Genomic DNA, 144,179 nt, shown 5'->3' with positions numbered 1-144,179 from the left:
AATTACAAGACAAATTATTCCACAGCACACAAAAAGCTTGTTTCTCTACTGTTAAGTTTAGAAATCTCAGAGAGTTTCCATAAATGCCTTTATCTATCAGCTATGCATTGTAAGATTGTAGCAGATTGGTAGGCTACACTGTTTAATGAAGGCTATAGCCTCACTGCCACTAATCTGCTTTGTACAACTGCAGAATAAACAAAAGTTAATACAAATGCACCACACCTATTTGTAATTAAGGATAAAAAGGATATTTTCTGTTTGAAAGGCACTCAAAGAGGCCAAGACAAGGTAAGATACACTAGAGATGTTCTGCTTCAATTTGAGAATTTATCTAATCTCATGAAGCTGCTAGATTTAATCGTTAATTTCTCAGAGATCACTAAAGATAATTCACCTTCTACAGAGTAAGAAGCAGGTGATATTGCGGTATACTTTTCAGATACAAATAAAGTTAGTGGCTTTTATGACAGAGAGGCATCCGAATCAGAGCACAGTAATTACATCCATCCTATTTACAAACCAACGGCTCTACTTTTCAACTGGATAAACCATTATTTACGTTCCTTCCTACAGGTTTTCACACATCGTTGCTCTCGCAGAATGGATGCTGCTTCAAAATGCCAGGAGGACATTTCAGAAATGGATGGCTGATCCTAGTACTGTGCAGCCCAAAGTACTTTGGTATAGTTTGCACTGAAATAGATGAAGTTACAATACAGTAAAATGATTTAAGTCAATAACTTCTTAAATGTACTTGTGAAAAGCAGTCAATTTTTTTCATGAATCAAGAATTAGAAAATTAGAATCAATTTTAAAATTCTAGTTCATTATAACTTGAATACAAAATAGGCAACGTATACCCAAAAAAGTAAATATCATGATGCATGATTAAAAAATAATTATGTCAAGTAAGGATCATATCTGATTTTTATTACAAAAGTAAAAATATTTTTTTCAAAAAAATATTTCCTGCTAGTTGTTTAACAGGAAAAAAGAAAAAAAAAAGAGGCCATTCATTAGAAATATTTCATTTGCCCTCAAAACGAACATTGGAAAAGCTGTGCAGAAGGTATCATATTAAATTCAAACTGAAAGCAGGAAAGGGAATGCACTGCATAGGACAAATGGACAGCAATTGCTCTCAGTTTGGCAAGACTGTAAACACAAGTCTTTGTTAAAATTGATCTGAGCCTTACATAGGTAGAAGTCACACGTGCTCCAACAACAAGATCTGAAACGACATCCTTAAAGTTGATCTGTATTCTGTATTGTATCGAAGAATCCAAGTTTCATTAAATATGTGCTTAAATGTGTTGTACCGTAGAGCTCCATTATTGGAAGGGTGAGGCCTGAAGGATAAACAGTAAGATTTGAACGAAGCAGCTCTGAATGAGGGATTTTTCTTTTCTTTCCAAAAGCCTGCAAGAGCTAGGCACCTCCTTATCTGTATGACTCAATAATGTGATACACTGAACTTCTACAGCTCTCACTGACTTAGAATCAGATGCACATCCTTTAATAAACCAATTTCATCAGATTTACTTTCTGTAAACAACTGAGGAATAATGCCAACTGTTAAAAAGCAAATCACGGCCCTGGAGCATGTCCAGAGAAGGACAATGAAGCTGCGAGGGGTCTGGAGCACAAGTCTAATAGGGAGAAGCTGATCAAACTGGAATTGTTCAATCTAGAGAAGAAGAGTTCAGGAAGACCTTATTGCTGAAAGAAGTCCAAGGCGATCAGCCTCTTCTCCTAGGTAACAGTGATAGGATAAGTGGTAAAGGTCTTTACTTGTGTCAGAGGAGGTTCAGGTTGAACTTTAAGAAAAGTGGTGATGCAACGGAATGGGTTGCCCAGGGAGGTAGGAGTCATCATCCCTGAACAACATCCAAGAAATGTTTAGATGTGGTACGATTGGACGTGGCTTAGTGGGGAAATATTGGTGGTAGGTGGATTGTCTTTTCCAACATTGGTGATTCTATGACTATTTGAGCAGGAAATCCTTGAGTGCGATGAACTTGGTCACTAAAGGAATATGAATATTAAGGATGTCAACTATTAGTCAAGATGAAATTTCAAACCAAATTAATGTCAAAATAGAATGCAAAAAATGCCAAACAGTTAAGAAGCATTTCATTAATTTTCCCGTGTGGGGAAAGTTCAGTAGCTGTTTTCAGATGACCCAAGAGTATTCAATTTTCTCAGCTGTCTTGAATAAAAAGTACCTTTTATATTTTTCCTTTCTGTATTTTATTTATTTATTTATTTGTTTCCCTCCAGCTGGGATACTAGCTTTATGGTCTATAAGTTACAAATGCTATGAAGAAACAATGTCCAAATTCCACTTCAGCACATCTCAGCCCTTAGCAGCTGATGAAGCAACATTAATAAACTTGGTCTCAACTGAATTAAAGCAGATATCATTCAGGAGATGTACAATACAGCAAGAAGGATTGAAGTGCATATCTAGTTTACAGTGACTGATTGATGAAATTCCTAGGGGACATAACTACACAAAGGCCTCAGAGAGTCTGTGGTGAAGAGTATGTCATAATATATTTAACGAATGATAATTCCAACCACAGAAGACTATACAGGGAAAAGTTCAGAAAAAGCTGGGAAGTTACCAAACAACTGGTTTTAATAGTTTTATTATAGCTTAGAGGTAAAGTCACTGCTGACTCTACAACTAAATAATTCAAGAAGTGTTTAGATGAGGTGCTAAGGGATTTGATTTAGTAGCTCAGTGGGTAGGGATGGTTGGACTAGATGATCTTGTAGGTCCTTTCCAATGTAATGTAACTATGAATCTACGAATTCTCATTTCTGTAGCAGATGAGTTTTTGCTCATATTGAGATCATTCAAAAGTTAAAAATTTGAGGTCAAGATGTAGAATTTTCCACAGAAATGTCCTTGTTGGTCTTGAGGCACTAATTTAGGAAGTTTTGTATATGGCAATAAGCTTTCAGAGGTTATATAGAACTGATAACAATAAAATACGGACAAAAGGAAATTGATTTAGCATCACAGGAAACCCCAGGTGGTATATCAACTCAGAATTAATCACAGAAAAATAAAAGAGAAATACAGTACAGAACTCCTGTACAGTGTCAAGTGTCTGTTTGTAGTTTTAAACTACCCATACAAGAGCAATCATACAATTTTTTCTTTCCCCTCAGCTGGTATTGATGCTAGGGTTGGTATCTACAAGTAGTCAACCAGACTTTTACAGCCCCCTGTTCAGCAATATTACTGCCCCTTTTTGCTACCATAAACAACTCTTTTCTCCTCTAGATGGTTGAGTATGCCAAGTACTATGTGCAAAATATAATTATAAAAGCAACTTCTATCATCTATTTAGTCAGGGCCTCTCTCTGATCTCTGTATGTTAGAAACAGAATGGCATGGGCTGGAAGGGACCTCAAATATCATCTCATCCCAACTCCCCTGCCATGGTCTCCAATATTATTCTATATCTGCTGCTGTCAGCCTGTTCTCTTGAGTTTTGCTGCATCTCCTTTCAGTTTCCAGTGCTTCTCTGTATAGAATACGTACTTATAGGATGCATGCTCTCACTATTGGCCGCTTTTATTAAGAAATCTGCACAAGGAATTCACATAGGTCCACTAGGTTTCCAATTTTACAGACTTATAAATAATGAACACTGGAAAATTTTAATAGGAATTTAGCTGTGTGTCGGCTGGAATATCCCAGCAAAAGCTCCATGGTGGGTTGTGTGCCATTCAGTGCCTGTGACAAGGGGTTGAACCTTTGCTTCCAGACCAAAAGCTGAGAAGGGTGCATGTGGAATAACCTAAGTGCGTTTGTCCTTGTTTATTGCAAAAGATCTGCGCCCAAGTCCAGGGATTTTCTCAAGTTCTCCTTATCAGAGTATTGTATTTTGACTTTCCATCTCTTATTTGTTCCAGTAGTTTCTGTTTAAGTAAAAAAACACTAAAGCTACACACAGTCTCATTAAGTCTGGATACAAAGTTCATCATATGCAATGATGAGGACTATGCATAAATGTCATTCTTTACGTGCAAATGGGATATTCAGAAATCCCAAACATATCTCTGCCTGGCTTCCAGGAGATCATCTTCTAATTTTTCATATTCACATTAATTAATTCAGAGATTGGTTTTTTTATCCTAAAGATTTTTTCTTTTTTTCTTTTTAAGGAAAGGCTCCTGGATGGTCACAATGAAAAGGGCAAAAGCCACATAGATAGAGTCTTCTGAAAGGTCAAGCCATTAAGAATTTGCTTAGATCTTTCATTGTGTCTGTGCTTTGTTACTGATATCTAAAAGGGAGTCCTAGAGCTGAGTAGTAAAGTCAGCTCTCCTGGTCCCAGCAGACTCAGTGTCAGACTCCATTTGTCTGCACTCTGTAACTCAGCTCCACTGAAGGTTCTCACTGAAATGATCTCCTCTGTTACTAATCACAGATTTTTCACTCTATGTAAACAATCCAAAATATCAGAAGCCATTAACGCACCCTTTAAAACATTACATTCTTGGAATCCTCAACTACTGTGACAGACTGAAGGAAAATGAACATTTAACAACATATTATCAAAAACCTCCAAGTGACAATGGGGACGTAAAGGGTACACTTGCCACTAATCTTCCAGCCATTTCTTCTGTCTACTTTAAGACTTTTCCTCAAACTCCTTATTGATTTAATAGTTAAATGTTTCAGAACATCTATATTCTTGCTATGCACAGATTATTGTTGAGCGAAGATAGCCATCATCAAAGAAAAAGAACATTTTGTTATCATTTATCCCTTAAAAATACCTGCTCAGTCAAGAGAAAAATCAGGAGCAAGAGACAATAAAATCAAACACTTTCAGAAGAAAACATTTTTACCAGCAAGGAAAATAGTTTATTCAGTTAGCTTTTACTGTTCAGTTCTGTGAGAAGTGGGCTTGCCCACAGACTTCTATTTTCTCGTGCATCTCCAGGAAGACAATTCCTGCTGATGACTTGTGAAGCTTCCAATTCCCACTTTTTATTCTTTAGCAGACAGTAGATAAAAACATCTTTAACTGCTTAAAGCTTGAGTTCCTTTACTAGTGCTATTATTTGCCTTCAAAATATATTTTCTATCACCCATCCAACATCATTTCCTAACACTGGTACAATACAAAAGCAAAGCCTGTGGTTTAGCAGTATAATTTCACATTTCTTCCACTTAAAATAACAAAAAATATCCTCTTAAAAGAACACTGCTATGGAAAATGTGCTATTAACAACAAAGTAATTATTTTCAAGGATCTTCACTCCTGAAATAGTGGAAAGTATTTCTTTTTCTCTCTCTTTCTCTCTGTTTTAATATAAATAAGATTCCTAAGAAATACTTGAAACAGAACTCTGTATTTTACTTAATTAAAAGCAGTAAATTCATTGTCACTGGATTTAACTTTACCTACATTTTTTTTTTTTAAGAAAGATAATGTGGATATTTAGTAGTTTTCTGTAACATTAAGGCAGCGATTTTCAAGCACTTAACAACAATAACTTGCCCAAGTTAGCATGAACACTGCTTTGGTATTCTCATATAGCCTATCCCCTGCTGGTTTTCCTTCCAATGTACTCTTCAATGATTTTAGCTTTGATTTCTGCTGCAATGAAAACAGTGTGAGATATGAATTGTCTCCACGTTCATCACGTGGCCTCTGAAGCCTCTCTTTTTCCTTTAGTTAGATGAAACATGAAGGTCTCTGGATCTTGAAGACCCTTCCAGGGACTGGCCTTTCCATCACAATAAGTTATTGCACTTCCCCAGCAACCTGAGAAAACCTGATAGTTATCTAGGGACAAACAGGATAAAACCTTGACACATGTACGGCCTTAAATATTCAAGGGTCAAAACTGGGCACGCACAGACGAAGTGCTCTTAACAATGTATGTATTTTTGTTTTAATCTGCTACAAAGTAAGAGACTGTATTGACAAATGATATAGTGATGCTAGTCAAATGGTATCTGCACTTGGAGGTACCCTTACCAGGCAGAGCTACAGCAATTAAAAAACTGCACTCAAGTGGAAGTCAAGAGCAATACAAGCACTATACACAAGCAAAAGATGATGGCATTCTGTCTTGTGGACCTCACACAACTTGCCAAAGCACAAAGGAGAATCATTTGTGCCAACACCCTGAAGTTGCTATTCTCCTGACCAACACCTGAACAAAATTCAGCATTACTAGCATAGTTGCTACTGCACTACACAGCAAACCAGTATGAGAATGAATTGGTTGAAAAATAAACCAGGCAACAAAGAGAAAGTACTGGGGCATTCTGCCTCGACTAACAGAGCTGTGATATGCAAGGGTTTGATTTGGTGGGTCAGGAGATAGCTTTCCCTGTAGGGCATTAACCTGTTTTTTTTTTTTAGAGATTTTGCATCACAAAGCTACAAGCTGGGATACTTTCTTATCCCTATCATAATTTTGATGTCTCATGTAGATGCATTACTAATTTCTTGCCAGAAGTGCACCCACTTCCATTCCATGCTACGTGTCCCTCAACCCTCCCACATCAAAACAAAGCATGTATTTCAAGTTCTTTATCACTATACAAGAGAACTTCATCATCACACCCCATTTCATAGCTCTCTATCTGTTTTGAAAAGGGACAATATAGTGTGTTCCTTTCTACACTTTTCCCTTAGTTATTCAAGTTCAGGCTCAAGTACTTGAATATATATCATAATGCTTTTAGAATACTAGTCAGCATAAACAGTACATGATTTCAGGCAATAACTACCTTTCTATTACTCAATGTTTGTAGTCTAACCACAGTTTCACTTATCTAAATCACTTCTGCTACAGGAACACAGAACACTGGTGATATCCTTGAATCCTCTTGCTCTGTACCTGTGCGCTACATAGGTAAATGAGAGGCAGATTGTTCTGTCTTTCTGGGGTGACTTCCGTCAGTCTAAGCGCACCTCCACCTTGAAGTAGACAACAGCAGACAACCTCCCTTCACAAGTCCACGGGCACAATATTCAAGCTAGCAATTATGGGAATGTGAGTATCTAGAATTAAAATTGACATAGATACGATTTAGAAACCATTCAAACAACAACAAAGTGCAAAAAACCTACCATAAATAAGTCACAAAGACTTCCAAAATAACAGTCGAAAAACCCCACAAAAATTGCAGCATTAGAATTGCAGGGTCTTAAAACCTCACCTTATTGAGACTGGTATCAGAAGCTTTATGTAGTGCAGCAAGTTTCATCTCATATGCAAAAGCTATGAACAAAATGTTGTAGGCAATGGGATCAGATGCTATTTACTAAATATAGATGATATCTCCTAGCAGAGTTCACCAACTTCCTCTCTCCTCAGACTCCAGCTTTGCCAGAAAGTCCATGAAAAGAAGTCCTTTACAGCCTCAAGACTTTGAATTTACAGAGTACATTCTTCTTGGGTTCAGAAAAGCACTTTTAGTGGAAATACTTTAAGATTTTAAAAGCAGAAGATAGTCAGAGCTAAGAAGGTATGTGGCAACAACAGGTAACGTCAGGACCTCTGGGGAAAATTTGGAGGCTCACAATGTTTTCCCTGAAGTTATGAGATAATAATGCAAATTTACCCCTTCCAGTAGTGATTTAGCATCTGTCTGAAGCACCTGGAGAACTCATCTGTTAACTTTGTTGCTCCTTGCATAAATTTTGGCCCACTCATGAGGATGAGTAATGCTTCAATAAACAAACAAACAAACAAATAATAAATAAAATCTAAAACCATTCTTTTTGTCTCAAGCTGGGGCTTGAAAGAACTACCTCATGGAAAGCCTTATTTATTGAATCGTAAGGCATTGAAAGAAAAATTTTGTGTTGCTCTTTGATACGTGAAGAGCATGCATTTACAAGGTACATACCCAAAAATTGACTCAAGTGTTTGTTTCTGATATTTGTGTAGGATGCGAGCCACTGATTTCTGTCTGCTGCTGAGCATGAGATACTGAATGAATGTGAAGTCTGACATCAACAGCAGCAATAAGCAAAAGACAACAAAAAAGGGCTTATGACCTAAATGGTCACTGAAAAGACTGAATAAAAAACTTGAGGATAGAGCTTGGATCTTAGAAAGTAGTAAAGCCAGGAGCTCTTTCTTTCAACCACTGTTTTCACTTATTAAAGTGAAGAGATATTACATCTAGACATTCAACAAGAACTCACTATCTCAGTTAAATAATAAGTAGTCTAGTCAGCTTAGTACACTTGAGGAATGTTTTAGCAGTATCTTGGGTTTTCCCGTAGGAAGAGATATCAAATACTAAAATTAGAAATGAAAATGCAGGAAAAAAGCATGTTTCTTTATGATAAACCACCAGGCTGCACTGCACAGAGGGCAGAGCGGCTCTCTCTTCTGCCTCTCATTTCAGCAGCTTGGGAACAGAAGCACTGAGCATGGCTCCTGCCGGCTGAGAATTCATCACCCAATGCCCTGATCAACACCAAAGTTTGACATGGGCTCAAAGCAAAACAAATCACCAACAAATCCTTTTCTGCTAGACCAAGATTACAGTTTGTATGTTGGATAGTAAGGAGAAACATAATAGTACGCATGAAGAAAGCACAAATGAAGAAAAAAAGGCAAAATCATCTTCTGGAAGGTCAGTTATTTTTAAGTATTTGCTAGCATTCTCACATGCTTAGATCTCATTAAAAAAAAAAAATCTATCAAGAAATGTCTGCTTTGTATCCAGACTTTTTACCGTTCCTCATGAAAGAAAAAACCTGTGATGCTATGAACAAATGGTAAGATGTGATTTTGGAATATTAACACTTTTTCTGAACTCAAAGGAGCCAAGTTCTATCTTCAGGTGCCCAAGTGCTAAGTTGTCTGTATTCAGAATATAGGCTAAAACTACAGATCTAATTGAGGCTGTCAAAAAAAGCAGACAAATTGAAATGTCAGAACTCGACCTCTCCAAAAGGAGCATTTTTATCCAGGGTGCAGTCATCATCCCTCACTGGCAGCAGCAGAGCACCAGAGCAAGATCAAGGCATGTTTTGGGGAAAGGGTGAATACCAAAGCCTCTGTGGTTTGCACACTGCTAACTTCTGCCCTGCTCTCTATGCGTCAACAAAATTCTCCCAAAGTGCATCTTGTGCAGTGAGCTGTGGAGAATAGAAAGTAAGAGGGCTGAACAGGAAGGTGAGGAGCATTTGGTCAACACTTCCACTTGGGGAGGGAATGAAAACTGGAAACAGAGATTGTTCACCTTTTTTTTTTTTTTTTTTTTTTTGTAAGAGGAAATCTTTAACAGTAACTGTCCAACACCAGGTCGTGAGTCCAGAAGCTGAGAAATGCCACAGTCCCCCTTTCCTCCTAGCACAAGCTCTATCCAAGGGTATTTATTGCCCTTAATAGCTTTGGGACATATTACCCCTCAATAAAAAGAGACACCATTCCTACCATTGGCAGCAGAGGAACTGCACAACCACAGCTTTAATTGTTCTCACTCTGCTGCCATTTAAAGACTCTGAGAGACAGATTTCCAATCTGCTTTTGCTGACCCTGAGGCCCTCCCTATTTCAGGATCACTTTCATGCCTGTACCTGAGGTCAGACGGATGCAGTAGTCTCCCTCTCTGTGACCCAACTGCTCATGCAATTTAATTTGTGGATATGAGCTGGTAGAATAAGAGGTCAGTTCCTGAAAACCTGGCCTTAACATTTCCTGTTGACAGCTTCACAGATATTGCCTATCTGCTACCTGTATTACAGCATCTGTATTCTCTCCTCATAGATTTCATAACAGTAACAAACCACCCCTCATTCTCCAACCTGTCATCTTTTTGCCCTGTGAATTTCTGATAGCACCCTAAAGAAAAAAATAAAACAAAACAGAAGAGCAGAAGCTGAGTAAAAGAGCTGAGATAATATTGCTACTTAAGTTGTGCTCCTGCATTATCCCCTAACCCATGTATTGATATAAAGCTACAATACAAATCAAGCCTGGGAACAAAACCTCACAGGTTTTCCCTTGTTTATTTGTTTGGGTTTCTCTTTGTTGCTCTGTGTCTGTTAAGCAGAGTTAGGGACCAGTGCATTCCTCTCAGCTAATGCATGCCTATGAGGCATTCCAGCTGCTCCTTCAACCTGAGCTGTTTTGTAATGCATGTGAACCTTGTTTGAGCTGGCATGATATAGTATCTGGAAGAGCAATTTAATGCAATCTCTCATCTATTTCACTGATTGCAACCATTTAGTGCAATCTTAAAGAAAGATGATTAGAACTCACTGGTTCTTAATGTTTAATTTATTTACATTCATGTCTGCTAGAGAGCCATTTCATTCATCTCCTAAATGATAGCATAAAATCATTGAAAAATGATGTGCAATAAACATTATTATTATACTGCTGTCCTCACTAGCAGATAACAACTGCTGTCATTCGTAACAGTGATTGACCTATATGGCACAGCACTTTAAATTCTAGCCATAATAAAACACATTACAGGCATAACACTTCTGTATTGATGCCTGGCACAATAACAGGTTTTTAGTTAAAATAAAATTCAGCAAGCCTGGCATTTCTGCACAGGTAGGTTGAAGCACAGCTTCTCTTTGAAAGAAAAAAACCCAGATGTCATATTAGCTGAAAAGAAAGGGTGAATTTCTGGAACCATGACTGCATCCTAATTGGCACTTCTGGTGTTGTTGCCTGGTGCAGAGGCATTCATATTAAGCTGAACAAATGCCACATTTGCATTTCCGATAAGTGCTAGCATTTTTCACATTTCTCATGCATCTCTTGTTTAAATAAGCATACCTGAAAAGTTACCTAAATTAGCCTGCCAGAATGGTTTACTATCTCATCCTCATTGGCAGAATTGCAAAATTTTTATAATAATAACCTTGATTCAGCATAAAGAACCCTGCCAGGTGATTAAAATAAGAACAACATCAAAAAGTTGAAGTGGCTGCGATGGATCTCTCTTAACAAAGCAACAGAAAGCAGCCTATGCCAACAAGTAAAGTATTTAACCAAGTTCCCAGCAAATGAGTACATTCATGAGTATAAAACTTGTTTTTTTAACATAGTACAGATCTATTTTTTTTTCAATAGCAGTGTTTTCTTTTTACTTTTATTTAGCAATAGATACTAGTAGCTTTGTTTCTTCTTTCAAGGTAAACTACTGTTATGAAAGAAGGTACACATTTTTCTTGATGTAATCAAGGTAATGAATAATTGAATGTTACTCTGCATTCCAGCTGTGCCATGTGGCTTCTAAGTTTCTGGTTAAAAAGATTTGGAAGTAAAACTAAGTTACTCCTGCATAATGTATAGATGCATACATAGATATGCCATAAATAAATAAATGTATGTGTAATCTATTAACTCAGCTCCCCTAAAACAGAATACTGATTAGACATATCGAAGTGGTCCTCTATCAAGGAACATGAAATCAAAACGTAGTTCTGATTCCAAACAAGCTCATTCAACTTACTGAAATAAAAAGTTACACTAAGTTACTTTTTCTTGAAGTTTCAACAGACAGACGGGGTGGATGGGCTCTGTTCTCTCTCATTGCACCATACTGGCACCCGACCTGCATGCAGTTTGCACCTTGTCACATGTGAGCAATGCCCAGATGGTCAGGGAGGTTGCACATGTGTCCACACCCTTTGCCTGCCAGATTGATATTATCAGCAGAAATCCAGGAAAAGGTGAGAACTGAGCACAAGTCCAACTTCAGGATGCACTTCAGCAGGTGAAAATTAAAGGAAAAACACATCTGATTCGATGCATGCTGAGAATACTGGATATGATACTAATCAAGTGCAAAGAAAAGCCAGAACCTGCTTTAAGTCTCTTCTCAGAGAAAAAGCTAATTACAGTAAGTATGGACACTTGGGAATTCACAAAGGATTAAACCAGGTCTTGTAAGTGGCTCCTATAACTGTTTTTCACATTTTCTATGTTTAATTGCTTTATCTTAATCTCTGCAGCTATTTCCTTCTGCATACACTTGCACACAATTCCACGGAAGAGAAAATGAGAGAAGACCTTTGCAGAGGAAGTTGACAAACTTGCAGGGCGTGGACATGCTGCTGTAGCAGCAGGATTGCAGGCATCTTCTAGAACTGGACTCAACGTGCAGAGAAATGGCTTTCTGGGGGGCATAGATCCCACTGCAAGAAACAAAAACTCCTGGAAGATCTTATGTGACTGATTTCTCTGTTTCTCCAACAGCTGTACCAATGCTCCCACTCTAAGTTACTTTCCAATGGCATGACTCTTGGCCAATCAATCTCTAAACATAAACAACTACTCATATACATATGAAAAAAGGACTCAAATATCTAAGCAAACAACCTACATCAAACAGTGGATGTTCAGTCCGATCTCAGTAATGTACAAACAATACTGGCTTTTCCTCATAAATGTGTGTTTTTCTAATTTCACAGCTATATCTTAAAACACTAGATCCTCCCCACTGTAAATAACCCATCTTGGGACTGCTCTAGTTGGAGGTTTGGAGTAAAGGCTGTCCTGAACACGATATAGCTGCTTTCCTTTTCAAATTGTTGAAACGAAACTCCTCAGGCATCAATATTTTTGGCTGTGGACCTCTTAAAATTTCATGTATAAGTTACACTGCATCAGATAAAAAAGTAAAAATAATTAACATATACTCAAACAAGAACACATTTGTCTGAAGTCCATCCAGCATATCTAACTGCTATATGCTAGCGTGATATAGTAGGAGACCCTGCAATGGCTTTGGGTTTTAATTCTCTGAAGATTATTTGAAAGCCAGTAAAATTTCTTGAAATGACCAGGCATACTATGAACTGCTTTGCCAAGTGTAGTAGAGCCATCCCAATGCTCCTCAAGGAGCATTTACTTTCTGGTGATTTGGGAACCACTTTGAAGCTATTGCAAGAAATTAATAGTCTCCTCCTCGCTTTCTCCTGCTCTGCTTGGTCAGAAGAAGAAGAAAGAAAAGCAGCTAGCCCAGCCCTGATGTCCCTCCAGAACGTCGCATGCATTGTCACCAAGAACATCTTTTAATAGGTGAATAGCATTACTATCCTGGAGAAATTAAATCATACTAGATGTTTTAAAAAAAATTAGGTGTGGAAGATGCTTGTTGTCTAAAAAAAAAACCCACATTTTTTGCCTCCAAACACCATTATCACTACTGCATGCCTTCAGCTAAATTAAAAGAGCCTGACAGCTCCAGCTGTGACGGTTTCAGCTTTGTCATACTAGAGCAGAGGAATAGAGAGGGTTCAAAAGCTCTGGGCATTCTACAGACCAGTGAGTCTTTCTGTTGCTGCTAGTCTGAATGTCCTAAAATAGGCTCAAATTAGCCACCGAAGATGAGAGAGCAGTGGAGGCAGACATGAGTTAGCATTCTGCCAACCAACCTGCTCTGAACTGGCAAGATTAAAACTGGAGACATGTGACTGTACCAGCAAACTGGGGAAACTCTCTTACTCCATCTTTCCTGAGTACTTAGGCCATGAGCACTTGCACAGGTTGACTTCTGGTGAGCTATCCCAATTTTTTAAAACAGTAAATGACAACACATCTCTTTCAGATTTAACCCAAAGAGCAGCAAAATCACCAGTGGATGAGTTAGGGCAAATTGTGTCACAATTCCAACCACTTACACAGGTTAATTTGCTGCAGGTTTATGATTTTGTTGTAACCTTCTTGCTCAGGGGTGCATTGTCTTACGAAGTCTGAGCCAGTCACACAGTAAAATATGATGCTGATAACTCTACTTCCCCAAACCCTATTGAGTGCATGCTGTAGACAACACAGGATAGAAGAAGGAAAAGACAGAAACTACTTTCTTAAGCTCCTTTTCAAGCTTCTGCTATTTCATAGTTATCCAAGCGTCAATTAGGATTCTGATTTAAAGCTCCATCAGTCCCCAAGGACAGTAGCAGCCACAGCAGAAAAATAAATACTTGAGTTTTCCTTCCCTTGGCTGATCAAAGAAACACTGAAACCAACACATTTTCCTATTTCTCCATAACTACCATTTGCCACCAAAAAGTAACTTATTACTAGAAGGGTAAAGTTAATTAGATTGAATGATGAATTGGGACCCATGCATTTTCCCCCCCCTTGGGAAACAAACAAATACGATGTTGCACCAACCAGAACCAGACTGTAAGAGTCAGTCTACAGAAGATGACGCTTTTATCAGTCACCTGTTTTACCATGCATAGAAGCAGAGTGCTGACTGCTTAATGTGGCCCATTTGCTCTCCATGCTTCTTTAGAAATTATTAAGCAGGCAAATCATGTGCCTAGACACCTACATGTTTCAGAGAATCACAGAACCACAGAATTGTAGGGGTTGAGTCCACACCCCTTCTAAAGCACGTTTCTTACAATAGGCTACAGAGGTAAAATGCATTTTGAACATCTCCAGAGTAGGAGTCTCTGAAACCTCTCTGGGCAACCTGTTCCAGAGCTCTGTAAACCCCAAAGTAAGAGTTCTTTCTCATGTTCAGATGGAATTTCCTATGTTCCAGTTTGTGTTCATTGCCCCTTGTCCTGTCACTGGGCACTACTGAAAAGACCATGCTCCCATCATCACAACACCCACCCTGTAGGCTTTTACAAATGTTACTAAGATCGCCTCAGTCTCCTCTTCTCCTAGGCTAAACAGTCTCAGTTTTCTCAGGCTTTCCTTATAAGGGAGATGCTCCATGCCCCTTATCATCTTAGTGGCCCTCTGCTGGACTCTCTCTAGAAGATTCTTATCTTCCTGGATCTGAGAAGTTCAGAATAAAATACAGTACTCCAGATGCGGCCTCACTAGAGCAGAGGGAGAGGATTACCTCCCTTGATCTTCTGTCCATGTTTATGTTCATGCTCTTTTTAATGCACCCCAGGACACCACTGGCCTTCTTGGCCACCAGGGCACATTGCTGGCTCATGGCCACCCTCTTGATCACCAGCACCCCCAGGTCCTTCTCTGCAGAGCTCCTTACCAGCAGCTAAGACCCCAGCCAGCACCGATGCATGCAACTATTCTTCTTCAGGTGTAGGAGTCTACATTTGTTCTGTGCCTGTTTTTTTTTTTCTTACAAAGTGTTGTGACATTTTTCTGTTCTCCAATAACTTCAGAGTGCCTTGCTTTTAAAAGTTCAGCCTTGTCATCCTGTTAATTCTGGATGATGACAAGCACACACCATATATCTGAATGTTATTGGTTGGAAAATAAGAATGATATTAACATTCAAATTGATTAACCTTTGCAAGGATATTGTATTATACTTGCAGAAGATGGGTGGAATATCAAGGATACTATTTTAGGTGTCTGACCAAAGTGCTATGATTCAGCATCCCTGCAGGCACCTATTTCTCTCCTCTGATGCTTGGAGGAAGCTGGCCTCCTACTGGCACCTGGTGCCTCCTCCACTAGCTTAGCTAGCAGAGGATGTTGCTGGCTGCCTCTTCCCCTGGAAGATCCCATCCTGCCTTCTGAATGCTCCAGGAATATTTCTGACCAAAATCAGACAAGTCAGTTTAAAGGTGAATGGCCCAGCCTCATTCCTTTAGAAAATGAATGGCTTTAAACAGGTTGGTTGTCCCCTCAACAGGCAGGCACAGGGTTAAGATGGAGAGAGAAAGGCCATTTGAGTTCAGAACTGGAGATTCAAAATAGTTAAAATTGCTACTGAAGATAAAGAGGCTTATTGGAAAGCCTTTAAGATTTCTGAAATTCACCACAGAATGTAATACAAGTGTTATCATATCTGCCATCTAGTTTGCATACAGTAATTAGATTGGATATGAGTATTCATTAAAAAGAAAAAAATCCTTTTTTTTCTTTTTTAAAGAGAAAGCTCTTAAATGACTTCTTCTAGAGCCAATCACATCTCTTTTCTTTTTAACGTTGTGGCCAGGAGAAGTAAAATGAGTAATGAGAAATCTTAGATGCCTGAAAAAAGGCAATAAAAGCTGGTATTCACATTAGTTGAAAACAGCTTTTCCTCATTTTCTATTCTAAGCCCACATGCAAGATGCTGGTATGGGGCAATATGAACCAAAAAAGCAAATGGCAAGAATGAACACTGCTTTGAAAGAGAAACAACAATTAGTGAATGGATCAGCCCTCCAGAAGAAGTGGAAATGATTCCAATTTCATCCCTATCTTATGTCCAGAAAGTAGACATACAAATTCTTTCCACATCTAGGTTTGTGCTGTTTACAATATCCTGCATAAACTAACAAATGATACCATTATTTTCAGTACCTATATAGTTGCATTCAAGGAAATATAGTCTCAGCTAATAGCTATACCTTAATAAATAAATAAATAAAAATAAAGTAGCAGTATTGAGGAGAAACCAGGCTAGTCTTAAAGGGGATTCAGCTTCAACCTCCCAGCCATTGCCTTCCTGGCTATAAATTATGAGAACGGGAACAACTGGAACTTGAAAATGCTTCTACAATTGCCACTTAATGTTTGCAAAGCTGCTCTGTTTTCCTAAGTATCAACATTATACAGCAAATTCTGATTAAAAAGGTGAAATGTAGAAATGTTATTTATAGGTAATACTAAATAATTTCCAATTCCTTTTTATTGCTCATAACAGGTAGATAAGGACATAGAAGTTCTGTTAAAGCTGCTATTATTAGCTGGACTGAAATGGCTGAAGAATGTTAACTGAATCCTACATAAGGCATGAGAAGTGCATAGAGTTCAGATCCCTCTTCTGTCCAAATGAGCAAGCACTTCGCCCCTGAATTCCAAAGAATGGGTCAAATCCATTATATGGCAGAAACTCATCCAGTAGAATTCATCTTTCCTTTCTACAGCTCCTCTGCCAGCCTCCACTCCTTTTTTCTGGTTTCTGCCCTCTGAAGGGATCCAACATCTCAGCAAAAGTTAGAGGACGAAGAGAACACCATCTTCTCACTGTGCTAAAACTCCATCCCCAATCCCCAGCAGTATCAGGAGATATCTCCTCCTGTTTGTTTCCTGTTTGTTTTCTATTGTATTTAGTCTAATTTCCAGGCACAGTCCTCATACACTTAATTGTCTTTTCATAAGAGATCACTGTATTTCTTCAATTACTACTCAATAAATATTCTGCTTCTTAATTCATGCATAGTGAAAATCCAGGACTGCACATGACATGGGCTGACTGGCAAGTACAACTGAACTATAAAAATAAAAAGACCAAGGGTGGAAAACTGAATTGAACAGATTTGCAGTTGATGGGAAGAAGCAATCTTGGACACAAAAGGTCTGTGAGCTAATTCCTGCCTTTTACCCATTGTGCACGAATGCAGCATTTTGCTACTATTCACCTGCACACTCTTTACTATTGAAAAACATGTTGTGAGAAAGGATTGTAAGCCTTCCCTTTCATACCTGTAAGCCAACAGACCTGAGCTGCTGCCTTCTGACACAGTCAAAGAAAGAAAATTGCAGCACATTGCCACATGTGTAGAAACAAGCTGGGTTCTTCTCAGAACATTACCCATGTGATTCCCAAAGTACTGAGAATTTTTCTTCCTCCTTGGTTGCTCACAAGAAGGAAGGATACATTCCTTATTTGCAGACCATATCACATTTTCTCAGACTCGTATTAATACAACATTTTAAAATCTGCCTTCCATGAGCAGGACTTCTGGGCTTACATATCAACAGGGCTGTAATAATATTTTGATATTTTCTGCCAAGTTCTGTCTGGAATGAAAGCTACATTGAAAGTTTATTTCAGTTCATCATGACTTCTTGAGTACTTTATATTTAGATAGATACGTATGTGAAACTATTTATATCTCTATGTAGCAACTGATACAGCTCACATATTTCTAAAAAATGAGACTGTTTCTAGATGCATGCAATGAATCGCCCGGAGATAACTACCACAGAACAGGATGTTTTCTCATGCAAGCTGAAAACTAAATTGTTTTGTTCCCTTGTTGACTGCAATACACACAAGGAACTCTGTAAATTCCAAATTACAGCTGCCAAACTTTTGTACATTCCCTTATCAGATCAGTTATAACAAAATAGAAACCTAAAGTCTTTATTATCTGAGGCTACCTAGAAAATATGTGGTGGAGCTGGTGGAATGATTAAGGAAGGAAAATAAATGCCGAAGGATGTAAGTATAACAAACACAGATTCCTTTGAGGTCCACTGCTAACATCCCTATATATGGCGGGATATGCTACTAATAATGATACTACATAGATCTGAAATCAGTTATACTTTTAATGTCAATAAAGGAAACCTATTTTGGTGGCTCCTGTGTAACAGTAGTGATACTCACTGGTTGAAAACCATGGAATCACTAGAGTCTCAAATATCCAAACAGACAAAATATGAAATCAGTAAATTTGGTGAACTATAAAGCTAAAAAGCCTTCTTCCAGTCAAAAAAAGCCATTCTCTTTGTGTGTGGAAGAGAACATATTCAATTGCCCTTTGCAATAACGTCTCAAAAACTATATAAAATGAGAATTACATAGAAAAATTAAAGGTAAATTTTAGTGTAGTGACCACATTTTCTCACATTTGATTACAGAAGGCAAATCCTTATTTTGTTTGGCTGGAAAACTGAACAAAACTTTTAAAAGAAGCTATGAATTTATCAGCTTCAAGCATTCAAAAAAATCACACATGAATGCATGACCTACAGAAGTTATAAATTCAGTTAAAGCATCTGAGATGAAGACTTATTCTCAGTGAAGTAGATGGTAGATTTGATTTCAACAAAGTATGAATTCCACTCTGTCACATTTCCTAAAAGGCTTCAGGTTGGTTTTATTAGTAAATATTTCTACACGTGGAAGGTATATTCAAGTTATGTTTTCAATTTTTTTTTGTTTGCGGAAAAAAAAGCAGGGAACCTAGAAAACAAACACACAACTTTGATTTTGGAAGAACCAAGAATCTCATTAAAATAATAATGATAATAATAAAGAGCTACAGATTCAACACTTTAAAACATGCTATGTTTGAGACATAATATGAGGCAATACTGTTGGAGCTCATAGTTCTCAAAATCTACTAGTGAATAAACATTAACAAGAAGAGAAGGCGTAGTGCCATCAACTCTGCTAAACTCAATGTTTTGTTTTGTTTTCTGATCACAGACTACCGTGTCTTCCCCCCCCCCTCCTTTTTATTTATTTTTTTGGCTATGTTCAAAGAGCCCCTCTCCTAAGCTGGTATAAACAAGAGTCTGGAGTTTCTACAATTCCATGACAAATTCTACCATTCATTTTACCAAAAAAGGATTTTGCATGGGGATAATTCCCTTCATATCCAGACAGTTATTTTTCCAGCAACCTTTCTGAACAAAAGCTGTTCAGTGATAAAAATAATAAAACACAACCTGTTACACTGATCAGATACAGTAACAAGGGGCACAATTTATTTTGTCATATTTACAAAGCAGAGATGTGTGTTGTACACATTTTTCTTGGGAATGTAAACTCTAATCACATACATACAAATTTAGATCACATCTAAAATGAGGTAACTACAACTTAGAGAAATGGAGGCTTTGTAAGTCATTAAGAATAAACAGATGGCCTGCTTTCCAAGAGCTCTGGAAGGACAAAGCCAGTCCTTGAGAACAAATGGAAGAAGGAAAATGGTCCACCCAAAACATTATTTGACCTAAAAATTTACAGCGGCTTACAAGGTCACAGAAGGAAATACAGATCCCCCAAAATGTGCTCACTTTGGCTGTGAGATGGGCAAGAAGCCTGTCATCATGCTGAACTGTCTCCTTTCTCTCTTTCTCAGTTTTGCTTTCCTATCTCAAAACTGGTAAATTGTGCCTGCTTAGTGAAGGACAAAGGAAAGGGGAGATGGAACCAGCAAGGACTGAAAAGGAAAGCAAGAAAATGAAAAAGACAAGAAAGAGAAGTTGGGTTATTATTTTTTAAGCCTTCTATGTTCTGTGACACTTAACGCCAAGCAACTCTAATAAAGGTTTTTGGGAAAGCTCAAAACGAATACTGTAAATGTAAAACAAAGGAAAAAGAAAATTCCAGATAAAACATTTTTCTAAGCTCTGTGCCCACTGTAATAACGTAAACTGAGGCAAGGGTTGATCTTACAGTCTCCTGTTAGACTCCAATCTAATCAGCCATGTAACTAGCTTAAACATTTGGAAGCTTTTCTCCACTTTGAAGAGTTACAGAGTTAGACATCAGTTCTTCATAATGCCTGTATAAGCCTTTATATCAAGTACAAAGAAACAAGTTCTCCTGAGTGCATTTTCAGACACAGGCATGGAAACCCAATACAGAAATTAGGATACTTTTTTGTTGTTTTAATCCCCTGAACAAGAAACTACAGGAAAGGAACGGAGGCAAAACTCGGTTTTTAAACCCAAGTTTCCTTCAGAGTACAGTGTTACTGTCAATAGTATGCCTTGTAAAGGAATTTGCTTAGGATTTTCTTGGGAAAAAAAAAAAAGACTAATAAAGATAACTCCTTGCCACTTGATCAGGTTCACCACTGCACTTTTTAGCTGACTACTCCATATGATCTTTTGTCTGCCTCCACTCCTCCCCGTCTGTTCAGATGGAACTGTGCCCACTCACAAATTGGACAGTCTCTGCTGCAGAGATGCCAGATGCAGGATGAATACTTGAACAACAGAAAAAAGTAGCTTTTGGATGCTTCTGACTGCCAGCAAGACACAGCTGCATTGCAGAAAGCACAATAAAAAAAGAACATGCACACTCAAACAACAAAATCCACAAAAAAAAAAAAAAAAAAAAAAAAAAAAAAAAAAACCCAAACCAAACAAACCCAAAACAATCAACTGTGGGTAACTTTTCAGAAAGACAAGTCTGAATGCCTCCCCAGCCATGCACAAGTGTGCACTGGCAGGACTGCAGATATGGCAGCAGCAGAAAAGTAAGAGTTAAGATCTGTTAGATGCATTAATCAAAAAAACCAAAACTTCTTAGAAGGTCAACTCAGATGGTACATTTTTTTCATTGTGCACCTAAACATCATTGGAAACCTTGGCTGGCAATTGTTTGTCACTCCTAACATTTCTCACAGCTTTTGCCAATAAGGTACTGATGGACTGCAAACACAACTAGGCCTGAGAAGCAACATTTCTTACATGTTTTAACTGCACTATAGCCCTAGGAAATGTCACTTCTCTGCTTATCTACTTCATCAAATATAGAGATTGACATTTTATTCAAATCTATCCAATTTGCCAATAATTACATAGAAGTATATTCTACTATTCTATTCAACAGAAAAACAAATGGAAATAGGAATATGAGGGGAAAAATCAGACACTAAAAAGTGCATCTAGCAAAGCTGCACACGAAGATGCTCTCTTCCTACAACCTTGCAAGTGTTTGTACATACAAAAAAATATATATCTTTTATGTCCAGATTGCTTCTGGTCTCTGTGGAAATGGGTTCAAAGAAACACAAAAAAAACCAGACAGTCAGCTATATAACCAGTGTCAAGTCTTGTCAGAAGTTCAGGGAAAGGTGTCTGACAGAGGAGAGCAGCTGTTGCTGATGGCTGAAAAGGTGGTGATAATCCACTGAACTGCTGCTTTGCAAGGATAGAAGGTGAATCTGGAGGCACCAACTGATCGACAGCCGCCCTGCAACTTCAGTGTAAGAAGCTGAGATACAGCTGAAGTTCTAGGATAGGTGATAAACATCTTAGGTCTACCAGAAAGCAACGTATCTGCTAATATCCTCCTTACCAAATTCAGTTTCAATTCTACATCCTTTCACCTTAAACTGCTATGAGAATGACTGGATAGGGAATACATTTTTAAATAGGGAACAGTTATTAAGCACTAAATTTCTACCAGTATAAGTCATTTAGTATTAATAACTTTACTTCATAATTAACTTTGCATGACAATAGTAGTTGGATACCCTCATCCTGTGATAAGCAACAGGCTCCTCTGCCCTGGAGAGAGTATAATCAAAACTGACAAAAGAGAAAAAAGGATAATGTTCAGAGAGATTAAGTGAACGTTCAAGGTTATACAGACCACACACCATAGAGGCTGGAGTCAAACTCAAAGATTTGGAGTTGCACTGGCAACTGCTGCTATTGTTATGTTCCTAAAGCACAGAGCTATGCGAAGACTCAGTGAAACAAGACATATTATGTGCCTAAGTCTCACCTGAGGAGTAGCTATCTCTGTGGTCAACAAATGAACCACCAGAGCTGGATTTAACCCTTCTGCAATTTAGAAGGCTGTCCTTCCATCAGTCACCACAAGTACTGAAAGAGTTAACAGACAGAATCTGGTGTAAGTGCTGCAGAGAAAATGAGAAAGTAGATGAATGTCTCATCAATATTAACATGGATTAATGTTAATGTTTATTAACCTGAAAAGATTTTGGGAGCACTAAGGAATAAAAACAGCTGGGTGTTCTGCAAAATCTATCTTCCTGCCAAAGCTCTGTCTCAATTGACTGTCTGCCACTGTGTCGCCTACACCACTCTTTCTGCTTCTGTCCCTGATTGTCTAAGCATTTTAAATATCCGGTGAGATAAAGACACTTCTTTATTTATGAGATGACAATGAAAAGACAGGACAGAGTGGCACTGCTTATCTGCTTTTTTATTGCCAAAGTATTAGCAGGTTATCAGTACCTCCAAACAGTATAGCAATTTGATTTCAAAATTGGTTTCATTGCTGCCCTTTTCACCTCACTTCTAAGAAGACTTAGAGTCACATTCTCCACTGATTCTCCTCCTCTGGCCTTACAGAGATTGAAGAGATACTTAGGTTCAAGTGTAACATTCACTAAAAACTTTAATGTTCAAGAAAATCTCTGCATGGTTTCTCTATCAGGCTTTGTTTTGATCAATCTGCCAGCCAGTTTATCATCAGCTCCACGAGTTGCATACATAAATGTAATAGTGATTTTTTGTATAGTTGCGGAGCTATCCAAGGGCTGATTATTAAGATATGTTCAAAAAAACACCTGCTACCAAAACTGAATAATAAATGAAAATAAAACTTGTAGACAACAGATTCAGCTGTATACCATCTATCATGCTATAAGAGATTGCACAATGATTTTCCTTTTCCCACCGGCTGAATCTTTGATGCATACATTCAACTTTGAGCACTGCATTTTAAACGTGACTGAAGCTAGCGATTTTCAATGCTGACTTCCATTTTTTGATCTAGCAGAGCAGAACATATTTAGTTGCAAAGCTTATCTTTAGAACATAATGATTCTAAGGTGCATACTCTGCACTCTTGCACCTGGGAGAATGGCTGAGCATGTCCCTGCTGTATCCAAGTAGTTTTGCCTGAACAGAAATGCTTTATATCTGACGCTTCCATCAGACCATGATTTTGCCTAATAAATCTAAGTTACATATGACAATAAAATGATGTCTTCTTATGAACGCATCTCTGCTTTTGGGCAGGAGATTTAATAGTTTCTCCACCTGTGGAAGGGATAGTGCCTTGTAGAAAATGAGTTGCTTTTCTGGATCCCATAGGAAAACAGTAATACTTGACAGCACTATGTCCTTGTGTTAAAGCTAATTTGCTATTTATTTTCTGTTTTTATTTCTTTCTTTCGTTGCCGTTTCCCAGCAATTTATAGGTAAAGCAATTCATTATTGCTTCAGAAACATTTATGAATGCACAGATTTTATTTAATCTTCCTCACTTAACCATGAAAATTATGTCTTCATCTGTTACTGTATTTCTACCATTAAAGCAAAACTTTTTTGTTAACTGGATAGCATAAGAAAGAAGTTTCTTCTGTCAACATTTTCACCTCCCTTCAGTTAAGCTATGAGTTACAGCCAATACCCACCAATAGCACCTATATGTCATCAATTGGTATCATGAAAACAAAAAACAACTTGATTATTCTTCAACTCATAGATAGGATTAAGAACAAAACATGCATTGACACTAACTTCATTTTGCTGCTATACTGATTTATATGCAAGTCTAAATCACTAGCAAAATAAGTAAACAGGAAATGATAGACCAGAGAAGAATCTGATTCTTCCTAAATGAGAAATTCGGCTACTGATGTAACTCATTTGGCCAGGAGTACAGACTGAGGTTTTTCAACTCCAGTCATCTAATTTGTGGTGTGATCTCATTTTTAATGAGACATTTACTAAACTTCTGCATGTATATATGGAAAGCTAATTCACTTGAGAGAGCCATCATGTTTCCATCTCAATACAATTAGAGCAAATTGTCTTTAAAACAATATTGATTTTAGATTAAAGCTTTCCACTGCAACACCAATAGGCAACACTTTTCTTATTTAACCTTGATGATGGATAATGTCAAATTCAACAAAAAGTTTTTCCTTAAAGAGCACAGCCAAAACAACTTTAAACAGAAAAAACATTCCAAAAAAAAATCAAAATAAACAAATAAACATTCCACTGCAGTGGGAAAAGCTGGAAACTCTTCTTATATTTCATTCATAACGTTTCAGAAATATTAAACATTTCTACTGCTCAGATACTTGGTTTTTACGGTAACTTGAGATCATGGTTTGACTTGCCTACTCTATTAAAAGAGATCATTATATTTCCCCTTTTAATTGTTAAGTCTCACGTTTGTTCTCAAAGGTAACTAGAAACAGACACCTACCCATTCAGTATAACATGAAAATGAGACTCCATCTTCTGTTTACCTAAAATACGCTACTGCAAAAAGAAGGACTCCTGAAAAAGGATAGAATAAACCAAAACTTCTTTTGGAAGAGAAACCCTTCAGTCAGACAGAGCATTTTACTCTCACGTAGTTTTAAGAAATGGATGTCCTTGCTTCAATGCATCAGAAGAAAGGCCATTGAGCTATAGAATTATAAAATTGTAGAAACATAGAGCAGCTTGTGTTGGAATGAACCTGAAAAATAAACCAATTCCAACCTCATTGTGTTGGGCAAGGCTGTTGAGCACTTGATCAAGAATTAGGTCAGACTTGTTAGGGTCCCATTCAACCTGACTTTGAACACTTCAAGAGGTGGGACATCCACAGTGCAGCTCTGTAATGAAACAGAAAACATAGTAATGACAGCTTAGTAGCAAAGTCCTAGGCTACAGCAGGTAAGTACACACTCAAATGCAGCAGACATGGACACTCAAACAAAGGAAAAATCTTGCTTACCCCTAGAAGGCCTCAGGTAGGCAGAAATCTCTTTGCCTCCACTGACAATCCTTCTATGAGATCTGGGAAAGGGGTGGATCCTGGCTCCACCAGGTGCATTGCTTGTGTTGGTCCTTGTGTTGGTCCTGTGTTCTCACCAGGTGCTCAATCACTGGTTCAGGCTGTGTCTTAACATTTCTACTACACAGTCTCTCTGGGAAGCCTTTTTCTAGCACCTCACCATCTCAGTAAAAAATCTCTTTCTCACATCCATTCCCACTTCCTTTTTTGAAAGCACAGAAAGCATCTACAGATCACAAACTGGAGGCAGCCACTAGGCTGAGATCACTTATTCACACCAGATGTCTCCCTACAGGTGGTCAGCATAGGTACTTGCATGTGAATATGAGCTTTTCCATTTTCAGATTAGATAGTCAACTATCTAGGCTCACTGCACATAAAAGAGATGATGGCTCTATGATAAGTGGTGTATCTTCTCCCAGTATAAAATGAGAGTGAGAAAGCTTCATGAGAGCAAAGAACAACAAAACAAACACAGAGAATAGTAGATAATTGGGAAAAAATAAACAGAAACAACTATCAGTAAAGAGAAAATAACATTTGTCTTGAATCTAACATAAATATTTAAGCATTTCAAATATGACCAAGGCAAACAGTAGCAGTTTTCAGAAGCACATTTGCAAGATGCCCCATCTTGAACCTCTTTTGTTCATTCAGAACATGAATACACCTCCAGTAACGCCCATCATAGCAGACAGTAATAGCTCTGCTCTTTCAGGTAATGAGTAAATTCCAGTTATTTTGGTAACGTTTTCAGTTCATAATGTTTACAATATGTGTTTTCTTGCCACAGCCTGTATGAATGATGGAGAATGTTGACACTTTTACATTTACTATCATTTTGGGTGTTGTTTACTTGGTAATATAGAGGCTTACTATAATAAAAGCAGTCACTGTGTATTGGTAGTTTTTATTCAGTACAGCTAAGTGGGTATATGATTCTCTTGAAAGGGTTTGGAAAGCTGTGCTTGGCTCCAGTGAACATTTACAGAATACCTCTCTGTGCTCAGACCCTGAAAATTGTATTAATTTATATAATTATATAATTAATATATATATATATATAAAGAGAATGTTCTCTTATCTTTCCATGCTTTGTCACTTCTGTAAGTTATAAAAAAAATAATGTGACCAGTCTACATGCTACCACAATGCAAACAGGTGCATGACCACAGCCACATTACTACAATCACTTTGCAGGACTAAGATAGAGAATTGCATTGCTAGCGCAGCAAGGATACACTCTGGGGTAGGGGTAAGAATGATCAACTTCAGAGCCCTTCCAGTACACCAGGATTTGATTATTACTATTCCTTATTCTCAATGACCTAATCTCCTCCCTTCCATACACTAGCATTTCACTGAGATAAACTAATTCTGAAAGTCTTTGTTTTCTGAAGTTTGCTTTATATATATGTATATACGGAATTGCATAGGGCATTCCTCTTCAAGAGATTATTTGAAGAAAATAAAATTTGATTATAATACTGCTATGTTAACATTATTTAATGGATCTTTTAACATTATTTTAAGAAAAATAAGACTTCTCCCATGAAGTCCTAACACATTGATCCATGTTACTGAAATTCCTACACAGCAGATAGACAAGAATAAAAGATTCTCTAAAGGCAGAACCTTTACTTGGACCTTCAAGTACATTTGTGTGTTTCCCATCAGTGATGTTCACATCCTGAATGACTGACTGAGACATTCAAGTTTCCTACTGTTGCAATGCTTATTTATGTAAGATTTAAAAATCCATCACTTGGATGGTAAATCTATCATAGGCTAGCTTAGAACTTCTTGTGAATTCTCCCATGTCCAAAGTATTTTACAGGGTTTACATAACTTTTTGACGAGTATTGATTAGCAGCAACAGGCCTAATTTGTTCCTTTGAGTCTTTGCTAAATGCTCATTGAGTTATCACACAAAAATCCAGAAAAATGAAATAGACAGTCAGGGTCCCTCAGTTCACTCTGCTTCTGCTTATCAATTCTACATGATAGTCCAGCAGGCTTTAAGCAGGCAATCCTTTCTTGAGGATGGGAGGAAAAGACATCCTGCAACATGTTCAACCCAGTGTTCTCTCCTGTCATGCTCTGGAAGTAACAACTAGTACCACATACTGCTACCTATAAGTCAAATTTTCTCTCTTTTCTTCTTATGGCCAGGTAAGCTTGATCAGGATTGAGCCTAAAGATCATCTTGTGGCAGAACTGTTGGCAGCTCATCTCTGTTGCCTATCCTGATAAAACTTTAGCTCTGGGGTAAATCTCTGTCCACACAAGCTGAAGTAGAGCTGACAGCCCTCTGGACTGATGTCCTTCCACCATCCTTGACAAGAAGCCACTCATTGGTCATAAAATGAAAACACATGTATATCAAAAATGAACTGGCCACTGGGCTTGGATTAGGACATAGGATGGTTTGGATTGGATGGAATCTTAAAACTCATATAGTTCCAACACTTACTGCCTTGGCTAGGGATGCCTTCTACTAGATTAGGTTGCCCAAAGCTCCATGCAATCTGGCCTTTCAGGGACCAGGCATCCATACTCATGGAAAGAGTCATCAAGCAATGAAAGTTAAAAAATAAGCCAATACGTATAAAATTATAAATATCTAAAATATAAAATCATTTTTTAAAGGGCCTTTAAAGATTTCTGTGTGAACAAGTAAAAAGTAACCAGAGTGTCACAAAGCACTAGTGGGTGAATTGAGTAGCAGATAAAGTTCTAAATGTTATTTTATCATAGTACTTAGCATTTGAAGACACATAGCTAGGAAACTAGTCTTGCACACTCAAGAATCCTTCTTCCATTGGGCTGTGGATCAGACACAATGAGTTTACACTGTATTAATTTTTTTAAGAGTTCCACTATCAACTCACTGCAATATTGGAAATAATTGCAAATATTCTAGTGGCAGTTAAATTACTTCTAAATTGCCAAAAGACATTTTTTTTTTCTGAAAGTTCCTTTTTAAAATGTATTTTTAAGTTCTTTGTATTAATTCTTTTAATTTTCACTTATTTCCTATCAAATCTTCCAAAATATTTCACAGAAAAGCGCAAGAAGAATCCTTATGATTCTATTTGCAGAGTAGATGCTGCACATATAATGAAGCTGATATTTTTAAACATCTAGATTTCAAAATAATTATGTTTGTCAACTTAATGTGAAAATTGAGAAACTTTAAAATCGGTTTTATCATCAATCATTCATCATAGAAGCACAAGAATCCTTAGAGTCGGAAGGGACCTTTGAAGGCCATCTAGTTCAGCTTCACTGCAGTGAACCACAGCTAGATCAGGTTGCCCAGGGCGTTGTTGAGCCTCACCTTGAAAGTCTCCAGGGAAAGGGCACCAACCACTTTACTCTCTTTGAGCTTGAAGCCATTTCCCCTTGTTCTGTCACAACAGACCCTGCTAAAGAGTATGTCTCCTTCTTTCCTGTAGCTTCCCTTCAGAGACTGAAAGGCAATTCTCAGGCCACCTCGCAGCCTTCTCTTCTCCAGGCTGAACAGCCCCAGATCTCAGCCTGTCCTTGTAGGAGAGGTGTTCCATTCTGTGGATCATTTTTGTGGCCACACTCCAACAAGTCTATGTCTCTCCTGTACTGAGGACTCCACACCTGGATGCAGTACACCAAGCGAGGTCTCATCAGCACAGAGCAGAGGAACAGGATCACCTCTCTCAACCTGCTGGTCATGCATCTTCTAATGCAGCCCAAGGTACAGTTCTAAGCTGCAAATACACATTTCTGACTCATGTCCAGTCTGCCATCCACTATTTCCCTTTTAGTAACAGGTGTTGTTCTTTCACTCATGGACCAGTAGAAGTTGGATATTGTTTTCAAAAGTACTAAATTTCATTGACTTTCAGTTTTGCTCAAGATGGCATGCCCCTCAGACAGTAAATGACAGATGTGTCTATTGTCCACAGTAGGACTTAAAAAGCATCAGTGCCTTTCTGACAGAATTCATTTCCCACTTAAAATGTTCTGTCAGACAAAAGTTGGCAGAATTGCTGTAAAAATTCCTTTGTCCTGGATTACAGTCATTAAAACAGAGCTTTTAGAAAGACATCTGGGGGGCTTCTGTGTCTGGTATGTTAAGATTCGTCCAAGAGAACCAATGCCTCTAGCTTACTGATGAACTCAGGAAGAATCCAAAGCTTTGAACTCCTTCCTGCTGAAAAAGGAACTAAGTCACAGCAGTGCTGTCATTTGGGCATGGCACAGGAATAAATCCAGTTTGCTGTATTTGTGTGGTTATTCAAATTCATTCTGAAATAATGTCTGTTTCTAGAACAGTGATGCATTTCCATGTTTACTGACCATGTAGGAAAGGATTTGGCCTCTTTCACTAAACAATAACGAAAAGAAGGTGGAGAATTTTCTTGGACCAGGTGAATATCAGTACTATTTGTAGAGATGAATATTGGCTGCACTGAATACTCAGGTGCATCTACAAATTTGGTCTGAGCAGAGGTTAGAGCCACAGAGGGGGCTATCTTTCTTTCTAATGTTGACAGTAGACCAAAGTGCAGTGGATCAAGCCTTCCATAGTAGTAGCTATGTTGTCATTGCCAGTTTTATGCCTATATTGAAACAAGAATTCTTCTCAGGAAATCTCTGGCCATTATAGTGCTCCTTATCACATAGTAACCAATCCAAAGGAATGGATTAGTGAATTTAACTCAAAAAAAGGTGAGTTGGTGTGGCTATATCACTTTTCAGTGCAAACAGCCTTCACTGCAAACCCCAAATCTAATGCACTAGACTTTGTGTGCCAAATTGCCAATTTCCAAGGAAAATGCCCTGCACGGAGGTTTTAACATCTGAGGTACAAAAGAAAATAATGGTACCTGGCAACTGATGTTGCTATAAATGCCTTCTTTCAAGTGGGATCTGCTATCAAAGTTCCCTTTTAGGTTTGATGAGCAAATGCTGATTGCACAATGGAGACAGTTACTACAAGTTATCACCAGCTACTGAGAGTGAGGAGGAAGGAAAAAAAAAACAGTAATATTCAGGGAACGCCTTCTCTGCTAATCAGAGGAAGCTGGTAGAATCAAATATGTGCTCAGTAGACAGTTGTTACTGGGTTAGCTTTTTAGCTTAGTTCAATAAATTGACTTGTTCACTTGTTACTAAAGCAGATTATTGTTAATAGGTTTCTTGGTCAACAGCACCTCTTGATAACATTTTAATTAAAATGAATATGTGTCTCATTTTCTTTTTGGGGTCTAATATGTGATACTTCAGAACACTGACAGTGTCAGATGTTATTTTCTTCAATTAATTGGTACATAATTATACTCAAATGGCTGGGAAGGGTAAAATTTTTCTTCATGTCACACTTAGCATTTTGCCACTTGCTCCACTTAAAGTGCCTAATAAGAAAGTCAGACTTTCCCTCTGAGAAGGGACACTGTTGAACTGTGTGGACCAAGCACCATGGGCACATCCTGTCCACACTTCCTACTGGAGAAGCAGAGTTGCAGACACGCTCATGCTGGGGCAGATCTGGCCAAACCCAGCATTCTGGAATAGGACAGTCACTGCTGGCTAATCTGTGGGTTGGGAATGCTATCACCACACTGGACATGATCAAAATGGGTGGGAGAGGAAGGAAAATAAAAATATTATTGCAAAATAAAAGTCGCCATGCATTAGAACCTATTTATTCCTAAGAGGTCTAATAAGACTTCATTCTGCTGAGCCAAAAATCCTAGAGGGTCATCACTGTGTGGCACTCATATACAAGCCTGAACATACTTGACTCACAGCTCTGTCTTTTGAAAGGGGAGTGCTACCCTCCCTCTCCTGCAATGAAGAAATGAAAGCATTCAGGCTAGTTCAAAGCCACAAAAGCTGTTTGTGCAAAAGTATCAGAGGACATGGCCCTCCCATGTCTCAGCACACTTCCACATGAATTACTGCATCAAGTTTCCTCTTGGCAGTAAAGACAAATAGTCAGACCTGTTCTAGGTCTCATACTCCTTATTTGTCTTGTGAATACACATACAGTTCCTGTCAATGATTGGTCATCTTCGTTGGAGCTATTCATAAAGTGGGGACCATTATTTCCTTTTGTATCCAGCAGAATATGCTACAAAATAATGATTAAAAAGACAGAGAGATCATCTTGCATCTTTAGTACTGGCATTCAACTACGGTTATGTTTCTGAGCTGTTTCCTTTATACAGGCTCTGTGATGAACTTATTGCACATCAGAGAACTAGCTTGTAAGCTGCAAAAGATCAGAGCTTTATTTCAAAGACAAGGAAAACAGTATAGCGTTTCATCTCATACACATTTAGGTGAACTCAGTAAATATGTTTTATGAGCTTATTGACAGGCACCGATGCACAGAAACTGTGAAGCAGAACTTAGACATGTTAGGCATCTCCAGAAAGATATGTAGACTTCATTATGCAGCATACACATCCAGCAACCAGAGAAGTTACTCTGTTTTCTCTGTTTGTGTGTCCATAAACTCTCTTCTGCTCTGCAAACCCCTACTTGTGCAGATGATTTTTTTTTTTTGTAAATGTATGTGTGTGTTGTGGACACCTGTCCACTTGGAAACATCTAAGCCACAAAACAGCTGTCAGATGGTAGCAACTTTTAGTTGCTCTGAACCAGGGCTGGATTCAACCCAACAATGACTGAGAGGTGAGAGATTTGGTATCATCTTATCAATTTCCTGAGCCATCTGGTTCCAAATGTGCAATTTAACAGAGAAATAATGCTATGAAAAATCTAACAGCAATTGTGAAGTTTAAGACTAGAATTATCCTTTGAATGATAGATGCAATCCTATCAGATTCCACATATTATGCATTTAAAATATAGCTGCCATTCACAGTGAAGCAAAGATAACTGTCTGTCATTAACTCTAATGCAACACTTATACAGAAGTGAAATCTCATCCAAATATTTGATCTTGTGTCAAAGTAACACATATAATTCTAGATAAAAATATGAACACCAGATAAACTAGTAAGAACAGTAAGTACAAACTTGCAATTGAGTACTTCACACACACAAGGTAGAAAACAGCTTCTCAAGCACTTCATTACCAGTATGCTGTGCGATGCCCTAGCCATGAGTGACAGTTTTCAAAAATCGAAGGGACAAACTTAGTAGTTTAATTCTCTCAATCTCAATGTAATAGCCAATAAGTGATCAACAAACTTTGGCTTAGCCAGAGCACTCCCTTCAAAAGTAACCCCTCTTGCCTTCCTTCTTGCTTCTCTCCTTCTACCATTTCTCCAGAGAAACAAAGGCATTTACCAATATCTGTTGATAAACTTTCTCCAGTTCCAGGAGGGTCTTCTTGCTGAAAGACCATATAACTTCTCATGTTCCTTCAACAAAACATACATTATTTTTCCAACTTGCAATTCCTAATGAATTTGAAAACTTACACATAACTGGATGGACAGACCTCATCATCATTAGGAAGCTCTGCTTAAGTCCATACGCATACAGATTGGGCTACTGAAACAGTATTTTAATCTTACTTATGATTTTATTTGAACTTTTAGTAAAATATTCATTCATATCCTGTTACTAATATAAAATTCTTTATTATGTAGTGGTTCTGAATTTCAGGCTCACAGTTTCAAAGTAGGCCAAATGTTGGGTTTAAGTACCCTGAAACTGTCTTTCTAGAACATAATAATCAGTCAAATGTGAAAATGAGCTTGCAAGTTAACATAACAGTGTGGATAAGAATATTTCTGAAGAGTAAATTATGTCTAATTAACTAGACTGAGATAGCAGCTTTTTTCCCACCTCATTTCGTTGTTAGAAGTCACAATCTTTACACTAACCAGCTCTTCAGCTGCACTGTGAGGGAGTGCTTCTTGCAAAAGACTCCAAAACTGGACTTACGATATCAGGCTGTGCAGATCCTCACAGCTGAGAAATATGTCAAACGCCGCTCTCAATTGTATTGCATCCCTGACATTGTCTTTCAAGGAAGGATTCAGCCTGAAAACTGCTTTGAAGTGGAACAGAAACTTTGAAGGCAGCATCAGAACAAAATCACATTCCGCTCTTCACATCTGTCTGTGCACTTGGCAGATGCTGCACACCAATAATTTAAATTAAGGCATTTTTTATTCTCAGGAATTGTGATAATTCCAGGGCATCTCCTCCAGCATGTTTGTAACTATTCATTATACCATTTTACCACATAATGAAGACAAATGCCAACAGTTTAGCAGCAGATTTGGATAATGTCAAGATATCCAGTAACACAGAATAATATGACCAGGCCCGCAAGTTCTAATTGAATATTTTTCTGTAACTGTTTTCATTAGTCTTTCCTCCCATTTCATTTTTCCAACCATTTTAAGTGTTGCCTGTCCCTTTTCCCTCCTCGTCCTCAAAATGCATCCTGAAATCATTTTCAAGAAAGAGATTCTGCTCCCATTGTGGAATTGGGCTTTTTTCTTATCAATAGACAACGCTTACGTGCTGATGAACCATCAAGCTGTTGATGGAAGAAACAGCACATATCCAGGCATAGCACTTAATTGGTATGCTGGCCCATGCAATGCTATCTGATTGCATTCAGTAACTGGCAGGGACAGAAAGCATTTCCAAGGGAAATAATATCTAGCTGTGAATGTGGGAATACGTGTATAAGAACTGAACAGTAAACACCAGCCTTAATTTTAATATCTCACATTATGCAAAACTTAAAAAAGATGAGTGCTCTGATATTCAAGCAGACCCCTGCGGGACTGGAATGTTATCATAAGAATATTATAGAAACCAATGTAAAATATCCAGCTGCTGTGAGAGTTTTAGGGGCATCAAACGTTCTTGAATCACCATTTTGCTTCCACAAATGAAAGTATTAACAGCAGCAGCAGTATATTATTTCAGTGGGCTGTACGGCCGCAAGCAACATTGCCTTTCTGTTTAGGCTTTGATAGGTTAGCGTTTAATGTCCCAAACAGCCCTTAAATGCTCCAAGGTGAAAATGTAAAACCATAATCCAGCTCTAAATGGTCATTTAAAAAATGATCTTCCCAAAGCTCAGGAGTGCCTTTATCTGTTTATGAGGCATTCCAGTTAAAATAGTTACACTAGGAATGCGTGGAGGATGATACCTATTTAATTTTATGGTGTTTTTCTCTCTCCAGTGATAAAAGGTGGCTGGGACTGCAGCAAGAGCCAAATTCTCTTTGCCTTATTCACACAACTAATCACATTGACTACAGTGGGACTGTTTGTGGAGGGGATTTGGTCTGGACTCTCACTGTGTCAATTATCTTCCTTTACAAGCAGGTTTCTCTTTTTGTCTTACTCTCTCGCCAAACTGTTACTCATAGGTTTTCAGATTAAATGTGAGACAGACATCACCAAAGATGTGAAAGCAGCAAGAAGAAACACCAATTCAGATCTGTGGGTTCAGATTAAAAACAAAGAAAAAAGAAAAAACAAATCCCAAACACCGACAAAACAAAATGTCTTGCTAAAACAACCTTTGGGGAATTGGTCAAGGAAGATTTACACGGAATGTTCAGACAATACCTGTATTGTTCATCCCTTAGGCTTTACATCTGCTTTCCCAGAAATGAGAAGGCAGGAAAGAATTTGTGATATTCAGAGACAATTCGTGTGTAAATCCTGACCTTCATAAAGACGTCCAAATGTTCACAAGCTGCATTTTGTTTTAAAGTAATGTGCGGCATAAAGAGAACTAAGTGCCTCTCTGGCTGTGCCAACATTTGAGCTGGGGCAAAAAGAAGGCATGGGATGCCAGCTCCCTATCTGAACCTGGCCTGGCCAGCCCTGCTGAGAGCTTCTCAGTCTTCAGAGCTGAATCATGCCACCATGCTCAGCTCCTGGGTCAGGCACTTCCCAAAGCACTCAGACAGCATGGTGCTGGTAGATGGTGGCTACCTTGGTTCACTGGGTCTGCTGCTGTGATCGGGGGGGGGGCTGTTGCCACTTCGAAAAGGTGTCCGCAGTTTCTCACCCCACTCCCAGCTTTGCTTGACAGCTTCTTTTGGGGCTGCTGTTGAAAACAAACAAAAAAAGCAGTCCTCCAGCTCTTCGCCTTCAGGGTTGTCTGCTAGCCCGGCCTCACTGTGAAGGGTGAGGGTAGAAGGAACTCCTTTATTTTTTGCTTTCTGTGGGTGGTGGAAGAATCGTCATTGTAGAGCTCTAGAAGAGCAGATCTGAGCATTCCTTTCCTCTGGGATACACCTCATCGAGGAGAAAAACTTTCTCTGCAAGAGCCCAAACCTTCATCTTGAGAGACAAAAGAGTGCGACACAATACTCAATCCTTTTCTGAGAGCCTGGAAGAAGTGCAAAGACAGCTCAGAAAACTGGCAGACCTACTGAAATGTCAGATTTACTCTCCTTATAAGTACACATATTGATGCACTCAAAAGAAAGAAAAATCCAGAAAGAAAAGATGCTTTGTTATTTCCAGTGCATAAACATAATAAACACTGTGATTACTGATTCCACCAGAAATGATGAGAACTGTGGATTTATTGGGACCAGTCATCCTCAGATTTTGCAGATCCCTTCATTTTTACAGAATAAGAATGGGGAAGGGTACAAACCTCAAATGCTATCTCTGCAGTGGATATAATAGCAGCAAATTCCTAGCATTGGCATAGATTTTCAGTTCCCCATATTTAATCATTTTGCTTTCCTCAATGCTGCAAAATAAAGGACAGAAGGGACAAAAGATTCAATAAACAGTTCTGCACCCTTTGTGCCCTACTCTGGATGTGAGTGTACGCTGCAGCAATTCGAGATGTCAAGTCTAGCTGTCAAGGCAAGAAAGAACAGAGACAAATGGTTGCCCTGTCGCACAGCCATGCTTACTGCAAACTAAGCACAAACACGGTATTTAGAGTGCTAACATTTGAATAGGTTACAATACACCTCCGAATGAAAGAAATTTCCATAATTAAAGGATAAAGAAGTTGACAGAATTTCTGAGCCTACTCATATAATGTTTTTCTATAAGCCAGGATTTTGGGGAGATTGGATTCGCCTCAGTAAGGTACGCTGCACGGCAAATCGTCTGATGCTTCTCAAGTACATTTTACCAATTTTATCACCACTAGTAAATTGGGTGAACTTTTGAATTTCAATGCATGAAACTCCTCATGCGTCAAGATGAGATAATTCTGTGACTTGGATGATTACTTCTGAAGGCAAAAGGCCAAAGTTTTCTCCTTGAACTTTACATATGAATTGATCAACTCAATGCATTTTATATACTTTAAGATACCTCCCTGCTTTGCTTCACCACATCAAGGGAATACAGTGGTAAAAAGCCATTTTCTTTCTACTTACAGAACATATTAGCATTTGAGAGGAAAATATCTATAAAAGACCTTATAAAAGTCTTCAGAAAATCCATTAATCCCAGACATTTTGTCCATAGTTGCTTGCAGTGATATCGGAGTGTCTAGGCTATTGACCTATAATCCATTAATAGGATTTTTAAGAGTTCTGCTATGGTTACTCTTCAGGAGATGAGTGAACAGATGGATAGGATGGTCACCCCCTTACTGTAACCTTTGCCTAACAAAGCTGATTAATTCAGTCTTTCTAGTTGATAAGTCATCAAATGTGGCTTTGTCTACTGATAATTAACTAAGATACTAAGCAGAGGGAGTCAGAGGAGGTGAACAGCAAAGTGAACTCTCTAGCTCAGTCCTACAGACTGCGGGGTAGAAGCAGAGGTGAAGTAAGTGATGCTGTATGCTATGCATCACTATATCACCATGAGTTAGCAGAAGCAGTCATGAGGCAAGACGTTAGAACAAGAAAAAAAGCAGATAGAGACCAATGCCAGAAGACTATGAGCATTACCTGGAGCTCTCACACAGTGCCACACCTGCAGCCCATTGCTGCTCATTACACTCCCAGTGCCTGGAAGACAACTGAAATAGTCCTCCCACCCAGAGGGACAAAGAGACAGGCTGAGAACAAACAGAGAAGCCAAGCAAACAGCACAGAAGCTGCAGATACCCTGCAAAGCCCCACAGATGTGGTGCCCTCCCTTCCCTTTTTGCTTTTATTTGGCTGTTTGGAGCATTTCCATGAGCCCACACTGGACCAGGGGCTAGCAGATATCTGCTTGGCCTCATTAGATGTTAGCAGTAGGATTTGCAGCAGTCTACTACACTTAAGACATTCAGAAGCTCCCCAACACATAATTGACTCTTAGCTCCTTTCAACCCCAAAGCAAGCTAACTTTGGACAGCAGTGATGAAAGAAATGAAAGAATTCAGGCCTGGTAAATAACCTGAAGTAGAACAGCTGCAATGGGAAAGCAAGACAAGTGAATTAAGCCTTCCATTTTCCTTACTTAGCTTGCCTCTTTTTCTCTTCCTGACCTCTGGCTGAATGTAGTCCTTTCCCACTGCTCTGAGCTGCCAGGAGGCTCTCAGCTCCCACTTGGTCAGCAGTGGGAGGGCTGCAATACCAGGCAGGCACACCAAGATGCTGCCCCTGCAGCTCCTCTGCCCCTCCACAAAAGCATCTGCCTTCCCAGCATCCTCCAAGGCCTCACCATAACGGTATCCTTATTTGCCTTATATATCTTTATAAATGCTGATATACCACTTATTCCAGACAAGCTACCTTCAGAGGTAGTCTCAGCCACCACTTTTTGACATGAGGTTAGCTGGTACACTGCCTCACCTTGAAGCAGCAAGCAGGGGGAACATCTAATTCCTGCCTTGTCAGAAAGCTGGAGAACAAACACTTTTTCACATCTTCAGTTTCAGACTAACACTTTCAAGTGCTGCATCTTGCAAGTGGCTCCACACAAGTTTTCATTCTGTTTCAGATAGAAAGAAAAATTTTCTCTGCCAGAGCCCCAGCTTTTTGTAAAGAACATAGGCTGAAATTTTATCAGCATTGAAATAGGTGGTTGTGCACAAAGCTTCAGGGATTTCTGTGCATAAACCTCAAATATAGTTATAACTATTGACCCAACTGTGAAATAGCACAACTACATAGAACTCTGTCTGCAGAACTTTGCCTGAAATGTTTCTGTATTGATAAGACCACTGAACTCCAACCCTATCTCACACTGACCCGTCATCAAAGAGCAGACACAATACACAGTCCTCACAACCTGGTTGTCAAAGTGAAGGTTCCTCTGGGGTGGCACCATGCTGAAGACACTCACTGAAAACAGTAAATTAAGGTTCAGTTTCTGTCTCAAGATCTAGTAAATATATATTATTTTCTTTCTGTTTAACCTAAACTACATAAGCAGGCCCATAGCAGACCAGAAAATAAACGGATGCTCTGAGCCACTGAACAAAAGGACATTCCTTCTTAGGATCATTCCTGTGAAGAAACTTGCACCTCTTTAGAATGTTTTCATAGAAGATCATAGAATCATAGAATGGAAGATATAAGCTTTATTACCATGAAGGCAGAGAATAAAACAGTTCAGCTGTCCTTTATTTTGTATGAGCAGTTTGAATATTGAAATAATATATAAAAAGGTGATAACAGCATCACTAGATGTATGACATTTTACAGTTACGGGTAGCAATGGAATCTCATATATACATACATACATATAAAATTCTATTCAGGACAATATATAGACTGAACTTCAGGAGGGGGAATTCCAAGGAACATGCATAGTTAAGCAATTTTAAGCAGTCAATTATGAAAGTTTATTACACTGCTGTCCAGTATAAGCATGCTTGTGCACTTTACTCAGTTGAGCTGTGCCACCAAAGACGCTGTTCGTGTGAGTACAACAGCATAATTTAGCCCCCCCGATTGTTAAAACTCCTAGTAATCATGGTATGAGCTTGAAAATCAGGGCTGACGTGGATATTTATTAGCACAATTATGCTGGCAACCCATCATAGACTGAACACAATTTTTGTAGCAATTTTCAAATCATTAGCATACTGTTTTAGTAACATCTTCTCTCAGCTATTAGACAGGCTATCCTTAAATTGAAGTCATTAGCAAACACTTCATTACTATATTGTTTTGCAGTATGCATTCAGTATATTGGATTATTTTGAAAGTAAATAGCCTCTGCATATGAAACAAATCAACATATATCTAGAAAATGTAATTATAAAGCTTAACTAATTTACTTCATTTTGCATTATATAAAAATATATTCAACTTTTATATGAAGTATCTTTTAAATAATAGAATTTATTGTACATGATTAATTATAGCAATGATGGCCATCTATCTGTGCTAAAATATGACAGTTTAATCTTCTAAATCACATCAGGAATGAAACAATTCTGAATCCAGGATATCTCTTTATGGGTTCTAAGTACAGCTCATAAATTACTGCAGCTTCTAAATCTCATCTACATTCCTGCAGCAGAGAGGCAAACCAATACAATATTCAAGTCTGTAGACTTCTTCATGTAAAATTCCTATTCATTAATATCTTTTTATTGTGCTTTCACAAGAATAATAACATATGGATAACTTCCTCTAAAGGAACAACTTCAATTTGCCAGATATTTCTGAGGACAAGTAATTTTTATCCTTTGGAAATTTTTACAGAAATTCAACACAATACTTTCATTGCGCTCAGTTTTCATCTTTCTCAGAAGGACTAGTTGAGGCATCATGACTGGGCTCCCCCTAACCCCACTAGTTTAAATTATTTTATCTAAATCTTCTAACTCTACTGACAATATCTCTTTCTACCTCTTTCCCAACCTAACTGTCTCAGAAGGAGTATGATTTTTTTGTTGGAGGAGACAAGGAAATCTGGTTGCTCAGAAGAGCAGCCGACTGCTGGGGCTTTGCTGTTCATGAGTTAGAATCAGAATCATTAAGGTTTGAAAAGACATCTAAGATCATCCACTCCAACCATCAGCCCACCACCACCATGCTCACTAACCATATCATTTGTGTCTGCAGATATGGGAATTATTTCACAGAGGAAGGTCCCAACACGAATGAATATTCTCACCAGTGAGCTGGGAAGGATGATGCACATATGTATGGGAAAAACTTTAGTTTTTCCTCTCCAGGTTCTGCCACACAACATGTAGACCAGTCCTGCATCATGGCATAATCTAAGGGCAGGAGTGAGAGCAAAAGGTTACCTTTTCTCTGCTTCCTGCTTGGCACCATGTTCAAAAACACAATAACCTTTCTTCTCTGTAATTAGCGGGTTGGTACTAGGCAGGCCCATAATGCTTCTCCAAGCAATGACCACCATGCCTTGCTGTGTAGGTTTGCCAGCCCTGAGATGCTGATAAAGATCACCTGAGTGACAACTTAAACCAAACCTGGTTTTGGAGCCTAAAGTAATCTCAAGAGCCAAAAATACATCAGGTATGGTGCTAACACTTTTCCTTAGCTTGATCCTCTGTCCAGCACATTCCCTCCTCTAATCTTCCTCCTGATGTGGATCTCAAGGAGGATCCTTCATCTAGCAGCTTTGCAGCATTGCACAGAGACTAACTGTTATGGTCATAAAGACCTGGGATTTCTTGCAGCATGTAATTGAAAGAGGAGCAAAGGCATGAGAACAGGCATCCCTGTGTGTACAATTCTTTTGCCTTTCATATCACCAAGGTTGGAAAAGATATCCAAGATCATCTGGTCCAACTGTCCACCTACCATCAGTGTCCCTTAGTACAACACTGAAACATTTCTGGAACACCTCCAGGGACAGTGACCCAACTACTTCCCTGGGCAGCCTTTTCTATTTCATAAGCTCCTCTGCCACCTACCTTGTAGTGCACAGCTGTTGTAGCAAGGCCAACACAGTTGTGTCATGGTTTTATGATTTTTGATATTGGTATTCCACATCATAGCACCACGTAGTGCATTAACAATTAAAGAGTTAATGCTCTAGCTGTGTGGATCATCGATAGTTATGGATATGCCTGTCTCAGAAGAGAAGAACTACATTCCCCAGAGGACTGTGCGATGCTTTGCATTTTTACATGTTTCCGCTCAGAGGGAAAGATAAAAACTGCTTATGGTGACGGGACCATCTCTCTTTCCTTTGGGATCGACTCGGCAGTGGGTGCTCGCTGCCGTCCGCCTTCAGCGTTAGCGTAAGGCCTTCGGTTTATCAGACACTCTCTCTTGCTCATTTTATTTGATTTATTAGCTTCATTTTCAATTATATTGTATTATATTGTGTTACTTTGCTTTCTCATATCTTATTTAGTAACTTAGCTTTCCTCTTCAGATCATTGCCACTGTTTTGTTTTTATGCCCATCTCCCTTTTCCCCTTTCTCTTTCCTGGGGGCGTGGGTCCATGGGTCCCCCACACCAATTATCACAGAACCGGGCCAAACCAGCCCATAAAATGTTGACAAGTTGGGATGGAGTTCAGCACAATTGGAACTTGCCTGGGTGTCTTTGCTTGCAAATCTTTGACCATACACTGTTACACATACTTGTGCAAGAAAGACAGGTTTAAAAGATGAAGCAGGACAAGGTTTTTAGCTGTGTTAAACCTACTTGCTTCATTTAAACATTTCTTCACAGGAGGTATGCTCCAGCCCTCTGATCATTTGGATGCACACCAACAATTCCACATGTTTCTTGTACCTGTGGCCCAGGCTTGGACACAGTACTACAGATGGGGCCTCAGAAGAGCAGACTAGAGGGGGACAATCGACTCACACCCTGCTGGCCATCACTCTTTTGATGCAGCTCCGGATACTGTTGGCCTCCAAGTCCGCAAGAACACACTGCTGGCTCAAGTCTGTTTTTTTATCCACCAGAAACTCCAGACACTTCTCTGCATGGCTGCTCTCAATGAGCTCTTCTCTTAGTTTGCAAACATGCAGTCATAGGATAGAATCATAGAATCTTTAAGGTTGGAAAAGACCTCTAAGATCATCTAACCCAACCATACACCTACCACCAATGTTTCCCACTAAACCATGCTATTCAGTACCATATCTGGTGTTGCCCCAACCCAAGAGCAACACCTGGCACTTGGCATTGTTGAACCCCATTCGATTCCCCTGGGCCTACTTCTCCAGACTGTGCAAGTCCCTTTGGATGGGAAAGGGATTTGGCCATCAGAACAACAACTTATCAATTTGATCACTTCTCAAAATATTTTAATGCACATGGCATGTTCAGAAATACTCCTGGATGTAAGCAATAAATGATATGTAATTGTTCACAAAATGAATCAATTGAAGTTTCTGCGCACCAAGTGCTGAAACAGTTCTCAGACGTTATACTTCTATTTCCAGTTTTCTTCTCCAGAGTCAGGACTAATAGTTTTATGGGTAAGCTGGTCAAGAAGCAACTCCTCTCCTGAATTTTGAGGGAAAAATACTGCTAAACAGAATGCCTAAAAGTAATTTGCCAAACTTTGAGAAAAAATAATTTCATTTTGTTCAAAAATGTTTAAAGAAATCCAATTTTGCTTCCTGAGAGGTTTTCAAAGAAAATAACATTTTTGAAAACAAGACTCTCTTTAGTGTTTTTATTTGCTGTGTACTTTTGCTTTCAGCAGTCTCCTCCAAGTTGTCTCTGATTTAAAGCAACTGCAAAGCAAGAGGAGACAGTAAAAAATGGGAGACAAAATGAGGCCTTGAAATGAAGTATGGCTGAAAGGGAAAAAAAATTGTTTTTTTTTTTTTTTGTTTTTTTTTGTTTTTTTTCCCCAGTCCAACTTTCATTGCTATAACTGAAGAGATTCATGAGAAAATAGCATAGTTCAGTAATGCAATACATTACTGTGTTAGATGCTCAAATGAACAATCCTACATTGCTGTAAACATGGATATCCTTAGAATAAATCAGTTACTTGCATTCCAAGTCATTTTTAGGCTTTTTTTTCCCTCTGTAATTCTATACATCAGCTCCTCAATTACTTCCTGCTTTCATGTTTTAATCTGTTGTAGTATAAATTCACGGTGATCTTTATTCCTCATCGCAACACTTTGAATTGAGTTCTCCCCACCCAGAGCATTCTCATGAACTCTCAGCAGCAGAGGAAAATCAGCAAATGAGAATCAATCAATTAGTCAGGAAACAGCCTAGGAGTAGGTTGTCTTCTGGACAGCCTCTTCTGCAAACTTTCATGTTTGCACACTCCCACAACTATATTCCCACAAGCATGATGATGCGTTGAGAGAAACATATTGCAAATGGTATTCTTTCTTCATTCAGTTTTGGGCAGAACCTTTCCCAAACCAATTGATAGTAGATGGAAATCAATTCAGGGATTTGGAAGATTGACACAGTTCCCATTTCTTTGGGGATTTTCTGCTTTTCCCTAGCTGTTCCCATCTAGCATTGGTTTGAAAGATCAATATTGTTACTGCAGAAGCTATAATGTCTGAAGTTTTATGCTTGGCTAGAAAGGCTCTCTTGATTTATTGCTCTAAACACAAAGTATCAGCTATTAAAATTTGTCCTAGCTTAATCAGAGGTACATCTCTTTACTGTATTAGACACAGATGCAGGAATATCATGATAAATATCCACATGCCTGGTATAATCCCAAATGAACCATTACACACAAACTTACTAAGCTTTTCTAATGATGTAAGTACAATACTCATTCTCAGTTTAGCACATGCCACTGGTGATCTATATATTTACTGAATGAATCACATATAATGTTCTTCATGCTGCTGCTTCATAGAGAGTCATTTTTCTTGCTGAATCTTTTGAAACTTTTCCTAATGTCACTAGCAGCTCTGCATTATCTGGAATTTCCTAATCTTTGCTAGAGTATTCTAAATGTTGTTTATGATTCTGTATAGAGAAAAATACATCTCAGACATTTTAGAAGTTATAAACTACACACTACTTCCCAGAACTACATATGTTTATCCAGAGAAGACGGAATTTCCACCAAGGTGAAACCTGAGACCAGAGGAGTCCATGCTATGATAATATGACAAAGGAGGAAACATTTTTGCTCAAGTGGGATAAACAACTCTGCACATCTGACTTGTGACATGGCAGGTCAAAATATAGTGAATGTAAATAATGTGTAGACAGGGCGGTACAAACTACTAGCAACACCTAAGCACTAGCTATAACTTGTTCTAGAGGGACATCAGAAAAACAAGCAAATATGAAAGGACTGAGGTGGAAACCCTATAATATCTGGACTTTTGGAGTGCATGCCTACAGTTTCAGTATCTGCTACAAGTCACTGCACATTTCCCTCCCTGTGTTTCCATTCAGAATTATTAACACTCTTCTCATGTGTGAAATATTACATGGCAAAACACAGCACTGCTGATAGATCATAGAATCACAGAATGGCTTGGGTTGGAAGGGACCTCAAAGACCATATGATTCCAGCTCCACTGTTGCAGGCAGGGTTACCAATGGCTAGAGAGTTCCTCATGGGAATTATCTGAATCATAGGTTATCCAGATAAGGAAAAGAAACCGTAACTATTTTAGCATTTACTTTCAGATTTGTGTATGATAGAACCACAATGAAGAGTACTGGTATTTCAAGAATTGTCACCACCTGTCCAGAACCAACTCATCAGTGCTAGGAGGGGGAAAACCCAAGCAGGGTTTTCAGGAAAATCTGCTTTTCATAAATCATAAATTTGTCAAACCAACTAGCCAACCAACCACCCAAAAAGCCTCTTCAGTCCAGCATTTCCATATTTTCGTCCAAAAAAATTATCAGGCAACAATAATTCCAACATCACAGGGGTTTTTAACCTTTGATGTCAAATAGTGAAGAGATGATGATGTTCTCAGACCTCGCCCTAGATCAGATGCACATTGCTCTGGGTGAACAAGTGCTTGCAAAACTGTTGTATTCTGCATTTGCAAAAGACATCACTGAGGTATCAACAGAAAAGATCCTATCAGAGTCAGGTAGTGGTACATATTAACAGAGCTGATGGAATTGCAGCTTGTTGGAACTGTTACAGCGGAAGATAGGATCAAATGACACGGTGTACTTTCATGCCAGGATTACTAGGAAGACACATAACATCAATCTTGATTCCGGGTAGAGACTCATTTTCAGGAGAGCTGATGTGGCCTCATCACTAAAGGGAAAAAAAATAAAAAAAGTAAAAGAACAAAAGCAACATAAAAAAAAACCACTATAGTGATTTTTTTTTTGTAATAAAAAACTTGAAACAACAATATTGTACATTGTCCTGACATTTGGATGTCCTTGCAGGTGCTATTCCAAAACAGTCCCTGGAGAATTAGTAATCACTAAAATAACTTTTTGCAAGTCCCTTGAGGGTCTGCAATTAGTATGTTAAGTGCAGCTTAAAGAGAATAAGAGCATCATTAAAAACATAATAAATCACTTCATGTTATTGAATTATTTGTCTGTAAAATTACTTAGGTAATTATCTGAACTTTATTAATAAAAGCTTTCATTAACTACCACTTATACAGGATAGAATCAAGCCATAGAGCTTTCAAACTCAAATACACACTGTGGAAGACAATGCAAATGCTATTGTCAACTTCAAATAAAACCTGAGGTATGTATGCTGAGCTTGGTTAACTCTAAGGCTGTATTTTTGTGACACAGGATGCATTATTAGCATACTGAGCTAATTAGTGGTAGGCACCACCAAAATGTGAAGGAACTGGAACTTTTATGGAAGTTTCAGCCAGTGTGAAACTCAGGCCTCAGTACAGCATTAGAATTGAAGAAAATTTAAATGTGGTATGTTCAATATTGATGTGGCTACACTGATTTAAAATCATACACCTTTTTTCAACAGCTTTACAGTCCACTATAAGCTATTTTCAGAGTAGTAGAAAACTTTATTCTAATAGTGATGACTGAATATATCAGGAAATAAAACCAATAACAAGGTGTCATTACCCAAAGGGGCTCAGAATAGTGCTCAAGCCAGAGCTTTCTAAGTAGGACAGAAGGCTGATCATATACATGCCAGTGCTCTGAGGGTAATGAAAGTGAAGGGTCTTGTTCTTTCTAGAGCTGAGGCAGATACATGACCCAAAGGGGATGACTTTAGCACCAGGGCCATGGATTAAGTAGTTTTGTATTAAATAAAACTGTTGTATGATCTCATTATAGGTAAGATGTAAAACCTTTGGGGGTTTTGGTTTCTTTCCTTTTAAATCAACCAGTAATGACTGTCATAGCTAGGTCCTGCTGTGTATGCAGGAAGAGCATCAATACTCTGCTGTGGCCCCAGGTTCAGCCCCACAGTCAGGATGAGCCTCAGAAACTGCTGCTAGCTCACAGCAAATGTAAACTGAAGCTATTTAGGTAGCATGATTTGTCTCACTGAATGTGCTAAGTCATGTTTCCTCACATTTTCAGTGGACTAAAAGAATGTACAGTGATAGCTAGAAAGCTGCTATCAGTCCCTTTACAGCTATCTCAGCCATAGTTCAAGCACATATCTAAAACTCCTATAGTCAGAGTGCATTTAATCCACAGGATTCCTTGTCAATTACAAGTTTCACAATCACATTGTTTTCCACAAATCCATGTATGTGGCTCACTAGGGATTAGGCACTTTATCTTTTGGGCCCTGAGAGACTCCTTGTTTCCAAACTTTGTGAACGAGCTGTTGCTCTCTGCTCATCCTGAAGGTGATGGCATTAATATAAGCTTATCCAACTGGTGAGTTTTTTGGATGCTCAAGATTTTGCATGAAGATTTTGAACTTATTTTTCTCACACCGGACATTTGAGGTGGGATGTTCAAAGTGGGAATTCCTAGGTCTGATGGTGTTCCTCTTCACATGGAGCAGTGGAGAAAGCTAGGATCTGAGTGTCAGTCTCCAGTGGGTTTATTATGTGGAGTGGGACATAAAATTAACGTGTAACTCAAGACTTGGACTACTTACATTTAAAAGAATATATCTCCCTTCTTTTGACATGTTCAGGGTTTTACACTGTCAAAAGACAGAATTTGGCACCTTTCCTTTCTTTTTTTTTGCATATGCTCTTTCCTAGGTTTTCTAAACTTCCATCATATGAACTGCACATGGATGCTTACCCCCAGACTATCCCCATGATACTGAAATTTTTTTTTCTCTCTAAATGGATTATGGTTCTGGGTTTTGTTTTGCGTTTCTCTGTTTTAAAATCAGCACGAAGATTCCAGGCATATAAAATTTCAGCCTGACCAAAGCACCAGCAATTGAAAGCAATACACTGTCATATGATGATTAGATGATCTTGGTAGTATTTTCTAAAAATAATGATTCTATGATTCTGTGGAAACACTGCACAATCTTGACTTCAAGAATCACAATTTTAGATGAGTAAACTTATAGCCACGTATAAACTTACACAGATGTCTTTCATCCTTAGAGCTCTAACCACTTCATACCAGAAGGCTATCAGAAATGTTCTTTTTACCTCAGCTAGAAAAATTGCCAAACTTGGAACAGATTTTATTACCGTACAACTTCTAGTCAAACTATAGCCTTAGAAAAAGCTTGCTATTAACTGTGATCTTGCTCCTGCTCTCGGGAAGGGAAGATGAGAGTATCACTCAAAACAGTTCTTATAACTGCAAACAAAATGCAATTCTTAAACGTGAGCAGAATTTTATTCCTTGAAAACACATCTCTAAATTCTTTGAGGCTGAGTAGGACCCCCCAGCCTTCTCTCTTCCTTTGGAATAGAAAAACGGAAGGAATCACAGGTTCACCTTTGTAGGGTTTGGACATCCATTTTTCCCCACTCAACAGTATTTATCTTGAAAAGCACAAGAGACTGAGGCAGAACATAGTAAGTGGTGGTTTGCATGGAAGTTTGTATTTTAAGAATAGCAAGTAGCTTGGATAGTCCCAGCTGTCTGTGAACGCACCATGACTCAGAGACCCCATCTTGAGCTCAAAGAAGCCTGGGCAAATATTTTACTGTCTCCTGGAGAGCTGTGCTCTATCAACGATGTAGATGCAATTAAGGGATTTTTTTCAGAATAGTAATCTTGCCATGGTGACAGGAGTGCTGGAGCCACATTCCTGTGCTTGTGCAACCCCAGACTGCTGCCCGCAGCTGTGTGAGAGGACAGTCAGTCCCCTCTAGGGGCAAATGCCAAGGCACCTTTGCAGTATTAGAAAAAATGCAGAACTTTCCTATTCAGTACTGTCAATAAAAAGGATGAGTTCTGTCATTATAAAGGATGAGTACAATACAATGAAGGTCTCACTTCATCTACATATGTTGCTCCAAAAGCATTGCCTTTTATTTATTTCCTTGGAAACTACAACAGATACAAAAAGCCCAGTAACATTATTTGATAGAGAAGATTCTCAGCTACAAAACACTATCTTCCAGCATAGTCACCACCACTAGCTATGCATTTTCACCAGCTATGAACAAGAGCTTTTGTGCTCTGCTTGTAAAAATGTGCACTAGTGGAGGTGGCCCACTGTTACTGTCACTGCTACTGAAATGCAGCTCCCACTGCCTCGCTGTGCTCATATCCACTGTCTGGTATCCATCAACGTTCAGCGTTGATGAATTCCAATAGGTTCAATTCCTCATGGAGGAATTCAGTTACATACCTTTGCTTCATATGTACTTCCATGTCAGTTGCCATTCTGTCAGACTGCCCTTCTGCTGCCATCTGTCACACAACAACACAGGGTAATGAAATACTGACGAGAAGGTTCAGTCTCTGCTGCCAAATCACCAACATCCACCGCTAACATTGTTGACCAGCATGATAAAATATGAAGCACTAGTTTTGTATCAGTCCTCGTATGCACTTGCTACCTACCTCCACCAAATTTGTGTTTCCAAAGCAGTATGGAGCAGAACAGTCATCACCACTCCAGGTACCTCATGGGCTGTTTTTCAGTCAAGATGACTATGCAGTTACCTCAAAAGTAGGACTATTTCATCCAGCTTTTGCTCATTAATGATACTCCGTGCAGATAGGTAATGTATTTACACATTGGTGTCAAGCTGATAAACACCTCTCAGCTACCTGGCTGTCTCTGAACTATGCCCCAAAACTGGTGCATTACATTAGCAACTTCCACCTGGGGCAGCAAAAAAGCAAAATTCTGTCACACACTGAACAAAGACATCCACTATTTAGCACAGCTTCCTGCACTCCATGGCCTAGAAAATACCAGGGCTTTGTGGGTTAGGAGCCTATGATAGCAAACTGGCCATGCTGATTGCATCATTTGCACTGTGAGCTACATAAAAGTGTTTTCCAGATTACATATCTCCATAGGTTACACCGTCATTCTAAGGAACTGCATTTACGCAGTAGGGGAATTTGAGTTGGAAATGTGACACTGCTAGTAAAAATGTGAACTGGAACAAAAATTACCCTGGAAAGAAGCACCTTAAACCTTTCATTTCAAAGAATCTGTACTAAGCCTGAAGAGAGCAAATAATGAGCAATGAAAGGAGTCTTTGTTATGCTGTGATTTTAAAGCTCTGCCAAAATGTCAAATAATCCATTTAATCAATCAGAAAATTAAAGAATGTGGTAAATTCCCGAGGTACTTTGAGGTTTTAGCTGTGCCAAGTAATTCAGCTACTGCATAAAGCTTATGTCACAATAGCAATTACTTAATAAGTAATTTTTGTCTAACCACGTTGATGTAAAAATACAATTTAGTTTTCAAATTATTTGCAGCTGTGCTCTTATATGGATACAGCATGCAATACCTCAGGAGATGTTTACATTTATTACTTCAAGCACTGCTTTAATCTAATTTTTATCACACTATATCCTTCAAAAAGTTCCTATTATCTCAACACACTAAGAAATTGATTTCTTAAAATGGGTCTTCATGAGATAACATAAGAAAAGGCACTATTTGTTGATTCACATACAAGTTTCATTACACGCTTCTGATATCAGTTCCCAAAATCCTGTAGTTTCAAATACCGATTCTTTATAATGTTTGCTTTTCAAACTTGATTATTCATTTCAGGACTGAGTATAATGATCTTAAGAATCTTCGATCATCACCAGTTAAGTTCTGAAAATGTGAAACAGGCTATGCTGAATTTTTTTTATGTTGCACAATATTTTTCTATCCCTATCAAAGGACAAATTTGACAGACCTCTTATAAGTGCAGATTTTTGTTTTTAGCAGTCCTAATGAAGTTACAGATCCATTTTGTCAATGTGAAATTAAACATCAATATGTTATTAAAAAAAAAAAAAGTTTGATGAGTGTTTAGATGCACTGTATTGGTTTAGAAAAGTTGAGAATGCTTACATTGTCAGCCAAAATAATTCACTACTACTGCATAAAAAAGGCAAAGTTCAGCTGAAGTTGAATAAGCTTTAATTTTAAATCAGACTATTTTAGGTTTGGTTCTCCATACAGATTTCCAGGATTTGTTTTATTTTAATTTTTGAATGTTATCTTGTTGTATTTTAAAGAGATGCACTCTATATTTACCAGTAACAGTATGGACAATACCCAGTTTTCCTCCATATTTTTTAAAAAGTAAAATGTTCACAGGAAAGAATCGCAAACTCCATTAAATATATATCTGCAGTACAGGTTGGGGTTTTTTTTGTTTGTTTTGGTTTTTTTTTTTTTGTTTTGTTTTTTGTGTGTGTTGTTTTTTTTTTTTCCTAAAAAAATAATAAAAAGCATTCAATGAAGCAAACAAAGCCTGACTTGCATTCATGACAGCAGGCGGTGAGTGTCTTTGTGATCCTGCAGCCTATTAGCATGATCTCCTTCAGTGGCTGGATGAATAGGGACCTTCCTTTCAGAAGCCACAGTAAGTTTTACAAAAGCATCTGTGCAGAGGAGGGCTGGAAAGAATCCAGAGTCATGCAGCTTTCACTAACTCACTGATCCTTTCTTCAGTTCTTTATCTCTGCTGCTTATCAATCTCTCTCTGTCCTCCTGCATCACATTTCCCAGGACAAAGACTAGCACGAAGATAGTAGAAGCATCCTGCAGAAATGAATTGAAATGGGCCATAAGTTGAAAACTCTTTAGGGTGTACTCAGCTTCTTCAAAAATTCAAGAACTTTGGCCAAAGAGTAAGCATCAAGTTGGTAATGATTGATTTAAGGCTGGTCTTCAGATTTTATTGGACTGGGGCATCTCTTTGCATTCCCCTTCCAATGTCCATCTGGAGCACAAGTGCTTCCAGGGTTGAAGAGTCAAGGAATCATCCTCCTCATTGCATTTCCTTGTGAGGACAGGAAGAATTAGCATACAGACTTGGAACCATACATGAAATAAGAAAAATAAAAATGCTTTTTGCCCAAAATATCATTGAGAACTACTGCATTCTGTAATGATATTTCTAGTTTTCCTACTTGCTAGAGTTCCAAAAGTAACCTAGCTATTTCCTTCAAAATGCTATTCCAGGTTGATCAAACTAAAAACTTAGGTCCAAAGCATTTTCATTTCGAATTTGAAAAAAAATTCTCTTGAAAAGTTTGATTATTCAAGCGAGTTAGTAGGAATATGGAGCCTGAACTCTACCCGGAATTATTCATAATAGGTAACAACAAGCAAGAGTAAAGTTTATGTGGATGTAAAAGTAGTCTTGATTATGGACATATGAGTATTGTCCATTAGGAAAGATAAAACAAAACAAAACAAAACAAAATAAAATAAAATAAAATAAAATAAATAATAAAAATAAAAGCTAAAGATAGAAAACCAGAAACAATTGCCATCTATGTTAACAAGGGTGTGAAAAATAACAAAACTCACATATCATTTGCCAGATGGCCAAGTTATGGGTGATAGTTTGTAATTAAAAAGAGTATAAAGATTGAAAGTAGTACATTCCATGCAATATTTCTTGAGAAATCAAGAAATCAACCGCAAGGCAATGACAAAGCAACTTTCAAGCTAATCCTAGGAATTAAAATGATGCTGAACTTTTTGTTCAGAAAAACTTATCTCTCTGTATCTAGATTCTTCTATCCTCAACCGATCAACTGAAATAGCATCTCAACTTGTCATATAATGCTAAGCTTCTTTTTCCAAAGTCCAGCATAGTGTAGTGGATTAAGTCAATTGATGTTCCAATCAGCAAGACAATGATAGTGTTAGGTAAACAGGTAAATGCCAGCGTCCATAAATAACAACTCTAATTCTATTTTCAGTCAGCTATTGCAAAGCTTTCTTCCTTCCCCAGTGCCACAGACTTCCCAACAGTTAACAAAGCATTTCTTACATTCAAATTTAATTGCTGTTATTTATTCTCCATGATGCTACCTTTGAAGGTTGATTTAAAATAGTAGCTCTGACAGAAAAAAAGTACCCTTCGTCTTATTTCCTTGCTTTGGAAAACACATTATACTTGTTTTCAGAGGCTTACACACTTTCACAGGTGACAAGCTGTTTGGTCTGTCCTCAGAAAGACTTTAAAATCCATCTTGCCACAGCTGCCAAGAGGTTGCCTCTCCTGAAAGCTGGTACACTAAGATTATTTTGAGTAGTGCCAAGCATAAGGAGCAGGTTGCCTTGCTCTTGACTCAGGCTGACAATAAATAAAGAAGATACAAAATATGGAGGTTTGCAAAACATTAAAACAAAGTGGTAACTTTAACATTTCATCTTTGTGACAAGACCTTGATTTTTTTCTGACAAGTGACTACATTTTAAACATACACACACACACACACACAGACACACACACAAACACACATACACACACTCTTTTTACTCAAATTGACACTGACAAGAAAAGTACTCTGTCATCAATGCAAAATGTCACATAAGGCTTGATTGTCAAGCTCAATTCAAAGAGAGATTTCTGATATCACATCACAGGATTTATAAGAAAGTATAGCCCTTGCTCAGGAAAAAAACAACAAAAAAAAAAAACCCAAACAAAAAAAAACAACCAACAACAACAGAAACAGATCAGCTCCACCTTGAAGGCAGAGGGAAGAACAATGAGAGTAGAAATAAAATTATATGGAAAGAAGAGGTTAAAGAGGGATCTGTGCTATCTCTGGGTGAACCATTAGAAATAAACCTCAAGCCTACTCTCTCATTCTTGTTAACACAAGAGAAACACATTAGAAACACAAAAACATAAGATGTGACTACTCAAGGACATATTATTTCTCTATAATTTATGGGTAAAAACTCCTAGGCACTTGGTTATAAAGTGAAGTCAGCAGACAGACCAAAACAAGGTACCGAAGTGAAATAGTAAGCTTAGGCCATTCTAGTTCCTAGTTTACACGGATAGTTCAGAGGATTGCGACTTCCTTGGCATTTCTTTCTATACATTTCACTTCACCACTTTGTGACTAATCTGTAAAACCAGAGCAGTTTCAAAAAGGCATGCTTAAAATTTTAGCCCAGTTTCATTAAGCAAATGGGACAAAAGCTGTTGGCAAGATGAAACCTACAGGTTTGCTGACTGGCCATACTATGGCAGACGTATATGTGTCCTGCTCATACTCCAAGGAAGAAGGTCTGCTTCCAGCAGACAGGAAGTACTTACATTAGCACAACACAGAGCCAAGTCTTTTATTTTCAGTACCTCAACATAGGCAGAGCAAGTCCTCCTCAGTGATCAGAAGGTCAGGTTAACACTGTATAATTAACAGAGGTGAGGGGAAAGAAATCAATTTTTCTTTACTGAGCAAACCTCTTCTGGATCTTTGAAACCACATGCATTTTTCTCTGAATAGTTCACAGCAGTAAACTATTAAATGTTTCCCAAAAAAGTTCAGGTATGACAGTGGCCCCAGTGATAAAAACTGCCTTTTGAAACCCAGTTCCGTGTTTCCCCTTTAATCCTTAATCTCATCCAAAGTGAATGCAGTCATTTGAAGTAAAGTTTATGCCACAACAAGATGTTCAACCTATTTACACCAAATCATCTAGACGATTATAAACAGCTTCAACATATTCAAAAATACATGATTACATTTTCAGTGTAGTTTCTGATAGAATACTTTCTACTTATTAACTTCCCCTGACCACTGCAGAACTAAAATCGCTATGGGAAAATGAGCTGGATTCTCACTGACAGTTAATAATTAATGAATTATTTACCACATTCCCATGGAACTTGTGTAATTTCACAAAAACTAATGGCACTGCAAAAGAAACAACTAATAAGGATTACTGGCACCGCTGAAACTGTGGACTTAATTTTTGGTCAGTAGTGTCCTTCCAAGTAAGTGCTGACATGTAGGAAAAGAGTTCAACTTTCCTTTAAGATCGCACCTTCAACCATTTGGGTCTGCATTTAAAAATACTTCAACTTGGAGGACATGTGACTCTAGAAGTACTTTGAAAATATAATGCAGTACTGAAAGCATACTTTGCAAGTGGGATTGCATTTTTCATTGTATTCTCTGCAGTAATTATGAATTGTATATTGTTTAGGAGTGACAAAAACAGAGTTTAACTGCAATCTACCATTAAACTGGGGGAAACTGAGAAAAAGAATACAGGAGGACATCTGAAACTGTCTGAAGAACTTTGTCCCATGTTTCTGGTGAGTAATCACTGTTCCAAAGTAAACATTGAAAACATCTGGGGGCAAATGATGAAGACAGTTTTTATCTTAACCAAATCCTAAGTTAAAAGACAAGACCAGTTTATTCTCTTGGCAGTACATCCTGGATACTCTTGGAAGCAATTCTGTTAAAACATGAAAGACAAATACTTTGCCTTCTAACAAAAATCTGCAAGTAACTTGTTGTACAAAGTTTTACACATTTTACTTCACATGATATCATGTGTGTAAGACAAAGACTGAAATAATTGCTGGAATGTGTGAAATTTGTCAACGTCCAACTTTTCTGAGTGCTATTTGATTTATACTAGAAATCTAAATTTAGGGGAAAAAAGGGGAATATACTTTCTTCCTAATTATTTTTTGAACCTTTTACCAAATGAGGCCCCGAGTTACTCTAATGAGAAAATTTGTAGCAGAAAAATAAAACCACACAGGAGAGAAATAATGAAGGAGTCAAAGTACAAAAAATCAATAGTTTTATTAGCATATTTTTTCAGAGAAAAAATACAGAATAAAAATTGTAAGTAGTTGTAGCAGAACAAATAGCCTACTCAAAAATATTCACAAAGGAAACAAGTACCCAAGAGCCAAGCAAAGTGGTAAGGCACTATGTGGAATGGCAGCAGTGCAAAGAAATTGTCAGGGACTGTTTTCTGTTCTCAACACTATCAGCCTTTATCTCAGTTCCAGAATGAGAAAAGATCATGCACTTTCACAAAGACAAGTAAGTGGGGAAACAGAATTCACTGTCAGTCCCCAGATCGACTCTCAGATTTGCTCTTGAACATGGAAATAGAGAACCTGGATCACTTGCTAACAGGATAGACCTTGCATTGTTTTGTCCTTAATTTTCAAGCATTTACAAATTCATTGGCTTTTCTTGATATTCATTTTGGCATTTGTTTATTAGATACATTGAATTCTTAGCTTTGTGTTTCATATACAGTGTTATCGTTAGCAGAAAATGAAAGATGTATGAATGGTATAAACACTGAACACTGATGTGAAGATGGATCAGCTCATTAGAAACTGATTTGCTCTCATCAAACTACATGAGTAAGGGATGAAGAAACAAAATGAATAACATGATAGTCAACATGGTGGCATACTAAATAATCTTCCAATCATTCTCAATAACTCTACAACTACAGCATGCTATCCTGATGGCCCCATCTGAGTTGATGATTTTTCACAATGTATTTCATGGCTTCCATCCCTACATGAGACTTTATTACTATCACATAGGAATAAAAAGCCATAAAACACTAGAGTGAATTTATCTTGATCAGATGCAATACTTATTTTCTTCACATGATTTCACCACCACTCCAAAACTAACCAATAATTTCATGCTACATTACTGAACATTTGAAACTACATTTCAATGACAAGAAACACACTGAAATGGTTACATCACAAATTAACAGAGCTTTAGCCTGTAAACAAACTCCTACCTATGAGAATCAAGAAACAATCACAACACATAACCATTTAATCCACTGATAAAAGACAAGACACCACAGAAAAATGTCACTTCCACATACATCTTTCAACACATAAGGAAAGACGAGACAAAATAGAATCTGCTATAGGTTAAGGCTTTGAAAGCACCACTACCAGCATCTTACTAAAATTCTTTGCCATAGTGGCATCCTTGCATGCATTATAAAAAATGCAGAGACAATCACTAAGAAATCTTGAAGACATCTGAGCTTAAGTAGAGAAACAAAAGCAAAATTCCCTACTTACAGCACTAAAACAGCTACTACCACAGAGCTCCTAGATGATATGGCTCACTAGTCCCTAGGTCTGCTACATTCTGGGCTATGAGCTACTTACTATAGTTCCAAAGTCCCTATTTCTCCCAGTCAAAGACAAAATGAGACAAATTATAATATGCCCTTCTTTTCTTAGCCAGACTATGATACTGAGGTCCTGGTCTGAAACTAGTTATTTATTAATGTAATTACTGTTCATCCTCATATTACTACTAATTGGCCAAGTTGAAACACAAGTCTCCAGGGTCATTGAAAAGTCAATACAATAATTTAACTGCCATTTGAAAATAATTTTGCTTGCACACTTGCAAGCAAACTAGGTTGCATCAGAAATATCGTAAGCTAAAAGCCTTTACCAAAAATGTTTTATATTTCTCTAGCAATGTGTCCAACTTGCTTGATACCAAAATTAATACTGATGTACTGTTGACACTATAACTAAAAATTAACTCAGGTTTGATTTATATACTGCTATTCTTCCTTGCCTACCAAATCCTATTTCTTGCATAATATGATGTTGATAGCATAGAAAAGAGCAAGAAATCATTAAATGAAAGGAAGTGCATAAATAAATTCAATTATCATGCATAAAACATGCAAATGATTTAAAGACTGCATATGAAACTCTAGTTTATATTCATTAATCTCAGGTTGCACTTTTGAGAGAGAAAGAGACACTAATTGGGTCCAGATTAATGCACTCCCAATCCTTCCAATTTGTTTTTAGGTGAAGGTTAAATGAGATGTGTTAAAATAAACACAGCTGCTCGCATCCCCAAATCTCTATCATTTGTGGGAAAACTCAAAAACTGAAAAGAATATTGCAGGCTCAATGTAACTGAGAATTAGGTTTTTCATGGGGATATTAGGACTACCATTTGCCCAGTGCAGCTTTCTATAAAAGCTTTTCCACGGGAAGACAATTTTGTGTCGAAAATTTGTCCAAACATCAAGCTAGATATGTGATACAGAGAACAGGGTTGAAGGGTTTGTGTTTGTCTAAATCCTGTCATGTTTTCCTCCCTTATCCCAGAGGATGCTGCTGACAGAAAATCTCAAATGCCATGAAGTCACTGAAAAAAGTGGCTCAGCCACAACCTGCCACATTGCTGCCACACAACTCAGTGCAATGGGAAACAAGGCCTCACAAGATGGCTCAGGGGGCTCAACTTTGTTCAACCACACAGCAGAAAAGCAACATATAACTGACTATATTCCTCCAACCCACTGCCTGCACCAGGCTTCACTGTTCTTTGGCACCCAGGGAGACCAATGAATCAGCTGGGGATGGAGATAGTGCTCCTCCAACTGCCCTGTCTCACTAGCTGTTGACCCCTGCCTACCTGGGGCTGATTCTGCCCCAAAGAAAGGGAGGTGTAGGGGAAGGAGGACAGGCTTTTGGCCCAGAAACAAAGAAAAAGGAAAGAGCCCATTCCCAACCTTTGACAAAGAAAGTTTAAATTAAATGAACAACAGTAACAACAAAAACTCACCAAAATAATTTCATGCTGAAAACAATGAATTTGGATGAGATGCCCCAAGTGGAAAAGTTAGATGTTATCAGTGACATAATTTCTCTTCCCTTTTAAAAGACATTGGAAATAGAATCCTTCGAATAGAATGGAACACATCTGTACAGGATGGGATGCATTTGAAATCTTATATTTCTCTGATTAATTTTAAAATGCTTTCCTCCTCAAATACAGACATTACACTGTGAAAGCACAAAAACACATACATGTAGACTCAGACATATATTCACATACATGGTTTCAGACACAGATCCACTTCTGCTGACAGCCTGACGCGAAAAGCTTTTTATTAAAATTAATTTTTGCACACTTGCAGCTGCTATGTTAGCTGCAATAAATAACAACAATAAGGCTGAAATCTGTCAACACCTTGACAAATATTCAAAGAGCTGTTTAGGTGGGAAATATGCTTATGATATTCATTGCTCCTAAAAGAGAAAATGATTATACAGTAACTAAACCCTAAGTAAGAGCTAAAGATATTCACCTCATGAAGCCATTGCTCAACTAGCCCCTTGGCACTTGCTGGAATTATTCACAGCACGAGCTCTACTTTTTCATTTTCTGCTGACTCCATGTGGGTAATTTCTTTCTCATGATTAAAAGTGAGCTTGGCAATTCCTTCAAAGCATTTCTTTAGGTGTGGCTGGATGTGGAGTGGATCCTTTGTCTCAGAAAGGATTCTTGAAAGAACATTGCTGCATTGAGAAAATTCCTGAAAAATGATTGAAAAAAAAAAGATAAAAAAAAAGAATTTTATAGGCATTTATACAAACGTTTTTTACACCACCACCAACAGACAGATGCAATGGACTGTTTACCTTGTAAAGAATAGTCTTTTCTTCACCAAGTAATCATTCAAGGCCTTCCTGAATGTCATCCAAAAGCGATTCTGCCTCTTCCAACTTATCCAGCATCTGGGACTGTGAGATAACCCTTGTGGCATTGGTCTCCTTCACTGACTCCTTCGTTATTAGCCTCCTGGTGGGTGAGATAGAATACAGAGAATGTAATAACCATACTTCACACAACAGGCTCGCTCTCTCTTTTAAATTGAAAATCCCCTTATTACAAAACAAGGGGTGTTCTTTTTCTTCTACCTTTAAGTAGGACTGCCACATTCATTGCTTTTTACAAAAACGCAGCTGCTTTTTAAGCTACAGATAAATAGAATCTGCTAGGCAGTAATTCTACTCAGTCTGAATGCATTATTTTCTAAGTCACTTTGGCTAGGGACTTTTTATTATAAACTGGAATGAACAAGTCCTTTTCTCAACTAATTATGAGTATGTTTTGTTCTATACTATTAACCTACAATGCCAGATTGATTAGCTACTTTTGCTTCAGCCAGTCCAATAAATTAACACATTCTTTCTGGAAAATTAGAGAGCTAATTATTAAGACTTTTTAGTCTAATGATGAAAATATAAATGATATAGAGCAATGAAGAATGGTGTATCAATAACATTCACACAGTCTCTTTGATGTGAACAATGCAACCTCCTATTTCAACACCACTGACATGTGGGTGGGAGTTATTTTGACTCGACCTACAGAATTTTCTTCTCATAAAGCTTTGTTATATTGATATATAACAGTATTTGATATTTTATGAGTTCTGAGGAAGAAAGGCAAAGTTAAAACACAATTTTTCATATACTCATCCCTGGTGCCCATTTTGTTTTCCCATTGTTGGACTTTCAACTTATAAAAAATGAGGATGAAAAGAATAGAAACCAAAGCTACAAAGACGCTAAAACAGACAAAAATCGGGACTTGTATTATTACTCTTTTCACCATAAAACACAATCTACTGTGTTTGATTTGAAAAAATAGTTTAGTTTACAGAGAATAATTTGATATTCCATGGTAATACCACAAAGTAGAAAACAGCTTTGAGGTTTTTAGAACCGTCAGTGATTCAGAACACTCAGATCTGATGAAGAAAAAGTTTCTATAACATTCCAAGTCCACAGTACATTTTGCTCAACTGCTGTCAATAGTTTATAACTACTGGTACAAAAACACTCCAACAAATGAGATGCAAATATTTAGGTATCACCACATAACTGCCTTTATGCAAAACACACTTTGATTAACTGCATTAAAAAAAAAAAAAAAGAAAGAAGAAGGCAAGAAAAAAAAATCTTTTCTGTTTATTTGTTCAAATTCATTTCAGTACTGATGAGTTGAAATACATTAGAATGGTAGAAATATCTGAATAGTGGACTGAACAACTTTGGTCCAGCATTCAGAATTATAAATAAGAAAAGATCTTGGAAAGAAGAATATGTTCAGTTCACACAGTCACTATCTTAATATCATAATTTCACTGAGAATAATCTCATCCTTATTTAAATATTTTCGATTGAAATATTAGGAGAAGCAAGACATTCTTCAAAGCAGCTACTGTGAGAATGTTATATGCACACAACCAATAGCACTGCTTGCTTTGCGATGCTAAAGCTTGCTACATGTGACATTTCGCAGTCCTCTGGCAGTCTTGACAAACTTTTGGGGTGCAAGTCTCCGTTATCAGGAGGCTAACCAGGATGCTGAAATTCCAAAAGCGTAATTTGTGTATAATTAAGAGCAAATCTATTCTACAGTGTAGTGACTATACGTTTCAGTAGAGCTTTGAAGATGTGCGAGTAAATAAACAGCTAGACAAGGATTAACTCAACTCTCTACACTCTATAGATATAGATACTAGAACTAGGATACTGTGCTAGAATAACAAGTTTTGAACTGCTTACTCCTGCTTGCTTACAAATATGTCTAGGTCTGTCCATTTAGCAACACTTCTTTTCATGACATGACAGTAAGAGCAGCAAAGAATGGCGGACAAGATGTTCAGCAATTTGGAGTACTGTTTTCCTGTTGCCCTTAAATTAATTTCCGAATGAATGATATTCTCAACCACTTAGCAGCTGATTTCTAGGCAAGTTACTGGCCTATTGGCCTTCAGATTAGTGAATATCCCATCTTTAACACTCAGTAGCGTACAATGTATTTTTATTAAAAATGAACCTATTTTATTTCAGCTGGAACAGTTAAGGACAATGAAATCGGTGACACATAAAGTTCATATTATGCTGAGTACTGTCTGACAGCTTTTCATAGAAGTGATTGTTATGGAGAAAAATGATTGAGTCAACAAACATTTTAGCACTATCAAAGGCCTGTTTACATACAGGGATGATATCTATAAACACAGCTTTATCCAGCTGACGTTTCCCTTTACATCAGAAAGGAGAATCAAAATACCACAAAGATGGTTTCAGGAAAAAGAAAAAAATCATCACATTTCTTCAGCAAATCTCCTTACAGGTACTGTTTTGCCTTAAATCTATATGTAAAATTGCATACCTTTTCCAAAGTATTTCTCGCATTATTTAAAGCAAGTGTTTTACAGGTGCTTTTTGATATGCAAAAACTCTGAATATATCTATAGGCCACTCAATCAGGTAAAACTAAACACAGACAATACTCTGGGGAACTCACAGCAATAAAGGCAAATGTTAATGATTTTCCTTTGCCTAAAATTAAAGGAGACACTAGATCCAAACTATATGGGTAGTAAGATTTTTCACTTTTAACAACCAAGATCTTACCATTCCTCACTCACATTTCTCCTCTTAGTGCCATAGAGTTACTTCTGCAGCAGAACTTGAAGTCATTACTCCATAACATCCTGCATAAATCATAAAAATAAAACTTCAGACATCCAAAGCTGTAAGTTACTGTATAACTTACATATATAATTACATCCCTCGTTATACAATTTTTATACTGAGTTTTTAAGAAAGTGTTGCTTTTTTTTTTTCCTAGAAGCAAAAATATTTGTCATCATAGAATCATAGAATGGCTTGGGTTGGAAGGCACCCCAATGATCATCAAGTTCCAACCCCCCACCACCACCACAGGCAGGGCCATGAACCTCTAGACCTGGTACTAGACCAGGTTGCCCAGGGCCCCATCCAATCTGATCTTGAACACCTCCAGGGACAGAGCGTCCAAAACCTCAGCCTGTGGCAGCACCTCACCACTCCCTCTGTAAAGAACATCCCCCTGATATTCAATCTAAACCTTCCCTCCTTGAGCTAAAAACCATTCTCCCTAGTCCTACCACTGTCTATCCTTGAAAAAAGTCGATTCCCCTCCTTTTTATAACCCCCTTTTCAATACTGGAAGGCTGCAGTGAGTATCCTTGCAGCCTTCTCCAGGCTGAAAAAGCCCAGATCCCTCAGCCTGTCTTCGCAGGGGAGGTGTTCTAGATCATCTTTGTGGCCTTCTTCTGGACCCCCTTCAACAGCTCCACATCTTTCCTGTACTGGGGGTTAGGGTTAGAGTACTCCAGATGGGCCTCACAAGAGCAGAGAAGAAGGGGACAGTCACCTCCCTGATCCTTGTGCCTACCCCTCTTCTGATGAAGCCCAGGACACCTTTGGCCTTTTGAGCTGCAAGAGCACACTGCTGGCTCATATTCAGTTTTTCATCCACCAGGACCCCAAGGTCCTTCTCCACAGGGCTACATAAAAATACTCTAATAAATATTTTGCAAAATATATTCTTTATTTCTTTCCAGTTCTGCTTCATGGAGTACAATGAGGAATAAGACATGCATGAATGCCTGTTTGACTTTCTCACTTGGTTGATTCACTAACTTACTGGGAGGCTACACCTCTATTGTTTCTGAGCTTATGTCATAAAAACCAAATGGAAATTGATTTAAGACAACAAACTTTAAACTTTCTTTCTCAATACTCTACAGGGCAAAAGTGGCAAAGGTAAGTTGGAAACATTTTAAATAATGAAAATCACTGAAGATTAAACCACACACAATGTAGTGAAACTTGAGATGTGAGATGGAGATGAAATCTAAAAGCTAATTAAATACAACAAGAGCCTCTCAAAGGCAACATACCAGCTTAGCCTCCCATGCTAATATTTTGTTTTGAAGAGTGCAATAAATGGAGGGCTTTTCATGGCTGCAGATTTCAAAATGTGATCCACCAGCTAAGCCTGAGAGGGGAGAAAAAAAATACATTAGATGCATGGATTACTGTACTGAATAGATGCCAAGGCCAAGATAAAAAGAATAGATAAGTTAGGGCTTCTGAGGAGCTAAATTTGAAGCCAGCCAGCAAAACGGATTGAACCTTATTACCTCTAGTCACTGAGAAATTCCCTAGACAGTTGGATGTAATTTGAAAAGGTCAGAAAAAAAATTTCCTTCACAGTATTATTTCTTCATGGTTTAAGGGTGTACATTTGTGTGATGCCAGCTCTAATCATTTTTATTGACTTGCTGTGGAGAGACACAAAGATGCACAGGGAAGCAAGACAGATGTGTAAGACATGTCCTAACTTTGTTCCCAGTTCTAATACATATCACAGCATTAGGTATGTTTTCACGTTAATAATTTCAGTTTGTTCTTTGCTATCACTGAGAGAAAAGTACCTTGTTTGTCTAAGTCAGGAACAAAAGGGGGAAAAAATGTGCATATCATTGAAAACTTGCTACAATTTTTCATATTTTCTATGAGAGTTCATTGAATTTCATGTGAATTTGAAATATATGACTGGAATTCAGTATGTGTAATAGGATTTTCTAGACAATTTTAGGTACGCTCAGTTGATTTTTCTTTTCACTTAAAGGGAAGCAGTTCTCTCTGAACAGATTATAGAATGACCTTCAACATACTGACAGTACAAGCTTTGTTATCACTGTGGTTGTCCTGTGGAAAAGCAAAAACAAAAACAAAAAACAGCACTAAAACAAATGAAAAGGAAAACCAACAAAACAAACCACCTCAATTAAAAGCATTTAATTATTTTACTTAGCATACACAGAGGCTTGCAATCAATCTGAACATTTGCTAACATTACATTAACAGTCAATTTTTTGTCATGCAATTAAAATCAAAGGAGATTTAACAACACAAAAGCAGCATTATCCATCCCAGCCCCTAGAAAAGTTTAATTAACATTAGATTTTCTTTCACTCAGAAGACATTTGTCTTCCATTCATAACACAAACATCGGTATTCATTGTATTTTGGCACTGAATGCAATGCAGAGACAATTTTAATGGCCATTAAAGTATAGCTCTGTGAGTTCCTCCACTGCATAATGTTTATGGAAGATGCCTGAAAGATGACTAAAACTGTTTTTGATAAGAAAGCCATTTCCATATGGTCATATTCGCTTCCTCTAAGCACCATACAATTGGAACAACAAGAAATCTCAGCAGAATAGTTGCACATATATATTCACTCCTCTAGAACATTATTGTTCTAAAAGCAAATTGGGAAATGTTAGCCATAGGGGGGAATAAAAAGCATGGGTAAACGTTTCACTTACAAAAGCTGATACTTTCAACTGAAGTGGGACTGTTCCCCTGTAGAAAAGATGTATAGTTCATTTAAACATGGAACTCTCTTCAATAATTTAGGAAGCTTTCAAAAAAGAAAAAAAAAAAAAAAAGAAGACAAGCAAACCTGCCTATTTGGAAAGGATACTGGGGAGAGGGAATAACACACTAGATTAAAAACTTATTTATTTATTAATCAGGCTCCCACTGTCATCTTCAGGATGATAGTGAAGCAGAATGGTAATTTAATATTTTAAGATAAGAAATGTGTGAATACATAGAAACCATCCAGTTCTTGGGTATCAAGACAATGTCTTCTCTGTTTTATTTCCAGAAAAGACTGATAGAGAACATAAATTCTGCTATCCTACTCTTTAAGATTAATTTATGAACCCTGTGAGTCTTTCAACCCTCCAAATAAAAATAAAGTAACGCACATCCTTACAGCTTTAGTTTCTCTATTGTTACTATCTCAATAACAGCAGGTGATGCTGCATGATCTTATATATTGTTCCCTCTCTCAAATTAGTATTCAAAGACCATTTAAAAAATTGATAGAACGCCTTTAAGATTTCCATTATGTATATGACACCTTTCTTGCTCTATCTTTACATGTGGGAGTAAACCAAACTGATCCTATCTAACCATCATATGTCAGTGGCAATATCCTCCCCATTTACGTAACGCTGCTCTCCACCACTCTGTAACTTTTATTCGTTGCGCTGGTGGTAGAATTATGCAAAATTCAAATTGTTGCTAACTCTCACTATTTAACAATAAAGTTAGTTCACTACTTATACAAATCGGTCAGAAAGGTGAGGGACTTTCAGCTATATCTAATCAGAATTTATTTTTAAACTGTATTACTGCCGTTCAACCATAAGTTGGTTGTAGAAATTATACTTCTTTCCATCTTTTCAATCTACAAGGCTAGGGTCCAACTCGAATTCCAGCTGATGTAACATCACAGCCAGGATCTTGTAGAGTTTCTTTCTGTTTGTCTTTCTGTAGGTGAGCAGAAGATGGTGATTTTTTAAAAAATAAATATAAAAATAAATGTGTTTCAGTCCTGTAACTTAACAATGCTATTAGGAAAACATTATTCTCAGAATAAGTGGTGATGAACTGGAACAGGCTGCCCCTGAAAGTTGTGGAATCATTGTCCTTGGAAGTTTTCAAGAAATTGGTGGATGCTGTACTGAGTGACCTGAGGCCTCACCTGGAGTATTGTGTCCAGTTCTGGACTCCCCAGTACATAAAAGACAGGGATCTCTTTGAAAGAGACCAGTGGAGGACTACAAAGACGATAAAAGGCCTGGAACTCCTCTCTTATCAGGAAAGGCTGAGAGACCTGAGTCTGTTCAGCCCTGAAAAAAGAAGATTCAGAGGGGATCTGATCCATGTCTATAAATATCTAAAGTGCAGGAGGCAAAGAGACAAGGCTGGACTCTTCTCTGCAGTGTGTGGTGATAGGATGAGGGGAAATGGTCACAAACTGATGCATAAGAAGTGCCACACAAATGTGTGTGGGAACTTCTTCACAGTAAGGATGACGGAGCACTGGAACAGACTGTCCAGAGAGGTTGTGGAGTCCCTTTCTCTGGAGATTTTCAAGAGCTGCCTGGACACCTACGTGTGCAACATGGTCTAGGGTGCCTGCTTTGGTGGGAGGTTGAACTAAACGATCTCTAGAGGTCCCTTCCAACCTCTACAATTCTATGATTCTGTGATGCTGTGACTTTATCTAGAATAGTCATGGGTGGATGGTCAGGCTAGATGTTCTCAGTGGTCTTTCCAAGTATAGTGATTCTATGATTCTATAAACGGTAGCTACCTTTGTCTTGTGAACAATGGATTACTGGAACCCATTCAGCATGTATTTTTAACCATAGCCAATCAAAAACAGGGATTCCAAAGGATAAATATTGTTTGATTTCGGAATGCATACCCCTATGAGGCTACAAGATGCCATCTTTAACAAACTAATTTGAATGCTTCAGGCATTCTCCTTCACTTCTGGTGCAAAATTTCTTCTCACACACCTAATAGAAAAGCGAAATGCCATTCATCAGATCTGACCCACAGCCAGATTCTTAACAGAACCTGGGGGAAGGCTAGATTCTCCTTCCTATTATACACAGTCTAGAGACTGCCCAGCCACTCTTGAATTTTGTTTTTATCAGCAAAGATGCCCAAGATGTGCCCCATTAAAAGAATAAGAAAAAGAAGGGAAAAAAAGATTGTGTAGGAGCACATTCTAGACACAATCCCAGTTTTCAATGAGCTCCACTGTCACTTCAACCTGCAGCAGGCCATGTTGCTCACTGATCTAGCATGCACAAAAGAACTGAGTAGCTATTTCACAGAGAGGAGGAAAGGCTTGAGAGATTGATATTATAGTAGAATCATTACTAAGATTAACTCCAACAAGCAGTTAGCTGATAGCTTCTGACTTTATTACTCACCGGTATTCCAACTGGTCCTTCCCTTTTTGAATGGACAAGCTAACTTCATTTCATTATTTATTTATCTAACTGGAGATATGAATGTATTCAAAGAAGGCACAGAAAAAATTTCTGACATCTCACATCATATTGGGGAAGCTAAATTAATATTTCCACCCTTCATAATACATCAGCTAAACATTAAGTAATAATGTTCTCCATCTTAGAGGCCACTTTGTGTTGCATAGAATTTGAACTCATCTCTTTTTTTTTCTATTTGGAACAAGTAAAACATTTCAGTTCACTTAGATGTAATGTTTATCTCTTAAATACAAAATCATCTCTCTTAAAATAAATTAGCCCTCCTTAAAGACATAATGTAAAAACAAACAAACAAACAAAAAAACATGGCTTTATAATGCACAGAAGTCCATCTTGCCAAATTACCATGAACACTGTTTCAGCTCCCAACTCTAATATCATTAAAATGAGCATCCAGCAAATTAGGCTTGAGAACAGTGAAATGCAAATAAAATACTGTATGAATCACAACAGAAACATAACTTTTTATGCATGTTTAATTAAAAGAAAACAAACAAAAAAATTATTAAAGAGCTAATGAAATGATCTCCAAAATAAATATATGTACAAGAATTTATAACAGATTTTTTTTCAGTCAGTATTGCAGTGAGAAAGCTTTGTTTCAACAAATGTTAGATGACACATGGAGAGGCAAACCTGAATGTCATCAACAGCTGCTAATATGTGGATTCCTCTGTCTTTGTGTGATGAAAACTGAATACATCATTCCAACCAGTAATCACTTTATAGGCATTCCCTGAGACACAGCCCTTAATGATTTGGGAATTACGCTTTAATTGTTAAGCTTTCTAACAGTTTAAGCAATGTTTAAATCAATGGCCAGAAAGAATCTTTCATCAGTGTGTTGTTGAATATCATCTGAGTAATACACACCACAAATAATTATTTAATAAAATTGAATCCCAATTTATATATATTCTTTTTTTTCTTCTTGTTATTATAATTTATTTTGGAACCAAAAACGTACGGGTGAGTAAACTGCTCAATTATCTGCTTTTGACTTTCTGAGCTAACAGAGCACTGGCTCCTCTCTAATCAAAGCAAATTAGACAAAACCAACATGCACTTTTTTTTTTTTTTTTTGGCTGAATTCCTTTTTTCATCGAGACCAAAATTACAATCTTTTATATATGGATATAAAGACATGTATGTCTATAAATATTTAATATTTGTATTACAAGTTCGGCCTAGAGCCAATGGTTTTGACCAAGGAGTTACTGTACTTAGTTCTGTACAATGAAGAGTGGATATGCCTGTTGCCCTGCAAAGCCTCCCATTAAATTAAAAACTCTGGCATTTTGATTATTTTTCAGCTACCCATGACAATCTTATGGCATTATTGTTTGTTCAGCTACACTTGTTGTAGACAAACAAGAGCAATGCTTAAAATGGTATTTTAGTTATTTAAATGTTTTCATATCACTCTTCCATAATATCTCATTTAGATAAATGGACTACTATTTCTAAGCAGTAATGCGTGGAGCACTCCAGATGAGAGTATCACATGGCAGTGCTTACTAGAACCACCCAAATCCTTCAACTTGTTCTCTCAGGTGACTTACAGACAATCCACATGAAACAGAGGTTGGAAATGAAAGAAAAATTATTTGCCCCGAATGTCCCTATTATCCCTCATTCACACACACTTTTTTTTTAAGAGGTGGAAGTGAGCTTACCGAGAAACATTTTATCCAAGTAAGCAATTCAAGTTTGTATTATAATGAGGAAATAGGAAAAGAATTAAGATTGTTCCTAAAATTTTGGAACACACAGATGTCTTATGTAGGTCTAGAACACAAAGTATAATCACAGCAAAAAAATTTCTTCATAATTTTAAAATATAACTGAATGAAAAGCCAGGTAAGTAAAATATCAAGATTTTATTTTGCTCATGTTAGATCTCGTGCACCTGAAAAGAAATATTTTATTCCACTAGGAATCTGGAAGAGCATTCTTTCCAAAAGTGCTATTTCATTCTCATACAGACAGAAAATTAATATTAAAATTGTGATTGATGTAAAGATGGTCTGATACTACCCTTGATACTGATAAGCATAGTTTAAAAATGTATCTAAGAGAAAAAAAGAACTTTTACACAGATTTGCAAAAACACACTCGTTATACCCTTTTTCTACTGGATGATGCTTCTAAATTTTGGTCTCCCAAAGTGGAACTGGCAAGAAAAATTAAAGTGTTTTTATGAATTTTTTATGTATACTTTGATGGGCAAAGCTTTTTGTACATGTATACAAATATACAAAATATAGATGGAAGCACACTTATACTATGGAAAACACAACTTTTCAGACATCTCTCTTCATTAGTCTAAACATGCTTAAGCACATTTTTATCTAGTCATGCAGTTTTCATTTTGAGTTTGAAGGCTTCAAAAAGACACTGTCCAAAAGTTATTCATTTTTAGTAAGTAGTCACACAAACTGAATGCCCCACATTTATCACAGCATAAAAATGTCACACACAGATTGATTCATAATCACCACACAGATGTCAGTTAGCACAGGTATACTCACTTTGGAAAGAATCCAAATGAAATGCAAATATGCACACTGCTTACTTTACTTCTTAGTTGACACTTCAAACAGTTCATTAATAGTATTATAACAGTCCTTAACATGTAATCTGAAGGTGTATTCATTTCAGCACAATTCTGTCCGAAACATCTACAAGTACATGTATTTCATATGCATATTCACATGCGTGCACATTTGCACAAATATGTATACAAAACATGCTAGAAGATGGTTGCAGCTGCATTGATTCAACCATCAGTGCCCTAAGTGGATGGAGGAAGCATGGTAACAAAGACTGGAGATAGCGTAAAGACAGTGGAGCTATGAAAGATCTTAAAGAAGGCAAGAACTTTCAACTCAACAGCATTGACAGAGGGGTTAATAAAATTTGGTATGAAACAGTTATTTACATAGTTTCTCTTCCTTTATGAGTGTTCCACACACAGATATAGGCAACCCCATGAAAGGTGGAGTATCTGTAATCACTTGGAGAGCATAGCACCTATTTTGTTTTCTCTTACTATTTCTTACAGTTTTACATAGTTAAAAACAATTTTAGATTATAAGTGCATTATATTGTACTTTACATGCAGAAGTGTAACAAGAATAATGTAGTCTGGGTTAAAGAACAGAAAAAATTTTAGGAAATTTATAAGTAGATGTTGTCAAGACCAGTGACATCAGAAATAATCAATTTTTGATAAACAGTCCTTATTTGCTGGAAGTTTGTAGATAACACATGATTATTGTGCTTTCCCTTTTCTTTCATATACAGTACTGTGATGGTTTGTAATTTAGATATGAACTAAATTAACAGATGAAAAACAATTTGCTGGAGTTGAATCTGGGTGGAACAGAGTTGGCTGTGTAGCAGAGAAAAGCATTTGGAAAAGTTCATATAAAACATGATTGTAATGGAAAACTTTACAGAACTAGTTCAGTTAAACAGTAGCTTGCAAGTCTTTTTGAAATCTATGCTGACATAAGACTTTTAGGAAACATTATTTGCCACTGAGCACAATACTTCTAGATGTCTACAGTAGCCTACTAGATTAACACTCAGTATTAATCTATCAAAGAAAAAAATTCAATGAGGAGAAAAGCACAGAGAAAGGCTAATCTATGAAAATGTCAAATACTATTTATTAAGCAAAAAGAAGATGCTCTTGACTTGCATCCTCTAAATACATTTTCCAATACAGAAATAGCATCCTACTTGTTTTGAGAACCACCTTGACAAGTCAGATGTAGCCAGCAGACCCAATATTGACATGTGAATTACTTTGAAGATGAGAAATATGGCACTGAGTTGGCAACAGCAGAAATCTTAAATCCTGCGGAAATATCAAAACAGATGAGATGAATATGTATGGCCACCCAATGTGTTCACAGAGCAGTATCCAACACAATACAGTGCCTCAGCCTTCTCTCCAAGTCACCTCTGTATTACAAGAATTACAATAACAAGGACTGCATGTGGTGAAAGAAAAGACCATAAGCATTCAAGAGGAAGAGAGATTTTCTGCTTTAGCCACTGATTGATTTTTCTACTGTAGAAGAGTAAAAAGGAATTCAATATAAACTGTTGTGTAGGGAGCAAGGCAATTAATAATAATAAAAAAAGGCACATTTAAGAAGTGGAGCAAGAAAGTATTTCTATTCTTCAGTGGGCTTCCCTCTAATCACACACAGCTTTAATGTCACTACATGATGTGGGGATGTAAACTCTGTGAATACAGTACTGAGTAAGGAGGTGTTAGAACCTCCTTTTCTTCTCTTCTCCCCTCGATTCAAGCCTGAAATTTGTATTTGGTATGTTTCATCGGTATATTTCATCAGAGCTTGAGGATGGTTTTATTATTGTTTTGACTGGGATAGAGTTCATTTGTTTCATGGTAGCTCACATCATGTTATGCTTCAGTTTTGTCATGAAAACCATGGTGATACACACAACTGTATTGTTGTCACTTGGTAGTACTTCCAGAGCTTCTTAAAACCAGCATGGATTTCTGCATCTGCCTCTTCTATGATCTAGAATATGATGATTCTCTTTCTCATTTATTCTTTCAGCTACACCTTGCACAAGGAACTCAAGCTCTATTGAAGTCTAAGGAGTACACATCATGAAATGGTCTAGTATAACATTTTGTGACTCAAGAATTCTGTTAAATATTATTTATTTGGGATAAAATTTTGGACTGAAGAGACAATTGTACAGAATCACTTTCATTTTGCAACAGTAATGGGAATGAAGAAATTCTTTTACCAAAGCAGTCCAAAACTGATATGCAGTACTGCTGTTCTCTCTAGCCAGTGTTAATTGCCAGCTGAACAATGCACATATATTTGGCTGGTTTATTTAGGAGCATGCTCCACCAGAAAATTCTACACAAATGAAATACAAGAGGATATAACTAAAAGACTCAGGTGTAAGGTTCAGGAGTTTGGATAATTGTAGAAAATACAATCTGCTCTACATGTCAACCTACTAAAAAACAGAATTGTTGAATGTTTTGAAAAAGGAGTATTGTATTCCTCAAACTAAGTAACCAGGCTGAACTCTATTCACTATATTATCTACAATTCTTGAATAGTAGGTCTGAAAGAGTTTTCCCACTGCAAAATACACACAACATGATAGTAGATTATGACCAATTTAGGTCAAAAGATTAAACAATTTTTGCAACTGTAACTAAAGCTACCTGTACTGAATGAGGACCTTTACAGATGTCTGGACAACATTTACACAAGAACTGAACAAATTCGAAAATTAGAACATTACAACTGTAACTATTATTTTGGTACAAATAGTTTGGTACAAATAATACAAACAGTATTTCAAATCCTTGCTTTGCATTTTGATAAGACACTGTGGGAAAATTTTTTTGATGGAATTACTGAGTTTCACATGGAGCTGACCTCTGAATATTTAAGTTCTAGAGCAAAAGTAAGAGTAAACAGATAGAACAATTGGCAAATGCAGTACAGCTGCCAGTCTTTATTAAGAACACCTAAGCCAATGTATATGCTTTAAATATCCTTTTCTACTACTCTCAAATATATTTATAGTATTGCATCCAACAGAACTATTAAGAGTGATTAAGCATTCTACCTGAATACCTGTTTTCAATGTAATTGAGAAAACCATTTTGTCATTGTACTTTGCAGCATAGTTCACTGTAATTAAAAGCCTATCTGCAACTTTTGGAAATACAAATCTAATCCTCCTCTTTTATCAAAAGTGGATACATTTTTGTTGTGGTTGCAGAAAGAAAAATATGTATTGCTGCAAAAGATCTCTCTGTTATTAAGATATGTTTAACCTTTCTGTTATTTGGTTTTATTGTACTTACAATCTAGCTTTATTAAATTTGCAAAGTAGTTTGTTTATCTTCATTTTGGGAAAGTAGGTGGCTATAATTTACAAATATGTCAGTGAAAAATAGACCAGTGAGCTGTTCTTGGCTGGCACGTTGTCAGTGCACACAATGAGCTCCCCCCTACTCTTTCACACTTCTTTCTCTCTCTCTCTCTCTCACACACACACACACACACACACACACAAAATGTCTGCAGTAGAGTAAAAGATTCACATTAATACCGGAAGCGATGGAGAAGAATCCCGGCCGATATCCCATCTGTTCCCATGAATTACATTTAGAAATCATATGTAATATAGACGTTTCTGTCTGAACATCATAAAGCCCTGACACATTCAGGCTTTCATTAAAGAGCTCTGAGATGTGACTTGAATAACAATCTGTCTTAGCTAATTAGTATTTTCAGTTTAGCATATTCACTTTCAGACATATTGCTGTTTGCACATGGTAATTTAGGTAAACAGAGCCCATCCACAGCTGCATCAATTAACACTGCTAATCAAAACTGAATTCAGGTAATTAGGCACATTTATGCAAAAAGTGTGTAATTTGTGGGGAAAGCTAGATTCTTCAGTAATATTTCAATAAGTAGGAGTCTCTTTTTGCAAATAAGAGAAGGAAATAATGGTAAATCATCTCTAACATATACATGATGCATACTCAGTGACAAATATCTAAATTAAATCTCACTAATTGGTCTGTATTTTCAGAAATTGGACTATATATTTTCATATAAATGTTTGCCTCAACATTTCTTCATGGAAAAGTGGATTCTCACTAAAAGTTTAGAGATTATTCAGACAGGACTTTAAAGGTTAATGTTTCCTCAAGCGATTTTTGAACTGTTGAACATGATGGTCAAAGTTGTTCTCATTTCCACCCAGGCAATTTTTAATGAAAACTCCCTCACTTCATTTTCAATTTAATTTCTTCAAAGAAGATATGTTTTAGTCTACTTTTAAAAAAAGCTTCTAGAAATGTATCCTGCTACTCATTTTAAGAGTGTAAAATAGTAAATACTTCAAAAGCATTGCACTTTGACCTACAAAGTTTTATCAGAATTTGAAAACAAACAGAAATATTAAAGCCATATAAAAATCTGTGTATTTATAACAGAATTTTCATCGATACAGAAATTGAATGAAGGATCAGTCATTGTGCTCCAGAAGTTTTCATATGGAGTTACTTGTGTAATTCAAATTCAGTTCTCTGTTACACACACTTCCATAAAGCTTAACAAGTCTGATGGAGAAAAATTCCATCATTCTGTACTCATTCATCAACCTGCAGCTGATTTTCCATAAATTTTAAGACTGACAAAAAGATTGCCTAGGTAATTACTGATTTTTAAAAGAAGCTTCAAAGGAACTTTACATTTTTGTTACTAATAGCTGGTTTATTCTTCTCATAACAAATAAATAAATAAGACAAAATAATTTTACTTCCAAATTTGTATAATACATTTATTCAGTCTAGTCAGTTTGCATCTTCTGTATTGGTTCTACAGTCACTTTTGGGGTGGAATATATAATACATTCTCATCATGTGTAAACACACAACACAGAGTACGTAGCTTTCACTATAAAATCAATGCTAACTTTTTACAACTTAAAATTTTAATCCTTTATAGCTATTGATATCGCAGCATATTTTGTGGTCACAGAACAGTGCAAGTATTCCTATGTAGAAAGTTTCTTCTACATAGAAAAGTGTGATTTGTACTGTCATTAAAGCTATATGAAAAATGCTTAACTGTCATGGTCTTATGATTTTACGGTATTGGTACTCCACATTATAACATATACTGTAGTTAAAGGTTACCACACCTCCAATTTTAATTTAGCTATTGGCAGAGCAGAATATTGAGAGAATATTGACAGAGCCCAGAAGAAAAATAAAGCTTACAGAAAAAATAAGATTTTGAAGTGTTTTCCATTCAAATAATCACAATGACTACTGCTAATGTAGTTAAATGTTAGAATGTTGAAAATGATGGTTTCTGAAAGAAAGCACTAGGTCAACCTAGAACTAGGTGAAATTCCATATGCAGCTGTGGCTGGGGCAATGGGACCCGATGCAATAATTTCACATTTTTTCAATTTCTCTGTTGCAAGAGAGAATCAGCTGTGTGTCATACTATAAGCTAAATAGCTGTTTGGTCTCTCATATGGCTTATTTACCTTGACATATAGTATTACTTAATCTTATGTGACCTGTTTCTAGAAGAACTTCCTATTCTTGATAAATGTTTTTAAACAGGAGTTATATTGACTAACTATATTGCATGTTATACTCTGTAGCAAGTGAGTTCAGCAAAAATGACCTAACCTCCCTCCATCACCCTGTCCACTATTTTTGCCTAAAGTAATCAGATTTAGTAAACATTCCAACTAAATTTCCAGAAATATTTTACTACACTGTCCTGTCTATTCTACCTATACCTGTCAGTTAATACAAACACACACATAGGAGACTCTTTTCAGTGAACACATGTATTGCCTATATCATTACTTCATCATGAACTGCCCTCATGCACCACCATTTGAACACACTCTAGAATGCTAGAGTATCATACTTCATTGCGTTTTTTTTGAGTCATAATAACTGCATGGCAAGGTTGGTTGACAATATAATATAGCAGGGTATATATTAAGCATGAAAGTCATACAAAAGTTGGCTAGTAAAAGAATTTCTCACACAAGCAGGCCCACTCTTTTTCCTCTTCTATACTGCTCTACTCTAAAATTCTCATCGAGATAGAGAGATGTACTTATTAAAATTTGAAAATATGCTGAGTTGGTGTATATACTTACATACTTACTGCTAACTAAAATAGGATGAGTACTTAAGATCAAGAAGATCCTACAAACTACTGGTTTCCTCAAGTTTTGTACAAAAAAAAAGTATGTTCCAACCACTCAAAAACATTCTTAGCGCTATAACAAATACATATATATTTAAATATCATATTTATTTTTTGTATAGAGAATGCATATTGTTCTTCATAACAAAAGCTATGTAATACTTCATTTCTCCGGTATTTCTAGGGTTAACCTAGACAATGCAAAAACTGTAGTTCAAAGAAAGCAGAAGCAAGAGTCCAAAGCCATCAATTAGTACTCTACACCTTACTACAGAAAAAAAGCTCAGTAATTTACAAATGTTGAAGGGAGTGCTATCTCCATAATTAAAAATCAGGCAGAGATCCTTTTGGCAAATGGATCTCTTTGTTAAACATCCCACTAATCCAAGCCTGGAGGTATAATTCAGTACCCTGGAGAACCCCCTCTATGCTTTTGCCAGCTGTTCCATTTAGGTCACTCCACCACAAGTTCAGCTTTTATCTATTCCTCACTTTCCTCACTGGGTCCCAGAAGCAGCAGCTCATCTCTCTGAAGGCTGTTTAAAGTGTAAATGAAAAGCCTAGAAAGAAGTGAGCCACAATCACAGGGTCCTTAATTTCTGAACTACAATTCCTTGGACTTCCCTACCTTGACAGATGCAGTATGAAGTATTCTTGATGCAAAATGAGAAGGAAAACTAAACCTTACATTCACTGCCTTTTTAATGTTTTGCAGCTGTATAAAATAGGGAATTTTACTAGGCAGAAAGTCCACTGAAAGACAGAGGAAGCGGCCCTTCTGCAACTCCCAACATTGCTACTCATGGCATGGAAGAAAAAAGCTTTGAAGAGCCATTTTATCACTTCCTAGAGGGTCAGAGAGAAATGGAGTTGGGTGGAGTGCCATATAGTTTGATGCAGAACATTTTGTGCAAAGGACCACAATCACCCCTTGGTGCCTCCCTCCTTGGGTTAGTAGACAAAAGAAGGAGGCAGCAATGCTGCAAGTACTTCTATGCAAGCTCATCCTCAAGTAACTAACTTGCTTTGAGTTTTCTGCTGTTTTTGACATGAAACTTTAACCAGCATTGCTCACCGAAAACAATGGAAACATATGAATTTAAATTGAATCCAACTATAATATTTCTAGCTAGTGTAAATTTAAGCTCTCAGAATTACTACAATCCTCAAGAACTGCTTTTAAGCAGTATGCTGTTTTATAGTAACACACCAATCTCTTATTCTGGGAAAAGTAAAACTGTTTCACTACAAAAAATAATCCAGTCCCAGCATCCATTTTTTGTTTAAACAAGATAAGAGCAAAGCAGATTGTCTGGGAAGAATTTAAAGGTATTCAACGTTTTACGAAAGATTCTTAAAAATTTAGAATGAACACATGACTCAGATGTGTGAAATGTATTATTAATTAATATAGTCTGCACACAGTTACCAACTGCACTGTGAAGTCACACATCTATTACAAATTAATTCAAAGACTTGCTAGGTTCTTCAAGTCTGTTCAAAAGCAGATACACAGTGACTCCAAAGACCTTGCAGCAAGTGAACTCCTGTGGGCCCCAGGCAACTACTAAGACCATGGTCTGTGTTACTCACGCCAGCTCAGACCCAAGTATGTGTGCACACGTGGTCTGAAGGACTAGGATCAGTATGTTCAAGTGGTGCAACCATTCCCACGCCTGCACTTGAGCTGCTCTCAAGGAAGAGCTGTCAGTCAAAACATAACGCTTCTGCGTGCTTGTAGAACTGACATTTAAGGGCCAGGGAGAAGAAAAGAAAAAAAAGCTACACGTGCCTGTCTACTTCTAATTCTGCAATGGCTCTCACAGGTAAGCAGCCCAGCTCTCTTGAGCTGCCTTGCAAGGATCACAGAACCCCTCACCTGTATTACGCTCCTGCTCATACACGCTCCAGCCAGCTTGAGGTCAAAAACAGGAGATAAAGCATTTCATTGTGCTTTCTAGTGCTTACCTTACTGATGTGCTTCCATGCGCTTCTGCTGACATTCCTGCATGAGGGTTTGTGTCAGGCAGCTGCTCTCAGGTTCGGCGTCCCCGTGGCACTGCTGCTCCAGCGGCGATGAGCAAAGCAGAGGCAGGATGCCACTGGGCAACTCCAGCAGAGCCCAGTCACGCACCGTCTGCAAGCACAGCTCACTGAGTGCAAAAGGAAAATTAAAACATTTTTTTCCCTTACACTTGAATGACATAGCGCACTGTTCTGTGTTTGCATTTAAATTGGACAGAATAATTTAGTACCGGCTTTTAATTTCAGGAGGGTTAATCACCTCAGCAAAGGTCAATCAAACTTTAATCTCCAATAAAATTGCAGCAGCTTCAGTCACCTGCAGGACATTTATTATATTCTTATTTCCATGCAAAAGAATGCATCGCTAATCTTCTAACTCTTTATATTAGCACATCTGCCATTAACATTTTACTAAAATTATTAATTCCTCTGAAACTATTACAAGAGCTCATTTCTACACATCTCAGAAGATAATCCTGTTAAAATCCAGCCACATCTATCTGACATTGCTTTAGTCGTCTGCTGTAATCCTCACAACCGTTTGATACTCCAACTGAGCTCCAACAATGCACAGTCTCAATTACATCAAATATTACAGGGTTTAGTTTAGAACAACAATATACTGTTTTAGTAACTTAATCTTCCCTATTGTCCGTGATTACAATACTAATCTATTTTGCCATTGTTCACAGTATTTTCCATTCAAAACAAAATATTGATTTTTAATTTTGCTTAGCACCCATTGAAAAACAGCAAATTTAGTAGGCAAAGTTAAAACCTGAATTATGTTATCAATACAAGCAATAATCACAATTATAGAAATATTTTTATGGCCTGGAAAAAAGTATTTCTTTCTCCAAACAGAGCTGCATTTTGAGGCATAGACTATTAACAAATAAAGAAATAATAATAAAAAAAAAAGACCAGTTGGCACCTCCAATTTGGTCTACTACTTGAAAATAATTTATCTGAAATTAAAGTGATTGAGAATTGTGAATTCTCTCTCAAAAACACAAGCCAGGATTAGTTTGTAATTACTATGACATTTGCATCAGTTCAAAGCTATATAATTATTCAACTCAAAACAGAAAATTGTAAAATAGAAAAGAGTACATCCCTCAAACAAGCTGTTTTTAAATAAACATCAACTACATTAGCTTTACAGCAAAGCATTTCTTTGAATATCTACTGTAACCATTTTATCTTAATGCTCAAAACTATTTTACCTGTTAAGACACAAAGAAGAGCAACAGAAAACTCAGGGAGAGCTAATTACAGAACTGAAACAATGCAGAGAATTCATTTCCCAAATTTCAGAATCTAGCACCAAACAGACATCATTATCAGACCAAAAAAAACCCCTAATAATACTAAAACAATTCTCGCTTACTCTCTCACCACGGTCATATTAACTCCTGTGAGAGAGAGGAGGAATCGTCATATGCTATGTCATTTCTATTTAAAATAGATTTTTTAGCCATAATAACATTTTGACATACCGTAATGTAAATAAACTGTTCTTTCCCATCCCAATATTTCCTTCTGTGTGTCTCTGTCTTCCTCTGTCTCAGTCTCCCTCCTCTTTTTGTTTTAATATATGGCACACAGACAGACACACGCCCCCGTCACTGTCAATATGCACACTCATTAGCAATATGTCAGGCTGGCATTTTCAACACATACTCCAGAGCATAACTGAACTACCACGCAGAATGCGTATACACACACACACACGTAAAATACAACCGCAGAGAAGATGAGCTCGGTGGAGTCATTTTTAACTTGGAAAACTACGTAAACATGCGAAAGGAATAAGTAACATTCTCAAGCAATGTTTTATAAAAGTGCTATTGAAGAGGCTTTCCAGCTGATGGAACCAACACGGCTCGCATTTCAAATGCACACACAAATATTTATATATAAAGGTGAATATTTTAACGGGATATCTTAACACTGAATTAAAAATGCAAGTATACAGGGTTTTCCTTCTTTTAATCTGCCTTTCAGATTGCATTCTACCTTGAAGAACTGAGTGAAAAGAAGCATTACAAAACAAAACCGAACTGAACTACAAGATCCTACAATATAGGCTGTCAACAGCATTTGTAATTCCTACGATTGAGAAAATTAACTACGAAAAATACTGCATCTGTATATCTTTGAAAACCGTCTGACAAGACAGTGAAGAACGCCTAGAAAAGGTGAGTAGTATTGAACTACAGTTTTGGTTATCTACCTTTTGATGCACTGATAAAACATTCGAAATTGCCATTGCCTCTGCTTTAAAATACAACAGAATAGCTTCATGTGTCACCCTGAAATGAAAGGTATCATCAAAGACCCTTCACTACATTTTTCAAGTGCACAGACACAGGAGAACGGTATGGGGAAAGGAACATACCTTTAGTTATCCCCGCGAACGACTTCTCTGCACATCTACATAGTCCTGCAGCTCCAACAGTACAAAAGTCGACACTGCAGTGCTTGTGATCTCTGTGACAATGGTATCATACTGCCAGCAATTTTTTCGATTAAACTTCTCAGACATGGTAGCAACTTTGTTAATTATGATATTAGCCAGCTGGCGGGTACAATCAATCATCCACTGTAAGAAAGCCAGACAAAGAGACATCTAATCATTGCAACCAGAGCAGATAAATTTTGTTCCTTTCTTATACGTGTCAAAGATTCTTTCCCTCCTGACCCTCTACACAGCCATCCACTGTCAAATTTAGATTCAGCAAGCTTCCAGCATTTCTTTATCCCTGCCTTAGATCTGAAACTCCTGGTTATCAGGAAGACAAGCGTCACCAGCTGTCTCAGAGCAGGAAGGCAATCAGGTGAATAGTACTTATTATCTCTCATTGCCTTCTGAGGAACAACAAGATTGATTTTGGACCAACAACACATCCAGATCCCAGGCACAGCTACTACTATGGCTTCCAGACCAGAATATGGCACGTATATAAAGGTGACCCCAGCCTTTATTAAAACCACATACTATAAATTTGAGGGTTGGAGGTTTTTTTTATCTCTACTCTTAACTTTTTTATTTTTTTTCATGCATGGCTGCTGTGGATATTTCCTTATTCCAGACCTCCTTCCCTTCCACCTAAAAAAATCCAGGCAAACCTACTGCACCAGTACTCCAGAGAATGTGTTTCACAGTTGGGTAGTCTTAATTGGGCCCACAGAAGCAGTTAGCTACCATTAAAGGCTTCTCTGTATACATCTTCCTCTCAACAAGTCTGATAGTCTATAAATTCCAACTAGCAAAGCCTACACTTTGAGAAGGTTAAAAATGCAAATATGTTATACGCTCAAAATATAAAAGCATGCAAACAAAATACAAGCTGGTAGCCAATTTCAACGTTGCTTTGCATTGCAATATTTCATCTTTCCATTTACTGCAACACCTGACAACCTCGTGTTGGTGGTGCAAGCCTTCTTTTTTATATAAACCAAATACACAACAGAGTACTGTAAGGTAATTGATATCAAGCAGAAAAAAAGGAATTACAATAACATAAATGCCATCACAGTCGAGCATTCTATTACAAAACTTGGTAATTTTGAAATGTCTTCAGACAATTCAATTTAACTAATTAGAGCTAAGCGCAGTAATCAACTAATCTTAATTTATAAGAACTCACAAAAAATTTTATGCCCACTTTTGAATTCACATTACATTGGTTAATGTAGCACTTGAACCAATGGTAGCTTTCCCAAAGCCAGAAATTTTCAGATGTGATCCTATGTTTAGTAAACTTAAAGGCTAGTTTAATATTAAAACTTCTACCCAGCAATACCGTGGATACATCTGTGCCATCTTATCTTAAATAAGATGATACTCTCAACTTTGCTGTCTATTAAAAAAAAAAAACAAAAAAACAACAACAAAAAAAACCTTTGTTTTTAACAAATCAATTGAAAACAATACGTTTTTTCTTGAAGGTTATCACATACAATTCAGATAAAATTTTCACACTTCCTTGGAAACCAAACAAAACAGCAACAGTCAGAAAAAAGCAGCTTGTGGGAGTTTCAATTATACTTGACTTCACTTCTTGAAATTACAGCATTGCCAGAATCTGCTGTCTTTCAGAAGTCAATTTTTTCTTCAATGTAACTGTCTCATTTAGAAAATTTACGAAGCCACAACAAGAACAAAATTTGTTACTGGTCAAAACACAGCTAATTGCTTTCTGATATGTGTTGAAAAGGATGAAGGCAGGAAAATAAATTTCATTCTCAAATGCAATGCCATCCATCCAGACATTTTGGGTGACTGATCAAGTATTCACTCAGCTTCTCAGTCAGATACTGAAGATCACCAGTTCTGCACTTTTACTTTTACTTGAGTTGTTAACAAGTTGAGATCTAGCTCAAGTACCTCCATACTCTACTCCCATCAATGGAATAGCAGACGCGCTGTTAGAAAGATCCTCGTCTGACTAAAATAACTAATTTAATTTGTAAAAATATTTACAACAAAGAGAATTTTACTCAGAAGTTAAGGAAGACCTTTGTACATTATTATTCCTTGTTTCTACTGTTGTACTCAAATCAGATCTTGGTTTTATAGGCAGCCTGTAAAAATAAATTAGTAGTCTTGATCCTAATATCCTGACTAAGTATAAGGCAAGAGGAAATCATTGTGTGTATTAAATGAGTGAGTCTTTGAAAGTACATGGGAATAGAAGGTTGAGTAAAAACTGATTCCAGAAGGTGAATCAAACTATCAGACATATAATCCTGTGCATAGCAGTATCTCTAGCCAGCAACCAGCATGGACCTGACTATGTTTCTAAGCTGACAGAGCAGATCTGAGCCGGTGCAGATGAAAAACAAATAGGATGGTCTCATCCAAATTGAAAGTCTGAATAACAGAATGAAAGAAGGATAAAATCTGGTGCGTGAGCAGCACTTACATTTGTACATTTTCAAATTTTCAATATAAATATATTAGGCTTTTCTCTCACTTATTTTTTTTCTCCTTACTTCAGAGTTCACAGTGGAAAAGCACAGAGTAAGTCTCACCTACTCTCAGCTTTTAAGCTGGTCATCTGTGCGCTCTGCTGTCACCACCGGGATAAGGGATACAGGCATGACAGAGATCTACTGGGCAAGAATAGTTTACACATTTCCATACCTAGACATAAGTCAAATTACAGGTCTGCTGCATGTACTTCTCTCTCTCTTGGTTATAACAAAGGCTATGAAATCAGCCTGAATTTAATATTAACTCTGCTTTGAGCTGGGCCTTGGACAAGTTGACCTTCTGAGGACTCTTCCAATTTGAATTATTCTAATTAATCAATGTATTGGCTAAAGTGGAAAAAAAAAAAAGCACCAGAGTTGTCAAATATTTTGGGAGATGTACCCAGTAATATGAATTACATATGTAAGAATATTCCAAAATGTTTTGATCAGCCATCATAATTGCATTGCGCAGTCTCAGACTGACATTAGCCTTCTTAATTTGTAAGTTATGTATACATTAAAAATGTCAGTCTTATAAATCTTCCATTTGTTCTCTAAATCTTGTACATCTTCTATTCAGTACTTCATTAAAAAATTAAGTAAAAATATGCAACATTGTCTGTAAATCATACATTAAAAAAAAAACCAGACAGCTTAATGAAAGGAATACTCTTCACCTCGCAAGAAAGTGGGCTTGTAAATTATTTTTTAACGTTCAGAGGCTCACAAATAAAGAGTCCACACATTTTGCAGCAACAACACAGAAACTAAGACCAAATAAAAGTACATAAAGTCAATGCAGAGTATGCACAGATGCCGGCTGGCAAGTTTAAGGGATCACAAATGGCAGAGCAAGCATATGAGAAACAGTGTCCTCCTGCAGTGAACCTCTTCGAGAAATCAGGAGCTTCAGATGCTCAGTTATGCACTAAGCCACAAATCCCCTCACACACTGATTGATTCCTTCTTAATTCCAAGAAAGAACATATGTAGCTACAGACAGAGAGCTTCTGGTATAATTTCTCATTTTGGCTTGTCATACTCATCAAAAATAGCCGCAGATTTATTTTACTTTATTTTTAGCAGTGCAAATCAAGGGTTAGCCTTTGTCATAAATTGCACATATTTCATTGAATAGAATGAAACTGTAAAGTTTCACAGCACTGAACAATGTCTGCTAAGGTCATGTGTAGCTTCTCCAGGGGGAAGCTCCTCAAGGCAGATGTGAAGAGGCCACATGTTGTGTCAGTTCTTAGAACAGAATGAATAGAAGTGAAATATTAATGTGTGGTAAGAAAAATGACCTTTCTTACAATCTTGGAATTGATCAAGGAAGAAAAGACGGACTATTTTTTTCTCATGCATCACTATGATCAACAGGTTCTGTTTTCTCCCTGTTTAACATTATCAGTACACGAGTTGAGGACTTCTGCTCTGAACAGCTCTTAGTGAGCCCCAAAACTCTGATTTTTCTTGCACCAGTGTTCAGTCACCCACATTCGTTGCTAAACATCTCATCTTTGACAAAGTTCAGTAGCAGGTATCCAGAAAAAAAGCACAAGGGCAAACACAAAGAATTTTTTCCCAGTATAATTTCCCAACTTCTGCCTATTCATGATGAGGAGGCTTACTCAGTACAATTAATGACAGGATGACTTAATGCAGCATATTCCACAACTTCTGTGACACAGAATAAAAAAAAACAACAACCAAACAACAACAAAAAAAAAAAGTACAGCCCAAGAATGCAGTGAAATAAATGACAACATAGGAAATCTCACATGAACAGGAAGCCAAGGGTAAAATGAAATCTACCAAAATAATTCTACCCTACTGAACAATAGCAACTAAAAATTAAAAATGAAGCAAGACATTCATTCACATTCAGAATGCCAATGCCGCACAATTCTGGATTAAAGAATTTTATTAGAATCACTCCATCACTCTGTAAGATAAGTCAAGAAAAACTTGCATTGTCTTAACAGAAAGATTTTTTTTCACATACAAAACAACTTCTCAAAGTGGGTCTCATTAGGTCAAGTGAAACATTGGAGCCCCAGGGCTCCAGAAGCTGGCAGCAGATCTTCCCTGAAGGCACCATTTTGCAAGATACTATTGAGCAGAAATTCCTTCCCAATTTTGCAGTTACAAAGCCTTTTCTAAAGCAAAAAGTTCCTACCTGCACTAAACTGGAACAAATTTCATTATGCTTATGGGATAGCAGACAGACACATGGAAACACAGAGTGAAATGACATCTGAATTTAACAAAAGCTTGCACTGGAGACAAAAACGAAGACAAAATATGTCGGTGAAAACATATTGCTATGTTACAGTAATGCATTCTCTTTAGGTCATATAGAACTTATTTTTTTTCCAAAAAGTAAAAAAATGCACTTACAATTGAAGTATTCTCCATTTTTTTCTGTACAAAAATGAAGCATGTAAAATACTAATGATGTACCTGAATCAAACTGTGGTATCTTACACATTAGAAAGGCCATTTTTAGCGTTCCAAACAAATAAACAATAACTTAAAATACATTATAAGATTTTTATTTATTGTCTGTCTATAATTCATTCTTTAAATAAAAGTAAAGTGCTTGCTATAGTTACGCTTTGGGTTTGGATTTTCCAGAGGTAGATCTCAGTGAAAATGACAAACACGGGCATTCAGGATTTCAGTAATTTTCCAGATTCTTTTAACGAGATGCAATTAGTTCATTTCCTGACAGATAATGCTTTACACCTGATTAATTTCAGAACAGTTAAAAAGCTGAAACTCCAGATGCAAATAAAATAACAATTTAAAATAAAAGACAATATGGCCAGCTGTGCAACCATTTACATAAAAATCTGTTTCTTTCATATATATCCTAAAACTGGACTCTATTTCTGTTATTATTTTCAGTGTCAGAGGACAGCAGGCTCTTATAGAATCTTACATCAAGCAGTAGCTAGAAGTACAACAGTAATAGAAATATAGTTGGCAGGAAGAAAGATATTCATTATAACAGGCAAAAAATGTTTTCTTGCAGCAGATGTAATTGCATTGTATAACATCAAGGTCTTTTAATGCTTCATTATGGAAATTATTGTGATGTACATTCCTATCTACCTTTGTCGCAGTGAAGCAAGGCCAAATGTTACTCATTTTTTAAGACTAATTCCAAAACAGACGTTGCAAATTCTTGCAATAAGGAATACTTGGCTGTGTTATATGTCACTAAAGTTTTTTAAGATATCAAAATAGCATGGATACCCTAAACTTAAGGATGTTCAAATTCATTCTTTCTGGAGGTGTGTTCGTTTTAAATAAATCCTAGAAAGCTCAAAATGAAAAATATTTCAATTTCTCAGAAATTACCATATTCTGGGTTTTATTCTTCCACTTTACAAAGACTGTGTTTGCAGGAAAATACCAAAGAATTCCTGCACAAAATGACCAAAATGATCCTACGTAGCTGACCAAAGAGGTATCACTCAAGGATCCCCCTGCATTCCACATGAAAGTCCCTCCAGTTTCTCCATCACACAACTATCAACTGCCCCAGGCTTTATCACAGAGAAGTGGAAGTTCCTCATGAGGAGCATTCTTCTGCGGAAGAACAAACAAAAACTAAAAGCACCCAAATTACGCCCATTCTTTAAGCATTTTTAAGCCAAAAATATGACCAGTTTATAGAAGAAAACAAGAAATAGCCTTGTGCACCACCGTATATTAAAGATGCTGCACTGCAGTGAAATATATCAAATCTCTTATGAGCAAGGACTCCTTGAGATTTTAGCTGTTGCAGACGTAAAGCTCTTTGCTCACTTGAAAATGCTCACCACTTTAGTATTAATGATCACTAGAAAAATTAAATCGATGCTGTCACTCAAAAATGGAACAGATTTAAATCTTTTTGAGAAGGAAATTTAAGCTCTCTTGTGTAAATGCTGGAATCAAATATACTATTACAAAATGCTTTGTTGATAGTATTACTTAAAGCTAAAAAAACAAAAAGCAAAAACTAAAAAAACCCTACATTGTTCCTTTCCAGGTTTTGTTTGGAAAAGAAGAATTCATCACTATTTACCATAGTTAAACTGGAGGTAAGTTAAAAGTAAGTTCCCACTTAACAAAGCTAGAACTTTGAATAGGTTTAATCAAAGCTGCCTGAAGCAGAATAAACCTATGGTTAATCCCTGCTTTACGGTGCCTAAGGAGCCACTAATTTTGAACAGAAATTTAGATAGTGCCCCTAGCAGGCATGATCTTCAACATATGTTCATGTGTTAAGCTCCTTGTCAAGAAGGCACTGCTTTATATTGGCACTGGTGTAGTTCAGATTTCCATACCCAATAGCAGTCTACTCCAAATGTATATACTGTGACATCCGCCCATTCTTTGATATTTCCCCCATTTATCATACTTACCAGGAACAAAAATCTGCAAGTCTATAAAGAAATGAATGAATCTCATGTAACTGTTGTGATAAAGTCTCTAAGATGCTAAGTGCCAAGACTAAACAAAACCTGCTGGCTAGGAATTTCCCTGTATTTTAAAGACCCATACCAACTTAACTATGGTTAAGTTAAAGTTTGACAAACAAGTTCAGAGCGTGTAAAAAAGCATGTCAGAAGGAACAAAGTAAAACTGATGGACTTGAGTGGAAAATAAATAAAATAAATAAATAAATAAAACACAAGCGAGGAGTTAGGAAGATCATACATTAAGATGAAAGATGAAACAGATGCAATACACAGCAAAGATCAAAGAGCTCCATCAATTCATTCTGAGAGTCAAAATCCAGCTGAGCATAGGAGCTCTGTCCGCATAATAAGAAAGGTTGACTAAAACATAAGGATTAAACAGATGAGCTGTCTCCAGTGAATGTATGGCATACGAAGCCCTGCTGAGCCACTTGTAAAGACACTTTGGAATTGTACACCTGCTACTTCACAGTGAAACCTACAGGAAGCCAGCCCGGAAGGGCAAAGAAACCCACTAATGCACTAAATAACTATCTTTAGGAGAAAAAAAGGAAAAGTGTCTACACAAGAAAATGACATTTAACAGATTTGCTCTTCTCTCTCCAGCTAGTTTGTTTACCAAGTATTTCTGTCAGCACTGAATATAACGAAATTGCTACAACTATACTCTAATTCTCTTGAAATAAAAGGGCTTAGTGCATACCTAATCTATGAACACAAACATGAACATACAATGGGATCAGACTAGGATTTTCAATGAAAATATCTGTCACAGTATGACAATTTTGGGATCCCTTCTTGTACTCCATCACTCATATTAAATGGTCAGTGCTCTAATAACTTCAGTACAGCAATATTAAATAAGTCTGAAGGTCACTAAAATTGATGCTATTTGTAGTACTTGATGCCACGTTAAATAGTCTTACATTTAAATCTTCAGTTTTCTTGTCCTGTTCATTAAATAGATGTCAATAGAAGCATTTCAACCATCAAAAATGATAGATAATGACTGGTTTCTTTTTTCTCATTGCATTTAGTAGCAAGAAATAAAACTAGAAAAAAAGTTGTTCGCAACAGGTAAGAAACACTATTTAACCAAGCTTACAATTCTAGTATTAAAGTAAAATCCCTGTGGTCCATAAGCACAACAATTATGTAAGTAAAAAACTGTAGTACTACCTCTCAATTCACTCGCTTCATTACTCAAAGGAGCCCCACTGCAGTTTTCTAAAGCCTGTGAAAGGATCAGAGCAGTATGCTGCACCTCACTGCAAGGGACAGACAAAAGAAAGCCTCACATCAGAAGGCACCAAACCATAAGTTAAAATAATCAGGAAAAAAGCTGATTGAACACACACATACTTGGGATTTTCTTAAGGCTCTCCTTTCTACTGGATGTTCAATTAATGTCAGCTGCTTGCTACAGGTGGCTCTTTATTTATTTTTTAATGAATGTTACCAACCTGCTTGTCCCACGGATGTTATTTACAATCACATCTTTTTTTCTCGTTTTATTTGACAGAACAATCTCTTCAAGGATCTGGGCAGAGCTGATCTATTTGATTTGCAGGTTATCTACTGCCTGCAGATACAAGTGCTTTGATTGTTTACAATGCAGGAGTAATTGGTAACAGTTAAATAACTCCAGAGACTGATTTAAGAGTCCTTCACCCATTGCATGAAAGTAGGGCTTTATCCCTCAGCCCTCTATCTGGTTAAATTCTTAAAAGATTTCATTAAAAAAATAGCATATTGAAAAATACCAAATGCTATGATAATTAAAATAATCAATTGCTTGCCAGCATTATATATAATTTTAATGTTTTTAAATGAATTTGTTTTTGAAAATGAAAATTATAATAAGCATTACATTTCCAAAATTGATTGCAAAAATGAGTTTGTATTGCACAGTTTTAAGCCAGATTTCTACGGTGCTTCTTTCAGCAATCTATCCAAAATGAGAACATAAAACCAAATTCAGCAAGTATTCCTATGAGGAATTCTATGTGTTGCTTCATTGGTAATACATTGACTCCTGATTGCATATGTTCAAGCTGTAGATAATACTTAAAACAACTTTTCTACAAATTCGCCTAGCCTTGAGCAGTCAAACAACTTTGCTCCAAAGAAATCAGGATAATATTCGGTCTTGGAAAAAAAAGTTTTATTTGCAGATGCCATTTTATGGCCACTGAAATTGGCTGTTTCACAAAATGGTGTGGAGGCACAGTACCAGTAAGACTACACTGCTCACTTAACAGAACAACTTTTACTCTTTTTTTTATTCTAGACTTTTGCAGCATAGTAACCAGAAAACAGTAATGAAATAAGTCACCAAAGTTATTATATACTGCTGGACAACACCATCATGGATGTAACCTGACTCAGGTGCTAAGGCACACTGTGGAAAGACACCCCATTAGTACTGCATGGCTCAGGAGAAAGGCGTGCAGGAGGATATGGGGTATCCCTGGCCTTTCTTCATCACTGCAGCTCCTTCAAAGAGGGCTTCAGCAAGATTTATCAGCAATTTCTGCATAAAATTCATTGGGTTTTAGCAGGCTGAACAGCCAAGGCATGAGGCAAGTGTGATCCACCTGTGTAAGGACCAAACATGATGCCAGTGGCAGAACCGACACGCTCATGTGTCACTGTGGCTACTCTAAGTCTTTGCTGGGTGCTCTTCGGTTCCACACAAAGTTAACTGCAGCATTTCTTAATCCAGTTTGGGTAGAGCTCTCTTTTCAAGAAACGGAAAACAGTGAGAAAGCTAAGAAAGTACCTAAAGTCTTAACAATACCAATTGCTTGATTTCTTGGGGCATAAACATGCTTGTTAGCACATACCGTCAAGAGGAAGCTCATCGTTTTACAAATTACAACCAGCAGTGAATTACACTATACTTTTGCAGAAACCACTTAAGATATGTAAGCAGAGGCTCAGCCAACTTTTCTTTCAAAGAACTTTGTGAAGATACCATTAATAAAATACTACTGCACACGTGAAAATCACACCACTTTAAGACTAAATTGCAACCATTTCTATAGAGACATTCCAAAGACATTTCTCCTGAGATAGAGCTGCCACCTTGAAAAATTTCAACCTGATTCCCCAGCTGTTTAGGTACTACAGCTGTCATTTAAAAGGTCAGAGCCATCCCTTTTCATAATGAAGGCGCTGTTTTTCTTCTTCTGTCTTTAAATACTCCTGGACAGTTTTAGATATTCTTGTAGTAACTTTTGCAATGAAAATTGCACTATAAGTAGATAAAAAGGCAGTATGAGAAGTGTTCAAAACTCATCTTAAATGAGGAAACTGGCTCTATTGCTATCTTAATCATTCACCTCTGCAAGATCTGCAGTAGAATGTGCTTTCTTATTTACGATTGTTTGTTTTGCTTTTAATTTGAATAAAACACCATCAGCTTTTGCAATCTCCTAAAATAACCAGATTTTCCCCCATAGATGTCTAGAGATTCAGCAGAAGGAAAACAATATATTATCTGATTCTTTCAAGTTAATCAAGAAAGAAAAATTCCTTCTATGCTTCATAGTTCAGCAGAAGACTTTAAGAAAAAAAAAATCTGAAAGTACTTTGAAGTACGCCAAACCAAAGTAAAAAAATTACTTGCACCTTACTCTCAAACTCTCCTTTGCAATCAGCTTCAAACCAGACTTTGTTCTGCTTTGACATAAGGTAAGAGCTGTGATTAATTATTGCTTTCTTTTTTTTATTTTTTTGTCAGGAAAGACAATTATTTTTCAAGTCATTCTGTTGAGTTATGTGTGCAAGAGACACAACTGATCAGTTTTACATATAACTCTGGCTTGTCTTTGTAAATTTAGCCCACTGGATTCAATTTCCTAGTCTTAAACCAATCTTCTTCATATTTCCTTGAGGAGAAGATCAGACAATAAACTATATGCAAACTATAGTACTGTTTCAGAGAGTAATTTTTTTCTTCTGTCCCACTATCCAGTTTGAAAGGTTAACATCCATTGTACTCTAATTGTAGTATTTCAATTGTACTTTAATCAGGCAAATACGTTTCATGAAGTTAAAAGAGTATTAAAATTGATTCAAGGAAATTATTTTGAATAAAACAGGTGAGTTTTGCATTCACATCACAAATGAAACCCTGTTTATATGAAATTTTCCAGGCACAGGTCTGGTTTTAAGACAATATACAAAAACACATACACATTGTAAATGCTACTATACCCAGCATGAATTCTGCTTTTACAATTTGCTTTGATATAATGTCATGAATAATCTAACTAACTCCGTGTCAAATTCAGATGTTCAGCCTCATCTTGAAATCTCACTTTTTCTATCTGTTCAGCTTCATTTAAATAGTGGCCAAGTTGCTACACAAAGAGAATAAGGGTAAGACAGTTTGACCTACAGTTTGTACTTCAAGCAAAGGAGATAACATAAAAGATACAAATGAAAATGAACAAAAAATGCCCTGAAGAAATTTATTTTCTTTCAGGTTTAAAATACTCGTAAGCAAAACCTGATAATACTTCCTCAGCTCTTCAGATTCAGCTTTCACTGATGAAGACAGCGCTACAGCATTCACTTGCACATGATCACACATACCTAAATCTGTAGAAAAAATAGATCTGTAAGTCATTTTTAGTCTGAACTCTTCGAAATGGATTACAAGCATTTCTGTGAATGATTTCAGACACTAGATGGTATAACTAGAGTCAGGCTTGTCACACTTCAGCAATGATTATGCATTTACCACAGTTTTCATTATATCAAAAATGCTTCAGCTTCATCAGCAACAGATGAATTCATTAATTTCTTTATTAATTCAAACGATTTTTTTCCAATTTTTTAGAAGCCCCAAGGTTCTCTCAGCAATATTGGCTCCTTCTCTGTTCCATAAAATTGTAATCAATCTCTATTATTGTCATGAAAATGGTATTTGTCACTTTGCTGAGAAAAAAATAATCAATACATCTTGCAGGGCAGAACAGGCAGTTAATGCAGTGAATTGATGCCTGTTAGAGAAATTTAGCTTGCCAGTAGTTTGGGACAAGCTAATAGAAAACCTGAACATTCACTGGAGGTTGACAGATGAATATACAGACATGCCACAGAAATTAATATTTGGGCATTTTGTATAGCCTGTCATTTCACACACTAGAGAGAAAATAGATTTAGACAAGCAAATCCCCAAGGAAATCCATTTATTTATTTATTTACTTATTTTAAATAAGACAAAAGCAAAAAAAATATGTACAAAAAGAAATTCTTAACTGTCTTATTTTTGTATTTGCATACTTTTCTGAAAATAAATAAATAAATCTGATATAATCTTCTATTGAAATGCATTGCTCCAGAGATAATGCTGAATATAAAAGTACCATCGAGTGCTAAGTGACAAATAGAGCCAAGTCTCTGAAATTATACTGAACTCTCGATCCTTCCAGTGAACACAGCACTATAAATAAAAATCAGAGCATTGCTTCAAAGATGAGTACGTAAATTTCATTAAAAAATGAAATCATTAAAAATAGTGAAAGTGTCGTAACAGGTATCTACAGGAAAACAAAACAAAACAAACAAACAAAAAAAAAACACATAATTCTCATGACAAATACAACATACAACATCCTCAAAAGAACTGCTAGAATTATTTGAACCTTGTTAATAAAAAGTTACATGCTAGGAATGCAATCCTCCCTTCGTTCTGCTGCCATCTGCAGAAGCTGTCAAAACACTCCTCCTTCCAATTACGTGTGTTCTGTCTTTCATTTGCTCTACAATAAGCCTATAATCTGTTTAATTCCCTTGTTTGTTTGGTCTAATAAACAACGCTTTAAAGTAGCAGGGCTCAACAAACACTGTACCTAAAACACAAGCTGCAATTATCCATCCTTCTAGGAGTGCACAAGCACCACTGACAACAGACACATCCCACTGACAACAGCAGGAATAAAGTGGGGGGGCAACAGACGTGGACTTTTGTTGCAAGACTACCATTTTGCCAGATGCACCTGAAAAAGCTTTGGCAGTTAACTCACTAATCTGCTAATTTGCTTCTTTTAACTTGCTGTGTTTTAGTATGGACCACTTCTGACTCTCCTCACTGTGGATAAACTCTCAATTCTACTTCATGGAAGTCTTTCAGAGACCTAAAGAGAACAACAGCTAATCCTAACCCTATCACTATCACCACACTGCTCCTCCAGCACACAAGGGTTAAAGAAAGCCTCAAGAAAAGACTGTCTCCTTTCTTAACTCCATTATTCCTATGAAAGTGCTCTGATTCTGGGTTGGATGTAAATGGGACACTCTTCAGTGACCTGCCTGAAGCTCCTAGCAAGCTGCTACAGCATAATTTTTAAAACCTCAGTTATCTATCAGATCAGGGAGCAGCAAACAGAACACTTCTCTAACTGCCTGAAAAGGCACCCAGACAATTGCTCATGGTGAAATGCAATCATGCTCTAATTCCACAGACTGAACAAATAAGCCTATCACACAGGTTCTGTTTGGAAAAAGGAGCAACATTTTTTTCATCATGTGCAAAATACCATTGTCAGGAAAAAGGGCTGCTAAGGACATCAACAATTTTACATATCTTCTGAACAGTCCAGCTCATGTTCAAATACAGCAGAACAGAAGGGATGCAATTTAACACCTCCCTGCCTCTACTCACTTACAAAATTGAAATAAAACCAGACAACAGAAGTCTATAACAAGGTGGACACTGAAGAAATTCTGTATCTCCTACTGCCTTCACCATTCTGTCATGGATATTTAAAAATATCCCTGTAAATTACAACTCTATATAGCCACTACTGTTCTTATTCCCAGTGGCAACGGTGCTAACACTGAACCAATTCTTAGCCATCAGAAATTTGATGTATAAATTGGAGGATTGCTGACTTCACTGAGATTCTCCAAAAATAGGCAATTTTAAAATAATTTGACCTCCAGATTGACAAAATTTAGGCTGAGTTTCCTAAACTAAATAAAAGGAAAATAAACTCATATAAAAACATAATTTTCCAAGCCTAGTAGAAGGGAAACAGCAATACAATTTGCAGAAATTTTGCATTCCTTAAAAAATCCAGACCATTAAAATGAAATAAAGAATGTCAAACTCTATAGGAATTTGGCAACACAAGCATACAGGTGCCCGAAAGCCAACTCCATTATAATTATTTTTCTACCTCCAAGTTCCAGCTGCTTTTGTACATCATAGATTTGCACAGCTGGCAGGAATGACAGAAGTCACCGTTGCATGACACTGTCAACATTTATATTTACGCCTTGTGTGAGTGCAAACATTTGTAATTCACCCTAGGAAAGTTAAAGGGCTACTAGAAAAGATGACAGAATGTTACAAAATGCATGCACTATATCTTGGAAATTGTTTGTATATTTAAGTCAGAAGAGCAAAGCAGAGATTTGTGGAAATGTTACTCTTTAAATTTACCAGCACTGGAAATACTTGCAAATGTTGTTGGCTTCATGTGAATGTATATACCAGAACTCCTTCATGACCAGTTGGGAAAAGATAAGAATAAACTCAGTATTAAGTAAGAATATTTTTGTAATCAGTGTGGTGGACTTTGAGGGAAATATTCCATTAACTTTTTCTTGGGCTTTCAGATCTAATTTGTAAGAGGCTGTTCAGGAATTTGAATAGGTTTGAAAGAACTGTCCCACTTAGGAGTGAAAGGTATTTCCCAGTTTAACTTTTATATTAGCTTACTGACAAAGGGGTATAAATTTAAGCCCACAGCACGTATTAAAAGGAGATGAGATTTTACTGAACACAGTAAATTTTCAGATGGTTGTTCTCAATTTCACAGACATTTTTCAGTTGTTTCCGCAAGACCAGTCAGAACTTCTGCTGTACTCACAGGATGGACCAATGAGTTAACAGCAGTGGAAAAGGTGAGCTTTCCTTCTTAACTCTTCTCCACAGTCATCAATGATAACTAAACTGCAAAGATGTTCTTAGCAAATAATATGTATATTTGCATGTATATGTATGCAAATACCATCTGTAAGAATTATGATCTACTTTTAAGTGTTCTTCACAATTCTTTAAACACAATCTTATCACAGTCTGTTTTCTCAGAAGTATTACACACTTTTAGGGTCTATGTGGACTTTTTTATAGTAAGACTCACTGAAATTATGATGTAAGGGCATGATTTTATATCTATATAAGTTAATAAATAATTTCATCTATTATAAACAGTACAGGGAGAAAAGTAAAAGAACTAAAGTGCAGCCCAAATAGAAGATTATCCACTTAGCATCTGGCCTCATTTGCCATAAGCATAAGGATGCCTTCAGTTTACTTTACTTTGCATCTACAATGTCTTTTAGCATCATCAGTGCATTTTTCTTGACTTCAGATAAAAAATTCAAAATACCAAGAAGTAGATATTGTGTTGCTTTCTCTTACTGCTACAGACCAAATAAAAACTGTTGGGATTTTGATTTCAGAAATTTAATGAAGGGCTTTATACCATACAGATTTTCCCATGAATCCTCTTATTTCCCTACCTCCACATTTGGAAATAAAACCAATTAGGTTCAACAGACAAGATATCATAAAAAATTAAATAAAAAATCATAATGTATGCAAAAAATTCTTTTAATTCCTTCTCAAAACCTCACCTTCTTTTCCAAGAACAATTATGACAGACACTTTACATAACATGCACTTTAAGTACTGAGATACTCCAATTTTAGGAAAAGTCTTTCCACAGCATCCATTTCTACTCCCTTCTTCTGCCAGGGGTATTAAGTTGAAGCTGCATGCAGAATAACAGCAAAAGTGGTCACACATACCTACAGCTATGACTAATGAAAGGTAGCAGTGACAAGCTCCAGTGAAGAACTAAGTCTGCTTTATTTATCCTTACAACCTGTACTAACACTTTCCATTTTAAGTTAAGACTCTTCAGTTGTGGGTTTTGAAGTCAAATGGTCTTGACAGATATCTTTAATGTGTACTAGGATCTTGCACACCAGGATTTTACCCATTTAGGTTCTTAAGGAAAACACCTGCACTGAAAATACAGGAAGTCAAAACAGGTGAGGCAACACTCTTTCATCTCCTCCCTAAGTTTCTCATCTTCAGCTGTAGACATGAAAACATTGTTTTCTTCAAAGTCCAAGCCTTTCATTTCCTCTTGATCTTTACTTCTGGTCAAAGGTATTTCAAGGAAATGGACAGCCGTCATAGAGACCAATAGAAGGAGTCCACTACCACTAAGCAGAAGGGACAAACTTCACTGAGGCCAGCTACTGCCTCCCTTGTGTCTTTGCAGAAGGATTCATCAGTAGGACCCCAACTCCTCCTAGATCACAGATGGGTGAAGGAGGTTGTCACTGGTTTTCTTGGAGCTCCCTACTTTCCCTCTCGTTCCCATAGGTCCCTATCACGATTTTCAGTGTAATAGTGAGCACATAAACTGCTTTCATTCTTTCTGAAGAAAGAGGAAATGCAGCAGTATTTTTATACCAGATATAGCCTGGTCTGTTCAACAAGATCAAGGCTTTATCCACTTGCTTCAAATGTTGCAGAAGAGGTACCAAGAGGGGAAATAAGAACCAAAGAAAGAATCACTAAATCTATGAAAATAAATTATTTCATGTCTTTGTAGAGAATGTGACAAAATGAACATTGACTTGACATATGGTGCAGAAGAAAAGAACAATGTTGAATGCATCAAGAAGTAGCAAAGCAGCAGGCAGAAAAGTATGAAGTGAACAGTTTACTCACTTCCAGCTGAGACAACAAGGTTATCAGTTTCTTGCTGTCTGACCTGGAAACACCAAATGATGAAGTTCCTCCCTACCATAGCAATGACAAAATGAACAGATAGATATTTTTCTTGTTACTTTCACCTTCAAAGGATGTTTTCCCCCTGCTTGATCTTCTCTAAGCCTCTAGCGTTCCTTACTAATAGCATTTCTGCTGCAGAAGTTATCTTTAAATTAAAGACTAAACAAAGCATTGCAAGAAGAAGCATCGTGTTATTATCTGTCTAGTTACAGGTGTTGAGCAAGCACAAGTGACACGTATGCTATGAAAGATAGTACCTTGCACTTTGTCATCTCTTTCCTTGGGAAAGAGATTTCAGATCTTAACTCTTTTTAACTGGGAAGCCAGATAAAGCCACAATTTAGTAAACTTCTTTGACAAAACTTCTGCTTTGATTGTTACTGACAAAATGTTGAAGGTGGTTTTAACATCATCCCCCAACACAAGCTGCTATAAGCTATTAAGTTTATTGAGATTTATGAAAAATATACTATAACCTTGAAGTTCAGATTTTTTTTACCTTAATAGTTTTGTACTGTATAGATTAACAATTTATTTGTTTTAAGTGATTAAGAAATGGTAAGAACTTGTATTTTTAATCCTGAATGATTGTAAGCGAAGCGTAGTTATTTAGTGTTTTCTCGCTGTTTAACATAAATTTTCTTCAAATTTACATTTGAAAAAGTTAAGTCGCAATAGGTGGTCATGTTATCACAGAACTTGAATACATGTATCTCAGTACTACATGTTATGTATATATGTGTGTGTGAACACACATACCCCTAGAGTCCAATAAAAAATAAGTAAATGAAACAGTTAGCACTTTTCTTCATTGATGAAATTCTACTGATTTTCATGCGTGTATAAGATAAGTGAGAACAAACTGAAGAATAAAAAATTACAGCTAGATCCCTCCTTAGCCTGATGGCCAACAACTTTGGCGGCAGTTTGCTATAGTAGTTCGACACATTGTGCAGCTGCATTGACTTGGCTACATAATATAGACACTGAAGGAGCTGGCCTACAAAGGAAATCCATAACACGGAGACATCAATACCAATTTTACAAAGAAAATCCTACAGCAAATCAACTGCAGAATGTCTTGTAGCAGCTCAAGAATAGTTTGAATTGCACTTGGGTACAGTGTTGCTCTGACAGCACAGAACAACAACAAATCCTGCTTAAGTCAAAGCTGTTCTTGATATTGTGGATGATCAAACTTTGATTTAACATACGATTGAAAGTTACAGTTCAATAATTTTTAATGATGATACATGATCATCAGGATCATCTTCGAATTGGAAGGATTATATTGAAAGATCATCAGCAATACAACAGATCAACCTAATTTTAAGCTGACTCGCTGTCAGAATACTTTCATGTAGAATTAAGGTGAAATTTTTTCTATCAGAAATATAAATATACACATTTTAAATAGACCAGAAGTGTGTCGAGACCAACTGACTCAACAAAGTTCAGAATCAAAGGCAAAAAAAATAAAAATAAAAAGGCCTCAAGTAGGTTAAACAGAGGAATATACAAGATCAAGAAGGCCAACAGCATCCTGGCCCGTATTAGAAATAGTGTAGCCAGCAGGAGCAGGGAGGTGATCATCCCCCTGTACTCAGCTCTGGTACGGCCGCACCTCGAGTACTGTGTTCAGTTTTGGGCCCCTCACTACAAGAAGGACATTGAGGCCCTGGAGCGTGTTCAGAGAAGGGCGACAAAACTGGTGAGGGGTCTGGAGCACAAGTCTTATGAGGAGCGGCTGAGAGAGCTGGGATTGTTTAGTCTGGAGAAAAGGAGGCTCAGAGGAGACCTTATTGCACTCTACCACTTCCTGAAGGGGGGTTGTGGTGAGGAGGGGGTGGGCCTCTTCTCCCTGATAAATAATGACAGGACGAGAGGAAATGGCCACAAGTTGCACCGGGGAAGATTTAGATTAGACCTGAGGAAACATTTTTTCTCTGAAAGAGTGGTCAGGCACTGGAATGGCCTGCCTAGGGAGGTGGTTGAGGCACCATCCCTAGCGCTGTTCAAGAAGCATTTAGATGAGGTGCTAGGGGATTTGATTTAGTAGTTGGGTAGGGATAGTGATAGGAGGATGGTTGGACTAGATGATCTTGTAGGTCCTTTCCAACCTTATGAACCTATGAACCTATCACAGCGTCACAGAACTGCAGGGGTTATAAGAGACCTCAAGATATCACTAAGTGAAACCTCCCTGGCTGAAGCACATTCACTACTATAGGTTGAACAGGTATACATCTGGATAGGTCTTGAATAGGAGACTCCACAGCCTCTCTGGGCAGCCTGTTACAGAGGTGTATCATCCTTATCATAAAGGAGTTCTTCAACATATTAGTATGGAACTTCCTATATTCAAGCTTTAGGCCATTACTCTTTGCCCAATTGCTGCACTATACTGAGAAGAGTCTGGACTCATCCATTTGACTCCCACCTCCTGTGAGATATTTATAAACCTTTATCAGGTCCCCTCTTGGTCTTTTCTTCAGGCTGAACAGACCCAGGTTACTCAGCCTTTCCTCATACAGGAGATGCTTCAGGCCCTTAATCATCTAAGATGCCTTTAATTTTGGATCATGTCTGTCCAAATAAAATTGAAAACATGGAAAAAAAGTCAACTTGCTATTCCTTCATGAATGTTGTAGCTATTAAAACACAAACATACCATTCTTACAGGACGTTTCCATGGGGCAGCATCAAGACAGTTTAGCTGCTATGAAATTCCTGTATTTTGCTCAATACCCTTTTAGAAAAATAAATTTAAATATGTATGCATCAAATCTTCTATGCTTCTGTATCTGTTGAGAATTCTCAACATGAATTACACCTTAAAAAGTTGATTCTTCTGCTCTACAGTGGCATTCAATTCACCTGAAAATGTTTATTTTTAAAATAATACCACGAAACATATTACTTGAAAACGTCTCTATAATTTCAAAACTTAATTAAATTTCAGTGAAGAAAGCAAATACTCGTGGCATTTCCTTCCTTTTTCTGAATACTGGTAATACCATCAATTACTGTATGAACCTAATCAATCTGAAGAGTAGAAGGATGCTAAAAGTGATATATAACATGTGAGAACAGAGTACTATAATTATATTATACCTAACTCATAAATCAGTTCTTAATATTACTACCCTACTAAATATGAAATTATACTATTTCATGGCAATTTTTTTGCTTTTAAAAGAACACTTAACATTCAGATCCTAACAGCATCCTCTTTTTTAACGGCTGCCTCAAAAACATCATTCTTCTGTCTCCTAGATAAAATGTAAGCAGGAGATGTCTAATTCACAGTTTGGGTCCTCAGTACTTCCATGAATCCCACATAAGGCCACTTGCTTTTGTTTCATTAATAATAGCACCATGCATGAGGTGGTCATCCGAAGCTCAAGAAGAGCACTTTCCTGTGGACTGTTCTCTGTGAGGGTCTGCTCAAAATGGGAAAGCAAGAGGAAAAAGATAAAGATCAAGAAAATGGCAGAGACCAATTAGTCAAGGCAGCCTGTCAGAGAAACCCAGTATCAGGAAAGAAGAAGCTGTCTCACAGCCCTGGAGACAGCAGGAGCAAAAATACGTATTTGGATAAAGTAAATCCTAAATGGATTTCTTGTGTTAAAAAAAATAAAATAATAATAATAATAATTAAAGGGAAGGAACCTATCTTATGTGTAAAACTGTTTAAAATTTTGTATCAAAGAGAAATGCTAACTGCTGATTGGGGATCTGAATAAGACCCTCAAACTGTGATACAGAGATTACGTGAAGAATGAAAATGATAACCAAGAAAACGGTATTTGGAATAGGACACACACTAATGCAAAGTAGAGTGTTGATGTATTTGTTCAACTTTCTTATATAATGATCTTATTACTTCTCACTATCTGCAAAAATAGGCTAGAAAAACTGTATTCAGTAAACCTGAAAAGTGGCTGTTGCACAAAACTTAAGTAGGGGAAAAAGTCAGAGGAGGAAAAATAAGACGAGGGAAATTAAGGCTGCACACAGTGGTTTGAAAACAAAATGATTTTTTTTTTTTTTAATCATGTAACTATGTCTCCAAAGCAGGAGTTTTGAAAAGGAAAATGAAAAATTAAAAGTCTGAAGCAATCATACATGGGGAGCACCCCAGAAAAGGTAGGCTAAAGTCATACTTCGTAACAAGTCTGACAGAGGAAACTTTACTGCTGTGGGTAGCATTCATTGAGTAGATAACAGAATTAGACCAATACAGCTAATTTTATTTATTTAGCTACAGAGGACAGAAAAAGACAAATATGATGAAGCTCACAAACAGTAAGTGATTTCAGTTAAAAAACTTCTACAGAACAGTTCAGCAATTATAAAGAAAAATGAATTAAGAGTTCGAAAGAGAAAAATACATTTACTTTGAAAACAACAACAACAAAAAAAACCAAACAAACAACCAAACAAAAAACTGTGGAGTTGAGTGACTTCTGGAACAGTTGATGTTTTCCCTTGTGACGGCATCTCAAATAAAACCCCTCTTTTCTCTACCTAACCTGATCAAAATTTGCCTTCTTTTCCATAGTTACTGAACTTACTGGTCAACCTTCCTTGATCACTTTATAAGTTCATTTTAATCTTACTTTAATTGTGTGCAATAACAGTATGTGCAGCTATGGCACACGACTGAGAAGACACAATTCCATTCCCCTATTTGCCTGCTGCTGTTCTGCAAAGTAAGAAACAAAGTGACACTGAAGCTGGAGGCCAAACACCAAAACCAAGCTGATTTCATAAGTTATCAAAATAGATTTTAAATGTAGAACAGCCAATCATCTATTATAAATAAAATCTTACTTAAAACGTTCCCTCTGTATATTCCCTTGGATATAAATTCCCTATTCCCCCTGCATATAATCCCCACAGGGACATTCTCAATATCTAATTCCACTCAAGAGAAATCATTCAAATAAGGACTTACTTTGAGGTCTTTCGGATTTAGCATAAGATAGAAAAAACATGTTCTGAGAGTTCTGACTCATTCTAGTGCCAGGAACAGTTTAGTTGCAGGTGATGAGGTAGGGGAAATTATGTAAAAGCTGGAAGAAAATCAGTTTCAAAAGCTGCTCTTCAATTTGCAGATGCTAAATTCATCACTTGATAGTAACCATTTTCATATAGTTTCAAAGTTGGTACTTGAGTGATTTAAGAAGTTGGCCTGTTAGGGCCATAGCTGACTTGAAAAACATGCTAGACTACTTCACAGGAGTATGGACCAAGGCAGTTAAAAGAGAACGAGTATCTTACATTCCTTACATCCATGTCTGTGTCTAAAATTAATTTAAACATCAAATAAATGCAAAAACCATACATATACATATTTAAAACACTCTTTCAAAAATATCAGGACATTTGTCTTGTAGGAGTTATTGCTCTTGGTGAAAATACTCACAGGAGAACAGACACTTTTGATGATTAATTGAGTCCAAATAGGCCTACACATTACAAACAGAACAAAAAATAAAATCCTTTCGTACTTCTGCCTTCTACATTCTGGGTTGTTTTTTTTTTTTTTTGTTCTCAAACAACAAGGCATTCCCATGGTGCTGTACTGTAAAGCTGAAATGTGTCCTGTGACTTTCAGTCATAACATCACCAACACATTAAAGAAGTCATTTCTGCCTCAAAAATCCGTGTTAACTGCAGAAATGTAAGAGTGGCATCTTTCATGATTGACATAAAACTAAAATAAACTAGCATGTTACAAGAACGGCACAGAGGTGCTACCACCCATGATTAACGGAGTAGAAATTAGTATTCTCACATGGTGCTTCATTGCGCGTTTGCAAGAAATAATACCAAATAATTCAATAAAGCAGTAATTAAAAACCTGCCTCAATTCTCCTGGTAGTGTTGCAATTGTGCTCCCACAACCTCACAGCTGAGCACGGAGAACTCAGCTGCCTCCCTTGCACTGTACATACACAATCCACCCACCACTGACTGCTGCTGCTTCATAGGGGATCCAATTACTGATATCATTCTGACACTGGAGATTAGCTGATTGCCAGTTCAGTGTGCTTACAAAATCTTATGTGTCACAGGAGGCCCTTTACTTGTTTCTGTAAGACAAACAGTATTTTTTCTCAATCTATTAAAAACCCACTAGAACATACTCTCTCTCATGTGTAGCACTTCAGCCCCATCCTGTTGGACTCAAGGCAAATTTCCCTACTTAAATTGCCATAGGACTAATGCATGATGACAGCAGCAGGAAAAATACATTTTTAATTGTACTTTTCAAAGAATAGACTTAAGAGAAGCAGAAGCCACTGTTTTAATGCTCAGAAAGACCACTGCTCTATTTGATGCCTGAGAACACAATCAAAATTTTTCTAAATAAAAAGCATTGATAGACTTTGCATTGGTCTTTTTTTTCCCCCAAACTTAAGAGCAGGCAAGAATAAACATTTGTAAAAGTTGATGATTTGACTTCTGCTAAAAGAGTGTAATGATGTAAATAGAATGAATTAAGACTGCAGAATATTAGTCAGTTTAATTCTGTTATCATTCAATGGAAATACATCAACGTAATTCCAGTACTCTATTCCTGTTCCAGCTCTTGAAAAGAAGACATGGAAAAGCAAACCACAAGTACAGTAAATTAATATCTAAGCATGAAAAGTCAATTGCTAAGACAAATGTGAATGACAGACAATGATGAGCAAGAAATATTTCTGTTTTCTCACCACCAACACTGGCACTGTTACAGGCAGACATTCTAATGACTCTACTGATTATTCAAGTGTCTAGACTGTATCTACATACAAGATAAACAAGAATACCATCCTTTATGCTCCGATGAACTTTGCAATCCATTCTAGAAAACAATGTCTTCATCAGCTGTGACCACACAATTTGTATTACTTTGAATATTGTAGGATTGTATTGTAAATAACACCTCCTCTAGAGAACAAATTTTTTAATTGATGTGGGACACGATGTGATGCTACAAAAACTCAGAATAAAAGAGACTATATTTATGTTCTAATATTCAAGAAAAAAACAAAAACAAAAAAATCCAGAAGGGTATTCTGCAACACACATTTTAATTAATCTTATCGAATCCTCTTTAAATAAAGCTGGAACTGAAAACACGAATTTTGGAGGTTGAAAATTACCCAATCACAATATGCAAATTTTTTTTCCAGTGATAAAAAAGTCTTCATTCACAAAACAAGCACAAAGAATACTGCCAAAGAACACAAAAATCAGGGTTAAAATAGTATTAAAGGGACAAGCTGTATTTTCACAAGTCAAATCCAAATCTTGTTTGGATTTGACTATCCTCTTAACACCCTTCTTGGGAAAAGAAATCTATGGAAACGTACTGTTGAAAAGTATATTAGAGCTTTATCTTATGTCCTAACTGGAGTAAAATAAGGTGTAGAATCATAAAACCGCTTAGGGTAGATGAGCTGTTTCTGATTTTCTGACCTCTCTGAATCCCCAGAACAGCATAAAATCAGACCTGGGTGAGGTAGGATGGGAATTCATGTCAGGATGTCTGTCATCTTGTCCATCCTTCTCCCTTGAAGGAGCTCCAACCTGTCCCTCATGTATACTACCTCATTCCCAAAGTCTCCAGTAGAAATTCCACAGTATCTCCAAACAATCCGTTGCCATCTTTTACTACCCTTACCTTCAGTAGGCTTCCCTAACGTCTAACTTAAATATCCCTCACTACAATCTAAGCCCATTATAATTCTTGTCCTACTCCCCACAAAGAGGAAAGTTTACTCCTTTTCTCTTTGTAGCAACCTTTCATGTATTTGAATTTAAATACTCAAGTTTTTTATTCAGCACACAAAGAACCTTAATTCTTTAAGACTGTGGGTTTTGTGCAAGTTTTCTTGATTGCTGGTCCTCCCAGCTGTCTTCCTTTGGGTATGCATGAAAGTCACAGACTAGATAAAGGAACATGACATACAACTGTAAGCACAGTGTTAATTTTCACAGCACTACCTTCTTCACTGCCCACATATCAAACCTGTGCTTGCCTATTGCACTTAACACTTAAGGAGTTATGTTGGTTTTAAACTAAAACAGTTCCTTAGCAGTTTTTACTAGTAAAATCATTGGAAAGGCAATAAATACATTTATCTGCCTAAAACAACATTACTGGAAGAAAGAACCCTTCACTGATTTATAATTTTCATACTCTTGTTGGTGTGAATAGTGCATCATTACATCACCTATTGAATGCATATTGCTTTTGAAGTAGCAAAGTACTTAAAGGATTGAAAGACCTTTCATGTATAGTCATCTTGAATTGTTATGTAAAAACAGGGCACAAAAATAAAACTGAAGTGTTCATACACCTGAACAAAGTTAATTCCATTAAATAAGAAATATAAGTGCCATACACCATAAATGTAAGTTCTCCCTTTTGAAAGAGATACCAATGACATCCAGTTGTAAGCTCTTTCTATCTCACACAGGTTAGGTGTCATCAGTCCCCTGGCTCCCATTAAACATTACCAGCTGAACTGACTAGTCATTTTTCCTAGGGCAGAGCTGCTATAGCACTGAATCCAAATTGTCAAAATACAAGATATTACATGTCAAGCATTCCTAATTGTTAATTCTAAATAACACCATTGAATGCCATCAGCAGTCATCAATGTTCAATGTTAAATTTTAGCAACAGCAATTTTTTTAACAGAAGTAATACTGCTCTTTTGATGTTTGTCGTAAGTACCATACTAACCACATCTCATTGCCAGCACTGTGACATTAGCAGAGTGTCAACATCACTGCATATTATTCCTTACTTGCCAAAGCTACCTAGGAAGTCTAAGCTGATACATTACAAAGTAGAAATGTGTGTATGAGCTTACATATTCCAAGCAGGTTTGCCACTCTGTGGCACCAAACATTTCTAACCACTTATCAACTGTAAAGCTGCTATTTGCATTTTGTACTCCACACTTGAAAGCATTACAACTGCCTCTGGCAACAAAGGAAATGCAAAACCTGTTGGAAGAAAATAAATAAAATAAAGCTGTTTCCTGTGGGACAATTCAAAGTCTCACCTCATCATTCTGAGACATCAGGGATTCTCTGTTGCCTCTATTTTTATTAATAATGCAGCAACAGTCTTTCAACCACTCTTTCTGAAGAGGTGCATTTTCTTTGGAAGAGATATGAGTCATGTGATTATCTCACTCATCTGGAGTCAAAGGCTAAAAACTGATAGAGGTTCTCACTATCAACTAGTCTATAATTTGGCACCTAGAGAAGCAGTAATAAATGGATGTTTATCTACTCAACAGGGAATTTCATTTTACTCTCCGCCTCCAAAGTCATTACCTGCACAATAGGAACAAGCAACGGAAATTCACAACATAATAAACTATTGCAGGCGTACTGCCTAAACTGCACCTCAAAATAATTTTCTGTATCAGAAACTGCAAGCAAACTATAATCCACAATGTCTTTGCTGACACACTGAAACAAATGGCATTTGCATCTCCTATGAACAGAGAAGAAATTTATGATCCAGATAAAGTTTCTGCTGTTCTCACTATTGTTTTCTTTGGTGGGAAAAAAAATATTTCTTTTTTTCTTAGAAAAATACTAAATCAGAGTGTTCTATTAAATAAAAATTTGGTAAAAGATTTTCTGTGTAACCAAAACTTGATATAAAGTTTAGAGCTCATTGAAAAATAGTATGTTTTCAACAGCATAAGCAATATAAAAATATTGTTCAATTAGATTGCTATAACATTTAAACTTATGCCTGGAAAACTTCTTGCCAGTAAGAAAACAAATAGTACATTTAGAATAAAACCCTGTTAAAACCATATGCAGTAACTTACTCTGAATCATGCTATCTACTTTTCTAGGCTTGGCAGATTAACATGAAAGAAATTAAAATATTTGTGAATCAAATAATATTGAAAATAGTACACAGCCATATTATAGTTCTTATTTTTTTCTTTCCTTTTTTCAGAGCGGGGGGATTTGGGGGATGGGACAAGAAACAAGGGTGTTGTAGAGTGGTACCATTTTACAATATGGTACAATATGAAAAGCCGGCACAGTTTCAAGAGATTCTTCTCCACTCTCTTAATCTTAACAATGTGTATTCTGGTCAGCGTAGTAGCTCTTCGAGAATGAAAAGAGTAATTCTTTTTCTTCTTTTTTTTTTTTTAAACATACTGTGGAGATATTTCAGTATAGAAATAGATACTTCAGTATATCTCTAGCTCATTACTAATGTCACTTAAGTGACTGGATAGTCAACCTGTGCAAGACAACACAGCAAGAAAAGAAGTAGTCATTAAAGGAGCCTGAACAGTCACTTATAAAAATCAATATACAGTAATTGAAAATAATTTAATGAGAAGAGTTGTTCAATAAACATCTGTGTTGTTTAAGCCAGGACTGTATTACCGGCTCAAAACTTGAGAAAAACACCAGGAAGTAACTCCCATTCGAGTTTAAGCAAACAGGTCACCATTTCTGTAATGTCTTAAAAGAATTAGTCTATATCAATCAGCTAATTTGGTATCTTTAAAGCTCCTTTCTCTCGAGTGACTGGACTAATTCCTTTAATGTTAAAACACACAATATGGCATCATATCCCAACATACATTTTTGTGTTTCCACAGCTCACAAAGAAAACTAAAAGTAAGAAGTATACAAACATTTTTCCAGCCAAAGGAAAGGATTTTCTTCTAAAATCATGTTTGTTTTTATGAAAATATTGTATTTCCTGCCATAAAACCCAGAATATTAATTGAGGTTTGAGTTTTTTGGTTAGTTTGTTGGCTTTGATTTTTTTTTTCTCTTTTTTTCTTTTCTTCTAATCTATAAGAAGCTACAGACCACTGGCAGGAAGAGACAGCTCCAGAGAAGTTTCATTGAGAGTTAGCCTTATCTCAGATGGAGAATCTTCATTGAGAGCCTTGCCTACAGGCATGGGGTGGTGCTCAACTCCTATAACTCTAGCTTATCACAGTCACCATGGAAATCTTATGCCCTGGACACTTCCAGTCCTGCCTTCAAGTTCAGAACAACAACAATCAAATTATTTCATGTAATCTGAATTGTTTGTCAGACAATAAAATATGTTAACGAGATGTTTCTCTCCATGGACAGCATTCTTCACAGTGAAGCTTACAGTTGTCATTTTCAGTAGCGGACAAAAACAAAGCAAATTCTCAGCAAATCTCAAAGTATTCCCACAGCATCAAACTTTACACACTGAGAGCAGAGTGAGGAAGTCTTTTTCCTTTTTTTTGTGCATCATTATTTGACTAAAATAACAGGATTTCAGTCTATATCTATGTAGGCATGTAGTTTTCACTGTCAATAAAATTACAAATAAAAGCTTCAGCATGTACCAGAATGCAAATCCAGGAGCTCAAAAATCAAAACTCAACAAACATATTGGAATTTATAAATAAAATTATATGTATATCCAGGAGCCCTGACTTGCATTTTTTCAGAACTTGATTGATTGCAGTCAACTACTTATTGTTTATTAGAACTAGTGAACTTATTTAGTGTTTTTTCTTCTATATGTACTGTCTGAAACTAGGCCTTCACTAAAAAGTCATCAGAGAAACTGAGGGAGGTTCAGCAAGGTGCCATAGAATGGAGAGAGCAGACTGAAACATTTTCAGCCTTGCTGGTTAGCCTGAGCATTTATTCTTATCCTGAGACTCCCCTAAAAAGCAAAAAAAAAAATAGCCTTTATATTATAATTTTAATAATTATTTGGGGCCATACTGCAAGGAAACATAAGACAGCCTAACATGTCAAAATCTTCAAATTAAAACTGTGTGAATTAGCAGACCACATGCTCCATGCATTGCCATTCACTTGTATCACGGTGCAGGTCTCAAGAGTAATTGACACCGGAATGTGACCCTCACTCTAAGTGTCAAACATTACTGTAAAATCAATCGCATGTCACATTCCTTGCACTATCACACACCTGTGTCTTAGCCCAGAGGCCTGTGGTGCTTAGCGTGGAGTCCCTTGAGGCACAGGCTGTGTTGAAGGGGCAGCGATGGCTCTGCCAGCCCCAACCATCTGCAGAGAGAGCTCACAGCGAGATGAGGATGATCTCTGGCAACTCTGGGGCTCTGTCAGCAAATCCTGTGGAACAGAAAGCATAAAGTTTGTTTTCCACACCATGGGTGACATCCTCGTTTGAAGTTGTGTCAGAGCTGCTTTGTGACAAAAACAATGTTAAGACGTGACAGAAATATACTCACAAGAATAGCCATCCTGCCAAATACACTTAGAATCACCTTAAAGCTTCCACTTGATAGTTCCCTGATTATTTTTTTTTTCCAAGGGAGAAAACCGTTTCCTTTCAAGCTTTTTACAAATTAAGATTTTCTTCACTTTATAGCCAAATTAGTTTTTAATGACCTCTAAATTTAAGAAGGCAAACAATTTATCATGAGACACCACCAAGAACTTTGGAGTTAATAAAATGTCACAATTATGACAAAAAAAAAAACACACCATAAACAACAACCAAACATGAAATGAAACACGTCAGTTCTCTGAAAAACTGCAGCGGATCTCCTTGCCTTGAGTCCCTTCTCCTAAAACACTGCTCGGGCAGCAGCTACTCAGTTCATCATTGCAGAACTGTCAATCTCTGAGAAGTTACATTTTCCCAGATGGTGTACAGCCATGTTTGTCATTAGTACTGTCCAAAATGTGACACAACTTTATTATGTTTTTTGTTGGGTTTTTTTTTTACTGTATAAGGGTGCCATTAGAATACACTTCTTGATCAGAACGTTGTGTATAGACCCACTAGAACATAATCATAAAATTAATACAGCATATCAGCCTCAGTTGAAATTTCAGCAGTTAAGGCCATCTACTATAGGTTTCTGATGTGCCAAATCACCATTCCTGAATATGGGGATTGCAGTATTCAGACTGCAGTATAAACTTGAATTCCTGTTTGAATCTTGTTCCTGGATATTTTTATTTATGCAGTAGAGCTCAATTATTTCCCTCCCTTAGCTCCACCTGAGGTTTCCAAAACCAAGGCCAGCATTTTACTCATGAGGAAAAAGACAGATAATTTCCATGGAAGTCATGAGAGAAAAGATCAAAACCACAAATCCTCATGTTCATTGACTGAAAAAGATACCATGCTCAGTTATCACTGCCAGGCTATCAAGCATGTTCAATCAAATAATATAAATGAGGTCACTATTCAGGGAAGCAGCCACCGCAGGCCTCGTAACTGAAGATGTTGAGGCATGCATGAACTGGGGGAATTGGGGAATGCTATATGAAACCACATACATGGCAACTTTGCTTCCTGAAGCTATCCACTATGTTCCTCTGCTAAGAATCAAAGCTGAGAAAATACATTTTCCCAGGCTAACATATTTTTGTATTTCAAATATCATAGCCAAAGCAGTAATAATAATAATAGATTTTTTCTGAAGAAGAGGGTTTGGAATGGAGAGGTGACAGCACATCTCCGTCTTTGAACACATACTGGTAGAAGATCCTGAATGAGGATGCTAAGTGAATTTACAAACTTGCAAGATTTCATGTACTTTCATACCTTTGCTTCTGTAAAACAGCAGCTTTTGTCACAAAGGACCTTACAGACTGAGACTGAGCAAGCCTAAGGGAAGTTTTGAACCTAGTGAACACATGGTGCTGAGTATTAGCATGTGATGAGAAGTCACCTGAATTATGATGGCACACATCCATTTCCTTACCTTGTGAGACCTTTTTTGTATTAATCAATTGTCTGCAAAGTTTCTGAAAGCAGTGCAACTTTTCAAGTTGAGAGTAGCTTAAGAATCACTTCAGAGACAAGCTAACTCATTAGCCACTGAAATGCAACTTCGTTGCAAAGCTAATGGAAGAGGTAGATATCAATATGGGGCAGAAAAGAAGAAAAAAGAAAAAAAAAGAAAAAGAAAAAGAAAAGAAAAGAAAAAAAGCAGCAACATGCTTTTGAGAATCCTGAATTAACAAGTGTTTATGAGAATGACCTCCACAAGAAAATATCAACAGATTTCATGCTGAGTGCTTTAGGATGGAGGCTTTATAAAGGACCAAACGATCCCTTCTTGGAATCAAACCTATGACTGCAAACAATTTAAGTATTTCAAAAATCGATGTTTAGAGAATTCAGTTCTACCTCAAAAGGTTAACTGATGAATGCAGGGCACCCTGCTGAAATGCAAGCATCCCCACAGTGAGTTTAAAAATCATGGTCAGAATATCTTGAGATATGGAATATCTCAAGAAAAAAGTGCTGTGCCATGAAAATAGGACATATATACAATATTAAACCAAGCTAAAACTATCAGGACACGTTTTCATTAACCTATAGTTTCAAAATGCTAATCTCAAAATCCCCACCTAAATCCCAAGTGACCATGAGTGGAGGAGTTAGACCCTACCTACTTATAACTAAGAGGCATAGGAACTGCTCTGTGGTGTACTGCAAATGTCATTTGTCCATGTAATATACTTCAGCAAGTAAAAGAGAGCTACAAAGAGGAACAATTAACTGGCTACTGCATTAAACCTTTTTTTGCATACATGAACAGTGAATTATTTCTATAGCAGAATTTTACAGAAATATAAACTGCAGGAGATAATTTCTCTAGTCCTCGTGAGATATGCATTAAAAGGTTCAACACAAGATATTATGTCAGATTGTGCATTTACTTATACATTATTGATGAGCTGTGTCTATTGTCATTTGTACTAGAATTACTAGAAACGAAAGCAAATACTAAACTTCTAAACAGACAGTGCCTGAAAAAACGTTATATTCATAGGCTCCAGGATTTCCCACAGTCCTGAAGGGATTCTAATAACCTCACAGGTATCTTCAAGTCCTAGAATTTGCATTCTGCTTTCCAGCTCAGCTTGCAGATGTTTAAAAATACATGCAACAAGACAGCTCGCTTTTGGCTACACATCTAAGAGGTTCAAACATCTGAATTATTCTGTCTGAGGTCAACTATGATATGTGTGCCAAATTAGGTTGAAATCCAGCTGGGAAGAGCTGTGAAAATGCTAAGATCTTTGGTGCTAGGAAACTTCTGCTTTTTTGACCGATACACACTCTTTCAGCTCTTCTTCCAGGGAGAGGACAAATTTTCTGGAGCCAAATCTTTAATTTGACCAAACATATAAACTTACACCTCATAAATCTATAGACTTCACTCACTTGAATTTTGCCTTACAGACATAAATTGCTGATTGTGATAGTAAAACTGCATAACAGTGCTCATTAGCTGCTGGAATGCTAGAAGACAAGGGATAAACATCACACAGATTTGTGTACAAAGAAGATCCGCAAAAAAAAGATAGAACACATGTTTCCTGGGATTTGGAAGTCTAATATCTCTACACTTTTTAATATAGAATATTTTCCAGTAGTTTGGGGTCAAGGCATATAACCTGAAAAAGCAGTATACACCCACAACTCCATCAAAATAGTACTATTCTGTACCAATATAATTCCAATGATATATATGTTTCAGTATGATTCAGCTACTTCACCAAAGAACTATTGCTTACCCAACAACTTATAAAAATTTTTGGCTCAAGTCAAATTGTGAAATAGTAATTTAAGGAACTCTTCTGTCTGATACTCTAAAAATAATTTCACATTTTTATGTGATGAATGATATTTCATCAAATAATGTCTCTTGAAACATTTCAAAACAATTAAAGTAGAGCTAAACAGAACAAGTGGTTCTGCTCTTCAGGGATTCATCGTTACTTGAAGTCCCAACCCCCAGTCTAAAGGCAATTTTTACTTTCTTTTCTACTGGAATAGATAGCACCAATTTTAAAGATACTCTTGGGAAAGAACTTAAAACAGAATTATCCATAAATGAAAATGCTAATATAATTAGGATTTTTTCTCTTTACTTAATACATTAGATTTCAAAACCCAAATATTTTAGGAATTTTAAGCCTCTAAAGAAAATTCAAATAGCTTCTTCTCCACTGCTAATCTCTCTCCCCATGCTCCCCCAGCCTCCACCACCATCTCCCCAGTTTTATCTTACTTCTCTTTCCAAGAAAGGAGAATACAAGAGTCTAAAAGCAGTGGAGAATGGAATAATTTGTGTTTGTAAATATTCATCACACACTGAAGACCTAAATGGTAATATCCACTAGGTGCAGGACATATTTTTCACAAAAAAGCCTCAAATACACCATAATAGACTAATTCCAAGAAGTGTCTGAGGTTGTCATCTATTAAGAAGCCTCAGAAAAATTCTCATCTTAAGAAGTAATTTCTGGTATTTGTTTCTTCCCTAATTATATGGGATCAAAATATACACAGAGGCTATTCAACCAAACTATTTTTATTTGTATGGAAATAACCATAATCCTTACCAGGAACGGAAATACTGACAGAGTCTATTAAATCTATCTTTGTCTGACACATAATCACGTTAAAAAAAAAAAAGCATGATGAAGCAGTTTATGATACAATTTCAAAATACACAAGCCATCACAGAAGCAGTACTGAACGTAACAGCATACTGTATCTAGATATACAAAGTGGAACATCAGTTGAATCTGTTCTGGAAGCTGAGTGTGCAATGACAAATACATAATTCAATTTCTACCACGGACCTGCAAAACTGTTCGAAGAATGGAAGACCCTAGTAAAAGACCTGACCTTCCTGTTCATTACAGATTCCTATTGAACATCTCCACATTACCTCCTTAACCATACCAGAGCAAAGCCTGAATAATACCATGTGAAATCTATTTAAAGATGCCCTGAAAGAAATACCTCATATATCCAAAGGAAAAACCTGAGGTCTTCAGTGTGCAGGTAACTAGTGAAGACAAGCTAGCACCATGGATGCTGTCCTTGACCATGATGCAGACCTGGCTGTTTAGGAAGAACATAAGAACAGGGCATATTCATCCTGCTTTCTGTTAAATCAATGATTTATAGAGAACTTGTAGGAGCAGGTCACATCTGAATAGCTGTATTTTACAGCCACCATGGATATTTCTGTCCATGAAACTCACTTATCTCATTTTCAGTTGATTTAAACCTTGGTCCCTCTCAATGTCCTCTGGCTCTAAGTTGCACAACCCACATTCCAGATGCCAGAGAAAGTCTCAAAACTTGCTTTTACTGGCCAAACAAAAGAAACATTAAATAGCTGCTCTCTGGTCACAGTCTCCTCACGGGAGAGAGCTCTCCTCAAGTCTGCAGGTGGAAAAAGAGCCAGCTCTGAATATGTTGTGCCATAGGAGACACACCTCTCTCTATCACTCTCTCTCCCTATTTCCATTTTTTCCCACTTGCTCATCTGCTGTGAACATGATGGTAATTTCAGAGAAAACTCTTTTCTCCCAATGCACTGCTTCCAGAAGATCCACAACTGCTCCAGTAGATGACTGATACATCATTTTGGTTCATGAGGCTTTCAGTTTTTCTATACTAACAGATATATCTAGTTATGGCTGGTTTCTAAATTAGTCATAGTACTTGTGAGCATTAAAACAAACACTCACCTGCTAATCAATTCCTTTACTTTAATGAAACTGTAACCTGCCCAAACCATCCATATAGTCCCAAGAAAGCTGGAGGCTCAAGATTTTGTTCAAGAGTGGTAAAAAAAATAAAACCTCCTCAAAAATTAGGTGCATTTTCCCTGAGCCCTATAAAAATAATAAAATTGAAGGAATGGAAATCGATGGAGAATGGCTAAGTTTCAAAACAAGACAACATTTTTTTAAATTAGAGTCCATTGATGTTAACTGAGCATTCGTTGTTTGAACCAATGGCCATTGGAATACTGTCCATATTCCAGCAGATTCGTGAAATGCTTAGTGTGATGCAGGGAAATACGCTAGTTTTAATGAAATAATACTAAGAATAGAAAAGTTATGACTGAACAGTAGAAAACACCATCAGTTAAGTATGATGTGTTAAGCTTAGAAAAAAATCCTGTCTCTCATGGCAAGAAATAAAATTTCTAAGTACATCTAGAGCTAAACAATGGAAAAAGGACTTAAAAATATAATTTCACATGGGGAGGAGAAAGAAAAACAAACAAAAAAATCACACAGAAGTACCCATCTGTCATATTGCTTTTCATCTCTACCATCAGTGATTCTTCCATAAAAACAGTATAAATCTGGCTTCAGCTTGAAACAACTTAGCTGCAAATGCTCATGGATGGCCATCATACACTCATGGACAGATGCCCCTACAGAAGAGGAATAATATGAGTGATAAGTGGGGTTAGCTCAAGGTATTTTTCTCTCTCCCTGTAGGCACTATATCACGTGACAGCAACATTCCAGAAGAACAATAAAATGGGTGAAGCAGTAGATGGAACCTCATAAGTATGGATTTAAAATAATAATAATAATAAAAAAAAAATAACAGCACAGAAGCAGAACCAGGGCTGTAAAATTGCTTCCTAACTCTCCATTCCAAAAAAAACTTTCAGACAAAATGAAAATATTTGCTCCCACTCCCAAAGTGTCCTGTGATAGCACTGTCATTATTTAGCACTTCCATTTCTACAGACACGTTAGGACCTATTACACTACTATCTAAGCAAATTGCACCAAAACTGTTAGCTTTTCTTCCTTAGTGTGACTCATGCCAGCTGGACTAGTCTAAATATTAATAAACATCATTAAAATATTATATTCAACATTAATTCATGCCAGCAAGGCTAACTAACAAGAAGGAAAGAAAAAAAAAAGGCTATTTCAATAAATCATGCTCAGATGCTGTGGTGACTAGTGTTACAAAATAAACAAACATAAATAAATACAAACAAGACTTCCAGAAAGTCTCAGGTACTTTCAATAAATAGATAGGTACGTCTACCAATCCTTCTGGCAATATTTTCACTGCTGTCACTTGGTAGAAGATTTAAAAGGCAATACAGGAAAGTCTATAATTTGCTAAAAAAGTTAAGATGTGCTTAAGTGCCTTGACTGAGGTGTTTCACACTTAAAAGACTAACTGTCATTGAGTGTCCATTGGAAGGGACCTACTTTCTGAACTGCCAGCAGGATAACCTTGCTTTTGTCTTGGCATCTCCAGGAAACACTCCAAACACGTCCTTCTGAGCACAGTGCTGATGAAGGCAGTTACTATTAACGTAATGATAACTGTACAACCGTAAAATCATACTGAAAAGTGCTTTCCAATGTTATGGTATCTAAATAATTGCATCACTCAGCATTTTTCATGAATATTCTACATTCATACCTATGTCTATGTGCAAACACAGTAAGCTACAGAAACTGATGCGTGGGTTTGTTTTTCTGTTTTGTTGTGTTTTATGATCTAATGATGTTTTCAATCAAAAATTGTACATCAAGTCTAGCATGCTTCTAGGAGGACAAATAAGCATGTCTAAGTCTGCAAACACTACTCTTAAGTACATTATAGTCAAACAGAGGAATGCGGAGTACCTCAAAGGGAAAAATAAAACTTATAGTAGTTAGTAACTACTTTCTTCTTGTCTAGAAAAATACTAAGATGCTGAAAATTGCTCATACTTAAATTACTATTAATTAAAATAAGCCATAGCTACTCCTTTCTCTCCTCCCTACTGCCTTTTCTCCTCCTGCCCTACAAAAATACTTCGAAAATTAGAAATGACTGTAAAATGGAAACTTAAATTCCATTAAGTTTTTCTTTTGGAGATGAATTAAAATGCCTTCTGTTAACATTATAAAGAACAACTGGGAGCTTCAGTTTTACCAACATTTTTCTAAAGCAACTAGATTTTCCTCATGTAAAAAAAGTTTACTAAATCGGTAACAGCCTTTCTCAGCAAACTAATTTTCTCCTCTATTTAAGGGTTCACTTTATCCTCTGCCCCCACTTATGGGCATAAAGAGATTTTCAAATTTTTCTTGGAGATGTGGGAGATTTTTTCCTTTCCACAGAACTGAATTAGTTACACCAGTGACAGTTTTACCTGTGTCAGATAACCCAGTTACCCCAGACTGTTGATTTTTGATCTTCGCCACAATTTCCTTTCTCGAGCGCTTTCTCAGCATCAATAACCACATCACACAATCACAGGGTCACAGATGCGCCTGCTGAATGGAGGAGTGGCCATGAGAAACTTAGAGCAACCCAGGAACAACAGAGAGAGAGGAAACAATTTCATGTATGCTCAACAGGACAGAGAAGGCAGCATCTCAATGCTTCTACTCAAGGCTTCACAGGAACCCCAAAACATTATCCACAGAGATGGAAGGGAAGGGAAGGGAAGGGAAGGGAAGGGAAGGGAAGGGAAGGGAAGGGAAGGGAAGGGAAGGGAAGGGAAGGGAAGGGAAGGGAAGGGAAGGGAAGGGAAGGGAAGGGAAGGGAAGGGAAGGGAAGGGAAGGGAAGGGAAGGGAAGGGAAGGGAAGGGAAGGGAAGGGAAGGGAAGGGAAGGGAAGGGAAGGGAAGGGAAGGGAAGGGAAGGGAAGGGAAGGGAAGGGAAGGGAAGGGAAGGGAAGGGAAGGGAAGGGAAGGGAAGGGAAGGGAAGGGAAGGGAAGGGAAGGGAAGGGAAGGGAAGGGAAGGGAAGGGAAGGGAAGGGAAGGGAAGGGAAGGGAAGGGAAGGGAAGGGAAGGGAAGGGAAGGGAAGGGAAAGGATAGAATAGTTGAGCCAAAGAGAGTTGGATAGATGCATAAGAACATAATCTGTCTGGTTTCCTCCTTCTGGTTCAGCATCTGCATGTATGGAACCTGCCATTTAATGGCAAGCTTTGAAACTCCCATCTTTTGGGCACTACTGTATGTCTTTAGTTTTAAATTCTCAGGATTTTTAAAATTTGTTAAGAAGTTGAGTCACCATCTGATCTTGTTAACACAAAAAGCCAAGAGACAGATAAATATAACAGCAGCAAAATCAATACAGCATGAGATTGAATGCACTAAATTCAGCCTTAACACTATCTATGACCTGTTGTATCTGCTTTCAAACTTATATGAGAAATTCCCATCTCCTAAATCCTTTGGGGATACAAATAATCTAAGCCATTTAAATAAATAATTCCCCTTTTCACTGAAACATAATAACCCGCTTTCAAGATCTTTCTTTAGAAAAACCTTCACATAATTTTTCTTGAATCATTATGGGTCCACAAATAAGAACTTGCCCATGAGAGGCTAGTGGAGGGAAAGATAGAAAGGAACTAAATAGATTAAAAGGAATAATAGACCTAGATTATGTTTGCAATACAGGTAACAACATAAAAAACAGTATTTTGCATGCAGCAAGATACGCACACATTCTGACAGACTTAGCATCCAGTGTAACTTCACGCTTTAGAAAGTGCCTTTGTGCCACCCTTGAAGTCATTGAATTCAAAAGGATGAAAACAGGAATGGAAGAACACCTTTAAAATGCCTTTCACGTTTTCTTCCAGTCCAAAATTACAATTACTACACGCTTTCTAAGCCAGCAGCCAGTTTTAGTAAACTGCTACTTACAGCTCTTGCATGACAGCCAACAGATGAAAGAGATGAGTGAGAACTCTCATTCATTGCTGCTAGCAACCCACTGCCTTTCTGAACCCTTTCTTCAGAAACAAAGATTAAATGGGGGGGGGGGAATAAGGTAAAGGGTTATTTTTAAAAGTCCGTATTTTTAAATCACCATCCAGGAGCTGGCTGAGTTGAGCTCTTATTAGTTGCTTCTCATCTCACACTTGTTTCCATAGAAACCATCACTGCAGCATTGCCTGCCTCTATCAGAAAGTCCTCAAATTCAGTCGATACGAAAACCAGTTGGACACGCATGTGGATGATAACGGCAGCTCTGCTTAAGTGCTAAGGTTTGCACTGCTAGTTTCACCATAAAGAAAGCAGTTATATAAAAGAGATATATAAAACAATGTCATATTGCACAGGCTGGAGTAGTAGCTGGTCCAAACAACAGCTGCTTCCACAGAAGATCTTCCCTTTTCTCCATCATGCCCAGATGAATTCATAGGTGGGCTGGGATGGAGACCTCAAACTAAAACCCATAAAAGTTGGAAAATCATTTAAATGGGAAAAGGTATCTATTTGCATTATCAGCATAGCAAAAGGCAGATGGCTACTCAACAGAGGACTTATTCAGTTCTTGGACCATTTTCCTTGTTTCCAGAGAAGTATAGTGGAGATTCTCACTCATATTCCTGTGGGAAGGAATATAGAGGGAAAAAACACAACAATCTGAATATTCAGAGATGTTGTTTAGCATTATGGGTACCAGGAAAATATACACTTTGAAGGCCTTTTGCCAATGGTATTTTTCTATTTAATAAGCTCATCTGCGAAGAAGAAAGCTCCTTCCAACATCAATCCCTTATTTTATAGAGGGAAAGTACTTTGTATTCATTATTTTTATTTAAATGGTATGCAAATTAATGAGCAGCTATCTTTTTTAAAATAAAAACTTGCTGCAACTTTTGCACCACCTGTATCCCTACTGGAATATACCAAAAAGGTGACACTGAGATGACAGTCATGAGTCACTAGGTGACCCAAACTGACTAGTCAAATGCAAGAGAAAGTATTACTCCTTACAGACTGCCCAAGGGGACTGCTGAAAACTACAGAATGGTGAATTCTTCTGATCTAAAAGAGCAGGCATGTTCAGTGAGAAAGTCACTCAGTGTGGCTCCTCTGTCAACCACACCTAATATCATTTCAGTTAGAGCAAATTGTTCTTAAAATAAATCTCATCTTCTCTCAGGCATACCCCAATACGGAGAAGTTGGTTATGGATACAAAAACACAATAAAGGCTGCCACCAACTTGCTAACAACAAGGAAGCCTATGGAAACACTCACTCAATGTGGAATAAGAAGTGGCAAAATCTAACGCGTGGAAAACCAAAGAAAGGAGGGGCTATCCTTACATGTCTGAGAAATGCTGCAATAATAGCTGAACATGATTCCTTCTCTTTGTATCTACTAGGCCCTCCAGACAGTTCCTGTTCAAGAGATGTTCCCAAAGCATGCCAGTTCACCTGACAATCTAGAAGAAATAGAATTGAATGTTTTATTTTTCCTCTGTATGAAAGCCTCAAGCTCTACATGAAACATGTACGTATTAAAACATCAAACTATACGTTACAGAACAGTTTGTGATGATGGGTGTGTGTAGGCCTAGGGATTGCATAACAAGCACGATTAACATGTGAGTGGATTGTAACATACACCCACAATACATAAGCTATAGATGTTCTACATCTATAGTTTTTAATGAAATGCTAGAGCAAACAAAGTCAAAATGTGTACCATACTGCAGGAATGCATTATGCATAAAAGGCTTTTGTAACATCTAGAGTTGTGAAGGATTTCTAGATATGAAGAATGTGCGAGTACAAAGATTTTAAGTGAATTTCATGAATATGGAAGGTGATGAACTAAAAGGAAGAATGTCACTTTTGTTCAGTAACAATTTTGAATCAATACACCGAGTACAGATAGTGGTGATCTCAAGGTACTTCTCAAGAAGACTGCTATTTTTGACAATATCAGTAGACACATATTTACATTTGCAAGTGTCCAAAGCACTTAATAGCTCCTTCCTCCAGAAAGCAATTTTCTAAAATTGTGCTCTTTGGCCTAGCAGTAAACAATTTATTTTCCAATAAAATATTTCAAAGGCATAATTTGTGGTGCAACAATGCCCAGTAATATGGATCTTCATATTTTAGTGCCTATCGCTTTTCACTGAATGATAAGTCTGTATTTGCATTTTCATCATAGAAGGAAAAACAAATTCTTCTCCTATCAGTTTTCCTGGTACAGGACAGTGCAATTCCTATCTGGGAGAATGCAACAGTCCTACTGAGATGTGCTGAGATAAGAATGTGTTTAGTTGATGAAGAATCTTACAGTACCTGCACCACATTCTCTGTCTTAATTTGCTGTATTTCCTCAGTCATGGAAACCTAGGTAACTATAATAGTTAAACATCAAATTGAAGACTGGTGCAGTTTCCACCAAGGAGCTCAGTTTCCAAAACAACAGCTTTCAGTTGATGGCCAAGTTGAGGCCTTGGGGCTTCAGCTTTCTGCTCTCAGATGCGAGAGTCCTGGCAGAGTAACAGGAATTTAGATTTTGAAATGACGAAATTAAGAAGTAATGAAAATAAGATTGCTATACGAGTTATTGGTTCAGATCACACTGCTACCTAAATTGGAGAGTTTATGCAGCAATATTTAAAAATGTAATGCTAGAAGCTGAGAATAACATTGCAACAATGAATTTGTTCAGATTCAAGCCCATGCCATCAGCAATGAATACGCTGACACCATCTTCTGATGCCGCAGGCCTAGAGGAAGGATGACAGCTGTTATTGAAGATAAAGAAGATTTTGTGGAAGTGCTTGAGGAATTACCAACAAGAAATGAAAGCGCAAACTTACTTGCTTCTCTAAAAGAGAGGGATGTAATCAATAACATGAAGACTGAATAAAAGCAAAATAAGCTGAAGGAAATACCTTGATGAGCTACAGAAAAGCCCACAGAGGTCAGAGACACCTCTGGAAGACGTAGTCTACCCATTTTAGAAGCTTACTTGCAGTTTACTCAGAGAACAGCATTGACATCATTAAGAGCTGAATTTGGAACCAAGGGTGTCTTAGAGTTCATTCAGGTTCAATAGGAGAGTAGCATCTTTGTCTAGGAGACAGATCTGCAGACTAATCTATGTAGTTTTGCAAGAAATTACATTTCCAGGCTCAAGCAACAAAAACTATCAAAACCCTATAAAGATGCAAGGGCAACGGAGAAAAAATAATCATAAAAGAAAGAAGTCACCCCAGTACTCATCAGTATTTGATGCGGGAAACCACTGAGGTGGGTGGCAGCAGAGAAGCAAGGTGGCCAGCACAGTGCACTGGGTCCACATTCCCGCAAGCAGTGGCCCAGCTCACAGATGTCCTGTGCCTGCACAGGCCAAGGAACCGAGCAGCCCTCCCAAAATTTATGGTGTGGCACAGCTGCCTCTCACACTGACACAGGGGCTTGAGCAGCCGTGCAGTCAGCTGGATCAGGCGATTGATTTGCCTGAAAGCTAACCCTACCAGGTAAAGAAAAGACAGATTAGCTTTCAGCTGGTCTGCGAGCTTCAGAAGTCATTTCTGCAACAAAGAGGAGGGAGGACCAGTGCTTCTGGGAGGGCACTGCAGGCCCAGGTCAGCTGAGCTACTTCAAAAGCTCTGGCTCCTCCAGGCACACAGCCACTCGGCTGCCAAGCAAGGTCTCGCTGTCAGGTGATCCCAGCAGCCATCTGAGCACTGTTCAGTGGGGGACAGCTCAGGACACAGTTCAAGTGGAGTCGCGTTACTCAGCAGCTTCCCCAGAAGGTCTCAATCCAAAGAGATAGCAATGGCTTCACCCTCACATTTGGTATGGAGACCTACGCATCATTCAGTGTTTGGGGCCTGAAAACATTTGACATCATTGGTCAATAGTATTATCAGAATGATTGAAGATGATGAAATTGGTGCACAAAGAATGCTGCTCTCACTCAGCCAGGTTCTGGTAGAACCTACTGATTTAAAGCAGATAAACAATATGGGTAACAATATTCAAGACAACCTTGAGAGTTTATTCTGATTGCCCCATTATTTCAACTAAATAGATGTTACATAAAGCTGTAATTCTGACAAGATGTACACTGACCACACACGCTACATACATACATAAAAACACAGATACTAATCATAAAAATTATGATAGAGTACAAAATTAAATAACGAACAGAAGAGGTGCCAAAAATTAAGGCTGATCATGAGCTCAGAATCAGACAGTCACAAAGTTACCTTTGCTTACCTTAGTTGCTTTTTTTATTTTTAATACCTTTCATATTTTTAATATAGTGTGAAGGAAGACTAATACTGAGTAATGAATTATTTCACCCCAACGACTCTGTTCTCAGGCATTTTCTGCCTGTAAAGCGATATGCAGACAATATCAAAGACTGGAAAGATGTCCAGTGCAGAGGATGGATAACATGCTGGTGATTATTCAGTCAAGAACCATCAGATGTTAAAAAAGATTTGAGATACTGCCATATGGCATCAAACTTTAAAGCCTTTTTCTGCAGGTAAAATAAAAACCAGGCAAGTCACTCAGATTCTACTTCCAACTCCCATGACATTTAAGTCAATGAGACATCCCAAGAAAGAGACAAATACTTGAAGTCCAGTGGACAGACACAAGAATAAATTAGTAGCCCTATGCCATGTAGGTATAATCAAGGAATTAATTCATAAACAGCTTTGGCTTCATCCAAACATGTCAACCAGCTTTGCATGTCACACCTTGCTTACTCTGGGGACACACAAGAGAACATGCATAAATCTCACGAAGAACATGAGGGAAATAAAATTATAAAAATATATACACTTATGTGTATGCATCACTTTTATGCGTTGTATTATAATTTCTTCTCCTATTCTCTTCCAGGATGTAAGTCTAGCTAATATTGTCAAGGGGGAAGTTACACTGTATATATCCAAACCCTCTATAAATTGTCTGCAAGATTACATGCAAAATCATGCATTTTAAAAAGCTGAAATACTGATTTCTTGAATGTTATACCTTTGTTTCAAAACTTGGACTACACGATAGTCGATAAGGTAGCTGGTGATGAGAAAGAATAATGATTAACTTTACTCACAATGGACAACTGAGTAAAAGAAGCAGAAAAAACTTTCCTCTTCTCCTTCAACAATTTGCAATTTCATGCATCTTTCTTACATAATGTTTAATAAATGGAAAGTCTGTTACAAAAATTAAACTGTAACACCAGTAATGGAAACTTGTTTCATAAGCTGAAGGGAGGCCCAGAAAATGTATTGGTATATTTCTATCACATTTTTCTTCTCCAATGTGATGACGGTGATATTTTTTTGGCTAATAAATGCTGCTGTATTATGTACGACTAAAACAAGAAGACATAATTTCTGTGTTCTCCTTTTGCAAGTCAAGTTCTACAGATCTGAAGCAACTGTTTTAGTGACCACGTTTGTATTCAGAAAAAGGAAATCTAAAAAAACAAGGACAAAGAACGTCCACTGATTCTATACTTATTCCAAAAGCAGTGTCTGCCTGTGTTTGCTGAAACTAGTTGACTTAAATACTGGTGTAAAAAAGACAAAACGTATGTACCATTCAATGCAACTTCTTTAATCATTACGCACTTTTTTTTTTTAATAGAATTAAAGAACTGGCTGTTTTCCCTTATTTGGTTAAAACTAGCATTGAAATATTGTCAAACACAAAATAAATGTTATCTTCTTAGCATTTTTTACATGTTTTTCCAGGACATTTCCCTTTCAAAACCATTTTTAAAACATCCAGTAGTGTTTGGGTTTTTTCTTTTGGTTATTCTCAAATGAAAAATTCAAAAGGTCTACTGTAAAGTGAGCAGTACTTGCTTAACAGTCTCTGATTGTAAGCAAACAGACAGTGTATGAACATCTGACTATTCTAAAGAACCTTTTCAAAAGGAAAGCCCAGGTTAGTTTTGTCACTTGTCTCTTAAGCCATTTGTAGGAATAGCTAGTAATAACTGCTGCTCTTCGAAGAGCTGAAGCAGTAGCACTATTGTGAACAAACCCCAAGGAATTGCTTCTGCAAACTCAGCTATCAATCTAACACTGAAAGGCAGCTCAGTAGTTCCAAAAAGCTTTGCAAATTCCATTTCTTTTTGAATTTAATCTGATAATTATTATCTACAGAGTACACTGAGAAAATCTGTCACCACTGTCGATTCAAATTTTAAAAATCACCTCAAGAAGGCAAAAAAAATATTGGCACAGTGGCTCAATAAAAATCCTAAGGCTCACTGTTATGCTATTCTTGAAAGTAAGCAATGAAAAAATAGGTTTTGGGAAATAGCACTTTTAGTTCAAGTGTACTAGTTTTAACATGAGCACAGTTGAATTATTTTTGCTTCACAGCTGCTTAGCTACATTGAACTCTACTGTGGAAACATATTCATTACATTATTAAGGAGCAAATGGTCTTATTTGCTTGTTTGCTTCGGCAATACCCTGTCAAGTACTAAAATAAACAACTGATCTGACTTCCCTCTCTATGGAGTAGTAGACAAGTTAGTAGAAATCATATTAACAAACTTTTCATATTTTTTTAATTTATTAATACTTCATTAAAAGATAGCTTCTGCTATTGAGTATTTATTTTTACATCTGCTTGTTTTATGTACGTTATGAATGGCTACCAGAAATTCTGGTACAACAAAATTATTGCTGCTCAGAGTATTAAAAATCTTTAGGTTCTTAATTACCTGTTAGAACAGTTCATAGTGAAAGGAATTCTAAGTCCCAGTAAGAATCACATAAGCAGCACATGTCTGGTAGTAGCAAATATCTGACATTACTTGAATACAAGGAACTTGTCTAAGAAACTGGGAATGTCCTAGAGCCAAGCCACAGTTTATTTGACTGCAAATGTTTTTACAGTTAGTAATAATGAAGCAGCAGACAAATGGCATGAGAAATTGTATTCCTGACTTTTTAATATCTGCACAGAATAAATAAATTCATAATTGATTCAAGCAGGGAAACAGAACGCTAGCCTTTCATTGTCAGCTGACATCCAGTCTCATCACCAGAGAGCACAAATGAAATGCTAATGGAAGAGAAGATGAATGCCAGTTTCCTTCACTTTGCTCCAAGTTTCAGAGGCTTTCTACAATAAAAGATAGCTGTTTGTGGAGACTGGCTTGTTCCATACCATTAACTCAGAACAAAACATATTTTTAGTGGGACAGCAGTGTTTACTTGTAAGAACTGATGAATTGTACACCGCCATTTATCACTTCTAGACAAAGACATTCAGGCACAATTTTGGACATAAATCAAGGTACATGCTCCTAAATAAAAAAGGGATTGCTAAGTCCCTAAAACTGCATAGATTGAGGTCAGATTGGCCATAGCAACCAAGAATGGTACTTAGGCCTCTAGTAAGACTTAGCAACCAATAAATGAGCTCAGATCTCTTTTCATCTCCACTGGTGTGAAAGCCAAAATTAAAAAGATTAGATCACGCTGCAGCCATCACAATAGACTTCACAGTGAAAAAGTCATTTCTAGCCTTTGATTCACATCAAATAAATAACATTCATCCCTTCCATAATGAACAACTTTCAAAGTAAATTGAATCTCCATAGTGCCGCTTTCCCTTGCTGCACCGTATTTACATGACAATGTATCACAGGAAGCTCAGAGTGGGTCTTACAAATGGAAGACCGAGTGCAAGGCGTCTTTAGTGCTGATTGCAGTATATTCAGCTTTAAAATGATTCCCATTTAAACATAATGCCCTGTAGATTATAATAAATATAAACAATGCTTTAAATCTTGCCGGATGAAACTTTGTCATTATTTCAGTATGGAAATCACATAGCAAACAGCTCCCTCCCCTTTTCTTTTCCAGTCCATCCATTTGAGGATATTCAGCAAATTCAACTTTCCAGGAGTACTGGTGATACTATCTGTCTGGCGTTTCCAGGAAAAGACATGGTACGTCATTTTGTTTTGATTGCCTCTTTTCACGCAATCGCTATTCTCTCTCATATATATTTTGAAGCACTCCAACAATACTTTTCAATGTTGCAAAACACATAGGCAACCTACTACATCCTTCACACACAAAGCAGCAGGTATTGTTGTTCTTCCTCTCCCTAGCGCAGAAGATATTTGTAAATAGGTAACACTGCACACAGCTGCAGGAATCTAACACAGATTTGACATAGGAGATCAGAAAACATACCTCACAAATGTTTGCATCATATTGTCCTTCTATACTCTGTTTTTCCTGCACAGTTTCTCATTACTAAAAATAGATAATCATTCCCCTCTTACTGCAGCTTGCCTAAACTGTCATTTAAAGAAAATGTTCAAAAGCGGTATTTTAAAATGAGAGTTCTACACCTACAATAACAATATGCAGAAATAATTTCAGTCCTCCGCAGCAACAACTCATGTAGATTATACTATTTGAACTCAGCAGGGAACCTCATTAATTTTTAAAACTCTCTGACCTCAGTGCAGTTAAGAGTGTAAAAATAATTACGAATTAGGGTTGAGGGAGCACTGTTTTAATATTGCATGTGTACTATCAGCTACACAGCATTTTATTGCACATGGACATTTATTACAACTAAGCATTATTTTAACTCAGTCAGAATACATCTTCACAGATAATTTTAAAAGCAAAAATGCTAGAAACTCCTTATTTTTTAGAACGTAACTATAGTAGCCACTGCTTCAATGCAAAACCCCTGCCTGCTTCCTGCAAACAGTCTCATAACACAAAGCATGCAAGCACAGTTTTACAAGCTAGTAACAGCCTGGATACTGCAGTAAACTGAAACACTTCTATAACCCAGCGCATCTGAAAGCTAACAATTTCTAACTTATTTAGAAGGCTATAAAATACGCGTCTGTGAGTATAAATAGTCTCTCTTACCTAAAACTTGTCAGCAGAAAGATCCTTCTCCATTGTTGTCACCTCCAGTGCCCCCTCTTGCCACCATGGAGATTGGTTCTGCTATGTTTATTGCTGTGTGCCTCAGTTACAGCCGTGACACGGATCTGCTGGCAAAGGGGTGTGTGTGAGTGGGTGCGTGTAGGAGCAAGGAGAGCCCGCGGATTTCGGGACGGAGAATCTAAACCTTGGGCCAAGTCAGGGCTGGAGAAGAGCTATCAAAGCTCTGTCCCTCGTCAACGAGCAGACAAGGTTCTGCTTTCCCCCTCCCCAGTGCGAAGCAGGGCTGTCAGTAGGGATTCCCACTAGTGGGGCTCTAGCGGAGGCAGACCTCCTGCTTGCTAGTGCCTGCCCAGCAGCCCGTGCAGAATACAGGTAGCTATTGTTCCTCAGACAGATATGTAGCCAGCCACTCAGACTCTGACAGATCTCAACAAACCAGTGAGCCTGCCTTCATTTTAACTCTTTATTTACTAGTGCTTTACTTTTTACAAAGGTCTCCTTCTGTTCCAGAGAAGGAGGGGCTGGGAAGGCAGGAAAAAAAAAAAAGAAAACAACATGAGAACATCGGTGCATCATCCTGGTTCTGTTAAGGAAAGTGTTTCAGGTTTCACATACATGGGAAGAAATCCTATATACATCTAGATGCATTGATTTTTATTTTGGAATCTGATCTAGCCTAGTTCTGGGCAACACATCAGCAGCACACTTCAGCTGTAAAACAGGATTCCAGCTCTGTGAGGTAAATGACTCCTGTTCTGACACCTTAATTCTCATAGTTCACAAGGAAATAAAAGAATTTGAAGAGACACCATTCATTTTTGCATAAATACTTCAGTTATAAAAATTTAAATTGCAGTTTAGTGCAAGTGCTTCACCACAGGCTGGGTGATTTTCCACCAGCAATCGGTTTTCAGCCCTGGCTGGAAGTGAAGATAGGGTCTCCGACACAGAAGTGTGTTAGAGCACGGACATACCTAGACAATTGGCACCAGAGAGAGGAAGCAGATACTCAGTCTTACAATGATCTTATTTTTTGGTAAGCTGATTTTACTTACATGAAAAGGATTTCTATTTAGTAAGAGATAGAGCTTAAGAATGTATTCACAAAAACAGCGAAGGAAGCTGTTAGATAATATGTCTTGACGTTTATGTTCAGTGCTTGACTTTTAGCAAGTAATGTGTTATTATTTGAAGGACTTAAGATTCTGTGTCCTGGTTAAATATTGGATAAGCTCAGCCCAGGTTTATACCTCACCTTTAAACACACTTTTCTCCCTTCTTCATTCTAAACCAGTCTTAATTTTATTTCAAGCAGGCTACAGTAGAATGTGCATACTTGCTTTGGGGCAGGTTGACTGAATTGCTCTAAAGCAATTTTGAAGTGTGACAGTTGAAGATTACACCATTTTTCCCACAGCAATAAAATGTGATTTGTAAAATACAGATTTGTAGGTTTGTTTTGAATAACCAGACTGCTAACACAATTGCAAATTAGAGACATGATGTCAAAAGCCATATTTTAACCTGGCAGATGCTATGAATTCAGACAAGTCTCATCAACAATTATATAAATAATCACTTTTTCAGGAACATCATATAAATCTGCATGCGCTTAGTTTGACAATTTGCCTATGGTCATTTTATAGCATTTCACAGTAAGTTTTTCTTCATCTTTGAGAATTTGGTTAGTCTTCTACAGAACTTCCAGGCATTTGGTGCTTTTCAAGGCTCTTGCAGTGCAGCAAGAAATGAGCAGACCAGCAAGAAAGCAAATACGTGTTATTCAGGGCAATGCACTCTGTGCAGCAGAGCACCCCTGGACCAGTAGTTGCATTTTAAAGAAGCTGGACTCGGTATTCACAAACCCTGCTGCTGCTTTGTCACACACTATCTGATTTACGCCAATGAGAATATCAGCTGTTAGAAACTGAGACATCCCCTGGACTATACTTTTCCTCATTACCTTACAGAAGTGCTCAGCATTGTGCAGAAAGAAAGCTCTGAATTAAAAATATATTTACAAATCTATAGTGTTCTTCAATAAAACATGATTTCATTACAAATTCCGAAGCATTCTGTGTCTCTGCCCTTTCTCTTTCGAGCAAACCAGTGACTGGCCACTAAAACCTAACACACAACTAAAAATCGCTGAAAGACTGCCTGCCAGGCAGCCTCTGTGCTGCTGGGTGTTGGAGGACCCATGCCAGCTGACAAGCTAGCCACAAGACCCCAACTACAACAGCTGAGAACAACCCGGCTCTTCTCTCTACTCTGCCCACTGTGCTGATGGCACTGCAAAGTGAGGACCATCAACACCACCCTGAGAAAGGTCTCAAGCACAGCTGTAGATCACGTGAGGCTTCTGAGCACAGTCACATATAGTACCAGCCTTTGGCAAGACCTTGCTCAGCTCTATAGCCTGAGATACTCTTCCCTGAGTGGTGTCTCCCATTGCTGTTGCAATTGCCTCTTGACTGGGTAGCACATACCATTCAAAACAACGCGGTATTAAAAAACAGGAGGTTGTGAGAGAATGAAAACTTTTCACAGTGAGATAATTTGAGCCGGACACCATGTGGGAGGATGGAGAAATCTGTGCTTTCTGTGAGCGCCTGACTTCCTCCCCAGAAACCCTTGCTGTTTTTGCTGGAATCATCCCCAGCCTGCGTCCGTGAGGGAAACAGCTTTCTTTAGATTTTGAAACAATACTGGAGGAAAAATACTTTCCAAAGACCTTCTGTACTCTCTGATGGCTGCCTCTGGGCAGGAAGATGACCCTTCCTTCCAGTCAAGTCTACCACAAAAAGCTGATAGCAGCCACCTTGCTACAAAGTGCACACTGTGAATTTTGTAAAGGGCAAAGTTTCTTCATACGGAGCAGCACAAAATACATATATATATATATATATATATATTCTTTGAACAACAAAAGCACACAAGCACAGATCTGTTGCTAAAGTGGGAGGAAAAGCAAGGTGTGCGTTATGAGCACAATGATGAATATCTCATCTCATACAAAAGAGGCTATCTGAACAGCTTCAACAGATTTCTCAGGAGAAAGAAAGCCATGCCTGCCCTGCATAGTAACCCCTTGTCTGAGGACATCACTTCTGATCACACAACTGTAGTGATTTTTCAGCTAGTACACAAAGTCTGACTTGCACAAACAAAGCCACATTCCACCATCGTGCACCCATTTTCCTTCAGAAATGCCAATTTAATAATTCTTTAGTAAATAGCTTTATATTAAGAGATTATTCATACCAAATATAAAAAAGCAAAAAGTTTCAGTACCTAACTGTTACACAGGTGAAACATCATGTACCCCAGCACATCACCTCAATTAACCTTTTGCCTTAGTTTGCAGACAACCTAGAAAAAGTGGTGTCTCCCTGTGATCAAAAATCAGGTTTACAACTTCACAATGTTTGTGGTTTGTTCTCTGTACAAATGAATATGGCACAAGGCAATATTTATGAACTGCAATTCAGATTTTACTGACTTTGTTTTGATCTTCTTTTCTTTCATATAAAAGTTATTGCAAAACATGATATGTGAAAGCATTGATATTTTTCTTTTATAAAAAATAAATTTCTTTAAAATGTGGTAATTAGGCATTATTTATCAGAGAAAACACTTAAAAACATAATTTTGGAAACATCAAGATATAGAAATATTTAAACTGGAGCAAGTGCTTGTTTTGCTTCTGATATTGGAAAGTAAAGTATTTAGTTAGAAAAAAACTTACGTTTAACATAGGCTTAACTGTATTTGTTCACTGTGATAGAAAACAAGATATTACAGTTGATAAAAGTGTCCTTAGGCTTCCCAACATTTTACATAATAGCTTTTCTTTACAATGCTCTGCTAAAACAGCACAACCTTTCTTCCCCCTGACTCTATCACAGAAACATTAATTAGAGTATTGCATTCTCCACTAGATACTCTGTGATAGCAAATGTCAGGGATTAGGACTCAGCAACATAATTACAAACATTCTACATAACACCATAGGAAAGTAGCATCAGAGATGCATTTCACCAGTTCATGTTCCTCATACAGATTACACTTTTGATACATGATCTGTTGGGAAAAATAGGTAGAAGTTGGCAGTGTATGCTCCCCATCCTTCTGAACCCACTCACCCCTCAGCACCCGATAACTTTAGAGCTAACATCAGCAGACTGAATCGAGGTTCAAAATAAGGATAAAGCTTTTCATTTATAACTCTTCAGATTCTGAATCCCAAATACACACTTCACAATACCTCCCTACATTCAACGCTAAGCCCTAACACTTACCTAACTGCTGGTATGTGAATTACAACCACAGGCTATATTTGTGTATTATAGGGTAAATTAAACTATTTTAGAGACTTATCATTACAGTCAATTTTGTACCCAGTTCCAGGTCAAGACAAGAAATAAACAGAATGAGAATTTTCCTGAAAACAAAACACAGTACAAATGGGATGAAAAGAGTTCCTCTGGTTTAAGTAGGCAGACTACATTACAGATATTCCAGTTTGACAATTCACCTGTTATCAGGAATTTGTATTTAGTAACTGTTCTCGTTAGCTCAAAGCCCAGGTGGACCTACCGCTTTAACTGCTGATTCACAGGAATTGCTGCATTCAAAGGGCCATAGTAAAGTAGCTGGTCAGAGAAAACACAGACAGGGCTGCCCTTGTAGCTTCGAGACTCCATGTGTAGTTTTCTTCCTCGGAATCTTTGATAAAAGTCAGAATACAACATGATTTATTGATGTAGCAAAGTCATTACTATTCAGAGCAAAAAATGTTATTGGACTTCCCTCCAGCTAGTGCTGTTTAAGAAAGCCTTTAAAAAGCAATTTAATTCCATTCCACAAAGTCAAATTTTCTCCACAGATAATTGGTTTCCATTATACATATAAAAAGCTACAATGAAGCCAATAAGTCAAACTATATCTTTCTTAGGATTTATATTTATTACTGAAAGATTGACTCGCTTTTACAAGGATCGTATTCTCTTTTTCTACTAGTCACCTGAAAAACCTTACTGTTAATAACATAAGTACATGTTATAGCAACATTCACCAATGTACCATGAAATTTGAATATAACCAAGAATTCTTCTGATCTCTCGCATTTATTGCCAAAAAATTTCATGCTGTCATCTGACACAGATTAAATCTTCATGTGTTAACTTTCTCAGTACGAGTTAAAACATTCACATTACTTTCAGAGCTTGAACCATGTAGCTGGAAAGTATTTACCTGACTTTGGTCAATATTTTAAAATGAATACACTAAAACAAATACTACAGCCTTCTGTTGTGTATATATGAGTAATATCTAGTAATGTGTCTTACCACTGGGTATGTTTATATTCAAAGAGCCCAGGAACACCAGTGCTCTTCTCAGCACCTTAAAACATCAGACTTGCAAACCTAATACACTAATTACATCAAAGCAACAAGACAAAGCAATTCAAAAGCTAACAAAGTTGGGAAAGTAGGAACAGACATTAGTTTTTTTTCCATAATTAAAAAACTTAACCAAAAACACAAACTCATTCAAAGCCCTAATCCTGCTTATAAGTTATATGACTAAAAGTAACCTCCAGGCTAAAGCAACAAACGAAAAAGAAATACTTACTAAATCCCTCATCTTGCTTAGAATTCATGTCTTTTTCTTCTCTTTTTTCTTTTTTCATTTCTTAATTTTCAATAAGACCAGGAGATTCAAATTTGAAAGCTGTATTAGTTACTGTCCTGTTCCCGCAGCTCTTCAGTTGTAGTACGGAGGAAGCTTGGCTGGTATTGTTTTGAGAGAAAGACAGTGGCCTGTGTAAGCTAAGAGGCTCTGCACTGTCTGAGGATCTCTGCAGTGCTCTTAAACTCCTCCACAGAGACAGGTATTTGTTGCTGCCTGTTGTCCAAACAGGTTCATCAGAGCTATTACTGTCACCTTCATTTTTCAGTCGCGGCAGCCCTACTTGCTGAGAGGAGAGAGGTTTCTTTCTTTCACTATTTATTTGCTTTTGGATTGGAGGAAGAGGCTCCAAGATTTTCAATTTGAGATCAAAGACAGGCACGTAATGGGACGCAACAGAGTTTTCTGAAATCTGCTCAGAATAGCAGTCCAAGTTCCCACGTTCAGCGCTCACAGCTCCGTAAGCTTCATGGGGAAAGAAAGAAAGATCGATAGATAGATAGATACATGCACGCAGACACGCACACATTTTAAATATATTAGTTTTCCCCCTTGCAGCACTGCGGTCTCTCTATTGTCAAATAATAACTGTATCTGAAAAGAAAGCACTTAATAAGGCTAAGGTCAGACTGCTTAGACTTGGCATTTGCTGCGATAACAAATCAGAAATGATAGCATCGTACAGATTTATGAATTTTTTGCCCCCGCAGTCACAAACATCAGACGTTTACTTTATAAAGAAAGCTTTTAGATTCTTCCTGCAGTTTCCATAGTGATTTCATTTTTTCCCTTTTATCACAGATTGGCTGAAGTACTGCTACCCTTTGTGGTTTAAAAGGCTTGCGCTACCAACTCTCGATAGAAAAGCACTGATGCTAAAGCACACACCAATACATACTGTCAAAAATAATTGAAATAGATAAATGCTGCCTAAAAAAGGTTGCAGTATTTTCTCTGCTTGTCCCAAACACTACTGGAGAATAATGTTTCAAATGAATAAATGTAATTAACTTGAGCCAAGCATGCTGCTGTTCTGTTTTCCATAACCTATGAAACTTCTGTTAGGGAACTGGTCACGCACAAAATAATCTACTTTCAAAAACCTTTAACAGAGCTTACTTCACGTGAAATGCCTGATTGTCATAAAAATTAAAGCAATTTCACACGTTTTTTGTTTGTTTGTTTTTAATCTTTTAAAGAAAACCCACATGCAAATGATATTTTTCCTCTTTCTAATAAGTTTGTTCTGTTAGAGAACATACTGGCTTAAGGAACAATTACACTGTTTCTGGCAAAGCAAACAATGCTCTCTATTGCTGGAAAGATAACCACCTTTCAAAGTAAGCCTAAAGGATTAGTTTCTGTTTAACCCCTTGCTAAACAAATGCAACAGTCATCTTCTCAACAAAACAGAACTCGGCTAAACAAAGATTTTTTATTTAGTTATCACACCTTTAAAAATGGAGTCTTTAGATTACAGAATGCAAGCACAGTATTTCCCTACCACTCTTTCAATCAGCTTAATAAAAAGTGGGTGCACAGCTAATCCTACCCAGTTGCTTCACTCTCATGGGAGTTCCTATTCTTGTAAGTCATAGTCTCACTTATCAAAAATACCAAATTCAGATCACATACTGATGTATTACAAAAACTCTTCAAGCTGGAAATTTTCAAGGACACTATGAAAACCATGAGGTTGATATACTTTACCTGTGAATTCTGCATTAACTTTTTTATTTTTATACGAAATTGGCAAAACTCTACAAAATACAGTACTGTTAAACAGATGTTTTAATTTAGGAAACAGATAAACATTGGGCAACTTTCTTTTTGATGCACTTATGAAAATGAATTATTTATTTTCAAACAAATTATCTATGGCAAACCATCACAATCCCTATTTTCTTGTCATCTGTTTATGAGGGGAGTTATGGAACTGACTTTTGTTGTTGGAATGTTAAAATCTGCTCTTAGGCACTACTCATCCATTAAACAGGCGATAACTGTGAACATAAAATATGTTAATACTTGCTGTCAATAAAGTTTATTGAAAGAAAGAGATTGCAGCATGGTGAAAGCAAAGAACTAAATGTAAATCGATTACCAATAGAGATTTGAAATAAAAAGCAGACAGTTATTAAGATTGTGTTGATTACTGACAAGCTCCACAAGTGGTCCTTGAAAAAATAAATGCAGACAGATGCAGCTCTGTTGGGATCTGATCTGATCTGCCCTGGGACATGGGGGTGGGCTAGCTGAGCTCCTGAAGTTGCTGTTGCCTCTCTGTAAGCAACCAGTGAACAATCACTTTTAGCAAACCTGATAGAACCTGGACCTGCTCTTCATGCCTATTTTCCACCACAGTCATCTCAAGAATCATTTAATGAACCATTTAGACGCTGTATTGAAGTAATCAGCTTCATCTGGCTTTCAGTGATAAATATCATCAGCATGAGGATTTTTTCTGTGCTGGTAAAACAACCAAAACCAACAACAAAAAAATGCTAAACAGTGATTCAAGCGTAAACTTTCTGGTAGGATTGCAACTTCTCACAATCGCTTCTCCTTTTTTTAGGGAAAAAAATAGCTCAAAGTTGAATCATTCTAGGGGATATTTTATGCAGGAATTGGGAAATATTGTTGTTTAAAAATAACTCACCAATAAATACATGTAGGTGTCTCTGAAAATAATGCCTACTATTTATTTTCATGGAAATTGCAGCAAACACCACAATAACAGTATTTGATAGAGCAAGTTCTCAGCTACAAAGCACTATTTTCAGTATAGTCACCACTGTTTGCTGTGCTTTTGCACCAGAGATGAACAAGAGCCTTCATGCCATGCTCGTAACAGTCTACACCAGTGAAGGTGACAACTGTCACTGTCACCACTGCTGAAATGCACCACCCACCACCTCAGTGTTCTCACTTCCACTGTTCGACCTCCATAAAAGTTTAGAGAGAATTGATGAATGGCAGTGAGTACCATTTTTCCTGCATTGAGGAATTCACTGACACATCTAACACACTTTCAAGTCAGATGCCATTCTGTCAGACTTCCCCTCTGCTGCCGTCCAACACAGGACAACAAAATATAGTGGAATATTGGTGGGAAGGTTCACCCTCTACTGCCATACCACCAACATCTGCCTCTGATGTTGTGGGCTGACATCATAAGACAGGAGGCATTATTTTCAGAGCAGCCCTTGTATATACATGTGTTGTATAAACACACAAATATATAATAGTTTTGTCCCAGAAGAGTTAGGATGAAAAGTCTGGCTCTCACAATACAAGCAGCATTGAAAACAGTTTCATCTTACCTTGAAACTCTAAATCATGTTCTAATAAAGCCTTCTTTCTAACCTTACATACATTAGATATTCAAAGTGCTTTTATAATATTTGCAATACAATTGATTTTCTGGGACTTGCATAACGTTTCTGATTTTATCCACTGTCTTTCCATAACCAGGAAACCCCCAGAAAATTATTTTATAGAAATAAAACACAAACTAAATATTTCTTAAGCATTAGGGTCTAAATAGGGCATTTGAAATGAAGAATCAACTGACAGTTTAAGTTAAAAATGATTTCATGCTCATTTACACATGGATCTGCATATTTTCCTTGGAGAAAACTCAGCATACAGCTGAGCAAAGGAAGTAAATATTTGTTGCTATATACTTTTAGTTAAATCTCTCTTAGTATAAACTATTCTTTAGTCATGAACTGATTGTTGTCCAGTACATTCACTTATTATAACAAATAAGATAAACAGGCCAGGTTCAGAGTATTACATCCTTCTCCTTTTCCATATGCAGACCTCATGAAGATAGTTTTTGTCTTTTAGCTTAGGCAGAAGAAGGAAATAGTTTTCAATTTCAACAATTCATTAAAATATTTAGTAAAAAAAAAAATCTAAAGAGAATTCTCCTCCTTCACCAAGAACTGCATTCTAAAATAAAAACCTGACTTATTTACCTAGTGCTTACTAGTGCTAGAATTCAGTAGCCTCTTTTCTACCAGCCAGTGACATACATAGCACCAGGTCTTCCCTACCTAGTGTTGTCTGTAATTTGCTTAGATAGAACAGTCAAAGCTCTCCACTGAGACCTTGAAAAATATATCTGAAAAATAAATATATAAAAAAAAAAAGATTTCTGCATTGATGTTTGTCTTGTTCAGTAAATGGAATCTAAGAAGTCATTCCTTTCCTAACAAGAAAAGGAATTACTGAGGTACAGAAAATGCATCGTGAAGCATCCAACTAGGCTTTCTAAGGTAAACTAAGCTCTTAGAGGACAGTTAAGTACACACTTTATCTGGTCCAGTGTTAAAGCATAAAAAGTTCTTTGCTGCTTTGTTTTCATTGAATTCTCTACTCACTAAAATATGTGGATATAAAACTGTCGATGTTTTCTGGAAATCTTGCTTAATGAGTGAAAGCATCAGATGCACCTAAAGAGCGCCAGCTCTGAATCAGACATAACTTGCTGCCTATGCTAGTTCAGTAGAAAATCTGCACAATTTCTTTTCCTTTCAAATAGATGGAGACACAAAACCGTGCTACACAGAAAATCATCCTATGTTTGTTATTTGTTCATTTCAAAAGAATCGTTTTCAGATATTGCAAATTTTTGCTAGGAAACAACTGACCTGAATTCCACTTCGGAGTCCTAACAACACTATAGGGGCTGAAGGGCATTCTGTCCTCTTTGAAAATCAGCAGCTAATCATGAAGAGAGGAACTCTTTTTAAGCTATGCCTATTTGCACATTACATAGGGATGCAGGAGTACTTTTGCACATCCATGTACGACAGCTGTGAATGAAACTATCTTAGTTACCAAAGTACATGTACTAAAAAAAGAACTACTGATTCTGGTACATCAACAAGTATACATTCTTGAAACCCTTAACTTAATAACTTCTGAACATTTTCTAGAAGGGCATCCAGCAATATGATTCAAATATATCATATTATTTGTTCCCCTGTCCTTTTTCACAGGTGAGAATAATGTTTGAGTGATTAAGATGAAGCAATGTGAGAGTTTTGGTTGTTTATGCATTGCTTCCTACACATTGTTGTGTATTTACACAAGGTCAAAAATGTTCTTGCGAATGACAGCATGGATTAAAATTAGATTTCTGATAATTATCATCTCCTAGGGGAATCCCAAAGTCTTGAGGTCATTCCCAGTAGTATTCTTTGTCATATGGACACAATTATCGAATTCTACCAAAGACATTTACATTACAGCAGAATAATGACACTTTCAGCCAAATTCTCATTCTGGAACTTTAAGCAACTTTCAGACTGGAAGAATCCATGGAAGAAGTTAACTTGGAATCTCTGATTAACATAAGGTTAAGCGTAATTACATAGCTTGAAGGCAAAAGAAAACAGAACATAGAGAAAAATCACATTGAACACACACAAGGATGCACAGGTAACTTTACAAGAGACATATGCAAGGGCTGCACCAAAAATAATAACTCCTATTTAATTCTGTTGGCCTATGACCTCACATTCAGATGTTGGTGGCATGGCAGTAGAGGTTGAATCTTTCCATCAGTATCATGCTACATTTTGTTGCCATTTGACAGATGGCAGAAGAGGAGCAGTCTGACAAAATGGTGTCTGACAACACTGGACTTCCAGACAATAGAGAGGGATCTTGGACAGACAGCCCTTCATAGCTGATATCGATCTGATTAAATGTGATGAGGTACAAAGCCAAAATCAAACCCCCCAAACCTCAACATTTTATTTTTGTCCTCTCACTCTAGTAAAACGGAATCCAGTCTTATCTTATAAATCATTTTTACTTAAGAAACATTGAATGAATGCCATGTGATTTTAAATTATGTTTTTCCTTTGTACTAAAGTTTAAACATATCATAAGAAAAACATTTCTCAAGAAATAATAAGCATAAATTCTTCATGAGGAAAAAACCTATACAACACTGACATTTTGAAATTGAAGCAATTCAAGAAAACTCTGAATAAGGGTATAGCTCGACTAGTTTAGCCAAGTACAGGTTAGCTTCTGTTAACAAGAATCATTATCATTTTCAAGAGTTATTTTTATCAAATCCCTTATTAAATTCAGAACAGGCTTTATGAAAATCTAAGGTAATCAATACCGAACCCTATCCCATAAAAGCTGTGAATTAAGATCCAAGCTTCATCATTTTGGATTCTTTTAAAAATACTTAGCATTTATTACCTACACTAATTAAGCTTCAACATGCCTGTAAGGCAGGCAAGCAAAACCTCATTTTACAGACAGGAACATTTAGAGTAGACAGAGAGGTTATGTATATTGTCACTGATTAGGAAGAAAAATCTCTGACCCATAGTTGGAATTAGAGCAAATTGTCAACACACATCCACCACGTTAAGTTTCTCCTTCAGCAATTTACACAGAGCACATTAAACACTGAGCAAAGAAAAGTTAGACAAATATATAAATATGAACATATTCTCAAGCCAAAAAAAAAAAACAAGTATTCAAAGCAAATAACATTAGGAGAAGCACTTAGTAGCATGCCCTGGCTCACTTCCACTTCCTCAGAATTCAAGGAAATAAAAAGGTGGCAGGGAAATGCTGAGAAAGAAACATAGATAAGCACAGATTATGAAAGTGCTGAATCTTGTCTAGATCATAGGACTTAAGACAACTTTCTTATGAAAGTTCTGTTATTCCCCTGCAGGTCAGACACTGTAGAGAAGTGCCTATAGAGGCAGTGCTGGATTCTGAGTAGAAAAATATCCCTAAGGGAACTAGCTTGTTCTTTTCTGAAGCAAAGCTGAAAGCACTTGGTGTTCTCTTGGATAAAAAAGAGAGATCTATTTGTGATGCTCGCTCCCATCTGAAAGAGTGACTTGATTACTAAGTCTTTTCAAACTCAGCTGTAAGTAGTGCTGCTCTGTTTGTTAACTTCACCTGGATGTACTCTGTCCTGAACACATACTACTACAGAAGTGATGAACAGGTGAATGTGCCACTTCCAATGACAGATGGCTTCTGAGCTAAAGAATCTGAAATACACTCCATTGTGGCAATTTATGTAACACACCCACAGCGGCACTGTGCTGTAAAGAAAAGATATATATGTTTGTATGACAACTCTAAGTTCTTTTATACATAACCTGATCTCTGCCTGAAAGCAAAGCTGAAGATAAGAAGATACATTCTCTAGCTTCTTTTAGAGACGTCAATATGTAAAAGAATTGTAAGAAAACATGATCTATCTTCTCTCACTTCAGTCATTCTCATCTCCTCATAGGATACTTTTGTCACAACACTGGTAAGTGCAATGGCTATCATAACAGCTAGGTCCATACCCTTTTGTCACAGACACAACTTATTTTCCCTAAAGCCCAATGCAGTCTTATGCTCAGCTGGGAAAAACAGGGCCACAAGAACTGAAAACACCAACCAATCAAAAAATTTTAACATATCTCAAATTTTACATATCTGTTACATAAGCTGTGTATCCAAGTATCTCAAGACTATGCTTGGGCAGTATAGGTTGCATTATCTAAGAAATGCAAAGGCCAATAAAATTGTTGGGGTCTTCTTGAAAGGAAAGAGAGTAAACCTGAGAAGAATCTACAGACATTGTATTCATCTTCTAAGCTAATGCAATGTGGTATTTCTTTTAACTTACTCAAAAATATTTAAGATTTAGGATAAAGTAGTAGTCATTTGTTATTTTCCTTGAGAAAACTGAACCTTTTGGAAATGTACACTTTTTAGTATCTGAAGATATGCAAATACTCGTTAATTATGCTTTCTTAATTGAGCTGCAGGCATATATATTAAATTACACAATGGTTTTGATTGGAATGAACCTTAGAGCTTGTATTGTTCCTACTTTCTGGTGTAAACAAGGCCCCATCCAACCTGACCTTTAATGCCTCTTAGGATGGGGCACTCACAGCTTCTCACAGCCTGTGCCAGTGCCTCACCACTCTTCTGAGTACAGAGTTACTGCCTAAAATCTAATCTAAATCTCTCTTCTTTTAGTTAAAAGCCATTCCCCCTTGTTCTATCACTATCAGACCATGTACAAAGTCACTCTCCATCTTTTTTACAAGTGTCCTTGAAGTACTGGAAGGTCACAATAAGATCTTCCTGGAGCCTTCTCCAGGCTGAATAAGCCCAGCTCCCTTAGTCTTTTTTCATAGGAGAGGTGCCAGGATACTGTTGGCCTTCCAGGCTGCAAGAGCTGGCTCACATCTAGTTTTCTGTGGACCAGAACCCACAAGTCCTTCTCCTCAGGGCTGCTCTCAAAGCGGTCTTCTCCTAGTCCTTGCTCATGTCTGGGATTGCTCTAACCCAAGTGCAACACTGTGCACTTGGCCTTGTTGAACTTCACTTGATTCACTTGGGACCACTTCTCAAGCTTGTCCAAATCATTTCCTTCTATTGTATCAGTGGCACCATTCAGCTTGGTGTTGTCTGCAAACTTGCTGAAGGTACAACTCAATCCCGCTGTACCATTGACAGATAGTAAAGAGAATCACTAATGATTGGCTTTCACCTGCTGCTGGCTGCAACTACCTAGCCAATTCCTTATCCACTGAATAGTCCAAACTTGAAATCCATATCAGTCCAATTTAGAGATGAAGACTTTGTGTGGGACCATGCCAAAGGAAACTTGTCAGAGGAAGTAAAATTATGAAATAGTAAAATGTTGCATATTCCAATAAATCTCAAATCGGGAACATAGGCCCTTCCATACTGATTTTCTTTCATATCCTGTATCACAGAGAGAGGGCATCATTCTAAAATTTACTTTTTTTATTATTTTTAGACATTTCCACAGTACTGGTATAACGGTCTCTTTTGCCTCCCTCTTACAGTTGTCAAGAGAGCAAAATAATCACAGGTGATCTTTTTTAAAGGCCATACTGAACCAAGAGAAATGGAAAGTTTACAACTCTTTTATGCTAAGAGTCAAATTAACAGAAACATTTTTGTTTGTTTGTTTTTAATTACACCTGTTCTGTTTCCTCATTTGGTAAAAGGCCCATCAAAGGAGGCAGCACTGAACTGAGAAAGTATTCGAAGCCTGAAGGGAATCAAGCAACTGCCCTGCTCAGGCAAAGTTCATCTGTAAAATGAACACTGAATAAATACAGAATAGGAACTCAAAACTGATACTCTGGAAGGAGTGAAGGAACAGACTGACACACACTACAATGCCTGTTTGGATCACACTAAAACAATACTCACTTGATACAAGAAAGATTCCCTTTAATCCAGACTTTATTAGATTTCAAAGTTTGGGATTTGAAATGCAGTTCAAGAGTAGTTTGGATCTGATAAAACCTGGCTATTCAAACTGTTGCACACGGCTCTAAACTGGTAATAATTCAAAATCTTCTCTCACCATTATCCATAGAAAGCCTTAATGAGATTACTGCACTTCTGTGATGATACTTGTGTGTTCTGAAGAAGATTAATGCCTCGGCTTAATATTAGGTTTGCATTCTATGTATTCATTCCATGGAAATAACACGTTAAATAGTTAGCATATAATTTGGTTGCATATCAGCAAAGCATGCATTCTACTCTCAACATCAGCTTTCCACATTAACATTGTTGCTAGACACTGAGAAGATTAACTATGTAAGTGAAATATACTCATTAGCCTTAAAATGATCATAACAGACCTATACCGTATCTTCAAATTGCTTTTCAAAGCCTGGTTTCTATTTTTATAATCAATTTCCTAACTAAACTACATTCATCATTATGAAAACAAATAATGTAAGTCATATGCACATTTTTGTTCCTTGTGACAGACATTGATTGAGAAAGGAACAACTAGTTTCAACCTCCAGTAAACAGCTGGTATCCTTAGATAAGAAAATCTGCACACAGCTAAGCTTCCAACATTGTGAAAAAAAATGATCCAGAAGGAAGAAAAAGAGAACAGAAGCCCCAAGTGCTTACATGAGACAACATAATTTATAACCAATATTCAGAACATAACTTAATTATCACATTCCTTTCTGTATTTTGTCATTAAAATGCAACCACAGCTTCCTTTGGCATCACTGGATTTGTTCCTGGCAAAATAAAACACATTACAACAGGAAACATTTGAGTTTTGGTATGAGAAGATCAGAGGAGAATAGTTGAAAGATAAGTTTATGCAATAATTAAGCTTTGATATATGACAGTTTGCCTTCATGACTCATTCATAAGAAACGCATGATCTGATAAATCAGAGCCAAGCCCAATCCCACTACCACATTAGCAAGTATCTTGGGGTAGAACTGGAGTGTCTGAGTGTCATTTTATCATAAATACTATAAAAGTAATTCAAATACATTTTGCTGCTTAGAAGTCTTATCACTATATTAAATAATTTCAAAGACATTCCTTTTATAAAACAATGACTCATTCGGATATCAAATTAGGCAAATACATTAGACAAGGGCAAACACAGACTAGAATTTGAATAGAGATATTTACTGTCTAAAGTCATTCTGACTGATTCATAGGGATGGCATATAAAAGGGCCAAGCAACTAGTTTCCAGTGATCATGCATGCAATTCTACTAAAATAAATTTATGAGAAAAACACTAATTAGTGATTAAAGAGTAAGTATGGGGAGTGGGGCAAGGGGGCTGTGAACAAAAGCACAATTGGTAAGGAAAAGAAAAAGATGCAGGATGTTTAAAATTCTTTCCTTAAATAAAGAAAGCACTTTCCATATATTTTGCCATTGTAAAAGCAGAACTATTAGTATATACTCCATATAAATTAGTCTATGACATCACAATCTTTCCTAAACCAGGCACTGAGTACTATAATCTCCCCATTGGCTCCCCCTTTGCTCCAGAATGCCAATTAAAAAGAAATAACTAAAGAAGCAGTTGTCCCATCTATGTAGTGCACCATACACTTAGCAGGTTGGACAGCAACAAAAGAGCATGCACGGTCCTCCTTCAATTAGGCACTCAG

General features: G+C 37.1%; 3 long non-coding RNA genes across 3 annotated transcripts in view; 1 reads left to right on the top strand and 2 right to left on the bottom strand.

Annotated features, from left to right (window-relative positions):
• The window catches only part of LOC136051686 (uncharacterized), a 19,845-nt gene extending 18,964 nt beyond the window's left edge, over positions 1–881 (top strand). Inside the window, exon 3 of the long non-coding RNA XR_010622483.1 lies at positions 577–881. This is a non-coding gene — a long non-coding RNA (uncharacterized LOC136051686). The remainder of the gene's footprint in view (positions 1–576) is intronic.
• A 58,021-nt stretch (positions 882–58,902) lies between these two features.
• LOC136052737 (uncharacterized) lies at positions 58,903–77,644 on the bottom strand. The gene is made up of 4 exons (XR_010622562.1): positions 77,617–77,644; positions 62,880–62,977; positions 61,567–61,646; positions 58,903–58,933 (listed from the first exon to the last, which is right to left on the bottom strand). It is a non-coding gene; the product is annotated as an uncharacterized LOC136052737 (long non-coding RNA).
• A 2,568-nt stretch (positions 77,645–80,212) lies between these two features.
• Positions 80,213–133,574, bottom strand: LOC136052521 (uncharacterized). The gene is made up of 4 exons (XR_010622552.1): positions 133,133–133,574; positions 132,095–132,223; positions 108,950–109,113; positions 80,213–80,278 (listed from the first exon to the last, which is right to left on the bottom strand). It is a non-coding gene; the product is annotated as an uncharacterized LOC136052521 (long non-coding RNA).
• Between the last annotated feature and the right edge of the window lie 10,605 nt (positions 133,575–144,179).

Source organism: Cyrtonyx montezumae, unplaced genomic scaffold (genome assembly GCF_038088225.1).
Source record: "Cyrtonyx montezumae isolate F1298 unplaced genomic scaffold, pur_monq_1.0 scaffold_3, whole genome shotgun sequence".
NCBI classification, from domain to species: domain Eukaryota; kingdom Metazoa; phylum Chordata; class Aves; order Galliformes; family Odontophoridae; genus Cyrtonyx; species Cyrtonyx montezumae.
This window is presented reverse-complemented; position numbering and strand designations above follow the sequence as displayed.